This window comes from Protomyctophum bolini (genome assembly GCF_963924005.1).
Source record: "Protomyctophum bolini genome assembly, chromosome: 1".
In the NCBI taxonomy this organism is placed as follows: domain Eukaryota; kingdom Metazoa; phylum Chordata; class Actinopteri; order Myctophiformes; family Myctophidae; genus Protomyctophum; species Protomyctophum bolini.
Genome location: NC_137862.1, coordinates 8,090,315 through 8,234,493, shown reverse-complemented (window position 1 = coordinate 8,234,493; position 144,179 = coordinate 8,090,315). Strand labels below are relative to the sequence as shown.

At 42.2% G+C, this 144,179-nt stretch overlaps 3 protein-coding genes across 5 annotated transcripts in view; 1 reads left to right on the top strand and 2 right to left on the bottom strand.

The window, feature by feature from the left end:
- Positions 1-6,798, top strand: part of cyp27c1 (cytochrome P450, family 27, subfamily C, polypeptide 1) — a 10,303-nt gene extending 3,505 nt beyond the window's left edge. The window contains exons 4-9 of the mRNA XM_080772924.1: positions 259-468; positions 2,537-2,700; positions 5,528-5,694; positions 5,940-6,018; positions 6,241-6,441; positions 6,651-6,798. Coding sequence (XP_080629050.1) covers positions 259-468; positions 2,537-2,700; positions 5,528-5,694; positions 5,940-6,018; positions 6,241-6,441; positions 6,651-6,773 — 944 coding nt within the window. The 3' untranslated portion in view covers positions 6,774-6,798. The remainder of the gene's footprint in view (positions 1-258; positions 469-2,536; positions 2,701-5,527; positions 5,695-5,939; positions 6,019-6,240; positions 6,442-6,650) is intronic.
- Positions 6,799-24,467: 17,669 nt separating this feature from the next.
- On the bottom strand, positions 24,468-36,020 carry LOC308321776 (eukaryotic translation initiation factor 4 gamma 2-like). 2 transcript variants are annotated; one of them, XM_080772866.1, is made up of 22 exons: positions 35,838-36,020; positions 34,599-34,706; positions 34,036-34,101; positions 33,713-33,781; positions 33,092-33,229; positions 32,624-32,726; positions 31,820-31,951; positions 31,662-31,728; positions 31,327-31,478; positions 31,134-31,244; positions 30,865-31,047; positions 29,874-30,117; positions 29,543-29,712; positions 29,322-29,432; positions 28,791-28,919; positions 28,594-28,695; positions 28,292-28,507; positions 27,758-28,016; positions 26,850-27,054; positions 26,354-26,562; positions 26,093-26,214; positions 24,468-25,719 (listed from the first exon to the last, which is right to left on the bottom strand). In XM_080772866.1, the coding sequence occupies exons 4-22, from the start codon at positions 33,727-33,729 to the stop codon at positions 25,654-25,656; spliced, it is 2,736 nt and encodes a 911-aa protein (XP_080628992.1). In that variant the 5' UTR covers positions 33,730-33,781; positions 34,036-34,101; positions 34,599-34,706; positions 35,838-36,020; the 3' UTR covers positions 24,468-25,653. The 2 variants fall into 2 exon arrangements, with proteins under 2 accessions (XP_080628992.1, XP_080628993.1); XM_080772867.1 differs by having other exon boundaries at positions 29,874-30,012.
- A 28,516-nt stretch (positions 36,021-64,536) lies between these two features.
- galnt18b (UDP-N-acetyl-alpha-D-galactosamine:polypeptide N-acetylgalactosaminyltransferase 18b) lies at positions 64,537-142,037 on the bottom strand. Of its 2 annotated transcripts, none has more exons than XM_080772895.1 (11): positions 141,537-142,037; positions 107,254-107,449; positions 106,206-106,372; positions 100,145-100,328; positions 95,822-96,019; positions 95,154-95,268; positions 79,084-79,269; positions 76,980-77,117; positions 72,537-72,632; positions 69,058-69,222; positions 64,537-65,417 (listed from the first exon to the last, which is right to left on the bottom strand). In XM_080772895.1, the coding sequence occupies exons 1-11, from the start codon at positions 141,772-141,774 to the stop codon at positions 65,271-65,273; spliced, it is 1,830 nt and encodes a 609-aa protein (XP_080629021.1). In that variant the 5' UTR covers positions 141,775-142,037; the 3' UTR covers positions 64,537-65,270. The 2 variants fall into 2 exon arrangements, with proteins under 2 accessions (XP_080629021.1, XP_080629020.1); XM_080772894.1 differs by having other exon boundaries at positions 107,166-107,449; positions 141,537-141,678.
- Positions 142,038-144,179: the final 2,142 nt, after the last annotated feature.

Genomic DNA, 144,179 nt, shown 5'->3' with positions numbered 1-144,179 from the left:
TTTTACATTCTAATATGTTCACACCAAATATTGTCACTTGGTGCCGTTTGAAAAACATTCCATTGAGTAGACTGATACAATGATCAATTATCCCTGTGGAATAATATTTTACACTAAATAAATCCTGTATATCCTCTCCACGTCTTTATGGGAATTATTTTATTCATAGTCAAATATTAGGTGAGGTGTACACCCCCCAAATGTACAGAGAACTTGCCTGAACTATGGCTGCCTGAACATCAACCTTCCTCTTCACAGGTATGGCAGCCATTTTGTATGAGACTCGGCTGGGCTGTTTGATGAACGACGTCCCCCAGCTCACCCAGGACTACATCGGTGCTCTGCACCTCATGTTCAGCTCCTTCAAGATCACCATGTATGCCGGGGCCATCCCAAAATGGCTACGACCCATCATCCCTAAACCATGGGAGGAATTCTGTACATCTTGGGATGGCCTCTTCAAGTTTAGTGAGTGTTTTGCAATTATTCTGAGTCCTTCTTTATACAATGGCTGACATGTAAATATACGTACATGACTAGGCATGTGAGATGTGTTTAATGAAGTTATAACGCAGCTTTTGTAATAGAGCCAGACGAATATAAATATATCATACTGTAATAATGAATTGCATTTTTATAGCGCAAGTGCTCAAAGCGCTTTACAATGGTTCATTCATTCATACATTGGGAGGTGAAGCGGCGAACAGTCGACACCAGCTTCCTCACTTCCCACATTCACACACCAATGGTGGCGAGCTCACACCGACCGACTCATTGGAGGCAATGTAGGGTTCAGTGTCTTGCCCAAGGACACTTCGACATGTGGACAGGAGGAGCCGGGATTCGAACCGCCGACCCAGGGATCATTGGACGACCTCCTGAGCCACAGCCGCCCAACTGTAGCATTCCGAGAAACAGCTCTTGACTTCATTTGTTTGTTGCATTCCGAATGTTGTTCAACTATTCAATGAGTTGGTCCCAGTCCCAGATCAATGAGTCGGTCCCAGTCCCAAAACAATGAGTCGAACATGACAATGTGATCAGATCAGTGATCTTGGCGTGTGATTGTCTGTAGCTAATCTTGCAAACTGCTAGGCCGATCTGTGCCAATGTTTTTGTGTACACTTTAGCAATTAGCTGACTCCGTTTACTTTCACCAATCTTTTTCACCCATGATTTTAACCTTTTGAAATATTTCAATTTAATTCATAACAAGTAAGACACGCAAACGTGGGAAGCGAACGCAGCTTGTAAATTGCAATAACAATTAGAATAAATTACGTACGTACTAAAAAAAAGTTCTCTATTTAAAAAAAATTTTAAACGTTTTTTGTAAAGTTTTTTAAACGTTTTTCTTTTAAAGTTTCTTTTAAGTTTTTTTTGTGATTTTCTTTTTTTTAGTTTTCTTTTTTTAGTGTGTGTGTGTGTGTGTGTGTGTGTGTGTGTGTGTTTGTGATACAGCTGCGGCGGGCGGTGTTAGAGCGTGACACACAGACAGACAGACGAGCTAAGCAGGCTTCTATAGTAATCGCTCATTGCATTCGCAATCACTGCGTTCGCAAAAAACGGAAGTCAGTAAGTGGGACTTGAATTGGGCTGAAACATTGAATTGGGCTGAAACATTGAATTGGGCTGAAACATTTGCCCAATTTCGGAGTCAATGCCATAGATACAACATAGACGACTGAAGTCACAGGCTTGCCTGAGACTCCACATGAGAGCCATGTGACGTACGCTGTCCCATTTCGATTCTGAGATCTGCATGAGTACATTGTTGAGCCCCTCCTATAAACAGCTATAGTGTACTGTAGATTCTGTCTTAACACAAACATGTAAGGCCATTGACAATGAATGGTGCATTTACGTCATATGTGTCTGAGCGAACCGGCTGTCGGTATGTCGGTGGAAACCCTTGGCCAATAAGGGACCACCATTCTTGGTGACGTATAACTAAGGTATATGTTTCAAGGTTGGTATTGAATTGATTAGAGCGCCCCTCACTTCACATGGGTGTGATTTTATTAGATTATGAACGATAAAACCATCACAGTGTGAAATCCTCAGTGTTTATGTAACCACTTCTTAACTTTTTTGAGAGTGTAAAAATGTAACCAAATGGACCACTTACAGTAAATGAACACTGAGGTATTTTACCGTGTTAGTTTCTTTTAGTCGTCTGAATTCTTTGTGGCCAAACGGTTGCCACCATTAGCAGAAAGGAATGTGGAACGTGCACAGTAGCACGTGCACTCCTATACCAGAGTTCTGGCCATGTGTGGGAGTGTGTGTGTGTGTGTGTGTGTGTGTGTGTGTGTGTGTGAGAGTGTGTGTGTGTGGGAGTGTGTGGGAGTGTGTGTGTGTGTGTGTGTGTGTGTGTGTGTGAGAGGCTACCTATATGTTACATAACTTGTCCTCCCTCTAACCTCTCTTCCTTTAGTTCCTCAAGCTCCCATTCCTCACTTCCTCTCCATAGTTTCTCCCTCCATTCATCCTATATAGCCTTTCATTCTCTGTCCTCCTCTTCTCTCCCATGCAGGCCAAGTCCACGTTGATAAGAGGCTGGGCGAGATCAAGGCACAGCTGGAGCGAGGAGAGAGGGTGGAGGGGGGCCTGCTGACACATTTGCTGGTTTCCAAGGAGATGAGCCTACAGGAGATCTATGCCAACATGACAGAGATGGTGTTGGCCGGAATCGACACGGTACGTACACGCATGTGTGTGTGTGTGTGTGTGTGTGTGTGTGTGTGTGTGTGTGTGTGTGTGTGCGTGCGTGTGTGTGTGTGTGAGCAGGGAGGTGGGTCAGTGCAATGGTGGGATGTGTGGCGGACGTGTAATATGTGTGTAATATGTCGGATGGGCTGTGAAGTGTGTGTGCGTGTAGGCATGTGCGTGTGCGTGTGCGTGTGTGTGTGTGTGTGTGTGTGTGTGTGTGTGTGCGTGTGTGCGTGTGTGCATGTGCATGTATCTGTGAGTGCATCACTGTCAGTGTTGAGTTTCAAGGCTTGCGTTCCTGGCGCCATATCTAAGCCTGCAGTGTTGCCAGGTTGGGTTCCTGGCGCCATATCTAAGCCTGCAGTGCTGCCAGCGTGGGGTCAGAGCAGTGAACCAGGGGGTTTACACCCATATTCCATTCATTGACAAACTTGTTCTCACTCAGATTTAGTTTCTTCTCGTTTTGTCTCCGTCTGTTAGATCTACACAGGGGGGCTTTTGTCTTGTTCTACACCAGAGTCCTGCAGACATCTGTTTTAGACTTGTGATGTCTGTGCGGGTGCGGGTGCGTACGTGCGTGCGTCAGACTGGGTTAAATAATGTTGGTAATGTTGGGTAAAGCTGGTTAACCCATTTAGGCCTGAGGCCGATTCTAAACGCCTTTAAATCCTGACCTAAGTTTTCTGAAAAACTTCAAATATTTATGTAGCAGCATCAACATTTTTACATGTTTTAATACTGTACATACTGTACAGAACCCGGGTCTGAGGGGGTAAAACACCAAAAGGGGTTCCCGCCCAGAATGGGATAATATTCAGAAATGTCCTTGTAAATCTGAACTGTTGCTCAATGATGTATTTACTAATCATTTGCAAAACAAACGATAATTTGCTTGTACTTCATAAAGAAGTAAAACCCTGTTTGCATGCAGGTCTGGTATACAGTATCGTATGTGTGTGTTCTGTGTGTGCACTATTGGGGGCTGTCATGTTAATGTGAATTAACATTTCAGTGTGTGTGTGTGTGTGTGTGTGTGTGTGTGTGGGGGGGGGGGGGGGGGGGGGTTTAGCCGGGTGGTGGTGGCGAGGATGAAAGCCGGTGTCTTAATGTGTGGTGTGTTTTGTTGAACTTGTCACAACGGCCACATCCTGACAGGGGGTTGGCTGTAGCGGAGCATTACCTGACCTCGGGTGCATTAGCCTTTACTCGCTACACACAGAAGCTGTCAGGATCCGTTAGCCACAGCCAGAGTTATGGCACCGGCTCCACAGAGGTGAGGGCGAGGGGGAGGCGAGAAGAGAAGAGAAGAGAGAGAGTGGGACAATGTTGGCGAAGCGGTCGCAATTAGGGTATAGAGGAGTGTGAGATGGGTGTGAGAGGAGAAGATGTAGGGAGGGGGACGGACAGGGGGGATGCTATCTACAGCTGTATTTGGGTGAGTCCATCATATGAGGGCCTCTCCAGCTTTGTCCGAGGTGTTGTCCGGATCATGTGCCAGCTGGGATTGATTAGAGGGGGATTGGGTGGACCGACCGTGGAGAGGATAAGGGAATGCGTGCTGTTGTGATCTCTAGAGAGTCTCTCTAGAAGACCCTCGGCCTGTTCTCTATAACAGGCTGGGTGGTGTGGGACAGTATACTCCTTTGGTAAGGCGACACAGAGACAGTATCACGCTATAGGTTCACATGTAGACGAGATATGAGACAGAAACGTGACATGATAAATATGACTAAGGCTGACCTCACTGGCGACCTCATCATCCAACAGACGCCTCTCGTATCTATAAAGTACACGCAGGATGAACTGTCACGTGTTTATGTTCTCTGGGCAATATCGGTAGAGGGCGCTGCAGCGGAGTAACTAAAAGTATTTTTTTTACCCGGTGGAAACAAAATCCCCTTTTGCCCATAAAGTGTGGTGGGGGGGGGGGGGGGGGGGGGGCTCACAGTGCGTCCACTAAGGAAAGTAGGCTTTCTAATGACACGACACCACTTTTTTTTGGTGATTATTTTTATGTACGCTAAAGAGGAGAGGCTGGTCTGCATTCATGTTGAGCGGCGGAAGTAACATACTGTAGCTCTAAATGCAACGTATTAGAGCTATGGACCAGAGCTATAGGCTGGGTGGTGTGTGTGTGTGTGTGTGTAGACGATTCAGCTGATGTCCTCTGGGGTCCATTTGGTGAGAGTGGGGATGTTTCAGTGATGACACAAAGGCTCCCTGTGACAGATGCCATAAAACAAATCACACCCGTGTGAAGTGAGGGGCACCTGGTAATGTTTGTTTAAAGCACTCTAATCAAACAGAAAGTCCATCTAGACTTGGCTGCATATACTCTGTTTGTTTAAAGTGAGGACATCAGAAGAATTCATGCCTTCATATGACGTACTCATTGACCTGCACAGATGGGGAGGTCAATGAGACTCAATGAGACAGAGATAGTTTGGTTTAAAATAATCACGGGAGTGGTAGGGAATGGCTTGAATATGTAGGCGAAGAGAAAATGAGAAGATATCAGGAAATGTCTGAGAGAGGAAGGAAGATTTTGAGATCAGTGGGGAAGCAATGATGGGAACAGATCAGATGCAAGTTGTAGAGAAACAGCCAAATGTTGCGCAATATATGTTGGATATTTGTGGCTCTTAATTCCTCACCTCAACCCAAACAGCCACAAACTGTACCAACAACGCACCGCTTCGCCTCTTTCTGTGACATGCCCACCCTATCTCAAGCGTCCTTGGGTTTCTTGAAAGGCGCTATATATAAATTCAAGTTATTATTATTATTATTAATAATATCTCTCTCTCTCTCTCAGACGTCTTTCACTCTGTCGTGGGCCAGCTACCTGTTGGCGCGTCACCCTCAGGCCCAGCAGCAGATCTACGAGGAGGTGGTGAGTACCCTCGGACACGGAACCACCCCCGGGGCCGACGATATCCCTCGTCTGCCTCTCATCCGGGGCCTGGTCAAAGAAACGCTCAGGTATATATACTTTTTTTTCTCCAGTCTCTCACTTTGTGTGATTGTTTGATTAAAAACATTAGAAACATTTTTGATTGATTCGTAAGAAAAACAGAGCTTGGGCTTTTCTGAACGTCTCGCTCACCGTGACCTTCTGCTTCTCTCTGCACACAAATCACAGCGTGATGGTACTGTATATATACAGTATGTGCTGTTTAATAATGCTCTTTGTCCGGAACCTTCGCCCTCTTCCTGGGAGCATGCAGGCTCTTTCCAGTCCTCCCCGGCAACGGACGGATTACCCAAGATGATTTGGTAGTGGGTGATTACTTCATCCCCAAAGGGGTAAGGGCTGATACAGTAACAGTGCCACTGGGCATATTGGGCAACATAATAGCCATGAGTCAGGCATGGAAATAAAACAGCCTGCTGCTCTGCCAAAACCATTACAATGGCATCAAATGTAACATGATTCTGCATTACTCATGCACATGTTTCTCCCCCCTCTCCCACCCCCCCCCACCCCCCCCAACACGTGCGCACACACACACCCACACACACTGTTAGACTCAGTTGGCTCTGTGTCACTACTCCACATCTCGGCACGAGGACAATTTCCACGGCGCTGAAGAATTCCGGCCCGATCGCTGGATCCGAACGGACAACAACCGCGTGGACAACTTTGGATCGATCCCCTTTGGCTACGGCATCAGGAGCTGTATCGGCAAGAGGATAGCAGAGCTGGAGATGCACCTGGCGCTCACACGGGTAGAGAAGCACGCACACGTCATGCACGCACGTCATGTACACACTCGTACGTGTACAACTCAGCCAACAGCAATTTGACATGGTGCCAGCCTAGGATTAGGGAACATCAAACAAATGCATCATCATAGATCATGTTTGACGTGCTTATATGACAGTGAGTCATGCGCCGTGTGGTAATTTGCCAGCTGTGTGTCATCTTTCTCTCTCAGCTCGTCCAGAGGTTCCAGATCGCCGTGTCTCCTCTCACCGCGGCCGACGTCAGCGCCAGAACCCACGGCCTGCTCTGCCCCGCCACGCCCATCAACCTGCAGTTCATCGATAGGCAGCACTAGATATGGATCTTCCTATCGTCAGTGTTCAGTGACGTAGAGTCTGTGGGGGCCGGGGGGCCAGGGCCCCCATGAGGATTTTCGGGAATTCTTAAAATGTTAACACCTCTCGGCCCCACCCAAGTACTCAAATGCTAATCGGGTTTCTTTTGTTTTCACCTAGCCAGGTAGGTATAAAATATGCCTACAGTACTGTGCTCTGCTTACTTGTTTTCATACACAATGAAACCACCACCAGCTAAGAAGGTCTTCGTCCAGAGAAAGCTACAGTTCGCCAACTTTACCAATCTGTAAATAAAAGTACCAGCGAAAACAACAACTTATTTTTTTCCCCCATAGCGGCGGGGGGCGGGGCTGCAGGGGGGCGGCACGGCCCCCCCCCCCCCCCATGAGGATTATGAAAACTATTCGTCCCTGTCAGTGTTAATTTATCCATTTGTGACTCCGAGTGTACAGACGTAGCAAAAGGGACCATTACACGGGGACCATTTGGTTACAGCTGTACACTGAGGATATGTATATTGACACTACCCAGGTTAGGTAGTACATGTGTACACTCAACGAGTTAAATGAACACTGAGGATTTGACTGTGTGTTTCACTCCTGTTACAGACAGCGTAGCCAGACAACTATTCCACAATCTATATAGTCTGGAACTACAGCCCCCATGAGCTGAATAAGGAACTACAGCCCCCATGAGCTGAATAAGGAACTACAGCCCCCATGAGCTGAATAAGGAACTACAGCCCCCATGAGCTGAATAAGGAACTACAGCCCCCATGAGCTGAATAAGGAACTACAGCCCCCATGAGCTGAATAAGGAACTACAGCCCCCATGAGCTGAATAAGGAAGCTGCCATTTCCGTTCACGAAAATACATTTAAAAATATCTTTACATTTCCAGTAACAAGCTATAGTCTTAGATGATTTATATTTATACGAAACGGAAGTGGAGAGGAGGCTCTATCGCATATACTCATGAGACCTCTTCCGTTGTTGGCCCAGACTGTATGATGGAGCGTTACTGTATGATGTAACGTATTGTATGATGTAACGTACTGTAATGATACTCATGAGACCTCTTCCGTTGGCCCAGACGGTATGATGGAGCGTTTGGAAATCGAGGAGTCTGGTAACGTGAGACTACAGAAAGTTTACAAAAGCATGCATGTCCAAATGATAAACATGTGCTGGACAGAAGAATGTGGAAAAACTGGAAAATAAAGTCTGCCCACTGGACAGAGCACTGGACAGAACATGAATTATGTAAACCACCAAGCGTTAAGTTCTTCTTCTTCAGAGCTCTATTTTTCAGTTTTTCACTACTGTTGCAGTAGTGAAAATCCTCCTCAAATTATTCTCGCTGGTCTTCACTCTTCAACTGAGGTTTTACTCAGGCATGAAAGTAAATACATTATGTTTTTTCATGTCAAATAGAGGTGGACACAAGTATAGTTCCCAGCCAATTAGATATGATTTCCTGAGGATTCATTTAACTTTAAGAGTGTAAAAAGTGTCCCGTGAAGGTCCCGTAAGGCAGTGGTTCCCAAACTTTTTCATGTCAAGGACCCCCAAATTGACACTAATTATCCCGCGGACCTGAAAATATATGCCAGGGACCCCCAAAAGAGAAGGTTTTTTACGGCTCAACCCGTTTAATTTCAAGGAACCCCGGTTTGACATGTATTAGTCTACGGATACCCATTTAACGGCATTTCTATCTCTGGGACCCCCAATTTATATTGTAAAATCTATGTTAATTTTACTCTGAGAGTACAAATGGAACCAAATGGGGTCCATTTGGTTCCATTTGTACACTCTCAGAGTTACAGACACATAAGGGTCCATTTGGTTCCGAACTATCATTTAGCTGGGTACCCCCTGGAACTCCCTCAAGGACCCACTTTGGGAACCACTGCCGTAAGGAACCATAAGGGTCTGTTTTTAGCCCCACTATAAGGAACCATAAGGGTCTGTTTTTAGCCCCACCATAGGCTCTAACAGGCAATGTCTGTTTGTTTGTTCGTTCCTTCGTCCAACGCCAATTCGTCCCAAACAAGATATCTCGAAAACAACCGTCTGGATTGCCATGGAACCCAGGACATATTCTCTAGACTAGCACTATACTATACACTCAATGCGTAACTTTGTACACAATATAAGTCATCATTTAATAGGCAGATTTTCAGAATGAACCCTACTGGTTTTGGTGACTATACCATGAAGTCACCAAAACCAGGAGGGAACATTTTTCTCTGTGCAAAATGTGCACTTTGTAGCTTTCACTTTCACAACACTCCATTTCTTTAAAATGTTATCCCCATTGGTAAGATCGGGCTATGAGTTAAAGATGGAGTATCGTCTACACTAAAACTTGATCATCAGGTATTATTATTATATAAGGAGGAAGAATCTTTTCAAGAAAGTGTACAGTATTTGTTAAATGATGTGGCCACACCCAGCAGTTCATTAAGTATACCTGGTTTGCCAGGTGGGTGGTGATCCACATGAACTGAAGCCGCACCCACAGCTGTTGTTGCATGATAAAGGGAGAGGGGTTAGGGGAGAGGATGATATTGTGATGTCACTATATCACTGTTTTTTTTTCATTGGCACGTTTGACTGTCAAGGTTTCAGCCTCCAGGAAGAACCCCTAAATACAACATAATTGCACACGACAACCATACCAACCATAATGAAGTACTGTCACCCCATAAACACATGAAAAAATAACTGGAAAAAATACAAAAATCACGGCACTCCATCTTTAAATTGTATAACAATTGTAATAAGTCAGGATTTCACAGTGCATTTACTATAGTGTATTTTGCTATAAAATACATATTTTTACACTGTATGTTTGTGCACACGCACATACACACAGATTGTGTTCTCTACACCATGATGTATTGTGAAAGTGATCTCTTGGAATGTCAAACAGTCACTAACTGAATGTACGTATGAGGACTAGGTGATTTTGAGTGGTGCAACCACTCCTACAACCAGCAATGTCCGTGTCCGCCTCATGAGCACGAGTATGACTTATTAGTACCAGTAGGGGGCGCCAGAAACAGAGAGGGATAGTGCATGCTCTGTTGCCTGCTAATGAGAGAGAGAGAGAGAGAGAGAAAGAGGTGGAGGGGGGGAATTGCACCACTCAGTTCACACAGGTGTGATTTTATTAAGTATGTTTAAGGTCATCAGAGAGTAATATAATTCTGCTTCCATCAAACTCGATTGACATAAAGGTGACAGGTGGGTTGACCCCGACCGGAAGTGGGTGGGGCCTATTCCAACCAATCAGGAACCAGCATTTACCGGGTAATTCCACCTCCAAGGGGTTCTCACGGGTGCATATCCTGGGGCATATCCTGCAGATCTACAAGCTCGTAAGTGGCGCTCTACGAGCTTTTAGGTCTGCTATTTTTGCTAAATCGTGAAAATGTGGCGCATTCCTTGAATATATATTCTTTCATAGCGAACGTTTTTAACTCAAATCTTTGCTTCTGAGGGTTTCCCTGGAATGACATATTTTTCAGATGGGGGTCGGCGGCCAAATACATATATTTTTTGGGGTTCTTGACATGAAATATTGAGAACCACCGATATAGAAACATGAGGTTTCTCAGAAGAAAAAAAAGGCATTTAAAAAAAAGACAATTTTTGGGTCTAAATGGGTTCAAGTTCTCACAGGTGTGGGCCTGGTAGTGTATCAACCACTCACAGGCAATAGGCCTGAAGTTAGAGTCCCAGGGGATATTACATTTGAGTGTGTCAATCACATATATGGGCATATATACTCTCATCCCTAGATAGTGAGTTTCTTAACACAAGTGTCACAAATCTAACAGTTAACTCAGTTAAAGAAAATTGTTTTGATGTTAAAATGTATTCTGTAATAGCCGCACCCATCTGTCTTGACTAGACTTCTCAAGCTGACTTGTTGCATGTATACCGTTTTATTGCTTTTAAATTCTTATTTTACTTGTTTTTCTTAATAAAAAATCATAATTCCCCATGTAAATTATAAATTATATTTTGTGTATACCTACACTTAAATTTGCATATTATCATATTCAGTCCTGCATTTGGTCAGACTGGATGTCATAAAAGAATACAAATCAGTATGGCTTCCGAGCAAACGGATCACCTTCATTGGCACTGATCGATTTAACAGAAGACATAACAGACTACATAGATAAAAATTACTTTTCACAATAGAAAAGTATTCATTGACCTTAAAAAAAAAAGCTTTTGACACCATACAGCACCAAGCTGGAGCAGCATATAAATGGCTGAGGTACCGCAGGGATCAATTCTGGGACCCAAACTATTGATCATGTATAATATCAATGACCCGTGTACAGTATCAAATATAACAAAATTGTGTACTTTTTGCCTTCTGTAACACTGGTTCGACTATAAACCATCTTTAAACTTGACAAAAACAAATTGTCATCGTCTTTGGCAACCTTGCCATCGCCACAGAACTCAAGCTTATAAGATTGACAACATTGACCCTGGAGCATTTTTACGGAAAAATAAAATGTAGGTGTCGTCTTGGACCACAACATCTGCTGGAGAGAGACCTCGCATAAGGCTTGTGGGAGTCAAGAGAGCAAATCAAATCACTACATATCCTCGTTACATTCCCTTAGATGTCTAGGGGTTATTAACCCATTCTGACCTGAGATCAGATTCATACGAGGTTTCCACTGGACACACACACTGGTCTGATTAACCCATTCTGACCCGAGATCAGATTCTAAAAATGTCAGTCGTTCTTCGATTTTTCAAAAATAGCAGACCTACAAGCTCGTAGCGCGCCACTCGGTGGCGCGCTATGAGCTTGTAGATCTGCTATTTTTCAATAGCTAAAGCATAAAATGGGTTCCCGTTCAGAATGGGTTTAAGGATGCAACACGGCTGGCAAGTGAACTGTTGTTTATTTCACCGTATTAAAGGTATATACAATAGACAGGTTATGCACAACATACAATAGTATATATATAAGATGTGAAATATATACAGTATATATAACCTCCCATCTAGAAAACCTTTACATTACTAATAACTATAATTTATGGGTTTCCAACCAAATACGGGCTGAGCCCTCTACTCGTTTTTACAAGTTACAAGTTATTTACATCACACAATTACAAGGAAATGGGCTATATGGGGCAACACAGGGAAACAAACAAAAGGGACTGTATACCTATTCTGGAAATCAAATGAACCCTCTAGCTAAACCTAACCAGCAAAAGGAAAAGGGTTACAAAGGATTTTATCTATCTAAACTCTCTACTCTAACTACTGCTGTAGTGTCCAAGCCCTATGCTTGAACACTGTGGTTTGGCTGACGGCAAGGATGATGTTCAGACTTGGGCTAAAATAAACTGAAAGTCCAAACTTGTCCATTGAGTTCACAAACTGAGATATTTATTAGCTGATCTGTCACCTCAGCATACAATAAATACTTACATAAATAAACTGTTCAGGATACTTTGGCAGAAGACAGTGCAGTTATTAAAAATCAATTTACAAAGAGCCATGGAAAACAAAACACCAAACAAGTACAATTCGGTACAAAACAAATGACAAAATGCCTTTGTTGCCAGCCCCTGTATGGCCTCAAGATACAAGTTGATGATGTATTGTAGCCTAATGCAAAAGGTTCTGATTTTGGCAGTTTGGCATCTCCACCAATCCCCATTCATCCTCTTGGGTTGTATTTGTGAGGAGTGTGCCCAATGCGGGCCTGTCCAAATTCTGGCTTCATGCCCTATGCACAGGCAACCAAAAACAGGCCTCTCTCCCCTATGGAAAGGACAGCTTCGGTTTGCCCCTTTCCCCCCAGTCATATAGACATTGCTCCGCTCCATGCCCACTGCCCACATAACACAACAGGATGATGTAGTGATTGTTCTGAATGAAAACATTGTGGCGTGGATCCGTTTGTGTCGGCGTTGCGCCGCTGAAAATACCGCACATTGATGTTTGGTCACCGGAAGACCACCTTTGAGAACATCTCGGCAAAGAAGGACATGATGGGACTCGATAGAATGGGAGGAAGTGATGTTGGTAAGGGTGCACAGTCCAAAGGTTTTGTCTGAGAGACGCGTTGACCTCCAGCTCAATTCCCACATCCTAAAGATCCCAGATCTAGTCGGATTCAAAACAGCCCAAATAAACAGTACAAAGCAAGATATAAATGACTTCCATCCAATGAACAAAACACATTTCCAGATAGAGCTACTATGACATAAGAAACCCATTGGCCGTTGGGCAGCCGCTGGTCCCAACGAATACTGGAGAACTCGGGTCGCCGACTCTTCTTCATCTTTGCCGAGATTTCTTCCCCTTTCGCCGACTCTTCGTCACTTTCCGGTCCGAGTTCTGTCTGAGAACTCGGACGGAAAGTGACGAAGAGTCGCCGAAACGGGAAGAAATCTCGGCACTGGAGCGCGCATCTAGCTACTGCATGATGATCATGCACGCTGATCAGACAGCAGATCAATAAAAGCATGCAAAAGCATTCAGCTTTCACAAGTGTGCCCATATAGAGAAGGAAAATAATTAAGAATTCGGTGGCATTTCTCTCAGTCCCTGTCGCAGGGTAAACAAAACGTCATATAGCACATGGCTAATTGTACCGTGCCAGGGAGGAGGAGGAGGCGGAGCGGCTGTAACTTTCTCCAGGCCAATAATGGATTTAATCATTCCAAATAGGTCTCCATTCATTGCTACGGTCGACATGCTCGTCTCACTGTCACTCGCTTTTAGTTTTGACTAACGCAGGAGTTGGATAGTTGAGATTGTAGAGCTTGTAGATCTGTCTGTTTTTGCAGCTCCGGTGTCAGGGTAACAATAAGAAAAAATTATAGGCAGAGATGAAGTGAAGTTGAACAGCCAAGCAGCAGCAAGCTACGCTACGCTAAGCTAACATCACCACCACCATGGCTGGTGTTGTGTTAGCTTAGCAGCTAAGCCTTAGCTTCTTGCAATGCTATAGCGTTCTCACTGCGGTCTCACGGTGCAGGCACTGTGGGCTGCTGCTTGGAGAGGAGAGGCTACAGGCGGCTCAGCGGCTGCTATGACCAAATTGATTGTGTGCAACATGACAACTGTTTTAAAGTATTGTACAGTGACAACTATTGAAACTTTATTGTAAACAAACACTGCGGTCCACCCAGCTCCACCCCCCTGGCTACAGCAGGCAGCCAGCACTGTGAGCCTGAGCACCGCGTCGAGCATTGTTTCCTTCCTGAAAATGATCATTATCATCGCTCCCGTTGACTTTCATTCCCGTCCCGTCCCGATCACTTGATTAATATTTTTTTTTGGTTGTGTTGCTTTAGCATCGTTAGCACAGTAGCTAGCAGTAGCTAACATTCAGAAACTTGCAGCTGCTGAAAGTGCCCCGAAACGTGGAGAATATTCGGCAGAATCTGAAGAAGAGTCGTCGCGCGGCGAATCTTCTTAAGAGTCTGCCGAATATTCTCCACGGTTTGCCGACTTGTCTTGAGAAGTCGGCAAAAAGGGTAAATCCGCCGAGTGTTCTTGTTACCGTCCCAACTACCCTCAGAATTCATGCGTGCATGAGTGTCACTGTGGATGTAGATCCAAGATTATACCACTAGTATTATGCAATATAGTATTGTATTATATAAATCATACCACTAGTATTCTACAATAAGATATTGTAGCATTATTCATATATATGTTATTATGTGTGTGGCCGGGTGGGGTAGTGACGAGTCGTGTCTCTGGTGTGAACTAAAACTTCAGTGGCACCAAAGGAGAACGAGACCAAACATTTCCGTGAGAAGGCTGCAGCAAAGCCGTGTTGCTCACAACGAATGTAAGTCGCTCTGGATCAAGAGCGTCTGCTGCTGAATGCCTAAATTGTAACGAGAGAGAGGGTTGCGAGCAAGGCTTTGATGTTAAAGTGTTTGGGAACGACAGTCCGTCGTCCGACGAGGAAAGGAGAGGAGGCAGGGAGTTAGCAACTCGCACTGAGAAGAGGGATGCAAATGAGAACGGAGTGCTCGCCATTGTCATACGTTTGTGGCGTCGTCCACGCTGAGGGTAGTGCAGTCATTTATTAAAGTTGAGGAACATGCCGTTTGAGAACACACATCTATGTGTTGATGCACGTGTGCTCAGCTGTAGCAACTTGTCTTTGATGTGATCACGAGTCAGTGCCAGTGGTCACTGCTTTAGCCATACCGAATTAAGATGTAGGTTTTATTGGTAATAGGGAGAGCTAATGTTATTGTATGATTTAATCTGTCTCTACTTTTATTGCTAACTTTGGTATAAATTGCTCATAATAAAGTCCATATTCTATATATTGCATTTTCCAATAAAGATTGTATATTTTAATATCTTATAGCTACAATGAGGTAATGCCAGTTATTTAATCTATTTCTATACCCATTACCAGTAACACATTTCTTTGTGTCTGGGTTTCATTCAGGTAGTTGTCGTCATTTGTGTTTATATCATCTTTTTAACCTAAATTTAACAAAATCAACAGCCAATGAAGGGCCCCAGGAGCCTTTTTCAGGGCGTCAAACCTAATACCTCACGGTCCAACTTCCCCCGTAGGGCCCCTGAGAGCCAAGGGCCCCTGGGCCACGGCCCCACTAATCTGTCCCTGGTTTCATTCAGGTAGTTGGACCAAATGTTATAAAATCAGCTGCTGTTTGGACACCATCTAGTGTCCATCAGCAGACACTACATGAGTCTGAAGTCATTCCATACATATTATCTAATTATCTTATAGATTAAATTACTATGGAATATTGAAATTACATAATTGTAGCTCTTTCTATACCCATTATTATTAACCCATTGTTATGCATTCAGTGAGACCCGTTCCACAGTGACACCCGCTCAGAGTATCCTTTTCTCTCAGATTCTGGAGCTGGATCAACATTTGGGCATGTACATGACATTTTAGTCTAGTTTTTTTATTTGTCGACGAAATTGTCAATAATTTTACTCTTAGTTTTAGTCACCACAGCTTAGTTTTTATTTAGTTTGTCAGTAAAAAAAAGGTAGCCGACGAACATTTATCGTCACAGTTTTAGTCGACAGCTAGAACTGCTATTTCTTGCGGAAGGAGGAGGAAAAAAAAGCAGCTGCTTGTGTTCTGAATGGAAAGATCTACGTTACAGGTGGTAGTAGTTCTATAGATCTATGTTACAGGTGGTAGTAGTTCTATAGATCTATGTTACAGGTGGTAGTAGTTCTATAGATCTACGTTACAGGTGGTAGTAGTTCTATAGATCTATGTTACAGGTGGTAGTAGTTCTATAGATCTATGTTACAGGTGGTAGTAGTTCTATAGATCTATGTTACAGGTGGTAGTAGTTCTATAGATCTATGTTACAGGTGGTAGTAGTTCTATAGATCTACGTTACAGGTGGTAGTAGTTCTATAGATCTACGTTACAGGTGGTAGTAGTTCTATAGATCTATGTTACAGGTGGTAGTAGTTCTATAGATCTATGTTACAGGTGGTAGTAGTTCTATAGATCTATGTTACAGGTGGTAGTAGTTCTATAGATCTATGTTACAGGTGGTAGTAGTTCTATAGATCTATGTTACAGGTGGTAGTAGTTCTATAGATCTATGTTACAGGTGGTAGTAGTTCTATAGATCTATGTTACAGGTGGTAGTAGTTCTATAGATCTATGTTACAGGTGGTAGTAGTTCTATAGATCTATGTTACAGGTGGTAGTAGTTCTATAGATCTACGTTACAGGTGGTAGTAGTTCTATAGATCTATGTTACAGGTGGTAGTAGTTCTATAGATCTATGTTACAGGTGGTAGTAGTTCTATAGATCTATGTTACAGGTGGTAGTAGTTCTATAGATCTATGTTACAGGTGGTAGTAGTTCTATAGATCTATGTTACAGGTGGTAGTAGTTCTATAGATCTATGTTACAGGTGGTAGTAGTTCTATAGATCTATGTTACAGGTGGTAGTAGTTCTATAGATCTATGTTACAGGTGGTAGTAGTTCTATAGATCTATGTTACAGGTGGTAGTAGTTCTATAGATCTACGTTACAGGTGGTAGTAGTTCTATAGATCTATGTTACAGGTGGTAGTAGTTCTATAGATCTATGTTACAGGTGGTAGTAGTTCTATAGATCTATGTTACAGGTGGTAGTAGTTCTATAGATCTATGTTACAGGTGGTAGTAGTTCTATAGATCTACGTTACAGGTGGTAGTAGTTCTATAGATCTACGTTACAGGTGGTAGTAGTTCTATAGATCTATGTTACAGGTGGTAGTAGTTCTATAGATCTATGTTACAGGTGGTAGTAGTTCTATAGATCTATGTTACAGGTGGTAGTAGTTCTATAGATCTATGTTACAGGTGGTAGTAGTTCTATAGATCTACGTTACAGGTGGTAGTAGTTCTATAGATCTACGTTACAGGTGGTAGTAGTTCTATAGATCTACGTTACAGGTGGTAGTAGTTCTATAGATCTATGTTACAGGTGGTAGTAGTTCTATAGATCTATGTTACAGGTGGTAGTAGTTCTATAGATCTATGTTACAGGTGGTAGTAGTTCTATAGATCTACGTTACAGGTGGTAGTAGTTCTATAGATCTATGTTACAGGTGGTAGTAGTTCTATAGATCTATGTTACAGGTGGTAGTAGTTCTATAGATCTACGTTACAGGTGGTAGTAGTTCTATAGATCTACGTTACAGGTGGTAGTAGTTCTATAGATCTATGTTACAGGTGGTAGTAGTTCTATAGATCTATGTTACAGGTGGTAGTAGTTCTATAGATCCATGTTACAGGTGGTAGTAGTTCTATAGATCCATGTTACAGGTGGTAGTAGTTCTATAGATCTACGTTACAGGTGGTAGTAGTTCTATAGATCTATGTTACAGGTGGTAGTAGTTCTATAGATCTATGTTACAGGTGGTAGTAGTTCTATAGATCTATGTTACAGGTGGTAGTAGTTCTATAGATCTATGTTACAGGTGGTAGTAGTTCTATAGATCTATGTTACAGGTGGTAGTAGTTCTATAGATCTATGTTACAGGTGGTAGTAGTTCTATAGATCTACGTTACAGGTGGTAGTAGTTCTATAGATCCATGTTACAGGTGGTAGTAGTTCTATAGATCTACGTTACAGGTGGTAGTAGTTCTATAGATCTACGTTACAGGTGGTAGTAGTTCTATAGATCTACGTTACAGGTGGTAGTAGTTCTATAGATCTACGTTACAGGTGGTAGTAGTTCTAACTGGACATATATATAAAGATCTACGTTACAGGTGGTAGTATTTCTAATATAATAATAAAGATCTACGTTACAGGTGGTAGTATTTCTAATATAATAATAAAGATCTACGTTACAGGTGGTAGTATTTCTAATATAATAATAAAGATCTACGTTACAGGTGGTAGTAGTTCTAACTGGACATTTTAATATACGATGGAGTGCTTCAATCCAAAGACCAACCAGTGGACCAGTGCAAAAACAACGACAAACAAACACCTAGACTGCACGCACCCCCCGTTAAGAGGTAAACAGGTGGGGTCCGCGCAGTCTGCCCGAAACACAGAGTAAGCCCACTGGTACGGAGTACGGACCACTATACAGGGGAGGTCCAGCCATGTGTGCAACGTTGTCTTATTCCTTCCTAAGGACAATAATGCATGTGGCCTGCCAGAAATGTTGGCTGTCTCTGCCATCTCAAATCTCCCAAACATTGTCGTACCCGTGCTGGATGTCATGGACCCAGTCATGAAGAAGTCCAGCGCCAAAGAAAGTGCGAAACACAGAGAGATTCTAGAGGACTCTGGTATTCCCAGTAGAGAAGCAGTGCTTAAAGTGCCATGGTACACTTCCAGCTGAAGCATTTCCAGGTGTGGCAACATTCTGTATGCTACATGTGTTCTTTTTAATACTACTTTCTATTCTGTACATAGTTAGACCTTCAGGAGTGTGGTGCACCACAGCTTAGTTTTTATTTACTTTGTCAGTAGAAAAGGTAGCCGACGAAACATTTATCGTCGCAGTTTTAGTCGACGAAATCAACAGCTAGAACTGCTATTTTTTGCGGAAGGAGGAGGAAAAAAAAGCAGTACCGATGCAGCTGCTTGTGTCCTGAATGGAAAGATCTACGTTACAGGTGGTAGCAGTTCTAATTGGACTACCCCCCCCCCCCCCCCGCTGAAGGACAGGGACAGACTGCACCCCCCCCCCCCCCCCCCCCCCGCTGAAGGACAGGGACAGACTGCACCCCCCCCCCAGCTAAAGGACAGCTGGTTCGTGTACGGGAGCGGTGCGGATCCACCGGCTCCGTTGCTGTGGAGCCACCCGCTGGACCACGGTACACACACACAGAGACGCTCAACCAGAACTTGTCCTCAACTTCAGCTTATCCTTGAATCCTCAGGGAAATTCTCCAAATACTGCACCATTGTGTTGGCTTGTCGTGGAGGGATGTTGCTGCAGGCCACCATCTCCTGCTCCAGCTGACCATCGAGGGCGATGACTTCTGGGCGTCGCAGCTCAGAAGACACTGGCACAGCCTGGAGAGGGGAGGGTCATTTTTTCTTTAATAAACTCTTTCATGTTAGTTCCATTGATTCAAGCCGGAAAACAAATAATCAAATAATTCGGAAAAAGATATTTCCTTTGTGTAAAGTTTTGAAGAATTTAAAAACATTTAACCAAATATTTTCGGACGTGGCTCCTCCACGGCCGAGTACATATTGACTTGGGTGTCCTTGAAAAGGTTAAGAGATCCAGGTCTTCACTCACCTGGGGCTCCAGAGGGTACTGGAGGTGAGGCAGCCGAGTCTTGTTCCTCGCCTGCAGCTCGGCGATCCTCAGTCTCCACCCCGTCGTACAGAGAACCTGGAGGAGGATCCTCTCCACCCGGTCGTACAGAGAACCTGGAGGAGGAATAGTACAAGAGAAATTAGTTGACATCAGAGCTCATAGAACGAAGCTAAATCAAACCTCATGACATGGAAAATGTAGCATGAAAGGAGCTCCCCACTAAATCAGTTCCTAAACAATATAACACAATATGTAGAACCAGTAAGACGCGCAAACGCGGGAAGCGAACGCAGCTGAGACCCTGCAGATCATGTCTGTCTGTCTGTCTGTGTGTCTGTCCCGCTGTTACTGTATATGTGGACCTGGCCCCTTTTGTGCCCATATATGGAGCTGAGTGGACCTGGCCCCTTTTGTGCCCATATATGGAGCTGAGTGATTGCTGATGCAACACACTCCATATTTGGATAGCGGGACAGACACACACACAGACAGACATGATCTGCTAGGTCTCATAGTAAGTGCTCACTGCATTCGCAATAAGGTATTATCACGTTCTTAAAACTATGTTCCCTCTCTTTCTACATCCAACTTTGGTCTCTGGAACGCTCTACCTCCATATGTCAGAGATGTAAAACTCCCTGGACATTTTCAAAACAAGGCTAAAAAAACATCTTTTCTCTATGTACTATGGTTCCGCCTAGTTTTAATCTGTATGATCCATATACTAAATTTACAATAACTAAACATAAATCTCACTTCAATTGGTCTCTCTCTCAAATTGCACCAGTGCACTCTGATGTCTAAAATGGTGCTGTCTACTAGTAGGCCTACACAAAATGTGCACAGGCTAGGCATGCCGCAACATTATGTATCTCACTGTATTTCACTTGAAATACAGTGAGACAAAAGTGAAAGAAAAGTGGAGTTGAGTTTAAACAAAATAAACATGAAATATGAATGTCCTTGTTGTCAGTCAATCATGATGTCCGTATTATATATAAACACAATGATAGTACACAAACAATTCAACGATCGACAGAAGTATAACACTGTTTACAAACAAAGAAAACACCAACATTTAACATACCGTGTGCCGCGTGTGCGCCTTCTGCAGATTATTTTACGAGAGCTACGTTATCTTCTCTTATATTCTTTATTTATAAGGACGCTCTCTTTTTAGACGTGAGAAGAGCTCCTTGCACCACTGAAACTCAGTTTGTTCTGAGTTCAGCTCACACAGGTGCAATCGATGCTCACTCTAATCACAGGGCTCTTCTCCTGCATGCCCAAACCCAACAGGTGATTGAAATGAGGTGATTAGCTGCTTAGCTGAGCCGGTTAGCTATAAGTTATTCATGCATCCCTCTTTTATCCATCCGGCGAGACGGGTCGCCGCATTTTAGGAGCACCAAGTAACTCCTCCAGGTGCTCCTCTGAGTACTAGACCAAGTAACTCCTCCAGGTGCTCCTCTGAGTAGGCCTACTAGACCAAAAAAGTTGTGTGCAGCCCTGACTATATTATATTTCCACACTCACTCCAGAGGGCCACTATATTTCCACTCTCACACCAGAGGGCCACTATATTATATTTCCACACTCACTCCAGAGGGCCACTATAGTTCCACACTCACTCCAGAGGGCCACTATATTTCCACACTCACTCCAGAGGACCACTATATTTCCACACTCACTCCAGAGGGCCACTATATTTCCACACTCACTCCAGAGGACCACTATATTTCCACACTCACTCCAGAGGGCCACTATATTATATTTCCACACTCACTCCAGAGGACCACTATATTATATTTCCACACTCACTCCAGAGGGCCATATTGCATGTATTACTGTCACCGCAGGGAGTTCCAGCCTGCTGCCCGGGGCCAGAAGCCCCAGGAGGAGCAGACCCAACCCAGCTCTCCTGCTGCTGCTGCATCCCTGGCCCATGACCCATGAGTCCTACATGGAAGAAACACAAAGCCACGGCTGACAGTAAGGAACACAGCAGATGCCAGAAGAACTACAGATGCAGTATTGGTCTGAGACATCCACACTATAGATCTAGAGGTGACAAGGCTCTGCTCCAATGTGGTTGCCCCTACATTTCCTGTTCAAGGAAGTGAGTCACTCTCTGCCAGCTGTGACCAGAGAGAGAGAGAGAGATAAGCCACGGAATTAAATCACACATAGGCTACTGTAAAAGAGGCTTTACACTAAATGTCTGTGACATAAAGTGGGTTGGCCTGTGGTCGCCCCTAAACCATCTCGCCGCTCGTTTTTCTGGGGAAATACGCATATACAATTTCTGCCGACCTGAAGCCGACCACTCGGTCCCATGGTTCTTCTATTCTTTATTTTGTGTTAATGAGAATAAGGTTAGAAATAGGTTAAGGTTGTAATATGCCTTGTGTATTCTGTATTCTGTATATCAGTTCTTTCTATATATCAGCAAAGTGCAGATTTTATGTTAAGACATTGAGAGTTGTTTCTAAAATAAGTTGGAATTGATAGAGCTATGACAGCAATAAATATAACTAACTTTGCTGTAACATAAAATGATATAAAGATTCACCCGTCTTTAAATGATCATTTGTCTTAATGCAGCCAGTTGCTTTCCGAAGGTCTACTCTATGTACACAAAGTTAACCATACGGGTCCATTTGTAACTATGCTCTCAGAGAGTTATGGAACATAACATTTAAACATTTAAACATTTAAACATTTGAGAATCACTGATTTCTAGATGTGGCAAGAACAACACGCGGGCCATCTCCACCCACCTGAAAATAACTATAGAGTTGACATTTAACATTAACACCAGTGTCCACTGTCCATATTCGGGGACGGGGGATATTTGTCCCAAATAGCTGAACTACAATGAGCTTGTAGATCAGCTATATTTTTTATTATTCTGCGGCACCCCTGGACTTGTGTCAGAGTATCTTTGAGAAATCCTGAATTAAAGACTTACTTTCTCGAGGTCTTCTGTCCTGTTTCCTGTCTAGCAGTGGATGACGCCTGCAAGTCCTGCATCATTGGATTTCTAGAATGGAGAATTCCAGAAGGAAAAGCATTTGTTTAAAATACGTTCTGTTATTTTCAGCACCCAGAACACAACACACTATTATTTAAAAATAACAGATCACCTGTAGTAAACCTGTCTAAATAGCCTCCTCCTAACTGCAATTTATGGAGCTCTCTACATGCAACATCAGGTCAGGTCCATATCAATCTAAATCAGCCTAAAGAGATTGTGGTGCATCTCTAGATTATAGTCAGTAGTAGATAGTAATAATAATTGTACAGTAGTAGTAGTAGTACAGTAGGCTACTTTTGTGTGTGTGTGTGTGTGTGTGTGTGTGTCCTCGACAGGCGACAGCATAGAAAATAAAGGGCAAAACCACAATGCTCTTCTCAGAATAAATAATGGTTTCAATCCATCAACATAGGCTATCCAGATTTATTTGGGCAGGGAAAAAACCTAGAGTGAGGCTCAAGACATTACAACTACCAAAGGAAAGAGGGCCCTTCCATGTTTGAGAGATTATTATAGAGCAGCTCATTGATTTGATGGTGTAAGCCAAGTTATAAATCAAGATGGAAAGATATAGAGGGTTCAATGGGAAGGGGGCTACCTATTAATATGTTGGTGGGAGATCCATCCTTGGTCAAACACTTGTCGGATCCTCAGAATGTGATGATCAGGTTCATTGAAGGTGTGGTGTGAAATAATTAGGAGATATAAGCTGGACAAAATTGGAATTCTCAAATGGTTTGCATATGATCCAGACTTCAGACCTAGTACACATGACATGAGGTTTAGAGGTTGGATTGGGAATGGCCTCTGCATATTGTAGCCTACTCTTTTAAAACAAATGAGCTTCCAGGTCCTGAAAGACAAATTTAATTTACAGAATCGGGACCTTTTTAGGTACCTACAAATCAGAGACTTTATAAATAGAAAGCTATTAAGAAGAGAAGATGCAACAGTAGAGATTAAGATTTTCCAAAATGCGTATGCAGACTCTACTTCAAAACATGAAAGGAGATAATACTCTGAATATTAAAGCATTAAAACAGAGGGCAACCTTACTATCAGCAGAAGAATGGGAAAGAATATGTAAACAGTGGAAAATGAGTAGTTCCACACATGGACAGAATTCAGCTGGAAAAATGTGAGTCGTTTCTTCTGCACTCCAGCCCAGAAAAGGAGACTGTGGGGAAACATTGGCGAACAATTTTCATGTTTTCTGGAGTTGCCCTTCTGTGGTTCCGTTGGAGAAGTGTCCAGTGTCCATTTTAAAACCATGTATCTTGCAGATCTGGAAGGACTTCAATTTGCAAAGCAGGATCAGTATCTACCGAGGGTATTGCTGGTGGCATCCAAAAAAGCCATAACAAAAAAGTGGCTTACAAATGTTATACCAACTATAAATGAATGGATTGAATTAATTTATAGTACATCTATGGAGAGAATTACATTCAGCTTTAGAGGTAAAGTTTAAGTCTTCACAGATAACTTACTCATGTCTCTACCATAAGACCGGATTGTTTAAATTCAGTTTAACCTGTTTGAGGTACTTATGTATTATGATCAATAGAGCTCAGCTGCCTGGGTACGGCAGAGATCTATGCCATTCTAAATGGCTTAGAGACCCTATACCAACCTTGAAAAGGACCAGTTACCCAGATTGGCCGTCAGACAACACAACATACTTGGTCCCTGATTGGCCAAACACAGACGACACACCCAGCCGAATAGCCGATTACAGTAGTTGCTCAAGTAACAACTTTAATGATAATCTGACTGCTGTGGGAGGTCCTAAAATAGACAGCAGCATTGAGATCATAGAGAAAGGAAGAAAAAAAAAAACTCGGTTGTCTGTTATCTTTATTGAAATTGGGCCATAGTGGTACACTTACACATTTCGTAGCACTTACAGTAACACTTAAATATAAAGTTTCATTGTACAGTTTGATAATTTGATGTTTATAATTAAAAACAATAAATATCTAGATTAGACAAATATGGCAAATGGGCTTAAAATTTTCACACAAGGTGGAAAATCTAAGTATCAAAATCAAATTCAGTCCATATTAAGTTATGCTTAATAGTATGAGCTGGAAATTGTTAAAAAGAAACAGACACAACCATGGCTAATTGCGAACATGTTGCCAATGAGGAATTCAAGTATCAAAGTTTAACATACAAGCGGAGGTACAGACCAACATGGGGTTGATAAATTAACAAGGCCGCATACTTTCATTTTCATCTCTTCCAGCACGTGTCCTACAAGCACTTAAGGACTGAATTTTTGTTCCTACAATCAGGGTAAATTATGTAAGTTAACCAGGCTATTGATAAAGACATGCGTGAGTCCAGACTCTAGGCATTTTCCTTTGAAATAGGCTGACAGAATTGAACTTCAAGCACATGATGCCCATTAACAAGGAGGTAGAAACAACTAGCCATTAAAGTTTTGTCAGCATGATTACTTTAGGATTATATGCAAGAGCAAATATCCATGGATGAATGTATAAGACTATTGCAACGACTCAAGTACGATGAGCAAAAAGTGCATTTCAGCAACACTTCTAATCAGTTAACACAAATACAAGGTAAAGTAGTAGGGCCAGGCCCTTTGCAATACATTTGTAGTGGTAGAAAAGGGTTAAGATTTCAAACTGCTACTACTGTATGTGTATAATGGTTTATCTTTAACACCGTGAGCCGGAGCAGAGCAGAGCAAGGAGGGCAACAGAGAAGAGAAAAAAAGATGTATTGGCTTAACATGGCAAAATAAACCGTAACAGTTGTTAGATTACACATCTATATATGGGGAAGGTTATGCATAATTTATGCTCCATCATCAGTTCAAAAAATAGCTGATCTACAACATGTTACAGATGTGACGCATTGCAAGCTTGTAGATCTGCCATTTTCGACACACCATTGTATGACAAAGTGTAAATCAGGCTTAAGGGTGGAATGGGGCACAAAGAGAAAAGAAAAGCTGTTATTAAATCTCAGCTTCACACCATAAGGCTTTGGCTGGTTCCTCAATCGGCTTCATCTTCCGACTCCTCTTCTTCAGCTGTCTCCAGCCAGGTGAGCCACTGGTTCACCTGCAGCACAAAACAACATGGTCTCAAAATGAAGGTCAATGCATTGTGGGGAATCACAGATCTATACATCCCTATATACACACACACACACACACACACATCCTGGCAAACATTTAACCCATTTAGGCCTGACGTCGAAATTTCTAAAATGTCTTCTAAATCCTGACAGTTTGTCAGGATTTGCGACACATTTTCACGATTCTTTCAAAAATAGCAGACCTACAAGCTTGTAGCTCACCACTCGGTGGCACGCTATGAGCTTGTAGATCTGCTATTTTTCAATAGCTAAATTATAACATAATGTTTAACAACAAAAGGGGTTCCCGCCTAAAATGGTTTAAATCAACTCACTAGGATGAATACTACAACATACCTGAAATAATGCTTTTCCCTTTCCAGGAAACTCTTGGGTAATATCTTCTTTCCATGCAAGGAAGGCTTCTTCTTCAATTATTTCCATATCATAAAGATTCACATAGTAACGCAGTAACATGCCTGAGGGAGAGAGAGACAGTAGAAATAAAACCATTGTGCAAGATCCTTTAACAGCACATAGTACCGTTGGAAAAAATCTAATGCACACAGAAGAACATGCACTGGCCCTTATAGGAATAGCCTCCAAGCTTGCACATACCTTTAGGGAAAGCACTAGCATTGCAGTGGACCTGCAGGGCATAGAGGGCGCTGACTTGCAGGTCAGTGTGATCGTGCAGAAACTTCTGCATGACTGGTTTGAAAGCCAGCAGCAGCAGCTTCTCTTGATCAAGTTGTTCCTTGGTGGGGGCTGCAAGCTGGTCCGCCTCCTCATTGGCATCGATCTCATATGCAATGTACTGCAGGAAGCTGATGAGGAAGAGGTAAACAATGAGTCTAAGAACAAAACTATGGTGCTTGGTTTAGGAACGGAATGCAGTATGGGTTAAGTGTGCAGCAATTGAGGGGGGGGGGGGCATTCTATAAACTACAAGCGCAACACATTCTGAGCAGCCATTAGTACAGTATTTTATTTGTTACACAACACCACTGCACAAACTGTATAAAATACATCTTTGATTTAGACTTTGATTTGATTTAGACTTTGATCTACAGGACACTAGTATGGTAGATTGAATTTGGCACAGAACACATACCTGGTCACAAGGATGTTGACAAAGCCTTTGTCAGTGTGAAGTTTGGGGGAGATGTTGTCTTTGATCCACTTGTAGATGGACTGGGGAGAGGGGTCCGTTTGAATCTGTTTCAGCAGCTCCTTCTCAAGTTTCATCAGAGGGAACAGAAAGCTCAACCCTTTGCCGTCCAAGATCTCCAGCATCTTGTCCTTATTTTGGTCAATTTCTTAGAGGAGAGAAGAAAGGTTCAGTAAACAAGAATGCAGTCATACCAGGTTCAGCTTGTGCCAATCTAAAAAAAAATATATATATATATATATATATATATATATATATATATTCATGAAGAGAGGAAAGGTTGCTACAGCTACAACTCGTAGTTACAATGCAAAAACAACAACTTTCATTTTACCTTCTTCAGGGTATTCCATTATATTCAAGCATAATATAACATAAGTGCACATGCCAAGTGACGGCTCATTTAAACAGTAGTATCTATGTTAGATATTGAAATTATGACAGATTTGCAGGGTCATATTGGCCAATACCGATTTATATTGAAATCATTGCTGAATTTACATTAGTTTGGTTGGTAAAAGTAGATAAGCGCCCCCCTCCCCACTAACAGCTGACACTCGGACACGACAGGCAGCTCGGCAAGTACAAAGCCATCGCCAGTCACATTAGTGTGCCATCAATATTGGTGAAAATAATCAGGATTAGGTTAAGATCGGTTCGATACCGAATCACAGATATGGCCTTTTTATGGCCAAAATGGCCAATTTCGATATGCTACCGATTATATCGTGCATCTGGAATGTTATGTCTCACATCCGTTGTCAAATGTATCCCAGCAGTCTAGTGATCCAAATCTAGACAACTTTATTAATGTTTAATTGAACACTGTAGTGACTTAGGTTTGGACATACCAGGGAGCATCTTCTGCATGTTGACCTTGCTCTGCTGGAACAGATCCGTCAGCCACTCGCGGTCCTTAAGTTTGGCCGTTTGCTGAAGACAGAGCAGGAACAGAGGGAAATGGGTGCCATTCTCCAGGGGATGGGCCAGCTCCGCAACGCTCACAAGCTCTGCAATGATGGCCCTTGCTGCAAACTGAGCCAAGTAGGACTTCACCAGTGGGATATCCACCTCGATCTTCGGACACTGGTCAAGAACACTCAGAAACGCCTATCAAGAAGATGGAAAAGTCAGCATTGAAAGGTTGTTGTAGCAGCTGTGTTCATACGATAATTATTTTACTACTTCAGGTTTCACACTCAATGCAGTGCAGACTAAATCATGGTTATGTGAGTGATTGATCACTCACAACATTAATCCCTCTACCTGCCGCAGAGGGATATATCATATTGGAATGATTGCAGTGCACCCATCATTTTCATTGTGGACAAATACACTGCCATAAGAGCATTATTTGGTGCGTTGCAGCCCAACTCTAGGCTTACCTGCATGAAGTTTTCACCAGAGGCAAGACCCTCAGTACGCAGAGCATTGATCAAAGTGCTGGCATCCTCCTTGTCTTCATCAGAGCGATCAAGAGAGCAGATCACGATCTTGCTCAACATCTCAGGCAAAAAGTGTTTGGGAGCCCTCATGTCCCGGACACCATTGACAGCTTCTTCAATGTTCTTGCTGTTAAGGTAATCTGTCACTAATGTCTCCTAAAAGAAGCATACCAATCAATACCAAATACATCTTCTGCATGAAATAAACTAGGATGTGCAAACGCTTAATCTAAAGAACTTACAGTCATTTTAATCAACTCTTCCTTTGTGGGAGGAGGTTTTTTGTTGGTCTTTGGTTTTTCCTGAATAGGAGGGGGGTTGGTTTTCAGACCGAGCTGTGGAGACTGCCAAAGAGATGCAAAATGAGTTTGTTTTAGACAGGTGAATTTATCATATACGTCATATGGATTTAAGGGTTGCATTTGTTCCCAGTCTGTACCTGTCCCAGTGGAGGAGTTTGTGTGCGTTGAGGTTGAGCACTTGGAGGAATCATGGTTGGTAACTGTGGCTGCAACTTTGGCACTTGGTTTTTATTCATAAGGAATGACTGCGCTGGTCTCAGACTTATCTAGAAGGGTTAAAGCAAGTACAATAAGCTTTTGATGCATTTGGTGTAAATCAGGTGTGAATGTAGAATGCCAGTTACAGGCGTCATTGAACTGCATGTATGGCCTACAATGCTGTTAAAGCCCCGTTTAATAATTTTTCCACCTTTCCGCCCAACCTTTTAAAATGGATGCTCAGTGTTGTGAGCTTGTAGATCTCATTTTTCAAACATGTTTACCTGTGATGTTCCCAAAATGGGGACATCAGGGTTAAAGTTGCCAACAAGACAGTGCATACTGGAGTACCAACCAAATAATATGGAGACAAAATAAATGCAAAACTACGCCTTTACAGAACACTACATGATATGAAGATACAATATACACAATAATTTAATCCACAGTGACGAGCAAAGGTTTTGTACCTCATCAACATTGAGTCCTTTCTTGATGAACCGTGGAGCCATATCCTTGTTTTGAGCCTGTTGTTGCATTACGTGATTCTGGTTCTGGTTGTAGAACGGCAGACTCTGTCCCTTTGGAACACATGTTGAAACATTAATGTGTGCAACAACAACGGTCGTTTTGTATTCATAACACCAACCGACTGATGCAACTTTACTTATTATACGTATTGAGTATTTACTTGATTTGATTTCATGAAGGATTTGCCTCCCATGTCAAACTGAGACTGGGGGGCGGGGGCAGCGTGTCCACCACCACTGTGTCCGTTGAAGAGTGGGTTAATGCGATGACGTCCCATGGTGGGAGAGTAGCGGTCCTGAATAACCCCTGGACCTGTGCCAATACCACATCCTACGGAGCAAACAAAATTGAGGGGGGGGGGGGGGGAAGTTATATTTTGTTGTACAATAAAGACTAAGATAATCTGCTCTTTTATGAAAAGATTTGGAACACAAAAGCCCAAATATAAAAAAATACGGTACATTTTCAGTGACCCCCTTGAGTCATCTTACCAGGCATTTGTCCAAACATTTCAGCCAACCCGCCAAGAGTTTCCCTGTCAAGTTTGAAACGTTGTTGTAGGAAGGCGTTTTCCATAAAGAAGTCAGTTCTATTTCCTTGGGCCATTGGTGGAATAAATACGCCCAAATCCTGCAAAGTACAATTTTGCATCCATTCAGAAAGACCCTGGGCCATTTGCGCCATTTGCATCCATTCGTTAACCTGGGCCATTGGTGGAATAAAAACACCCAAATCCTGCAAAGTACAAGTTTGCATCCATTCAGAAAAACCATAGATATGGACTTTTCTATTAGTACAACAAACAAAAACTATGCCAGCTTATATTTAAAATTGACAAATGCATTTCAAATATATTTGATGATATAACAAAAGACTAGACAGTGATTCTTATGCCATGATGTTTGTCAATGTAAGGAAGGCTCTTCAGGGTTTCTGTAGTGCACAATTTGTATCTTGGGGAAATTTCTTTAAGTGTGCATTGTAACTGGATGAATGCTCAAGATTGCAAATGAATGTTGCATTTCAGCCTCTAAAGGCATACATCTTGGTCCTTTTGTTTATTCTCCACACTATTACAGTGCAGTATAAATTCTATATTGGGCACAAATTGTTTACATGTACTACAGTAATTTCCACCTCAAATGTATGTTGATTGTTGGCATTATTTAACTTACTGTTGCAACTCGTTGAACCCTGAAAAGGCTCCCTTTAGCAGAAAACGTGTGAGGGAAATTTTCCATCTTTGCTGAGCCATGCAAAAAATGTAAGCTTTGCACAACACAACAGGGTGCCTTGGACATCATTAGGTTTTCAATCTTACAATAATTTTCTATTTTATAAATGAGACCTCAAAGCCCCTTGAAAGTCAGTTTACTCAGGCACCATGATGGAAAACTCCCAGGCAGCAAATTCTGACCAATAAGACTCTTTGGTGAGTCATCTAAAGCTTTGACATACATTATGCTATTTATGTAAACAAACCTTTACTGCATCTTGACGAATCTGGTTAATCGTCTTTGGTCCATTGTCAATAAAAGCTTTGCGAGCCACCCAATTGTTCTCTCGCAACTCCAGGGTATCCTGCAGCAAGAAACGAATCCTTGCAGGCAAGTCCTTGTTGTTCATTAAGGAGTGCATGCGGCCAAAGTACTGATTCATTAAAGACTGGAAAGAGAAAGGAGTCATGTAAGAAAGAGGAATTTTCAAGATTACACCTTTTATTCAAACTATGCATTCTGAATCATCATTACCTTTGCCTTTTCATGATCAAGCCTAGGCCCCACTGTTCTCATTATCTGACAGAGGCATTCCAAATCCTCCCCCATATCCTTAAGTTGGACTCTCTTCTTCTTTTCCAAAAGCTGCAACAAGGACATTCATTGTAAGGTATAGGTTAAAACATACAACTTCCAAACTAAAAATGTCAGTGCTCTCTCAACTTACTGTTTTGATGCACTTATGAAGGATAGATTCATGGATAAGATCATTTTTCCCAAGCTCCCCAATGAATTTGATGTTGCCAAGCATCTTGTACTTGGCAATAGTGCGCTGCTCCTCTTCCTCATTGGTGAGAGGGCCATCATGTTTGTCATAGACTGTGGAAAGACAAGTGGAAAGTTTAATCCAAGGATCATGTCATACGTTACGACATCTGAAACATTAAAGTTTAATCCAAGGATCATGTCATACGTTACATCTGAAACATTCAAGTTTAATCCAAGGATCATGTCATACGTTACGATATCTGAAACATTAACAGGTGCATCTTATTTACTCACTGTCAACATTTTTGGCGCGGTTCTCAAATTCATCTTGAAGCTTGGAAATCAGAAGTCTCCTGAATGTCTGAAAACAAAGAGTACAGCAACAGTTTCAAGAAAAGGGTCTGAAAAGTTGTGGCGAGACCTCATTTTCCACCCACAAAGGCTGTACTTACAGTGCTCTGCTTTTGTGGTGTTGTAATGTCTGGTGACGGGCCATCAAAGTTGGGAGCCTCCTCTGCCAAGCGCAGACATAGCTGAGCGTATAGTGAACTATACTTGGGCTCTTCAAGGGCTTTGTCGACAATCTGAACAAAGAAAGAAATAATCAGATAAAGTACCAGTGACAGTTGGGCTCAAACCACTTGATTTTTAGCTACACAGCGGCTCATAGTACCATTAACCCATTTTGGGCGGGAACCCCTTTTGGTGTTAGCATTATGCTATGCTTTAGCCATTGAAAATAGCAGATCTACAAGCTCATAGCATGCCACCAAGTGGTGCGCACGCTTTTCCGACACACCGAAGATCCGAAGCGGGGGGACATGCGCTGCTCCCGTGCTTGCAATTAGGTTAGGATTGATGTTTCGGATCAATAGTATGTCGGAACTAAAGCATGCACCCGTGGCACGCTACGAGCTTGTAGGTCTGCTATTTTTGAAAAATCGAACGACGGACATAGAAACATAGCTTTTCCAGAAAACTGTCATTTTCAAACAGACATTTTTAGAATCTGATCTCCGGTCAGAATGGGGTAATACAATTTCAGAGCACATTTTGGTTTTGACCATGTCCTGTAGTCAAATATTGATCATATCGGCACAATTTGGGGCCAGATCATGAACCTGTGGGCCTATAGCCATCCACCAATTCAAATATGGTACACACGTGCCAGTAGTCGTACAACATTATACTGGTCGTTTGCTCATGATTTGACTGGACTTACATCGACCCGACCCTACTACAGCTACTGTACTTACCAGCAAGATGACTCCTTTTAAGACCAGTTTTGCATCTACACCCACATTCAGGAGCTCAAGGCATAGCTTGTCAAACTTCTCAGGGGTCAGCTTATTAAGTATGCTTAAGAGAAAAGGGAAATTAAAATACATAGTTAGTCCCACTAATAAATAAATGCTGCAGACTACTGACTGGTAAAGAGATTTGTTACTACTGTAGCTTGACTGTGTTATAATACTCCGCTACAATGCATGGTAGTTTTTCTGGCATGGAGATTTTTTAAACTAGCAGCCGCAAATGTACAAAGAACCAAATTGACCAACTGCATGGCCCATTTCTTGCCCAAGTTATTAGAAATGTTACACTGTACAGGTGAATAGATGTCATTTCTGCACTATCAGTCTTATCGGCAGCAGAAAAGGAGCTTTGTGGCGTACAGTTGAGTAAATCTGTGATTCAGCAGATTTGGGGTCGTTTTGGAAACATACCCTCTCACTTTTCTGAAGATTGCATCATGTTGTTCTTTTTCGTTGGAGGAAGGAACCTCTCGCTGTCTAGTGCTTCGAGAAGGTACCCATTTCTGTTTCTGTTCGCCAGGTCCTGGGGTTTGTTTCCCCAGGAGCTCGCTGCAATGCACAAACAAATACAACTGTTATTAAAGTTTATTGTTCAGTTGAAGCTGGAAACACAATGAGTCATGTGCAATGTTGCAAATTCTCACAAGACACACATGATATACACACACACACACTGTATAATTCTTGGCTTTCCAACATTTCCAATTATTTTGGACTCAAAGAGAATTAGCTCAATCATGTCAACAAATTCTGCCCTTTTCACCTTTAGATGCCACATGGCAGCCATTTTGCTCTTGAGAATGACAAAATGGCTTTCAATTATTGATTGCCTTTATGCTACAAGCCGATATGGCGCTGTGGGTGGGCCTAATGGGCCAACTTGGACAACTGACCCTCTCTAAATGACTGGCGAGAACATACCTATACCACAGACAACATTCCTACTGTAATTGAACGACATGGGAAGTGCAAACTTTAACGGCCCAGCCAAAATTACTGACTCTGGCCCATTACTTGATTTGGACCACCCACCACTTTGGTTTGCCCATCCAAATTGACAATCCTGGATCGGTTACTGCATACAAGCCTTGCTGACCAGTCCTGTTTTCAGTGGAGAATAAAAATAAAAAATATATATAAGTTCGAAACATGTGGATCTTGGCATTTCCACATGGAACAGCATGGCTCCAATGTGGACCTCGGACTACATGTGGCCAGCCTTGACATCACTCATCTATCACGCTTTTTCAGATGGGGGTCCTTGGCCTAATACATATTAATTTGGGGGTCCTTGACATGAAAGTGTTTGAGAACCACTCTTCTAGATGCAAAGTAAAAGTTTTTAAAAAAGGCACCTGTTGCCGACAGTCTTGGGATAGTGCTGAGAAGCACCACGACCTCCTCCTCCCCCCACAGAAGCACTGATACAGAAGGAGAAAGGACAGATGTTGGACTTTGATTTAAACATGATAACTGTAAAATATATATATACACGATTTATAATGTTTGTGTATCGATAAATAAAAACCAATAAAAACAGTAAATTAAAAAATAAAAACAATAAAAACGAATATCTATATAGTCTGGTGTCTGTCTTGTTATGTCATGTTGATGCATCGGTTATGTCTTATTATTAAAAAAAGTGAGGTGAGGGGTGCTAATATATTAAAGTCTGACTCATGTTGATATAAAACAAACATTAAATGGCATTAACAATAAAAAAAGACAATATGACGTAAAATGAGGAAAATTATGACATACATTTTCCCTTCATTGTCAATGGCGTTTACAAAACAAACATTGAACTAAAGACAAACATTAACCCTGTATATAGGAGGGGATAGCGCCCCCTCAATAAAAAGCCCTCTCCCCATCTATATAGAGATAGATACAACAATCTAAATGATGTGCTACATACCTTAAACGAGAAGCACCCCCTTCTACGATCGCACTCTCCACTTTGGCGGCTTGGCAAAGAATATCTGAAAAGAATAATGTAAAAGGGATGGGGCGGGAAAAAAGCGATCTAAAATAAAAAGGAGAGAAAGAGAGATACATGTATCAAATTAGATATAATCACAGATCCTCACAATTAATATGTCTGCTATTCACAGAATACAAACTAATACAAGATAATACTACTCCATGTAATACAAACGTATCCTCCACTAGGGAACGCAGGACTGCGTTCCCTGGAGGATACAAAACCCATTATCTATGGGGAACATTTTAATGCTCCAGAAACACAATTGCAATATATAATGTGTTACAATCCGAGATTTAAAATGTTGTATACATATACACACACATATTACACAGAGTATAGTACAATATAACTAGCACATCTGGAGCAGTTTCCCTTTCCACCCCATTCTGCCTCAGTTAAAACATTGGACATGGTGTCGGGTATGACATACTGTAACCAACCAATCCACTGTTCTTTTTTTTTTAAAGGATATTAATGCATATTTATTGTAGGGTGAGCAGGGGGACACGAAAATCACGGTAACTTTAATGTGGCTACAAAGCGGAACTTGCGGAAGCTAGACATCATGGGCCATCTATGGAGTGATAAAAACGCAGGTGGTTTCCTTTATCGTCGACATCTTCCGGCCGATGGATCTGGCTATGGGGCTAGCTACCTAGCTAATGGCTACATGGTCACATAACTCCATAGGGCCGTTAATCACCGTTAAACGCAGAGGATCGCTCGGTGAACTAACAGCAATGCATAGTATTAGTATGTAATAACTGTTCCGTTCCGAAGCGCTTTCATCGTTAAACGTTAATAGCAGAGCACGAGAAAGGAAGAAAAAAAAACGTCATGCGCCTAGCTAGCATTGCGACACTCCCTAGCTTTTAATTGTTCTGTGTAAACCACAATAAACATGTAATAACACCAATATATCCTCGCTCAGCTCAGCCATTTAAGTCTTATTTTCCGAACAGGGCCATCCATCTCATTAAATATATCGCGTTTTTGTGTGTTTTGTCGTGCTAAACTCAGTCGGTCGCGCTAACGGAAAAAAATGTCTGGCCCATTTTCTTTTCAACAACCAGAGTTAGCTTGCCAACCGAACCGGCGGATAGCAAGCATCCATCCACAATTCCTGGAGGAAATACAAACACCTCCACGATCATATAAAACGACAATTACCTTCACCGAAGGAACGTCAGTGTAGCTGTTGTCTGGCACACAAAGGAGAAATAAATTAAAACAGGAAAAAGGGATGCGGTTGGACGACGGTGGATCAGGATGAGAGCAGAGCTAACGTTGCTAACGTTGTTCCCTGTGCTGGCAGAGAGCGGAGCTAGCTAGCAGCTAAACCGGCGAAGAGAAGAAAAGAATGCTGACTGAGGGGCTACGTCACCGGACATTTATATGTGTGGGGGAGGGGGAGTTGACTCACACAGCGCGTCACTTCGCCCGAAGACAGCCGATACTGGCCGAGCCCGATACTCGTCACCAGACTTTCCGTGTTCGCTTATATTATAAGCAAATAGTAATAATATTATTATAAGCTACAGCTAAAGTGTAGTTGATTATTTGAGATTGTTTCATAATTTGATTGATTGAAATATTTATTAACAGTTTGCCGAATTACAGTACATTTCAAGCACAAACTCAATACAAAGACTGTTAGCTGGACAACCCAATTAAGCATTACACTTGTTTACAAGAGGGTCCACCTTGTTCAATTCATCAAAACATTTAGAGACTTACAAATAGACACTTCTATATCTATATAGTCAAAGAACAGAACATGAATTCATCATAAAGGAGGTAAAAAGGGAAAAGAAACATATACAATACAGTGATATGATATTCAGATTTTTACAGGGGCCAGTTTCGAATTGCAGCCGTCCGTAGATGCCCTTTGAGAGTGATTTTGAAGGAGTCAAGGGATTTGCCATATGTCTTATGACTTGTTGGTAGGGCGTTCCATATTTTGGTGGCATAGGAACAAAAATAATTTAGTCCATTGTTTGTTGTGGTTTACTTTAAACCAATGAAGTGATTCTCAAACATATTTTTTTTAAATAATAATAGGCTATATATTTGTCTAGCCGCAATTTGCAACTCTAGATTTTTGAGTGGTGCAACTACTCCTATACAGAGCTTTGTGTGTGGCTGGGTCAACCCTGGCTGTGTCCCTGGCTGGCTGTGTCCGAGCATGAAAATAGCTTTTGGTTGGTTTTCACCACCTATAGGCCTATCACTGTTGTGCAGCCTAACACACACACACACACACACACACACACACACACACACACACACACACACACACACACACACACACACACACACACACATCAATTATGTAGATATATGAAGGTTTCGGGGTGGCTCGCCGGAACCGGCCCAGCCCCCTAGGCCTGGGGGTCTGGATGTTCCGGGGACCCCCACACAGAGTTGCACCACTCACTTCACACAGGTGTGATTTTTTTAAATAATGGGATGAATCTAGAGTTGCAAAGTCATACGATTTGTCACAAGTTACTACAGTGAAATTTGTTCTCCGCATTTGACCCATCTCTTGGAGCGGTGAGCTACAGCCAAGGAGCGGTGAGCTGCAGCTGCTTGGGAATCATTTGATTAGTTGATTTGACCCCCCAATCCAACCCTTTGATGCTGAGTGCCAAGCAGGGAGGCATTGGGTCCCATTTTTACAGTCTTTGGTATGACCCGGCCCCAGTTTCAGGGCGGACACTCTAACCACAATTAAGGCCCCTGTCTGGCAATACCCTCCATTGACTCTAACCACAAGGCCACTGTCTGGCAATACCCTCCATTGACTCCCCATTCATCGAAATTGCTTTTGCGATCTGCTTGTATTAAACAACGTTAAACTCACCAACATTGCAGCAGCAGATCTTGAATTATATTAGTTTGGAAGCACTCGTCGAAGTCACTGAACGGCCCTGCATACCACCTGTTTCAAATTTGCACATAATGCAGGAGGCAGCAGAGCGACCCGTTAATAAAAAATCACACCTGTGTGAACTGAGTGGTGCAACTGGGCGACCACACCAAGCTTTTGGGTGGGACCGTTCGGGTGGGATTTCCGAACTTTCCATGGCAACTGGGATTTTGGGCGACCGTACCTGTTACCCTGCCTGCATGCGTGTCACTTCTCCCCCTATGCTGTCACATTCACAACAGTAACAACTTGACCACAAACTTCCGAATAGGCCTTGCCGGCAAGGCCTATTCGGAAGTTTGTGGTCAAGATAACGAGACTTAATCATTAAAATAAAATGATGAAGGTGATTGATCTACTGTTAGACCGGATCACACAAGCCAGTTTGGAACAAAGGTGGAAAGTCTTAGCCTGGGTAAACCCACTCCCCCTGCTGGACAACATTTCGAATGCAAATCTGGCGAGGGGGGAGGGGTTTACCCAGGCTAGGAAAGTCTGGCTCTGAGGTGGAAAGGCCTGGAGGATGGAGGAAGCTGGAGGATAGGCCTATCCTATGTATGTTAAATCAGGAAGTTTGACAGTACATTTTAGTTTTTATATTTTATTTTTTGTTACAAATACAAATTATTTGTTATTGACCAAATATTGTTTTGACTAATGCCAAAATAACAGGACAAACAGGAGTTACAATACTCTACTCTACTTTTAAATAAAATAAATAAGCTCAAGGTTATAGATAATTTAAAAAATATAGGCCTAAGACCTATGGTACTACAGTAACACCCTATAATTACAATGCTGGCTAACAATATGTCTGGGCATTTTGGGCTACAATCAGTTTTCCCAGGCAGAAGGTTTTTTGGTGGGGGCGTGGGGCTGCTGTTGAACAGACCATGATATATGGCATAATCTAATCACCAGGCAGTAGAGACATCTCTTTGGAATGCAAATTTAATTGGCTTTTTGACCCTATGACCCCCATTCCTATAAATGTATGGATCCATCTAAATTTGAATGACAGGATAAAAGTAGTAGGCTAAATTAAATGATGAATGACTTAAATGATGAAAAAATAAGAATATATTTTACCTCGCTTCACCAATCCTTCTCTCTTCCTCTGCTAAAGGCAGGCTATGGCTTCTTACTATTGTCCTGGTAATTTAGTTGACACTGTCTGACTGCATAATGTCATTAACTTTGTACTCAGACCTTCATTATTTGCCAACATTATTTCACATTAGTGTGTAGAAGGAAGAGGAGGGCCGTCTGAGAAAGAAGTGATGGTACTGTGTTTGTTAAGTATGTATACACCATGATTGATTGGTCATGTAGAGTCAGTATCTGCCGGTAATGCCTAGCCTACAGTTAAATCATCACTGTGTGGCTCATATTACATTGTGTACTACCTGTTATATAATAGATAAGTCATTCCCAAACTATTTCCATGCACGCAGCACCACCCACTGGCTAAGATACAAAACATAGGCCAAATCAGTGAATCTATATCATATAGAGATCTATAATACAGCAGGGCCAGAAAGTTTGCCTTTGCAACACTTTGTTTTGGCACTGTGCTGGTGTACAATTACAATTTACAATGTAGGCATTTAGCAGACGCTCTTAATCCAGAGCAATTTACATTAAGCAAGAACAAAAAAGCATGGGAATACATCACATAAAAAGCATTTATCATGAAACATGCGTAAGCTAAGAACGTAACAGTGGAATATCGATCTATATAATGAAACTATGCATATTAACTACCGGTATACTATGCTATATATACATGTACTATGACGTGCTATGTCATGTTGGGAATGATGCTGCAGTTCTGACTGCAATGGCATTCCAGGTATCAGGATAGACCAGCTTCATGTGTCGGTGACATGTTGGCTTCTGTTCTGTTATTCACTTTGTTGTTGGTGTGCCTGCTTCCCTGCTACACCGTTTTCCCCAATAAAGCCCTCAGGCAAGTCTTTGAATATTAATGCAAGCTGTACCCAACCACATTTATATATTCATGTTTATTTACAGGATTCAGAATCATGAAAAACCCCACATTTTTTCTTTCAACCCCTGAATTTACCATGATCCACCAAATATTTCATTGACAATTTAAATGTTATTTGAATGACCCTATATGCATAATAAAAAACCTTGAACGATTATATTGCAATTTCCTTTGGGTCAAACCTTCGATTGACTGGCCTACATGAGCCATCCAAAACTAGCAAAGTGAGTTACTATACTATAATTTTGGACCAAAATTTGATAAATTAAAAACATGAAAATTCCGCGCGCACGGGCGCGTCCCTGTTGGTGAGTGATCCTTTAATGATGAATTTTGTTAATCAAGCACTGAAAACTGAAGGCCTTAAGTTTGTTATATTCTGTTGTATGTTTATAAATAGGCATAATATACAATTTAGGATTTTGGTATACGTGAAGTTAAATTGTTCTATATCATCGCTGTCGGTTAGTGGAAACCTTTATAGGCCTATGTTATATTTTCATTAATTTCCAATGGAGCTGTTATATTTATTATAAACATATTATATTTAGTCACATTTAGTCAAGATGAAACATGGACTGAGGCCGGAGCCCAACAGCAACGATACTGTATGTCTTATACTAAAACTTACGGTACATATTTTAATGTTTTAATGGATAATTTCTTAGACTTTAGCATGTAGAGTAGGTTTCAGTTCGGATTGGGATGAATGGTACTTTGATAGTGAAACTGTGTAATGGAATAATACTTTATTTCCAGAAAAGACCAGTAGATGGTGCTACAGTGCCCCCTATGATGATGGTGATGATTTTTTTAAACCACTTTCTTCACAGTCTAGAGTAGAGATCTATTGCCTATTATTGACTAGTTTAGTTGCTTCCCCTCGATAAGGAACACACACGCACACACACACACAGGGAAGTGAAAGTGAACGTGATATTGTTTATTTATGTAGTTGGTGTCTTATAATCCCGTGGGATGGGTCTTTACTCTTAACGACAAGATTGATGAAAATAAAGATTCATTAATTAATTAATTCACACACACTCACACAGTTTGTGCTTGAAATGTACTGTAATTCTGCAAACTGTTAATAAATATTTCAATCAATCAATCAAAAACTCACTCACACACACAGAGAGAGAGAGAGAGAGAGAGAGAGAGAGAGAGAGAGAGAGAGAGAGAGAGAGAGAGAGAGCGCTAGAGAGCTAGAGAGAGAGAGAGAGACTTTCAGGAACATTCCTACACGCTCACAAACACTTGAGTGCTATGGTCTCAGAAATTATCCATTAAGGGATAACGACAGTGGGGAAAAATCTCTTTGGAATGCACCAAATAATTGACTGAACTCTCAGCATAAAGAACATGCATAACATTAAGAACAAAGGTAGCTAGCCTACTCTGAATAATTCATTTAAAGTCCCTGTTGAATTCACTTTCTAGTCCTGTGTAGGTTGTAATGAAAACCCAGTGCATATTCCCTTGACTGGCTTTATGACTATAACGTTATGACTGTTTTCCACAGAAACTCACAGTCACCTTTAAACCTCTATGCTTTAAACCCACACTATATTGCATTAATTAGCCTACAAAGCCATTTAATTTACTCTTCATGGTTTATGTAATCGGTAGCTGTATGACAGCTTGGGCATCATGTGGATTGAGAACACATGGCTGATGAATGCATGGGACAAAACTTTGGGCCATATATTGATTGTGGGTTAAGCATTCTCTACACACACCCTCTGCATAGATCTGCTGAGGCAGAGCAATGGTGTGATGTCAGATCCCTTAAATTGTGTTGAGCTTGAGGGACTTTCTGAGTCATGGTTGACAAGTAGTCTCTGTGATTTTGACTCTGCTCCGTGCTTAGTGCTTACATAGGCCTAGACATAATAGACCTGGGGGAGAGAACTGGATTCGTTATAGGCATACTTAATAGATATTATGTAATGAGACTGACTACTCGAGAACAATAGCTATAGGGCTCTTAGCTCTATGGGGAGTGGCTAAAAGTTATTGTGTAAATTAATTGGGAACTAAACCAGTGAAACTATTCTATTTTTGAAAACGGTCAAGTGGCATTTCTTCCTCAGCCTATAGTGGGAAATGGGAATAGGCATGGATATCCGTGGATATGCACGTTTTGGGATACACTGCCATGTCTTAATTCCTTCTCAGAATGCATTTCTTTCATGTGGATTCCAAGGGATTCAATTTCCCAAAAGTTGCGTAGCCTAATTGTTCTGACAGTGCCTGTTCCTCTCCGACGCTGATGTGCATCACTTCAATGTCCACAACTTCAGTTATGATATTTACTACGTGGTGACTTCTCCTTGCACCAGCCATCCAAATACACTTTCCAGTGCAACTAGGTGGATTTGTTCTCTGCATTTAACCATATACTGTACTAAGCAGTGGCTGGCAGTAATATAAGCCAGCTAGGCTACAGATTTGCAGTTACAAAATAAGGATAAGTATGGGGATAATTCAATTAATTCATTTATATATGAGAGCTCACAATTAATACATTTTAAATGGGTTATTTTAATCAGATATTCAGGCAATTTTTGTATCTTTACCTGGATAACCCAAACAATGTAATTCAACTCACCCAACTTCATGTAGCCCATGAAACCTATACCCAAAAGGCCAAAGCCAAAAGTTGTAGCATATAGTGGACAATGGCAAAAGCTCTATAGCAGATAGTTAACTCACACACTTTGAAAAGAATGGACACTGACTGTCAGGGAACTACTGTAACCTGTGACTTTGCCGTTTGGGACTGTTTCCTTGGCCATCAAGACATCCTGCAGCCAAAAGATGCTATATAGTGCCTCAGGTGGCTTATTCTCATAACAACATAACTCACTAATCCAGTTGACAATGCGCTGTACCGTGCCCTAAGCCATCATTGTGTGACAGACAATTTACTTGGGCCTGGAAAAACAGAAGAGGTGATCTTTCCTCTGTGAGAAATCACTGAATCAGTCAGTGTAATGGTGCTGTCTGCCTTGGGTGAACTCTTTTCTGGCACAAACATTCTGTAAGAGCGAAGAACAATTGCATTGGGCCCTGAAAGACATCTTCTTTCGACTGCAGGACAAGTAATACAGTAATTTATCAAAATCATTTCGTTTCAGCAGCAGCAGCAGTAAAGCTAGATGTTCAATTCAGAATCTGAACAAGTGAAAGGCAATGGTTAGGACTAGGAGCTATTTGCTAGTCTTGTGTTAGGGTTTGACAAATGCATGGTGCAATCAGAAGAATCACAAAGAACCCACATTTAAGATAATTTGGTATTACTTTTTGAAAACATCTATTTCTAGTTTTTTGTTGAAAAATCACACCTGTGTGAAGTGAGTGGTACAACTCCATGTGGGGGTCCCCGGGGGGTCCGCGGAAGTTCCAGAACCACAGGAACGCGGCCAGGGTGCTGGCCCGGTTCCGGCGAGCCACCCCTCGTTCCGAAACGGTCGAAAAATGACAGAGTTACCATGTGGGGGTCCCCGGGGGTCCCTGGGGGAATGCACCCAGGGGGCCGGGCTGGGCCCGGGCCGTTTCGGCAAGCCACCTCACGTCCGAAACGGTTGAGAAATGGTGAAAACCAACCAAGCTATTTTCGTGCTCAGACAGACATGTAGACCCAGGGACCAGGGACAGACCCTGCAGGGACACACATATCTGTGTAATGGAGTGGTTTCACCACTCAAAAATAAATCAAATCGTAAAAGAAACATCTGTTCTCTCCCCTCCAGGTAGGATTGCATCCAGCTCACTGATGTGCTATCAAAACCAATTGCTTTTAGCTTGTTAACCAGTATGGAGTGGTTCACAGTGTCAAAAGCCTTTTGGAGTTATGGTATGTCTAACCAATGGGATGTCTAACCAGAGTATGTCTAACCCGTGTCAAAAGCCTTTTGGAGTTCCAGCATGACTGTAGCTAACCCAGGCCAGAGAATGGTGAAGTGTACTGATGTTTCCAATAGGTTTTATTTTTCATTGTTGAAACACCTTTTTTGGACAGACACCGTAAGAACTATAGGAAAATAAACAAGAAAAAATGAGCTCTTACAACATACAAACATAAATTATAAATAATCACAATGTTTACATGACACCTTCTCTCTTAATATAAACATCTCCAAAGTAATTGCACAGAAAATAAAACACAAACAAAGTACCTTGTTCCCGTTCTAGCTGGGTGCTAAGATGTGAAACTGTTGCTGCTGCTTCCTCAAACATTGTCTTGATCTGAACCTGAGCAGCCAGGTGAGTGCAATACCTAATCAATGCAACCCCCAGTGGAAAATTACCAGGCTCTAGGCCACACACTGAACTCAAACCAAAAAACCCTTTCAAAATAAAAGTATGACACACAGTGCCTTGGGTCATTTACAATGACCATGCCGCAGTATTTGCCAGCATCCACCTCATGTTTGATGGGGTCACTCATGGCACTAAGACAAACATGGAGCTTTCCAGAGCAAAACCATGTGCAAAGTCCCATGTTGTTGCTATATTCTCTTCTAACAAACATGTGAGACCTTTAAAGGGTTTTATTTTGGCATCCTGCTGAAGGTGTCATCTAATTAGCTGAGTCATCAGTTTTGGATCTGTAGGCTAATATTTACACCACAGTACAATCTGTGTTAATTTTCCATTACAATTTATTTTCTGTAGAAATATGTATGGAGGAGCTCAATGTTATATAACAGAACTGCCCTTTGTTTCCCATCATTTTTTAAAGCAATAAATGCACAAACAGCACAAAAGGTATGCATTTATGGGAAATGTAATTTTAACTCTGGTTGGCAAATCGATTAGACTAGGTATTGTAATTCATATGCCGAACTCTGCTTCCCTGGCTGAAACAGACTCTACTCTGTCTCCAGCCAATCCTCCAATTATATGTTACATCAAAACCCCAAAATCACTCAGCGTGAACTAATCTCTAATGTGGCAGACATTTTGAAAACGTGATGAGATTTCAGTGAAATCATCCCTCTTGCATCCACTTCCTTCTCCCCATTTCCCCCGCCTTTTTTTGTTGCCTTGATTGCTTAATATTCATTATCCACAGCAAAGATTGTAATCCTCAATGCTGCTGATATTACCATAATATGACAGGATTTAGTGTTGGATTCAATTTGAGAATTTGGTCTCCTAAACATTACTGAGTGAACACACACACACACACACACACACACACACACACACACACACAAAACAACAGTATAAACTTGATTACCGCTGCCATTTAAAAATGAATGATAGAATTTATTGAATTTGCTCAAGAAAATAATAACTGTTATCTTTTCTTACAGTGCATGGACGCATCCATTTAATCCATTTAATAAAAACGTGTACTTTAGCTGTAATTTCCCAAACATGCATACAAGCTTAGTTAGTTTTTGCTTTTATAAAAGTCACACCTCAGTGTAGCATATACTGTTAGTGATATGGGAATATGATTGGACCAGTACTGCTGTCAGAACTTTCAGAAGTAGGTATATGGTGGAAAGGAATTTGCATTGAAGAACATAAAGAATCGAGAGACTGAAAATTATACTTAAGGATATTATTATTGAAAAACAAAAGAAAAATAAACAACAAACAATTCAACAATTAATTCAACCCAAAATATGGAATTCAGTCGTCCAGTCAATTGTTCATATAGTCACTCAAGTCAGGGGGGAATGTGAGGCAGTTCTTGTAATGGAATGTATGTAGCAGTTATGGAGGGGAAGTGTTTGTGTGAGTGAGCAGTGATTCCTACAGTCCAGGTAGGACAGCAAGGGGGGGGATTTTTCTGGATCGCTCTGAGGGCTAGCTCGCCATTGTGTTCGTTCAGCAAATCAACATCATCAACGTCATGGGTGTTATGAACTCTAGGAAAAAACCTGGCCAATTCAGTTCAACCAGTTCAGCTCAGTTCATCAGTTCAGTTCAGTATTTGGAGTCTAAAATCAATGATCAGGGTCAGTGTTAATATGATGTATTGTGAGGAAGAGTAAAATGGTAAATTGTTTGCAAGAGAATGGGAATACAGACCTGCCACAGCCAGTGATGTGCACCTCACTGACTGAGACAAAATGGCTGTGCTTTATACTAAGGTGTGGTGATGACTAGGGTGTGGTGATGATTGCTGATTGAAACTGGTGTGACTGAGTGAGTGAGTGATGAGCTGTGAACTGATGCAGTACCTGTGACCAGATACAAATACATGCATACAACCAGATACAAAGACATACAGTAAACCTGGGTTACATCAGTCCAATACTGTATCTTCTATTCCATTAGAGATAACCTTAAATTGTATATTCTCTCTCACCCTATTTTTCCTCACATTACTATTTTCTCATCATACCACATCTCACTGAACTGAATTGACTTTGATAGCTGACTCCACCATGGGCACGGGGCTGTTTTGTTCCTGGCATGTGCAACATATGGTGACAAATGTCGTCCACTATGGGCTCAGACGGGGACAGATCCCAGTGGAGTGCTGCTGTGGCAAGGTGAGGGATCAGGTGAGCCGCTGTGGGACCAGCTCCAGTCAGGCTAAAGGTAATGTGACTGTGGTTTCCAACGTCTGCTGCAGGAATTGTCATTGAGCTCCTGTCTGTGTGCCAGGTCCCTGAGGATGGACCCTGCAGTCCGTGTATAGGGACAGACTCTGTGTGCTATCGCTGACTGTCAGAACAGATGAGAATCACAGAGGAGCTCTCTGAAACTAGATAGGTACAAATGCATTGCTTCAACAACATGAGCGGCTGTTAACATGCATGATATCGCAAAAGAGAAGCAAACATAGTTTCAGAGCCACTGCTCAGCAAGCTCACGCCAAGCTACAAATGTTCTTTTATTTCAAAGGTTTATGTTAAAAGTATTTGGTTAAAGCTTAAAAGGACATTTTTGGCTGACTTTGGGTAAAAAATGCAAGTCACAGACAGTATACAATATACATGGATGTGAAATAAGCCTCAAAACATGCTCCAAAATGTATCAACATAAAGTATTTTGTTTTCTGCTTTTGAGTTAATTAGCTTGCTAGCCTATGTCAATCGATATGAAGACAAATTAATTGAAGTGAACATCACCTGTTGGAGTGTTGGAGAAACACGTTTTTTTTCTCCTTCCAGTGCTTTGAGATTTTTCCCCCTTCTGCATAATGAATTATTGCATCTTGCATGTTTCTATATCGTTACAGTTTGGCTATTGTTTCATTATTTGTCATGGGGAACACATGGGGGAATTTTGTTATTGTGATTAATGTAGTTAATATATGTTCATGGTGAACATGGTTGCATGGACAAGACATCAACATGCAACATAAATGCCTTGTTGTTGCATGTGCCCTCACATACAGCCCAGCTCATACTCTGTGTTACCATCCAGGCTTCAACTGCCCCGCCTACAACAGACAGGTCGAGTGGGGAGGTGAGGATGTTGGCAGCAAAGAGAAAGTACACCAGGTATCTCCAGTCTCTCCCTGCCAATCACAGGAGATGCCAGGAAGACATAGGAAAGGCCAACGCTCCCAGTCAAGCTAGTACTGCCGGAAAAGGGGCACGTATAGAACATATTAATTATCCAGCTCCAGCTCCAACGACCTTGAGCCCTCCCACTTCACTGGTGTTAACTTACGGACGGCACAATGAGGAAACTGCCATCCTAACTCCTTCTGAAAAGTTAGGATGGCAGAGTTCTGGTCTGGAATAGGGAATGAGTCCTTAACTGTCCTTCCCTATATTCCAGATCAGAACATCAACTCAGTTTGATAGACCAGGGTGAAAGGCATACTGTATAATGAAACAGTGTCCAGCTCTGATTGACACAGAGCCTCCTCTGCCTTCATGCCTTGGTCCACCTACTGAACTTGCCAGACACACATGGCTCCTGTTCATCGTGTGATTTCACAGAAAAAATCAACAAAATTAACACATGATTTGCGGCATTTTGTTTGAAACTGAGCACTACTTTGGAAGTCTGAAAAATCTGAAAGACCCTTTTCATTGAAGGGCTCTAGAGAGACTGTGTACCAATTTGCGTGATGTTTGGACAAAATCTGTAGGTGTAGGCTACTGTCCAAATTTCTTTTTGCACTAAGCGGCCTCCTAGTGGCGCTATAAGAGGCCAATGTGAAAGCTGTGGGATTCAGGGAGTGTGTGTGCAGAGTATGGCTGCGATCACCCAACTGTGCCAGAGATTAGCTGTTCACAGACGGACGGACAGACACACGGACGGACGGACGGACGGACGGACGGACGGACGGAGTGCAAACATTATACTCTCTCCCCATGCCTTCAGCCTGGTGGAGACAAAAATGCAAGCGTTGGCAGCAGTGGGGATAATCAAACTATCCTTCCAAGAAATATATCGCACACACTTTTCTCTACTTTAATAATTAATATCTAATTATTTCTTTCACACAGGGACCTTCATCAGGATTAAAATACATGTGATATGGATCCCTTTTAAACATCACCAAAGGATTGCGCTTTAGTTGGCTGAGAAGGGATTTCCCAGCATGCCTCGGGTGTGTTTGTGTGTGTGTGTGTGTGTGTGTGTGTGTGGAAAGACTATGAACGATAGGGGTAGTTGTGTGGACGTGCCCCCCCCCCCCCCCCCCCATCCAACTCATTGTCTTGGAAGTGAATGAGTTGAAGTTTTAGTGCAATTAAAATCTTATTATCATTATCAAGAAGTTGCTGTGTGTTAATGACCACAAAGCCAGCAAACCTTTGTAAATTATAGAAAGCAGACCCTTTTCTAAAACCCTTTCAACAGTGTTTGAGATCCAGTGTGTATTTGGCTTAGCTGAATGGGTAGAGAGTCCACCTGGGGAACCAAAAGGTAGGCCTACCTATAGGTTCTATTCCTGGACCCCGCACTGTGTTGAGGTGTCCCTGAGAAAGACACTTAACCCCAGAAATGCTCCCCAAGACGCTACCCCTGTAGCACTGATACCTTATTACCTCTAGGGTGATACTTAGGAATAAGTATTTTAAACACATTAAGCAGTATTTACAAATAAGTAAACAAATAAGACAAAATATTATCACCGACCATTGGCGTCTTTGGACTTGGAACATCCCGAGTAGATCTTGCTTCTTGTTTGTGGTGTATAGATTGTTTGAATGCTCACTCCACCTTTCCAGGTGTTCCAGCTCAGCCAAACGAGCAGCCATCTTGCTGGTGCACTCTGGGAGATGTAGTTGTCTGAGGTGCTTTGTTGAAGATTCATGCTCCATTTATGAGTTTATGCTCCACTTATGAGTTTTAACTCAACAGTTATACAGTATGCAGATCTCATTTCGCTGTACCTGTATGCAAATATAAGGTGATTCTCGATCTTCAATAAACGTGACACCCAGAGCCACAATGAAATGTGTTAACTTACAACATCCATACAGTGAATTGCTTTCTCTCTAAACACCTTTTTTCTTTTCTGCTGCGACTACATTTAAATGGATCTATATTTCACAATACCTCTGTTTTTATTTTCATTAGGGTCTTCTATAGTGGTAAGAATGAGATATTGTGCCATGGTAATGTAATTACACAGATGTCTGCAAACTCTGTTTGAATGTTTAAATGTGTTATGGGAGCATAATCGATGTCTTGCACACCGTTCTTTAAGCTCCCATTAGTTTTATTTAGGATTCAGGAATCAATCTAACCAGCATGTTTCTTGCAGGGCGCATTTGAAATTCGATGAGAACCATTCCTCTTTACTCTCTGACATAATGTAGGACTACATGCTGAATTATCCTCTGCAGTCAATACTTTAACAAATACATTGAGCTTGAAGAAAGACAAGGTACGCGTGCACAATAGCTCCCTTTCCTGCTTTGTCCATTGTCCATCGACTTTACTTCTTCGGCATTAAGACTGATAGACACTAAAGTTGCATTCAAATTATATTGCGGATGACATTTTAACCTTCTTCTTTCAATGGTCTGTCTCCAAATAATTGAGGATGAAAGGCAAAAGATTGCAAACAGTTTGTCCTTTCAGAAACACATTTGTACAACCGTTTCCTCTAGTTTCTTGACAAATAAGTCACTTATCTAGTCACCATAGATAATTTTAACTGAAAAAAAAGAAAGAGAAAAAGAAAAAAGAAAATTAAATAGAGGCAAAATATGCAATTAACAACACATTTGTTTGGTTAGAAGTGAACAGAGAGCAAGTAATATTCACACAGTTGAATTAATGCCATGGAGAGTAAAATGACTCAATGCTGGAGGAGGCTGGGAGCCTGAGATCAACGCTATTGTGTTTGCTACACAATGCTTCTATTGTGGAATGCAAGGTTTTGTGTTATATTTGATAGCTATCAAGTAAATAGTCCAGCGTCTGACTCAGTCTTTCTTTTGAGTTCAATCAGTCCAACACACATTGTCGGAAAGGAAGGAGGCCGTTCCCTGGCATTGTGTAATGCTGTTGGAGTGATATGTCACTGAGCTGTCACACCCCTGGCTGCCCATGGCAGTGACCTGATACTCTGGATGTTACACACCTGCAGTGCAGACACACAGGGGCTGCAGGCAGACATAGGGCTGCTGCCTATCTCACTGGCCAGAGACATGCTAGGCCGGGGTTGGGAGAGGGCTAACCGAAAGGGAATTAGTCACATTTCATAGCACCTGAGAGTGCAACAGGGAAAAAAGGTATAAATCTTTAATTTAGACAGAAATGTTTGCCAGCTCTAGTTGTAAATTGTAATCCATAAGTTTGACAGATATTAAATTCTCCCAACACGCCAACTGACTACTGCGTAAGGACTGCACTTGTCAGTAATTCTAATTGGCCAATGGGAGGGCCGGTCGGTTGGCCTGCCGGTGGACCTCACTACAGTATGACTCATACATAACCAATGTGTCACTATGACTCAGACATATCCATAGAGGCTGGCTTGTGGTCCGGCATATTGGTGGTGCATAGTGGTGTACTATGAAGGTAGGACCGTTAACCCTCTGATTACCTGCAGGCCTTCTTTACCTACTAAGCTATGGCCACGCCCATTTAGGTAGTAGGATGCTTATGTCACACAGAAAAGTGAATAATCATTAACATAACCAGCTTTTATTTCTTTAAGCTCATGCAGCTTTCTTGCTGACCATGAAACTGGCAATTTACCTTACAAAACCAATATGTGCTATATGTCAGTTTCCTTTGGCTGCAGTGTGCTCTGTGTGGTACAAGGAAGTGAATTCTCGCTGTCTACGAGGGGGCGATAATGAACAACTAAGACATGATGAGAGCTGGATCAAAATGTATGATGAATTTCAGAATATACATCACTTGTAGTCATTTAATTCACAAAGTATAGTGTATTGAGCTGTGCATCGATCCTTTCTATATATATGTGTGGATGTTCGTGGTGTGCATTTTAATGTGTTCATACCCCCATGTGCTTGGGTGTCTAATGACTATAGTTCATTCCAGGTAGCACAAACCTAGCCTGGCTAATAAGCCAGACTAATATCACACTCTGCTCTGAACTTCTTAAATGCAAGTCCAAGCTAGCTAAGCGCTTCGACAGTGATCTCCAAACCAAACTGTGCATCCTTAAAACCCAATGTAACAAGCTAAGAAACGGTGTAATTGCCATGACCAAATCAGCCAAAAGTAACTTTATCAATGATAAAGCCGAGGAAATCAAAAACAATCCTCGGGAGCTCTGGAAGCTACTAAACAACCAACTAGGCTGTGGTCAGAAACTTAAAACCAGGTTTACTAACATAAACATCAAATCAAATAACACCCTCATCACTGACAAGGTTGATGTAGCCAATCACTTGAACATCTTCTTTACAAACATTGCAACAATGCTGGTTAACAAACTGCCCTCCCACTCTGGGCGTTTTGGTGTAGAGCACATCAAAGGCTTCTACAAAAACCTAGGTGTTTGTAAAGATGATTTTAAAATGACAATGGTAACAACTGAGGAGGTACTTAAGAAACTGAGTGCCCTCCAACCCCACAAGGCCACTGGCCATGACAATATTCCCTCCAAATTTCTCAGAGACTCAGCCATTTCCATAGCTCCAGTCATCACCCACATAGTTAACCTCTCCATCAAACAAGGACAGGTCCCCAGAGATTTTAAACTGGCCAAAGTAACCCCCCTGTACAAAAAAGGGAGCAAATTAGAACCCGGCAACTACCGCCCTATTTCTATTCTAAGCTCCATCTCGAAAGTGATGGAAAAAATAGTCTATGAACAGGTTGAAAAGTATCTTGCCACTAATAAATTGTTGTACGAGTTCCAATCTGGTTTCAGAACATCCCACTCCACTGACACATGCCTTCTCTATTTGAGCGACCACATCAAACACGAGGTGGATGCTGGAAAATACTGCGGCATGGTCATGCTGGACCTCCAAAAGGCTTTTGACACCGTGAACCACTCCATACTGGTTAACAAGCTTAAAGCTATTGGTTTTGATAGCACATCAGTGAGCTGGATGCAATCCTACCTGGAGGGGAGAGAACAGATGGTGGAAGTGAACGGAACACTGTCCCCCCCCCTCCCAGTGAGCTGTGGCGTCCCACAAGGAAGCATACTAGGGCCCTTACTGTTCCTAATATATGTAAACGACATGACTTCAGCTTGTGACTGCAACTTGTTCCTGTTCGCAGACGACTCAGCACTGCTGGTCTCGGACAGGAACAAACTGCAGGTTGAAAAGACCCTCAGCTCTGAACTCGGTAGAATCTGCACCTGGCTCGCTGATAACAAACTATCCTTACACCTGGGAAAAACTGAATCCATTCTCTTCGGATCAAATAGTAATCTCAAAAAGGCAGATGGCTTCTTGGTTAGAGTTGGTGATGATATTATCACACGGAAGGATCAAATTACCTACCTAGGTTCCATCCTGGAGGCCAATCTTTCCGGTGATAAGATGGCCACCAACGTAATCAAAAAAGTCAATCAAAGAACAAGATTCCTCTACAGGATCTCCTCACTGGTCGACAAAAACACCTTGAAGACCTTAACAGGAGCCCTTGTACAAGGTTTCTTTGACTATGCATCCACCTCCTGGTACCACAGCACCTCAAAGGCCCTTAAAACAAGGCTCCAGACCTCCCAAAACAAACTGGTCAGGCTCCTACTTGGCCTCACCCCCCGAACCCACCTCACCCCTGCCCTCTTTGACAGGCTGGGATGGCTTAGGGTCGACGACAGAGTACAGCATCTTGCAATGGGTCTGGTCCACAAGATTAGATACACCACCAAGATACCCATGTACCTGTCTAAATACTTCCTTAATGTAAACGAAGTCCACACCCACAACACCAGAGGGAGTGCAACAAACCATGTACAACCCAGATTCGGCACAAACAAGGGACTAAATTCTTTTCGCTCCTATGCGACCAAAATGTGGAACGCCCTACCAACAGTCATTAAGACATGTGAATCCCTTGGCTCCTTCAAAACTGCTCTCAAAGGGCACCTACGGATGGCTGCAATTCGAAACTGGCCTCTGTAAAAGCTGAATTTGTATCTGGATTGTACTATGTTTTTGTATGGACGTGGTGTTGGGTGCCTGCACATATGCACACATGGCATCAACGCATGGTGTTGTGTGCAGGCGCCCTACACTCTGTCTTTGTACTATGGATTGTACTATGTTTTTGTATGGACGTGGTGTTGGGTGCCTGCACATATGCACACATGGCATCAACGCATGGTGTTGTGTGCAGGCGCCCTACACTCTGTCTTTCGTTTTCTTTTCTTTTATCCCCCTGTTCCCCTCACTGTATATATACTTTTTTTTTCCCTTTTCGCTTCCTATATGATGAATTCCTGTTCTGTTCTTTAACTACATAGAAGTGTCTATTTGATTGTCTCTAAATGTTTTGATGAATTGAACAATGTGGACCCTGTTGTAAACAAGTGTAAGGCTTAATTGGGTCGTCCACTCACAGTTAACAGTCTTTGTATTGAGTTTGTGCTTGAAATGTACTGTAATTCTGCAAACTGTTAATAAAGATTTCAATCAATCAATCAATCAAACACAACGGCTGATTCGGTCTGGCTTATTAGCCAGGCTAGCACAAACCTGGCTTCCAAATGTCTTTATTTTTTGGTCGCATTGGTGTCATATCAAACACTTTCAGCATCTGTTGTAATCTGCTGCCTATCTTGTTACGGTGACAGCGATTTTGAAAGAACAGCACAGACGCTCACCACTAATGGCTCTGCATGCATGTGTTGCATGCTTCTCTGATCAATTGTGTTCTGTGAGGATAGGAGAGGGCATGTTAAAAGACTGACTGCTGTGATGTCTGGTGGCTCAGCCAGTCTAATGCACACTGCAGTGCACAAACCATGCTCCTTGAAAGCACAGGGTTCAAATCCGTCTGCTTCTCTCTCTCTCTGTGCCCTGTATCCCTACATTGAAACAATTAGGATTGACTGCAGATTTATAGCTGGATTTAACCAGCTCACCATTTATTATTATGTTTATTTGCATTCAAAGGCCAACTAGAAAATCATTGTATGCAGCACCATAATCTAAAATAACTATTACTATTATTATTTTTTGACTGTCAAATTCAGGTCTGATGATCAGGTGAGCACGCGTTTGCGAGCACGCACACACACACACACACACACACACACACACACACACACACACACACACACACAGTCTATAACTATTGAAAGATATTTTAATTTATGTTTTGTTTTGCTTATCGTCACAGTTTGAGCTCAAATCTGCAGGTCTTTGTTGCCGTGTGATCCCCAATTGGAGGACACCTCCACAAGGATGTGCTGACAAATGTATTCCTGACATGTTTCCGTTCACTTTCCATCTCAGTAAACCTTAGCTCAGCTGTGTGAAAACAGGAGCTTGGGTGGTTTGCAGACCCCCTTCCATCTCTGGGGAAATCCAATCCAAACTGACATTCTTTAAAGGGGAGCCAGACCCTCTCTATGCTCCATATGACTAAAGTAATAGATTTCTTACTTGTTGGGAGTCGATCATATCGGCTTTCCAAGGCAAATGTATCAACCCTGTTAGACCTCCTGATCACCTCTTACTGTACCTCCTGATCACCTCTGTACTGTTACAGTACTGTATACATATAGGCTATATCATATTACAAAATTAGCTCATTGCTGATTCACAAGTAGAAAATGGAACTCAAGAGGAATAAATTGTTACCCTGCATGAGGCATCATTAACCCATTCTGACCAGGCACCCATTTTGGTGTTGGCATCATGTTATGCTTTAGCTATTGAAAAATAGCAGATCTACAAGCTCATATCGCGCCACCGAGTGGCGCGATACGAGCTTGTAGGTCTGCTATTTTTGAAAAAATCGAAGAGCGACTGACATTTTTAGAATCTGATCTCAGGTCAGAATGGGTTCATCAGACCAGTGTGTGTCCCGTGGAAACCTCGTATGAATCTGATCTCAGGTCAGAATGGGTTAAAGTGGCCCGGATTGAGTCCTATGATGATGATTTGCAAACTTTTACATTTTTGGAGTCTCATGAGACTGTAATAGATGTATCTGGGACAGATGTACCGGATGTCAGACTGTAATAGATGTATCTGGGACAGATGTACCGGATGTCTACCAGATGTTTTCCTGCAGCCAATTAATCCAAGTCAATTTCTCATTCAAGTTATGTGATATTTGGCTTGATTTAGATTGTTCCTGTCTCATAAACATGCTAAATCTCTGTGTGTCTGTGCATCATTCTATAGTTCACGTTCACGTATCTCGAGAGGCGATCCGATGCACCGCTCATGTGTGTGATGCAGGCACGTGCACATGTAGACATCAAAGGGGGCTTCGGCCCATGCCCTTTTACTCCTTCTGTAAAACAAACGGCCCTTTTAAAAACATCTTGGTTCTTGGTATAAAATGTGATGCTTTTTTGAGTGGTGCAGCCACAAGGTACAGCAATGTCCGTCCCTCCCTATGTGTATGTTGAGCTAGAAACAGAGAGAGAGAGAGAGAGAGAGAGAGAGAGAGAGAGAGAGAGAGAGAGAGAGAGAGAGAGAGAGTTGCACTGTTGCACTGTTGAAGCGCATCCGTGTTTTGCCTGCTGCACAATGCAATAAATATACTTTAAATGGACTTCGGAGTGCTGGCTATGTCTCTATTGCTTTGGCATGGAGGGTCAGATCAACATGGAATGAATTCTGTACTGGCCATATAAGGAGCATGTCTTAAGTGTACAGGGTTTGATGAGGTCAGATAAACATATGGAATATCAGAACAGGTCAGCTCCATATATGGAGATCTAAGGGTGGTAGCGGGGACATTCTCTTGAGTGTACAGGGTTTGATGAGGCCCAGGCCTTAATTTCTGGGCCTGTTGAGAACTCTAGTTTTCGCCGGCTGGCTGCACTAATAACTTTGGGCAGGCCCGTCTAGAGTTTGAATGGACAGGTATCTCAGTCAAAAGGGAGACATCGAAGAGGAAGGATGGACAGCTACTGACATATATCCATATATGGAGATCTAAGGGTCTGAGGTCAGATGGCCAATATTGATGACATCAGGGATCTCCATATATGGGCTTAATTGCGACATCAGATGTCATAGTGATGTCATGAGACCTGGACACCATATATGGGGATTTTGAGTGATATACACTGATACTGATATACAATTACAGGTCCTATTTCAAAGGACCATATTGGTGTCAATACAATATCTATTTACAGCTCCCGCCATATTTAAACTATTTAACATAACCATTTTCTTCCACTTAATTTTTAGATTTTGTGTTTCATTAAATTTGACTGATCTGAATCAATGTTGAGTCAATTTTGGATAAACAACATCATTGCGCTGTTAATGAATCATCTGAGGACATCTGAATGTCAAGGACTTGTTTTCAAATTAATCCATGCTTTAATCGAAAAAAGTCTGTCGTTACTTTGCTCTTAATTGAAATGTTCTGTGAACTGAAAGGCTTGAAATTGATAGTGGCAGAATTAATTTTAATCCAATTTGCACGACAAGTTTCCTGCCAGAAGGGTGGTGTTGTAAACAAAGCTCTGTTGAGGTGACTCCTCCACATCAGCGCTGAGCTCAGGATGCCCATTGAAGACACTGTTGGTCAACAGTAATAAGTAGGCCTTATTGAGTGCAGCAAAATACCAAACATAAAGTAGGCAGAACAGCAAATATGCCCACCTTTAGATGCACACACACACACACAGCTTATGGCTGTCCATCGATTTCGACGATGACGTTGCTCCAAGCGTGGGTTATTGAGGGGGGTTGCGACAGTGCCATTGCATGTGGCTATGCAGGCCAATGTGTGAGCCGTATATGGATTGCCACATGTGGGGCAGACAAAGTCCTCGGATGAGGGGAGGTCCCCTGCAGCACACTGGTGTCGCTGTACGCGCTGCTGTTTTCTCCTCTCCATGGTCTGCTCCTGGAGGTGTGGTCTGCTCCTGGAGGTGTGGTCTGCTCCTGGAGGTGTGGTCTGCTCCTGGAGGAGGTGGGGTCTGCTCCTGGAGGTGTGGTCTGCTCCTGGAGGTGTGGTCTGCTCCTGGAGGAGGTGGGGTCTGCTCCTGGAGGTGTGGTCTGCTCCTGGAGGTGTGGTCTGCTCCTGGAGGTGTGGTCTGCTCCTGGAGGAGGTGGGGTCTGCTCCTGGAGGTGTGGTCTGCTCCTGGAGGTGTGGTCTGCTCCTGGAGGAGGTGGGGTCTGCTCCTTGAGGTGTGGTCTGCTCCTGGAGGTGTGCGATGCCCTCGTGACTGATGGTGAGCCAGGTCTTCCAGTGCAGGGGGTTGGATAGCACAGCGCTTCAGGAGGGTCTTTATGTGGTCCTTGTAGCGTCCGCTGTCCAACCGGGAGACCTACGGCCTTCCTGAAGTTGGCCGTAGAGAATCTGCCGGGGGAACCTCTGGGCGGGCATGCGGATTACATAAAATAGGCAGAACAGCAAATATGCCCACCTTTAGATGCAATAAATATATATATATACACGCACGAACGAACGCACGAACGCACGAACACACACACACACACACACACACACACACACACACACACACACACACACACACACACACACACACACACACACACACACACACACACACACACACACACACACACACACACACACACACACACACACACACAATGCTCAGACAAATGCTGAGCCCTGTTGCCATGTCAGTCTTGGCGACAACACAGACATTATCATTTTATGTATATATGAATATGGATATACATGTTTGATATCTGCTGTTATGATGTCTCTCACTTGCAAAAAGAGACTGTGATATTCTGCCTCAGTTGTATTTCTGTTTTTGAACACGCACAAACCTGTAGGCTATACTTGTTTTTGTTCTGTAACTGCTAATTGGTGGAGCTTGTACAGAAAATAATTCACACTCACTCTTTGACACCTGTAAACGTGTGATGTGACATTAACCACAACCAGCTCTTCCTCATCACACTCACTCTTTGACACCTGTAAACGTGTGATGTGACATTAACCACAACCAGCTCTTCCTCATCACACTCACTCTTTGACACCTGTAAACGTGTGATGTGACATTAACCACAACCAGCTCTTCCTCATCACACCTGTAAACGTGTGATGTGACATTAACCACAACCAGCTCTTCCTCATCACACCTGTAAACGTGTGATGTGACATTAACCACAACCAGCTCTTCCTCATCACACTCACTCTTTGACACCTGTAAACGTGTGATGTGACATTAACCACAACCAGCTCTTCCTCATCACACTCACTCTTTGACACCTGTAAACGTGTGATGTGACATTAACCACAACCAGCTCTTCCTCATCACACTCACTCTTTGACACCTGTAAACGTGTGATGTGACATTAACCACAACCAGCTCTTCCTCATCACACTTGCACTAATCCATATCATAGGCCTAGCCTATTTGGAGAGCTGCGTCACGATTCAAGGAATTTATTTGTTGTATGACCTATGGCTCAAGAGGCATAGGCCAACACATAAAATAGCCTGTTTAACACCACCATGAGGTTGATTGGATGTTCATTTCCTTGGCCTGCTGGGAGTGTGCAGTGTGCAAACTATGTTTCACTGGGATAAGTCCAGCGGTGTCCGAGATTAGCTTCTCACAGACAGACAGACAGACAGATGTGAAAACGCAATTGCTGTCCGTGGCCGTTCCAAACTGGCGGAGATAATTAAAGACACACCATGCAAAGGTAGAATGAAATAAAAATAAACATGCATAAAAGAGACAATAAAAAGGCCTTGATAAAAAGTAGTTTTTCAAAAGTGATATGAAAGTCACACTGACTTTGTTCTTATCCGTAAATCCTTAGGTAGGCCGTTCGAGAGCCCAGGTGCACGTACCGTAAAACCCCATCACCCAAGGAGATAAAACCCCATCACCCAAGGAGAGGAAGCTCAGTTGGAGAGAGTCCTATCTGAGGATCAAGCTTATACTGGATCATCATAAAAATGTAACTGGAGTCTTGCCTTTCAAGGATATACTGTAAAAGTCATCAGTAAAAGATTTAAATCAATTCTGAAACTCACCGGCAACCAGTGAAGAGATGATAGGTGTAATATAATTGGTTACTAATATAAAGGCAGAATTGTACACCAGTTGAAGATGGCAGATGGCCTTTTTACTGAGCCGCAGAGTACTCTAAGCGTGACAAAATGAAAGCATGAATGACCTTTGGCTTGGAGTACGGTATAGTTATTTTAGTCAAAGTATAAGTCGCATAGTTTTCACAACCATAAGTGTGAGTGTGGAGTTTCCCTCAAATTCATTTCAACATGAATGCCAATTCAGTTTGTTAAATCTCTGTAATAACGAGAAGTCAAAATGACGCTGCCCTGGTAATTTAAGTCTGAGAGTGGATGGCACAGAGATTCAATAAGTGGCTCTTATGCTTGTCAGTAAGAGCTCTCACGGGCACTATTCAATAGCTTTAGCAAAAACGGAAGCAGAAATGGTTCTGGGGGCAGGCAGTAAATTGACAGCCCAAATTTAATTAGAACACGGCCGTGGATCCATTGGAGTAGACTCTGAATGAATACAGAACATTCTTTTGACGGAGGATGAGTCATTTGGCTTGCCTTGAGCTAGTGTGCAATGTACAAATATATGTATATATATGTGTGTGTGTGTATATGAGTAAGCATATTGGTTTTGTGTTTCTGAGTGAGGCGTAATGCTACAGGGTATTTGAGTGTGTGTGTGTGTGTGTGTGTGTGTGTGTGTGTGTGTGTGTGTGTGTGTGTGTGTGCTGTGCGTGCATGTGTATGGCAGAATGCAAAACTGGTGGGTTATTTCATAAATGGAATATGAAGGCGACAGACAGACAGACAGACAGACAGACAGATCTATCTATCTATCTATCTATCTATCTAGATAGTATTAATTTAGTTGACACATGTAAGGAAATATTTCATATGTGTCATTCATTCCCCTTTTCACACAGTAGCGCAAGGCATTCAGGTGTGCTCTCAAAAGGTCAGAGATTAATTTTGGGTGGAGGGTGAGATTAGATTGGTTAAGTGGCATGACTCCTGGCTGGAAGTATCTGAGAATATGCAGCATAGGACTTGTGACTATGGCAACACCAGCAAGAATCTGAGACCGGAGCATTGCTTTTATACAAGCTGAAAAATTAATTAAACGTGACATTTAACCACAAATTGAGCGTTTAAAATGTAGTGAACTTGTATTTCACACCCACGCATGCGGTTGTTCTACAGTTGTTCTACAAAACCTGTTTTCCAATTGAATTGTTCTCTTCATCTCTATTGAGTTGGCAAACGGAATCACCAAAGAAAAGCTTTATCTTTGGTACAGTTTTTTAGATTTCATTTTCAAAAGACAATTTGCTCTCTCTACACAGTAGCCTGGAGTAATTCAGCCCAGAGAACATACTGTACAGATGTAACCAAGGGGACCGTCCTGTATACATTTGGTTACATTTGTACACTCTCTATCCTGAGTGGGCTTATTCCCTTTATGTTCAGACAGTGTAGAAATGTAACCAAATGGACCCATAGCAACACTCAGTATTTTACTGTGTATGCCGAGGCTATTCCCAGTCTGTGTCTGACAAACCATACGTCTTCCAGCGTTAGCTGCTCACCTGCAGCAGCAGAGCGAGTGAACAGACAGCCATTCTCTCCCGGGATCCAAGGATCCGATCAGAGATTCTGCACTTCTGATGAGCTGCTTATTCTAGCCATATGGTTTTCAAAACTCTCCTGACTCCCTCCATCCTACCGAGCTGATTTCTTTCAAGAACACATCTCCATCCCGTCAGTTCTGTCTCTCGGTTGTCTGGCACAGAATAATGTGACAATGTATGTGTTAATGTTTCTCTCATTGCCTTTCTCCCCAGAGGCAGACAAAGACGGCAATGACAAAAAGAAAAAACAAAACACTAGGCTGTTATAACGCTAATAATTAGAATAGGAAAAAAAAAATATATATATGATGATAATAGAGCGTCGCAGTCCCTCCCCCTTTCAGAACGAAGAGTGGCCCAGGAAATGAAATGCAATGCATTTCTCCCATAGATTATTTATTTAAAGACGGTTACGCCGCGGACAAAGCCAACTCGGATCGTGACAAATCATGACAATGAACACAATATTTTGGGCCGATCAAATCATTAGAAAGAAGAAAATAAAGGCAGGAGACAACACAATTTGTTTTGTTTTTCTTCTTATAAATTATTTGATGTTGGTGTTTCAATAGTAGACTGTGAAGACGAATATCCTTCGGGACAATGAAGATTATTATTATAATAATATTTGTTATTATTGAAAGTAAGTGATTTACGGAGCGGAAGAGTCTGTTAAAAGTAACTATGCAGTGTACCTGTTTATCAAACTTAGCACTGATGCTAATGTTATGAAAACAATAACCGTAAATCTACTCGACCACTGCGAGGCTGGAGAACCAGTGTCAGCGGTTCCAATGACGAAAAAGGAAAACTTCCGCTGGATTCGGGTAAAGTGGTGATAATATAATGAGTTAATGACACATCAAACTGACGCGTACATACATACATTCATCTGACAATATACTATGTCACAATACCAACTTTGATGAGGCAGTATTGCTTTGTTTAAAAATATATATATATTTGGAGTTAGGTGGTTTCTGCCCGACAGCAGCCAGAGACATATTAAGATGTGCTGATGTGTGCAGGCCTTGGAATGAAAGTGGGTTTCCAATGTATATTTAATGGCATGGTTTGCTTGGGCCTGCTTGTATGTGAACGGTAATGAGGACATGTCGAAAACAGACTGCAGCACGGTCTGTTTTCAACATGTCACTGAGCCACTCCCTTTCTCCCCTGGTACATAACAACATGTCACTGAGCCACTCCCTTTCTCCCCTGGTACATAACAACATGTCACTGAGCCACTCCCTTTCTCCCCTGGTACTTAACATGTCGTCACTGAGCCACTCCCTTTCTCCCCTGGTACATAACGGTCTGTTTTCAACATGTCACTGAGCCACTCCCTTTCTCCCCTGGTACATAACAACATGTCACTGAGCCACTCCCTTTCTCCCCTGGTACATAACAACATGTCACTGAGCCACTCCCTTTCTCCCCTGGTACATAACAACATGTCACTGAGCCACTCCCTTTCTCCCCCTGGTACATAACAACATGTCACTGAGCCACTCCCTTTCTCCCCTGGTACATAACAACATGTCACTGAGCCACTCCCTTTCTCCCCTGGTACATAACAACATGTCACTGAGCCACTCCCTTTCTCCCCTGGTACTTAACATGTCGTCACTGAGCCACTCCCTTTCTCCCCTGGTACATAACAACATGTCACTGAGCCACTCCCTTTCTCCCCTGGTACATAACATCATGTCACTGAGCCACTCCCTTTCTCCCCTGGTACATAACAACATGTCACTGAGCCACTCCCTTTCTCCCCTGGTACATAACAACATGTCACTGAGCCACTCCCTTTCTCCCCTGGTACTTAACATGTCGTCACTGAGCCACTCCCTTTCTCCCCTGGTACATAACGGTCTGTTTTCAACATGTCACTGAGCCACTCCCTTTCTCCCCTGGTACATAACAACATGTCACTGAGCCACTCCCTTTCTCCCCTGGTACATAACAACATGTCACTGAGCCACTCCCTTTCTCCCCTGGTACTTAACATGTCGTCACTGAGCCACTCCCTTTCTCCCCTGGTACATAACAACATGTCACTGAGCCACTCCCTTTCTCCCCTGGTACATAACAACATGTCACTGAGCCACTCCCTTTCTCCCCTGGTACATAACATCATGTCACTGAGCCACTCCCTTTCTCCCCTGGTACATAACAACATGTCACTGAGCCACTCCCTTTCTCCCCTGGTACATAACAACATGTCACTGAGCCACTCCCTTTCTCCCCTGGTACATAACAACATGTCACTGAGCCACTCCCTTTCTCCCCTGGTACATAACAACATGTCACTGAGCCACTCCCTTTCTCCCCTGGTACATAACAACATGTCACTGAGCCACTCCCTTTCTCCCCTGGTACATAACAACATGTCACTGAGCCACTCCCTTTCTCCCCTGGTACATAACATGTCGTCACTGAGCCACTCCCTTTCTCCCCTGGTACATAACAGTCTGTTTTCAACATGTCACTGAGCCACTCCCTTTCTCCCCTGGTACATAACATGTCACTGAGCCACTCCCTTTCTCCCCTGGTACATAACAACATGTCACTGAGCCACTCCCTTTCTCCCCTGGTACATAACAACATGTCACTGAGCCACTCCCTTTCTCCCCTGGTACATAACAACATGTCACTGAGCCACTCCCTTTCTCCCCTGGTACATAACAACATGTCACTGAGCCACTCCCTTTCTCCCCTGGTACATAACAACATGTCACTGAGCCACTCCCTTTCTCCCCTGGTACATAACAACATGTCACTGAGCCACTCCCTTTCTCCCCTGGTACATAACATAACATACAGCACGGTCTGTTTTCAACATGTCACTGAGCCACTCCCTTTCTCCCCTGGTACATAACATAACATACAGCACGGTCTGTTTTCAACATGTCACTGAGCCACTCCCTTTCTCCCCTGGTACATAACGCAGTTACTGTAACATGTCACTGAGCCACTCCCTTTCTCCCCTGGTACATAACGCAGTTACCACAGTGATACAATCCTGATGAACACTTGAACCCTGTACACTGCATTTCATTGACTTGGTCCCCCAGGAGTTGTTAGGGTTCATGTGTTTAAGAGTCTTAAGCCCACCACACACCGGCTGCGACCGTACGCCGCGTACGCCGCGCCGGGCGGCGCAGCGCGGCGGACGGAGCCGGTGTGCGTTAGGTTAATTGAAAATAATGGAGGCGGCTGTGTGCGCCGCGCGGCGCCGCGCGGGGGACGCAGCCGGTGTGTGTCGGGCTTTATTTGTTTGGTTGCAAATGCTCAAATTATAAGTAGCTGAAGGAGTATAATGCCTTAGTTTTCCCTTTTATTTGTCTGCACCATGGGGACTACACTACAGTATGTATCAAGCAAGTATTCCTGCGTATTGTTTTGAAGTAGTTTTTTTTGGACTGCAGTTACTGTATCTCTCCATTTAGTTTTCCATTCCTCGTCTATTGAACATGCTTCTGTTCCAAACGTTTCAGTGCAAGATGTACAAGTACAACTGTTTGTGACAAATAAAACATTGAACCACATCCACTAGTACAGTACCTTTACGTTTGTGATTGCAAACTCAAACTGTGCTCGTATGAGTGAATGTTCATGCATTCCTGTAAAAACAATCTATCAGTAGTGGATTGAAGATATGGATCATTTCAAATTTTTAAGAAAACAAAACAAAAACATATATACGTAAACCTACAAACATAAATAGAAAGACACTTCAATCCTCTCATCTCCATCAGTTATTTGACTTTTATTTATAATAAATATCTGGAATATTTACATTTAGAAAATTATCCATTATTTTTAGATACTAATGGGTTGGCATTTTCTCAAAACTGTACAGCTCAATCGCATAATAAACTGCAGACCTGAGACACTAGAATGAAAATGATTACAGCAGGAAACCGCTCATAACGTTTGCTACATAGTAGCCACTGTGAACAAAGTACAAAAGCAAACCTATTGGACCCATAATTACAACTTTCAAGTCAACAAAAAAAAACGGACTACAGTACTTATCACAAAATATACTAAATATACTGCATTGTCAAATCTGGCAATGCAATTGAACAGCCAGCGATGGCTGTGCTCATCCTGTAGGCAAAACAAAAATGTTTAACATTTATTATACGTGATGTCAACGTATTATCAGAAGACATCATGGTGCTAAAAATAACTTCAACCATGCACTGTTTTGTTTCCCTCTCACACTTCTCTCTCTTCCCTTTACACACATAAATATGCCAGACACACACAACATACACACACATGCATGTGCAAGTAGTACGCACGCACATTCACACACTCACATGTACACGCACGCACGCACGCACGCACGCACGCACACACGTATGCACACACGTATGCAGATACAGTACACGTACGGTCACACGCACACACTCACAAACACAGCTGCTGACTCTGGTCCAGTGTGCTATCTATCCAGTGTACATTGCAAGGGTCCATCATAGTGAACTGCTAAGCAGTGTATTCGTTACAGACCATTTCTGTCCAGTGCATTTCTGGAGAGCCAGCTGGTATCCAAACTCACTGTCACTGTTCACCACCAGCTCCAGGCATCGCTTTGACTTCTTGTTCTGAATGGATCCTCCCTGAAAGAAGACAAAAACAAATTATGGACGGATCAAATTATAATGCGCCTCTCCCAGACAATACTGTAGACTGTAGTAGCATTGTGAATGGATATAGTGATGACTATCTAAGAATCAAGGAGCATATTTGTCACTTACTCATACAGGTACAACAATACAACACACAGTATAATGATAGTAGTGGACTGTAATGAAATACAATAAAATACAAAAGTAAGAAAAATAGGGATATTTCGCTTTCAAAAAAACTTTTGGTCTACTCTAATATCTATTCAGTATTTAGATATTTAAAAACTGGCTTCACATAAGCCTAGACAATAAAATGAAAGTTTTTTAAAAAGTGAAACATCCCTTTAAAAAGTACAGGTATAATATAAGGCACACACACTAACTTAAACACTGAAGTCTGACACCATTATACAATCTGCTATTATTTCACCACAACCCTGGCATACGATGTGTATAAAATAGGCCTATATACCTGTAGGACTATCCTATTTTTAGGAATGTTCAAGTATAACAACATGCCCGAAAAAGGGACGCCCTGGTAAATGTAGTAAACAAGGACCCAAAGCTCAGTGACCTTTAGCGTGATTCTCCACAGTGACTTTGTTATCAGCTCTACCTGATAGCATCGACTTGCTACTGTCCCTGAAAACAATCTATTTGCCACTGCAGAGACACACTCGCTATAGGAACCCAAGATCTTCAGATTGGCTTCACAGATTGCATCAAAAAGGAAGAAGATAAACCAAATGTACTCCTCCCCCCACACACCCACACACACACACACACACACACACACACACACACACACACACACACACACACACACACACACCACAGCTAATTTTGAAATAGTTTTTAAGTGAAAGTGTTTATATAAAACAAATGAAACGTATTATTTACAAGAGCTTCTTGTGTCTAAATACTAACTGCATTGGATTCATTGGAAATGTTCTATTTTCTGAAAAGAAACAATTTTCTCGCCCCACAACGACAACATCGCACTTGATCAGAGAAAACCTGAACACAATAAAATGTCAGTGTTAATTCGGTACTGTACATACTGTAACTCCACACCCTCAGAGTAGAATTCAAACTCAGGATTTAGTTAACGAGGGGAAAATAAATACAACACAGGACTGCACACGTCTCCCCTGTCCATCTAAACTAAACATATCTACAGAATGTTTATTCTGATGAGTTACATTCATGTAAACTTTGATGTTTCAGTTACCCACAAACACAAGCACTGTACATATGCTGACATAATGCATTGGGACATGATTTGTGTCTGGTCAGTAACATTCTATATTTATTTTGAACCAACGCCTTTGGTTGCATTAATTTCAGATTCATGTTTCAAGAATTTGATTAATGAAGAACGGAATAAAAACAATAGTGTTGATTTGTGCCGACAGCCAGGGCATGTGGAGGGCACAGCAGAAAAAATAATTTAAAATGAAAACAATGTCCAGCAGTTGATGAGTTGAGACAAACTCAATTTGACATGAAAATCCTGCTATAGTATCTCAATTGAGAGCTAGAGCACAAAGGTGGACTAACAAAACATTCCATCTTGTTCTGGTAAAAGTAGGAAGTAGGATTCCTTTTTTAGATCTGCAGAAGACTTTAGGACAATAAGCCATCAATAGTCAATAATATGTGGATAACATACCGGTACTATAAATGTGTAACGCTCTATCCAATGATGTGAGAGCAACATACAGTCAAAACAGCCTGATTCATGATGATGTTCAGCAGATGCTCTTCTCCAGAGTGTCTTGTTAAGATTTTGTCAACAACACAGTGTGCTACAAAGTAACTATGAATATGTAAACAATTATCGTCGCTGTCGGGAGATACCTTTTATCTACTGTATTCATAAATTAACGTCCGCTGTCATACTGAATCTTTCAGAAAAGTATTATCTATAATGACCTTAAAAGGGGACACTACCTACCTAGCATAATAGTCTGCGACAAGTACAGTAAGTAAGTGGCCGACAGGGTAAGAGGGATCGTTGGATTGTGCCCTTGTTAGGGTGGAGGAGAAAAGATGGAAATGAGGTAGGGTGTCATTCTGCAGCTTTGGATTCAGACGAGACGAGTCCGTAGAGACTAAAGAGGGGTGGCCACTGGCCTCGCAGACCATTTGGAGTCCGTAGAGACTAAAGAGGGGTGGCCACTGGCCGTAGAGACTAAAGAGGGGTGGCCACTGGCCACGCAGACCATTTGGAGTCCGTAGAGACTAAAGAGGGGTGGCCACTGGCCACGCAGACCATTTGGAGTCCGTAGAGACTAAAGAGGGGTGGCCACTGGCCGTAGAGACTAAAGAGGGGTGGCCACTGGCCACGCAGACCATTTGGAGTCCGTAGAGACTAAAGAGGGGTGGCCACTGGCCACGCAGACCATTTGGAGTCCGTAGAGACTAAAGAGGGGTGGCCACTGGCCACGCAGACCATCTGGGCGTTTCTTTTCTTTCTAATATCATTATTATCTAATAATATAATACATATTTTAGTGTCTGTATGGCCCCTCAAAAGCGCTATCATGGAATATCAGCATGTGGAATTCTGCAACTATATGGACTATAGGTAAAGGAAACCAAATGTTGACTCTAAATGTAACCAGGGAGAGATAGCAGCTTATCTTTCTTATGTTTGTGTTTTCAAGATTCAAGATGTTTATTGTCACCCAGATGTGACAAGTACAAGTACATGCATTGTGAAAAACTTAGGTTGGGGGTGCTCCACAATACAGTGTTTATTTTATGTGCACTTCTGTGGCCCTATACGCCCTAATGAATGCCAAAGTTGTACAATTATGCTGTGTCCATTTGAGAAAAAAGCATTTAAGAAATGTTGCAGACATGCCATGAATAATTGAGCCTGTACTCTAGTGTGGTTATATATGTCCCACCTTTTTAAAATACCATGTCAAGTAACCATTTTAGACTGCCACACTTTTAAAATATGATACATAAAATATCAAGCAAACAAAACCTTTCACACTTATGATTCTGTAGTACAACCAGTCTTAAAACACAAACGTAGTTTAAGCAATGGCCTATTACATGGCTAAAAGAACAATGCACGGGGGAATGTAATATACCACCACAAATTAGGCGTTTATTGAATATCAAACATAAAATAGCTCAATATAAATCTAATTGACCAGCATGACATTTCTATGGCTGACATTATTGCATTTGTCTTTCCTAACAAGTCTCCAGTTTGGTGCTGTGGCTGTTGTTGCTATGGTAAAATGGCAACCAATGACAGTGGAGCCTGTAATAACAAGAGAGAATCGTTGCGATTTATTTACTCCTCATTTTGTGGGTTTGCAGGAATGTGGAGAACTCTTTGACCCGTGAAAGTCCCTCTCGGTCTGTGTGCATCAAGTCAGGCCTTAATGAGGGAAAGCTCAGTCAGGTCAAGCAGCCAGTCATGCTTTTAAAACGCCCCCTGAAGAGGACCCAATCTGTTTCAACAGTCGTCCTCATACAGCCTCATTTGCAATTGAACACATTTTATGGTTGCAAAATAATGACTCCGAGCTCAGTGACCTTGTGTTTTCTGTGTACCCCGTCGGGATTGTGTTGTGCTTCTTTTGGTCAATATACTAGGCTTTCTCACCTGAGTGAAGAGCCAGTAGAGCTTCATCCTTTTGGCCGCGGCGTAGCTGCACTCGATAAGACGCGGTCGGCTATTGACGTCCACCAGGCACTTATTGTCGTCGTCATCTATGGTAGGACTGAGGACCCCGATGTGTAGATGCTGGGTACTGGTGTAGTACACGTTCTGGAAGCACAGAAGAACACCCTGCATTGTACGGTAATGGTCATGGTCCTGGTGTCTTATGAACACCCTGCTTTGTACGGTAACGGTCATGGTCCTGGTGTTTTATGAAGAGCTGTGGCTATAGTTGTGGTGGGTTGTTTGAATGGATTTGATTGTCTTGTATTTTGGCAGCAGCAATATTACATTATGATCTGAGAAAGCAACGGGTTGCTTCTGGGTGTGATATTCTTGCGATGGCCTTGACAGTTGACACATAACAAGCCAATTTATTCATACAGCGATCAGGATTTAATTGTGCACAGGCGATGGCAGGAAATGAAGTACAGTGAACAGCATTATTTATTCATGAATGGTGGATACTAATTGACCAGTCAACAGGAAATTGCTAATTGCACACTCTTTTGTAATTATTAGCACACATAATTAGCTTTTTCCAAGGGCACTGTGTGTCATCTTTTAACCCATTCTGACCGGGCACCCATTTTGGTGTCGGCATCATGTTATGCTTTAGCTATTGAAAAATCGAAGAACGACTGTGACATTTTTAGAATCTGATCTCAGGTCAGAATGGGTTAATCAGACCAGTAGTGTGTCCAGTGGAAACCTCGTATGAATCTGATCTCAGGTCAGAATGGGTTAAAGAAACACCAGCACTCACGGACATGTAGTTTAAGTTTTAAGTTTAAGTTTTATTCGTTTCTGATTGGCATAGTATGCTGCAGACAGCACAACGTACGCGTTTCGGCTTGGAGCCTTCGTCAGCGTTGCATGCTACATAAAACAGGAAGTGTCACTTTTATAGTGTCCGGGGGTGCGACACCTTCCCTTGTCCGTGTCGATACAAATGACAAACAGCCACAAACCCAAAGATGCAAAAATAATATAGCAAAAATACAAATACACATTAATATGATAAACTCTGAGAATTAATGCGAGCATTTCATGTCAGTCTCAGTCCTTTAGCCAATAATTATGAAGGTACAGACTAAAGATTCAAAATGCAAAATAGGCATAAATGGCTGAGTCCTTGATGGGGGGGTATTTGCCGGTATTTGACATGACACTGTGTGTCATCAGCCAACAAACTCAACAACCAACAAAAGACAGGAACATGTGTGTCGAAGGAACAGAATCAGTGTGATTGAGCTATCAGCTGGACAGCTAGAATCTAGCTGGCCATCTAGCTGATGGCCATCTAGCTGCTAGATGGCCATCAGTCGACTGTGGGTGTGGGGGATTAGAAGCATAATTATACACTTAACTAGGGCTGCAACAATCGATGATTGTTGCAGCGATTATTCTATCGATACTTTATTGATTCATTGAATAATCAAGAAGCGCATTTGTTTTTTATGATAATCTTTGAGGGGCACCAGCCGCCAGCCCCTCCTATGTAAACACAAACACAAAATCAATCACAGATTGTGATTGGCAAAAATGAGATGATGTATGATGATAGGAGCCCCTCACTTCACACATATATACCGGTATATATATATATATATATATATATATATATATATATACACATATATATATATATATATATATAACCAACTGATGAACAACTTAAGCCCTATTATATACTTTGTCCTATGTTATGAATTATGAAAATAGCTGCTCTATAAGCTCTATAAAACAGTCGACAGAGAGCAGAGAGAAACTGTTAAGACTACATTTCCTCCATTCTTTGATATTCTTAGAGAAGATTCACAAGGCAATTATATTTTCTAGTTTTCAGGATATGCTGCAGTCATGTACCTATCTTCTGTTTGACTGTGTGAAGTGTTCCGACAAGGCCAGTGTCTGCAAGCTTTCACGGCTTATTAGAGGTCCTTACAGATGTCATTACCGTATCTCCAGTTTTAATTTGCACGGCGGCATAAACATCAATGCAGGTGCAATGAGTATGAAGCGTCTCAGCCAGATAACGTGACTGTAAGCTTTTAGTCTCACTATAAAAGATTGGACCACTTTACACATGTCAGCGCGAGGCTATAGAAATAAAGAAACCAATCTCCTCAGGATTAACAGGATCTAGAGATCAATACGAGTTTAAAGGAAGCAATGGCAGGAGAAAGTAAACAATATATAAGGTGTGCCAATAACTGAGGAAAGTGATTTAATTGGAAAATAATAATACAACAATTGCTTTGTAACGCATAGATAAAACCCCAGAATTCTTAAATGTGATGACAGTGACACATATTAAATGATCTACAGTAAGCCAAGATCAATCAGCATGACCCAGATAGTGTCTTCTTATCAACTCCACAGAATCAGCAGCTCATGTTTATCACTAGAATATGTTATACCCTTTCCAATTATGGATTTAAGTGCAAGTACACTGAATAAAGAAAAACTTGCCATTCCATTTACATAAATGCAATGCAGTATATTAACTGAAAAAACAAGTTGACTATCTTCAATTAAAAAACAAAAATGTTGAAAACAAAAAGGTACGCACGCACGCACGCACGCACGCACGCACGCACTCACGCACGCACGCACTCTCTCTCTCTCTCCCTCCCTTGTGGTGCATGAACCAAATCCCTGAAGATCTAATTCCATCGTCTTGAGGTGTGTGACTGAAACGGCTGCCTTTTCTTTAAATAAATCAATGCCGAGGTCAAAAGAGGAGGAATTGACTTTTTTCTTTTGTAAAGGAATTCTGTCATTATCGACTCACCCCTGTGACAGCTGAAAGGTAAATAAAGTTTCTATGTCCACACGACAGCACACAAGGAGTTTGACTGCAAATCTTTGTAGCGACTTTCTCCAAAACAACGGAAGGCTATGGCAATCTAGCTGGGCCATTGTTAAGTATTCCAAAAATAGTTCTGAAGCAATGAAGCCACACATCACAAAGTAGACGTACATACAGTATAGACGAATCCATGGAGCAGTGCCCTGTAGGCCAGGTGTAGCTAATCAGTGCTGAGCTGTAAAGCTGTGCTTAACCCATTTTGACCTGAGATCAGATTCTATAAATGTCTTCTACATCCTGACAGTTTTCTGAAAAAGCTATGTTTCTATGTCAGTCGTTAAAAAATAGCAGACCTACAAGCTCGTAGCGCGCCACCGTCTGCCATTTTTCAATAGCTAAAGCATAACATGATGCCAACACCAAAACGGGTTCCCCCCCAAAATGGGTTTTAATGGTACTTGTCTAGATATCAAAGTAGAATGCAACTCAGTGGAACGTTTCCTTGTGTATAAAAGGCTAGGAAGCAAACAAAGGAGTGACATTAATATTGGATGACATTGGAGGCAGTGGCTGGCATGGCTTTGAGATGACTAAGGGGCGTTCTAACCTGAGGTGTCATACCATGACAGAGATACAGGATGGGAACGTTGTCAGTGTCTGGTCCCTGGTCTAGACATAGGTCATTCTTCAGAGAATTCTTCAGCTGAAGGACAAAGTTACACACACACAGGCACGCACACACACACACACACACACACACACACACACACACACACACACACACACACACACACACACACACACACACACACACACACACACACACACACACACACACACACACACACACACACACACACTTTGTGTGAGAGAGGACGGTTGTGTGTCACATATGTCTGCATATGCTGATTCATACAGGTTACATTGTAAGTGTCTCTCTAAAATTCTTAAAAGTCTTACCACATTGAAATGAGACTGTATGAAAATTGCACACGGAACGATACAGACTTTCTTTCATGCCAACTGCTATCAGACTATACAATGCGAATGCATAAGAACTGCATCCCCCCAAATGGCATATGGTCTTTGGTGGTCCTGGTTTTGTGTGATTCGGTCCATTTGTGTCTGTTTGGTGTTCTTCTGTCTGTCCAGTAGTTTTAGCTTTTTATGTGTCACATTATGCTGCTTCAACGCTTCAATTTCCCCTCAGGGATTAATAAAGTATATCTCATCTCATGTCATCTCTCATATATTGGAAGGTCGGTTGGTCCCTCCTTGTATATGATCGTATAATGTAACAGTACCAAGGCCATTTCTTTTTTATGAAAATGAAATTATTTATGTTCTCTACTGACTCTTACAACTCTTACTATTACTGTTTTTAACCTTTCGATCCGATGGACAATTTATTTATGTTATTCCTCGAACTCTTTGGTGAAAGTGCTTTTAATGTTGCCGTGCGCTACGGAGTCATCCTAAACTACATTAATTTAAAAGCATGAAAGGTTATTAAATCAGGATCAATAACTACTTAACCACTGAACGCAAAATCCTTTTTTATTATTGTTCTTTTTTTCCACTTACATTTCATAAAAGAAAATATGAAACAATACAAGACATATGACAAACAAATAGGCATCAAATATGTTGCCAGACATCATCTTCAAAAAGTGCTGTTCTGTTAATAGGAGATTTATTCGAGAGATGACTTCCGCACACCCGGTTCAATTGTATAGCAGGTGCGTATACTGTAGGTCCTGGCAGAACAGCAAACGTTTTAAGGAAGGAGAGACCAGCACACCGCCACTTGTGTGTGTGTGTGTGTGTGTGTGTGCGCGTATGTGCGTGCGTGTGTGTGTGTATCTCCTCCACCTTCTCTCTCTCTGTGTGTGTGTGTGTGTGTGTGTGTGTGTGTGTGTGTGTGTGTGTGTGTGTGTGTGTGTGCGCGTGTACGGTATCTCCTCCACCTGCTCTCCCTCTCCCTAGGTTACTCACATGGGCGGCGGAAGGGCTCTCCAGTCTCCACCTTTGTCTATTGAGAGACCACCCGAACGCCAAGCCAAAGAATTCACAGTACAATCAGTTTGTCCTTTCATAGAAGACTTTCTTTCTTGGATGTGATCTCTATACTCTTATCTGCACCTCTCCAGTGTTTCATGCTGCTACAACACCTGAACTACGCCATGGGGATCAATAAGCATTTATCTTATCTTTTATAACTAAACCAACCAACCATCCACCCTCAATTCCGACCTAGATCGACCAACCAAATCAGTTTTCAGCCTTAAAGTGTACCATTGATCAGTTTTCCATTCATCCGTAGCGTTTTCCAGCCTATTCCTGTAATCCTACGCTGAACATGGCTGCCATTCTGCTAGCTGTGCAATGAGGTGAAGGACTGCCATGATTGGCAAACCCTAACATGATGATTGGAAATGCCTAACAAACAGGGTAATGAGGACAACAAACTCTGAGAAATAATTTTAATAAGGCTGACCCATTTTCTCATTGCAACAACCCTTTCTAGATTTATAGGAGGAAACCAGGCATAAAATGAGGAGAGCAGAGCAGTGCAGTGAGGCTGAGCCGAGGTCTGTGTGGCTGTGTGTAGACTGTACACATGCAGGCACATTGTAGACATAAAATAGTTGGGGAATAACAAGAAACAGCACATTTTATTATGCTGCTGATGTGTCCTGTTTTTGTGAAACAAAAGCTTCTCTCTTCAGCCTGCTGTATCTTTTGTAACCTATTTAGTTACACATCCCCTTTGAGATGGGACGCTACTGTATATACAGTAAGTCTTATCAGACATAGTGCTGACAAACAAACTATATATTATATATACACACAAAGGAGAAATTTCAAGAACAATGTGTACAGTACATTATCTTGCACAACCTCCTTGCATAAATTGTGCATTTTTAGATTTACATTGTACCTAGGGCAGAACTGCTATAATTCACCACATAATACGGACTGTTATTTATCTTATTTAACCTCCTTTTGCTGCCTGAATGTACAGTATGTACATCTCATTAATCCATTATTTCTCCACATATTCTTCTTTTTGGCTTCAATATATAGACATACAGTTTCCTCAATAACCAGGGAAGGTGCCATTTTTAGCCTGTACTATGTTGTGCATGTCATCGGCCCCACACCCTGGGCAAGACCGCAACTGAAAAGACTATCAGCGGAAGTTGTGGGATTTTAGCGGAAGTATTGCCCAAGGAAACAACGTTGATGCTTTACAAATCAGTTTACATTCTCCGCGAGTGTTGTGATTCGTCGGGAAAATATCGTATCCGGGGGAAATACATCCGACGGATATTCCGGATACGTCCGTCGATAGCTTCTCTGCCTTACGTTGTGACCAGGCTTTTCTTTTCGCAGATAGGTAAGCCTGGGACCGAGGCTATCGGCCCCGGGGAAATTGCAATTCTAAATTGAAACACCCTATGGTCACTCAACCACACTAGGTTTTCCACTTTATTAATTTGTCATTTATTACTTAGTCCTACTAGTAATAACTTCCGGCATTATAACGTTTATTATCTGTTATTACTTAGTACCTACTTGTACAAAAGTTTGTAATATAGGCGGATTGTTTTTATTTTGTATTCATAGTCACATTTCAGTTTAATTTTGCACCCCAACTTATCACAAGGGCGGTTTGCTGCCAGAGTCACAGCTGCAATCTTTCTTTAAATGTTTTCATATTTTGTCAAACAATAGCATGCCAGCACTGGAGAATCTTACAGAGAGAGGGAACAGCTTGAATACCAAGAGCCCTTCTGTAAACATTAAAATCAAATACGAGAAACACAGTGATAACAATTTACACATGGTTTGGCCCTTCTCTGCCTGTTGTTGAGATGAATTATCCACGTATAAGTTCTATATACTTCAGCATACGATCAATAGCAAATGCAGACTATCTAGTATCTACATGCTTACAACGAGTCAAATCACAATGTGTTGTGAGCTTGTAGATCTGCTACTTTCACTATTATTGAAAATATTTGACATGATGCCCAAAACATGATTAATGGAGAAGGGTCGGCTCATGACTAGACCTGTCACAGTTATGCCATCATCACCTAATCACAATAAATGATCCTATGTTAAAACATATTACTGGGAGGGCCGGCGGGCAGGAGGGCCAGCCAGAGCAACGTTTCTCTGCTGCCTGCTAGTTGTCGCCACACACACACACACACACACACACACACACACACACACACACACACACACACACACACACACACACACACACACACACACACACACACACACACACACACACACACACACACACACACACACACACACACACACACACACACACACACACACACACACACACACACACACACACACACACACACACACACACACACACACACACACACACACACACACACACGTCCAGAATCTGGTCCGAATCCGTCGGGCTGTGTCGGGCTCGAACAAAAATTGAGAACTCTAATGTGTTATTTCCACTTTCTATAATTGATTACATTTTTTAAAGTATAGTAATTATTAGTAATTAAACCATCAAAGTCGGCCATACCAGCCCTGACGAAAAAGGATAGTCATATAGTTTGTATTTATACACGAATTGGCAGACGCAAGAGAGATAAATATGACATTTCTTTGCATATTTAAGTAATTAGCTACATCTGCCCTGTGCAACTTTTGTTTTAAGGAGCCTAAAAGCCAAACACAAATGTATTTTTCTTCTTTTATAATGTTTCAGTGTTCAATGCCAAAAAATAAAATTAAATCGCTCATCGCAATTATTTCATAAGATCTCCTGATTGTGACAGCCATACTTAAATGGTAAATGGTGCATTTATATAGCACCTTTATCCAAGGCGCTTTACATAGTGCATTACATTCACCCATTCACACACATTCATACACCGATTGCAGCGGAAACCATGCAAGGTACCAACCAGCACATCAAGGTACCAACCAGCACATCGGGAGCAATTTGGGGTTCAGTGTCTTGCCCAAGGACACAAGGAGGAGCCGGGATACTTACAACTCCATATGCAATGGTGTCCGTGTACATCCTCATCTCAGGGTAGATGTTCACCAGGTACCACCGGAACGTCTTACAGTGCAGCCTCTTCCTCAGAGCCTTCCTGTCAGACACATCCCCGATATCTATCCCTGTGTCCTGCACACACACACACACACACACACACACACACACACACACAAACACACGCACGCACACCCACACACAGCAAAGCACATCACAGAAAGCAGATTAACTGTAGTTTGTGGATAAAGGAATCCGATAAGCCACAACAAGCGTTCCATGTGATAGCACACAAGCCATCGAAGAATACTGTGCAACCATTTACAGGCGTCTTACGCATTGTGTATTGTTGCACCGTTGCACATACGTAGCTATTAAACCGTTAAAAAGCTTTTTCCCTGGCCCTGACTTTAACGCCATCTGTCGCTGAGCTCTCGCTCGTCACACAGCCAACAGTGGGGCTCCGGAGTAGCCTTCTGTTGCGGTCTGACCTTTACGTGTTTAGTTGCATTCATTTGGAAATTATTTTAATTGCTGCTTGCTCTTGCAAATGGGACTGGAAAAATGTGACCCGATAGGTCCGGTGTCAAAGACAAAGTGACACATTTAGAGGAACTTCAGTACTATTAAGTGACTAATTGTTGTATTGTATAGTGACAAAAAAAAAAAGCAACAGCTATGCTTTTAAATAAAAGGGTCTGATGTTAAAACGGTGAATTCCTGTAACTAAAGCAATGCAATCCTATGCGTTTTGAGTACAACGAATGCCATATATTGACAACATTATTGTATGTATGTACAGTTACAGTATGTGTTCATCCATTCATACAATAGCAAGGATTTGCATATTGACAAATATTATGTAGAACATGGAAATAAACCAAGGAACAGTAATCCTTTGCCAAATGCAATATTTGAGATTAGGTACTTACTTGTTTATTTTTACAGGTGCAAACTAATCCATCATCTCTCATACCCATATGCCCAGATTACAGTAGGATAATAACATTTTTATCATTCTTGCTGTAATAATTTAATCTCAGTCTATGTGTAACAATAATATAATTCAGTTGCGTAATTAAACAGTGCAATACAATACTCGTTGGTATTGGAGCTACAGTATCATCATACAGTTACTGTGATTTAAGGTAGTTATTTCCCCCGAACGCCTCATGAGCCCCACCATATTACAGCAAGAGTGAACTTTATTATCATCTACTTATGAGCTGCATAGTAACTACTCTCATAAAGCTGATGCAACAACTTCATAAAAGTTGAATTGGCCTTTTAACATTCCACGAAGCAGTAATTTATACTTATATGGCTACTTATTATTTATGAATAGAATTAAGCTAAAATAATACATTTCTGATTGAATGGAGGACACCTGGTTGCTCTTAATCCTGCCAACAACCAAATTAGATGCATAATATATGCAAAGCAATGTGGGTAATTTGAATAGAACATGCTGTATCTGTTCTGAGAGCAGGGTCAGATACTGTACATTTTCACTTTTCAGTTTCACGTACCGTTGATAGGTCAAATAGAGAGACATGGGGCTCCATTTTCTTTCGATCTTTCTAAATACCGGTACACTGTTTGGGAGATTTAGCAGTGGGGAAGGGGTGTTCCCCCACTAAATTTGGTATTTTGGTTACCTGTCTAAATCCCTAAAACACCTCAGTTACCCGTTATATTATGCATTGGTGTGGTTTGGGGGTTACAATAATTAAACCAATCAGGGGTCCACGTGCCATTGCCTTTAAGAGATCCCATATCCGTTGCCCGTTATGCCCAGTTCTATATTGCTTCATAGCCTTACGGTCTATACGGTCTATATAGCATGCACCCTGCAATTTAGGGGAAAGTGTGCCAACACGCCCATGACCACAATAGCAGGTGACGCTGGACCAATATTAAGGGACAGAGCAAGCTCCTATACTCGTAATTTTTGGGCAGCGGCTGAATTGCAGGCCGCGTCGTGGGAAATGACGGCGACAAAAATGGAGCCCAAAGGCTCAAATGCCAAAGAAATAATGGACCTTGATATGAAGAGAGTTGAAAACCTCTGTCCTAATGTAAAGGTTACACCAGTACTCACCTCCAGAGGGAGGTTCCAGGCCATGTAAACATGGCTTTTGAACTCATCCATCCAGACTTCAGCAACTCTCAGGGCATTCCGCCGCACGTGAGAAGTCAGGTCTTCTGTGTAAGGTTTATGGGCGCGCTCTATATGAGCGATTCTGGCACAGGGCAGGACCTCAACACTGCCTCCACACTGCCACACCTAACATTTCAAATAGAGATGAACAATGAACATCAAGGTTGGTTAAGGGTAAAAAAAAAAGAGTGAACTAGATACAGTGCCCCTCGGGGCACAGGTCTCCTCCAAGGCAGGTCATATCGGACAGATCTGTCTTGAACACATGACTGTAGAGATAGAACGATTTGCGGGATTTTTGGACAGAATCTGGAGGAGTAATATAAAAAAATGTGTTTTTCAAAAGTCGGCATCCTGGTGGCACTAAAACAGGCCTTTCTGGAAAATTTGGGTGAGACGCTGAGATTCATACTCAGCTGAACACACACACACGCACACACACACACACACACACACACACACACACACACACACACACACACACACACACACACACACACACACACACACACACACACACACACACACACACACACACACACACACACACACACACACACACACACACACACACACACACACACACACACACACACACACACACACACCCAAGAACAGCCGTGTGTATACAGTATGTCTGTGTGTCTGTTTGAGCACGGAATGTCTGTTTGTACCATGACCTATTGTTGACCCATGCAGATGCACACTGAGCAGTCAGCTAATTGGGGTCCCATGTGTCAAACACGCACGCACAGGGACTGGGGAAAGAAAAAATGCGTGGAAGAACTTGGCATCCGACTGCGCGCGTTGTGGCGATGAGATGGGCGCGTTCGGAAATACCACACCGGAGCACACTCGCCTATTAGTTTGCATTGCACAGTACGCTCAGTGCGATATTTCCGAACGCGCCCGCTGTTGTGTGTTTTTTCAGCTGTGTTTTGCTGCATGGGGATCGCCATGTGAGCAGGCTATAGCCAATAAGGGCCCTGTGTTGCGTGTGGAGAATTGTGTAGGTTAGTGGGTGTGGTGTAGCCGAACTGGGTGGTGAGAACATGAGGGCCATGTAGCACAGCAATCGGTGACCCCTACATTAAGCTGTGTCGCTCCCAACATGCAGTGCGGGGGCTAGGTGTGTGTTTTGGGGTAAATGTATTAAATGTGGGTATTTGGCGCAAGTGTGCGCGGCAGATCTGGCGCGGCAGATCTGGCGTGCACATTGGTGCGAGTGCGGAGGGTGTTTTTTCGCGAGGTCCCGGGAGGCTGGCCGTGCGCCGGGGGGTGTGGTCGTATCCATGGAAGTCAGCAGCAGTGATGCTAAACAGCAATGCGGGTCTCTGTAATATGCAGCCTGAGAAGGCATGGAAAAACACCTTCTTTTAGCCAGTAGATGTCGGTAATTCCCCCTTTCCTGTCAATCACTAACCCCCTCCCTACCTCTCTGCCGCCCTCAAAGACAGGAACTATTTTTTCATGGGCTTGCAGGACAGAACTTTTATTTGTGACACATAGTTCCTTTGCAGACAATACAATCTGCTTCTCATTGGTCAGTCACAAAGCTAATACAACAGTAGCCTACTTTTTCTGCATGTCAATGATGAGGCAGTTCTTAGACTGCCCGGACAGCCCCCCAAAAGAGGACTTGTCCGGGCAAAAGAGGACATATGGTAAGCCTAGCTTCTTTGACAGCTTGGTTGGAACGTCACCATCAAAAATAAAATTCATCCACCTAGAGCGTGTGTCTTCATCTAGGCCAGTTGGTGGATAGTATAAAGACTTGTGTTGATTGACACAGCCAACAACAGAGCAGATTGCTTTATCTCTAGAAGCCATTATTACTGAAACAAACAAAGTCGCGGTCAGAATGAGGAAGAGGAAGAGGAGAGGAGAGGAACGAGGGGGAGGAGAGGGGCGGGGAAGAGAGGAGAGGAAAGGAACGAGGGGGAGGAGAGGAGAGGGGCGGGTAGTAGAATTGGTAGGCAGGGAGCAGAGGAGAGGGGGCGGAGGTTTAGCGGTGTGATACATATGACACCGCCGTCCAACCCGATGAGCCATTTTTGCATAATTATTCACAAAAGTCCAGACAGCAGAGAATACACTTAATGTTCAAATTTAGTTATCCTAGTTTGATCCTGAGCGCCAAGCAGGGAGACATTGGGTCCCATTATTTCAGTCTTTGGTATGACCCGGGGGGGGGGAATTAAAAGATTTCAGTGCACTGTGCCTACACATGTCGCGACCGCAGGTCGCGACATGTGTAGGCACAATGCAAGGAATAAATGCATTCGCCATGTATCCGAAGGAAGTCTGATCCAATCACTTTTAGATTTCTCCAGTTTAATCCTGAGTTTAAGTTTTTTAGTGTTCAAGATCTAATTTTAGGCATGTTTAAGCCTCGAGGAAAATCCGTGTTGAGGTTCTTAATCCACTGTTTTTCATTAAAACGTCTTTGTCCTACTGTCCAGTTAGGATTGTGTTGAAGTCCAGCGCATTTTAGAGCTCCAATGCCGTGCGCCATAAAATGTTGCACCAATCTTGTGGTTGTCTTTTTGGCATTGTTAATATTGTATCTGTGTCGTCCCAGCCTAGTACCTATTGTTTTACCTGTCTCTCCGACATATTGTAAACCACATTTTTCACATGTGATTAAATAAATGCAGTTGCTGGTTCTGGCTGTTATTTGTTGTTTAATCTCCAAGACGCGTTTTGTGGTTCTATTTTTTACTAATTGTTTGGGTTTGAAGTATTCTGGTCCCTGGCGTGCTGGTGTGTTGATTTCTTTTAGTTTGCTGTGTACTAGATAATCTTTAAGGTTTTTATTTTTTCTGTAGGCCGATATAATTTTATAATCTTTTAGAAGATCGTCTGTTCGGTTCTCAAAATTCCTTTTTATTCTGTTGTTGGCTAGTGTGCTCTGTGTTGAATAACTGGTTATCAGGGCCAATTTGGGGCCTGTATCTCGCACTTTTATTTCTAAGAAGGTTTTTTGGGCTTTCCGGAGGAAGGTCCTAGTGTATCCTCTTAGTCTGAGGGCATTAAATAGAGTTTTACAAGCTATTTTGAAATCACTTCTTTGCGTGCAAATCCTATGGAATCTTAGTAGTTGTGATTTGACTATTCCTGTGTAGGAGTGTGTCGGGTGGAATGACGTTTTGTGTAATAGGGCGTGAGTGTCTGTTTCTTTAAAGAATACTTTTAAGTCTAGTTTCCCATTTGTGTTAAAGTTTGGGCCCTTGAAGATTGTTACATCAAGAAAGTCAATCCTTTCTGTGTGTGTCACATATTTTATCGTTATGGATCTATGATGGCTATTTAAAACATCAATAAATTCCTGGAATTCTTCTTGGCTATGTTCCCATATTCCAAATATATCATCTAGAAATCTATAGTAATGTGTCGGTTTAAGTCTGCATTTTTCTAGTGCGGTCTGTTCCCATATGCTCATGTAAATGTTTGCATAAGATGGTGCAAATCTCTTTCCCATGGCCGTGCCTTTGATTTGTAAATAGAATTTGTTGTTAAAGGAAAAATCATTCTGGGTTAGATTTAAGTCTAGTAATTGGAGTATTTCCTCCTCTGGTCGACTTGTGTCTGGGTATTTACTAAAGACTTCTCTGACTGCTTGGAGTCCTGATTCTGTTTCAATGTTTGTGTAGAGGCTGTCTATATCTATTGAAAATAGAAGGGCCTCCTTTCCTACTTTAATAGCTTTAATTTTGTCCACAAAATCGTAAGTGTCTTTTATAAAACTGGGGTGTTTTATCGACAGTGGGTTCAGGAAATATTCAATAAACTCTGCTGTCTGATACGTCTCGCTGCCACAGTCCGACACAATTGGTCTCCCGGGTGGAATTTCATATGGTATTGTCCATGAATCCGGGCTTTTGTGTATTTTTGGTAAAAGATAAAATATCCTAGCCCGTGGGCTATCCTGTCCTATTAAGTATTGGTGTTGTTTGGCGTTTATGTGCCTTTTGTCCTTAAGACTGTTTATGATGGCTATGGCCTTCGTAGCTGTCTGCATGTAAATGGGTTGGTCTAATTGCCTATAATGGTCCTGATGGGGGGGGGGGGGGGAACGAACCCCGACCTCCCAGTTTCAGGGCAGACACTCTAACCACAAGGCCACTGTCTGGTTAGCCTGGCTTCTTGGCCAGACTCATATCACACTGTCGCCTTAAGGCAATTATCTTTTTGCCACCGGCATGTTTGCCTCTGGCAAGGTGTCTGGCCAGCAGAACAAATCAATAAAACACTATTGAATAATACACCCTTGCTTTTGAAGGTCCTGGTTGAGCCAATTGGATATGGAAAATGATGAGCTACTGAACCCAAACACTTTATTCACCAATCACCAGACAGGCTAATACACCTTTTTTCTCCTCATTTGTTGGCAAGCAGGAAAGCCCTACTGATGGGAGAACCATGGCTTGGAGAACACATGCATTCATCACAACACATGTCAACGCAGCAAGCTGGCACTGGTGATATAATGAAATGGAATGTGGTTTTTTTATGAGCCACATAAGGCTCCTTGATGAGAAATGTTTGAATATCTGAATATAATTGGCATTCCTTCATCTCAGCAGCATAACCAACTGTAAATGGAGCTGGTTTTTTCCTTTTCTGCAGGATTCCACACAATTCCCATCTGAGCATCGGTGGGATAAACTGCAATCAGGCACTCAAAGTAGATATACACCAACAGGCTTTTGCCTGTTAGTGGATATAAATCTAAAATGTAAAGACAAGAGAGGAAACAATATATATATTATGCAGTGAAAGAAACTAATAACTTAATACCGTTGTCACAAGTTCAGTATATTGCTAGTTGAAATCCCTTCCAGGCTCAGCGCACACATCTGTGCATGTGAACTTGTGTTTTGAACTAAACATGCCAGGTGAATTCCTTGCTTGTGCACGAGGTTTACACTAGAAGTGATTTAAAATTCAAAATATCCAGCAAAACAGAGGTGTTTTTGATGTAATGAGGATACGACTGGATACACGTGGGATTATACTATGGGAGCTGTGTTGGAATTCATAAGCAGATGTTCAATACTAAAGGTTCTACTATGGGAGCTGTGTTGGAATTCATAAGCAGATGTTCAATACTAAAGGTTCTACTATGGGAGCTGTGTTGGATTTCATAAAATTGTAATAGTACATTTTACTTTACACCGCTGCTGACACTAAATGTGAGGTTTCAGATAAGGGATGTGAGCTATCAGTGGTGCGGTAATGACTGTCTCAAGAGACAAACCATTTTAATGGCACGGCACTGTAAAATCCCAAGTCATACTTAACCCTGAGAGTGTACAAATGGACCTGGAAGGGTCCAATTTCTAACACTCAGGAGTTTACTGTGTACTGTACTGTGTACTGTATGTATCCAAAGTGCCACTGCAAGGATTAGTGCCTGTAAGGGCCCATGGAAAGTCACATAATGAGGTCTTTAATAAATCCTGGACAGCAAAGGAAAAGAAAACAAACAAATATACGCACGCGCACGCGCACACACACACACACACACACACACACACACACACACACACACACACACACACACACACACACACACACACACACACACACACACACACACACACACACACACACACACACACACACACTATATGATATATACCTTTGATTTTTTTATGTCCCCATTGTGTATTAATTAGAGTTGGAAAAACCAGACCTATCCAACATCTACAGGGGGTAAAGAGCATCGTCTCGTGTGGGCTCAAGCATTGCTGTATGTAAAGGTCATTAGTACACACCTGGGGCGTTCTTTAAAAAAAAATGAATTCACACTAAAATATATTTCTTTCAAAATGTTGTTTGTGCCACGAGTGCAGCATGCAAATATTATGCAAGGATAAAGTGACATTTACCACAAATAAAGGCAACTTTATGATGAAGCATAAACTATATGAGTAGTTTTGATGCAAAATACTTAAAATAATTTTCATATTTTATATTGTTTGCATTGTTGTAGTTGGGTTGAATTGGCACTAGGAATGGACGTAATTGTTTTGAATCTCAGATATAACAATGACAACTATTATACTAAAATATACTTAAAGGAACAACCTATTTTAATAAGCAGCATTCTTGTGAGTCACTGATTTACTGGAAATTATTGCTATATTCTGGTGCTTCATATGAATCAAAACTTTTCTGCTTTCATCTTTGTGCACTGCTCTAGAATATCTTCTAGCCTCCAGTGCATCCTTTCCTTTCCCGTCTTCCCATAGGCCAACTGGTTTAGAAATCTCATTATTTCCCAATGCATTCATTCCAAATCTCCATGGTATTTTCGAATGATAAACCAATCACATCAAAGCACTGAACTTTTGGTGAGGCAACAGTCAGTCAATACTATTCTTCTTCCACTGCTGCCCAGAGCACAGATTTAACCCATTCTGAACGGGAACCCATTTTGGTGTTGGCATCATGTTATGCTTTAGCTATTGAAAAATAGCAGATCTACAAGCTCATAGCGCGCCACCGAGTGGCGCGCTACGAGCTTGTAGGTCTGCTATTTTTGAAAAATCGAAGAACGACTGACATTTTTAGAATCTGATCTCAGGTCAGAATGGGTTAATCAGACCAGTGTGTGTCCAGGTGGAAACCTCGTGTGAATCTGATCTCAGGTCAGAATGGGTTAAGGCTGAGCTGGCATCCGGCATTTAGAGTATAATGCACTTGATCTCTGCCAAGGAAACGAGAATACCTGTCCGTCCTATCCCATGTGCCGAAACTCTGTGGCAATTACTGAGAATCCTAAATTAACTCATAGTGGAGGCCAGGTACTGTAAGCGTATGATATCATAGGCATAATATCTAACGCCCCTGCCACAAAAAGATTAATAAAATTGGTCAACACAAAGCTTCCTTACTAAACTCAAAGCATTGTAAGCGTGACACACAGCTATTTGTGTGACTAAATGATTGTGGAAAAACTAACACAAAACTAACCGTTAATTGTACATTTACAGAAAACATGGATAGGTTTCACCTTTCTCATAAAGAATAGTAGTTTCAAGTCAAAGTCTTACTACAAATACTATTTCAAACAACTATAACACATGAAATAGACAAAAACTAGGCAAATGGGACACTAAACCAGCAGGACACTGTTTACTTTTTAGGAGAAGATAATTAAAATGCAGCAGAGCAAAGGCGTGCTTTGACATTAGCATAATGGAAGAGGCAGGACACCCGCTGAGGTCAAAAGAATGGAAATGGAGCATCACGAGGAGTACATGCTGCAAGCTTACTAGCTATAGGATTGCAGAAATGTGTTATACATGATTGTGAGAGGGAGGATGACTGGTTCAAGCAGTCACACCTGGCCTGAGTCAAACTAGAACTGGACTCAGAGCTGGGTGTGGCTGCGCACCTGTTGTGCATCATGGACTTGATCAGTCATCTCCACAAACACTCAAGAGAGAGCCTCTGTCCGGACAGTGGAGAGCCATCTGCTCTCCTGTGTAAACTAACATTGTGATGCTTTCAAATTGTTATTCCCTTGACTTGGAGGAATAAAGCGACAAACTTAAGGTCTTAATGTCTTGTGTCCTTCCTTTCCCTGGGTAGTGACGAGTCGGTCACATGCAGTGTTATACATGATATTTAACACTTTTTTGTCTCTGTGTGTGTGTGTGTGTGTGTGTGTGTGTGTGTGTATGTGTGTGTGTGTGTGCATATTTTATTTTATGAATGACAGATTGATTATAATATTTAATATCGGATATATATATATATATATATATAAAATTGCGGAAAGGAAATAGCTGATCTACCGGTAAATCAGCCAGTCAAACTAAGTGTAATGTCTCCCCTACTATTCCCAAGTGCTTGTCAGGGTGGTGGGAGGTCCCCAGTTCAGATATGATTATTTTATTTTGGGGGGGGGGGGGGGTCATGGCCTGAAAAGGTTGAGACTGAGAGCCACTGCTTTAGATGAGATAAATGTCAAGGTTATTTTGTTTTGTTGTTGGGTAAATAAAGCATGGTTGGTTGGTTTGAGGCTACTGGTTCCATGGCGAACTAAACAAAGAAAACAGTGGTAATTAGCCCTTCACTAAGTCCCTCCCCAACCCACCCTTGTCCAATAGGCACGTTAGCAGCGAAGAAAGCTTGACCTGCATAGCGACCGTTGCTAAACTATTCGGATTGGTATTGGACAATCGCTGCAGGTGTTCATAACAATGAAACAGTGACTCTCTCCTTCTTCCTCTGACTAGGCAAAACTTGGGTTTTTACATATAGGAGACTAATTCCAAACGACATACAAGGGGTAGTTGGCAGACATTATGCCAATACACAGTGTGTGTGTGTGTGTATTGGCATAATGTCTCAATTAATCATTGATTCCACTTTTAAAAAAATGTATTGAACTTAGCAGAGCTCTGCCAGAGATGGGTGAGATAGCATTTAAAATCTCTGCAGGCAATAGCCTGAAGAAATGAATTGAGATCAGGACAGCATTTTACTGAGTGAGTACAAAGCCTTCGATAGGGCTACAGAAGATACATATATACTGTATATATATATGTAAACAGTAAATTCGTTCAGTTTTCTTGGTCCTGGTTTATGGGATCATTGTCCATTACTACAGTGTGTTTGCTCTTCATGTTTTCACGTACAAACTTCTCTTCAACTTGGCTTTCAGATAATGGTCCATAGATTGTGTGTAGAACGTTTCACGCAAATTGCTGAAATATTCATGCAGAAAATCAGGTATAAGCAGTTTTCAAACTGTTCAAAATCACGGAATATCTGAGGGCGGAGCATACTGATCAAAGTGACAGAAGTGTTCCCCATGAGTCAAGGAACTTGTGGAAACAAGTGGCATGACTTTTGGCCAAACGAGGCAAGAGTTATGCCTGTTCAAAGGTTTTATTTTCAAAAAAATGCTATAGCGCCGCCCTTTGGCCTATTGCAGTAAGACTGGTTTCAGTGCTATTTGGCATGACCCTCTACCATACTGTAAAGTGTCATAAGGGGCAGAAGAAGGATTTTCACAAAACAGCAATTTTCATTGGCTCATGAAAACTGTACTGTAAAAAAGATGTACTACAATTTTCTGTCCGTATAGGTCCAAAGTTCATGTGTAGACGTTTTTGTGTATTTTGATCAAAGATCCTGGGAGGAGATACATTGAACTGTTTTTCATATAGTTCAAAATGGCGGGTGATCTAAAGGTCAGAGGTCAAAAGTCAGAACACGAAATTCAGGCATGAGGAGACACATATGTGTATCAAAGTGTCATTGCCAACGGTCAAACGGTTCATGAGCTATGCACGTTCAAAGATTGCATTTTCAATTGAGTGCTATAGCAATAGCGCCACCCTTTGGCCAATGGTCATGGGCTTCGGATAGTCACCGTTTGGCATGGCCCTCTACCATGTTGCCACGTTTCGCGAAAACCGACTGCACGGTTCAGCCAGAACAGCTATTTTTGGTGGAAGGAGGAGAAGGAGAAGAAGAACAAGGAGAAGAAGAAAAAACACAAAAACATTAAGTGACCAAAGTCACTTTGTGACTTCTTGGTCCCTTAACTAGAAAATAATGTTCCTGAAGAAACAGTGTGGGCTGGAGTATCCCATACTGTTGAGTAGACCTCCCTCTGTCTTCCTATTGATTGTTCCACATGTCATCACAGTGGGGTCCACCCTACATAACACGGGAATAAAGAGTGGCAATTGACCCACATGACGTCACAGCCCAGCAGGGGGTTAACTATAGTGAGCTCGCCACTTGAGCCCACAATAAAATAAAACAAAACAAACAAAGCCAAAACATTTTTTTAAATTTTGGTGAAAGGATCATTAAAATGCACCACGACAAGGGACTGCATTGAAATGAGCATCATGCCAGGAGCCTTTCACATTCGCTTTCATGATGGAAGCAATCATTAGAACAGACAGCTTTGTGTCCTCTCTCTCTATGATGACCATGACGGCTGACTCACCACGACAGCTAAAATAAATAAGAGAAACTAAGTGAAGCACTCAAACTGGCCCGGGGAGCCCTGGTTGAAGCTGGGGACCGCCAGAAACAGGCTTGTTGTAGGGGAGAGGACTTTATTTTGGGTGAGTGACCCCTCCCGAAAAGAAAGTGGTCTCACCAAAGCTGGCCCGGCATGTACTGTACTGTGCTGGTTAAGTTGTCTGATGTGGTCTACAGGGTGCAGCTGGTAGGAGGCCATAAGGTGGTCATACATCAGGACCAGCTTGGCACCAAATCCTCCCCAGCAGACAAGAGGACCAGGTGGAGGCAGAGAGCCCCTCCACACCAGACGTCTCTTCCACCTGAGATAGGATAAGTCTCTGATTATGGGGAACAAGGATTTGTCTGGGGTACAAGGGGTTACTGGGAGAGAAATACCCATCGATGTGTGTTGAAGGAGGGGCGGAAGAATTTACACTGGGGAAGGAAGTACGCCTGGAAGTGTGGAAGGCATGTTACAGTACGTCACGCTGCCACTCAAGTGATTACTGGCCAATCACAGCGCATCTTTTCCGGGATTTATCAGACCCGAACCAGAGTGATCTAGTAAGAGAGTGGCGACACGCTTTGATCTCGCCACAAAGCGGGCGCCTATGGGCTATAGTTCCAAACATTGGAACTATCCCATTGAGATAGAATGAGCACTTCCGCATTCCAATTATTTTCCAATTATTGTGTTATGGACATATTGTTTGCCATGGGAATTGGGAATGCGTTGGGGGTATTTATATGCTGTTTGCGATTGATGCCATTAGTTTGTGTGTTCAGTTAATAATTTATTTATTATTATTATTTATGTGCGTATTTGAGGGAATCCATGAGCGATGGGGTAGTCAAGTGGGCCACCCCCTCCCCTTTCTGTTACCAGAGTTGAGCTTGAGAGAGACACAGTTCATGGTAGTGTTATAAATAACAGAGATTCCCGTCACAAAACATTACAGTTCTTGACATTACAGATTACGGCAGCACATCTATCTGATAGAGGACATTTTATCTGAAACAGAGACAGGTGAATGATTTATTTGTGTGATGGCATAGTGAATGGTAGTAGAATTAAGAGCCATGTGCACCATCCACAAAAACGGCTGTATTTCATAGTTACAGTATAGTTACATGTTATGTTATAGTTACAGTAAGTATAGTTACATGTTATATGGACTAATGGACTTCACTATCTCCACGTTAACCACATTAACCCTATTTTGGGAATATCTTCCAAAATGTCAATTCTGTCTCTCAAATAGGATATTCTAATTTCTTTATACAAAAATAAAATAGCAGATCCACAAGCTTGGCTATTTTCGCTATTTGTCGTATGATGAAAGACAGTATACAGTAGGGCTTACATGTACTTATTGATGTAATGTGGGATAAATTGCTGAATGTTTCCATTTGAAAAATGATCAGTTGTAATGAGCTAGAATTTCCCTCGGGATCAATAAAGGTCTATCTAATCTAAAGCAAGCAATCAGTGCCAATTTCACTACCGAGTCTCCCAGAGGTTAAAATGGGGCTGTAATGTAATGCATCAATTTAATGGAAGCTATCAATTTAAATTATTCCTGAAATTAACAGTAAAATCTCATTGCAGTTAGGAAATAGTGATAGATTCTCTCTGGATAACCTCGTTTATAATGTACTTTATACTGTACATGGTGCATGTAAAAGCACCTGAGAAGAACTGAAACCGTTTGTGTGCTTGTTACTGCGTGCGTGCGTGCGTGATATTGACCGAGGTAACAAATATAAAGCCTTCTCCAAACACGACGTATACACTTAATGTAGTGTGTGTGTGTGTTTGTGCGTGTGCGTGTGCGTGTGCGTGTGCGTGTGCGTGTGCGTGTGTGTGTGTGTATCTGTGTGTATATATTATAAAGTTTCTTTTCTACTCTGGGTGTTCAATTCTGATGGAGAATCATCTTGGTTCAGGTCTTTTCAGGTGAATACAAATACAGTGAAAGTCTACTGCATCCCCCTCAGTTCATACTGTATGTATAGAGCATCGCAGTCCCGCTCCCTCAAGAGACCCGGAAAATAAATCTCAGTTCATTTTTCTCATAGACTTTTCAGAAAGTATTTATTTAAAGGTGTTTACGCCGCGGACAAAGCCAACTCTTGTTGTGACAAATCATGACAACAAACACAATTTTTCGGGCTGAACAAATAATTAGACAGAAGGTAGGCAGGTTACAACACTTTTTTTGTTGTTTTTCTCTATTTGTTTGGTCCAAAATATTGTGTTTGTTGTCAAGATTTGTCACGACAAGAGTTGGCTCTGTACGACGATTATAAGGTCTTTAAATAAATACGTTTTGAAATGTCTATGGGAAAAAATGCATTGGAACCTATTTCCTGGGCCTGGCGTCGTCATGAAAGGGGCCGGGACTGCGACACTCTATAGACAGACACGTTTGCCTCATTTAAGTGGGAGGGGTTTGTGTTTGTCTGTCGATCTGTTCAAAGCAACCAAAAACGACATGATAAACGTATTATTACAAATGAACCATAAATTAGAAAGCCAGAACCTCCAACACAGGAACAATGGGAGGACTTGATTCAGGAGATTCATTTTATGGAGAAACTAACACACAGTCTGAGGCTACAAGAAGAAAAAATGGAGGACAAATGGTATAAATGGACAATATTTAAGGGTATAGGGGAATGAGAGACAACTGTGGATGCCTAGAAAGATGTATGTAACTTTTTTAAACGCAATGTCGATGCCTGTTGTATTTTTTTATTTTTCTGGTTTTTATTTTTTGTACGTCTGTGATGTTATATGTATTGTAAGTTTGTTTTCTCTGTCTTGTCTTGTAAAACAATAAAAATTTAAGGAGGACGGGGATCATTCCCAGGCAAGGTCATGCCGAAGACTATAAAGACGGTATCCAACGCAAAGTGTTGGACTGTGGGTAAGTTCCTCCTTGTCATGTCCAGGGGATGTACTTGTCCATCTAGCTAAGTAAACAGGAGATATGTTTCTGAGCAGGTGTTGGTTCCTTTGTTCCCAAGCCTACTTACTTCTGCATGAATCAGATATTGTAGTTACGTAATACTATCGGCTTTATATTCCCAAGTCTCACTGCAGGCTTTGATAACCCATTACAACCGGGAAAGCATCTAGTGTCATTTTAGATTTGAGATACTTTAGCTATTCAAAAATATAGCCGATACTGTAGCGCACCACTTAGTGCCGCGCTACGAGCTTGTACAGTAGATCTGCTATTTATTCAAATGAAATCATATACATTTTGCAAATATATGAATATATATTGTGTATATATACATATATATACACCGTGTGGGGGTCACCCTCTGTGGAACCGGGCCGGCACACATGGCGCGTTCCTGTGGGTCTGGAAGTTACGGGGACCCCCACACGGAGTTGCACCACTCAGTTCACATGGGTGTGATTTGTTTGGGGGGGGAACACTGTTTAGAAGACCTTTTTTTAATCAGCTTCGGCCCTAAATGGGATAAATATCAGCACTGCACTGTGTTGACCTTGTGTGAGACCGCTGAGATTCTCTGCTCCAATATGCTTTCAGCCAGAGCCTGTCCAGGCAGGTGGTCTTGAGACATGACCAACATGCTGCAGAGAAGCAGGCAGTCTGCAGCACTGCTAATATGGTCCCCAGGGTCTCTCTCTCACTTCCAGTGTTGCAGTTGTCAGCTCAGTGTGTCCCTCTTTGTTTCATCATCGCTCACAGCCAGCTCCAATACTCGACTCCACAGCACATTAACACTTCCCTCCCCCAAACTAAAGGTCATTTCCTATAGGACTGCTATAGTCCACTGCCACCACGCCAGTAACCAGCATGGGGCAACGCTGACATCTGAACTTTACACTGAGATATGAGAGAAACAGATGTAGACCCAAAGGAATCGTCAATTAAACTGTTCATACGCAGGGTTAGGCGAGACAATGACTTATTTAGTGTGCGATACGATCATCAATGTTTTCACCAGAAAAGCAATCAGTGGGGCTATTATCAGGCACCGAAATCCTAAAAGCATGTCATTTCTGGACCGAAATGACTTATGAGCGTAATCTCCCCTCTTTCCTAAAGAGTTACTGATGATAACATCGCTGTCATTAGTGAGGATGGATATTTCCACATCCAGAGTCCCGTTGCAAGCCCTCGCCCTTTCCTTCTCCCGGACACTGATATAGTGAGTGTTGACTGAGGAGGGGTGGGGGCCAGGGGGTGGCTGTTTTCCCCTTGCTTTTGTAGCCGTTAATAACTGTATTGTTGAGGCTCTGTACAGCAGATGTACTGTAACAGAGTGATCATTAGCTATCCCACGGGAGGCCTGTCCCCTCTCTACTCATTCCCATCTGCTCATCGTGTCGCTCCTGAGCTGAGGTCACACAGACCGTCCAAAGCTAATGCAGGCCTACAAGTGAACTGAATGCAAAGTTTTGGAGAGCTAGAGAAATGGCTACTGGTACAGGGTGTGTGGACGTCACGTACCTGACACATTTCTCAGGGGAACCAATGCTCTCAATATGCAGCTAGGTAATGGCACCTTTCCACTGCACGGTACTGACTCGAGCCGACTTGACTCTAATTGACCGTAGTCTCTTTTGGTACCGGGTGCAGCCACTGCAGATGGTAACCTCCCGACATGGCTGGTCGTCATAACGACATCTAACCCTCTTCGTAGGACACAGCTAAAGACTTTTGTCAAGAAATAGGCCTTTTTAGGCTTTTGCTCAATATTGTAGTGGCCTCTAGAGGGGAGTCCTTAACGCATTCTGACCTGAGATCAGATTCTAAAAATGTCTTCTACATCCTGACAGTTTTCTGAAAAAGCCATGTTTCTATGTCAGTCGTTCTTCGATTTTTCAAAAATAGCAGACCTACAAGCTTGTGAGCTTGTAGATCTGCTATTTTTCAATAGCTAAAGCGTAACATAATGCTAACACCAAAAGGGATTCCCACCCAAAATGGGTTAAACCCCATGTGACTTGAGTGGTTTGATCCTTAGATCCCCACCCTCTAGCTAGCCTAACTGTCTTCATGTGTTGCAATTAAAGCATAAGATTCCTTGGAGCCAAAGGGAACCTATAAACAGTAAGTCAAGTTACAGTGTTACATAAAAGGAGAAAGGGAGGCCCAACTCTTGGTGGTCTTGGTGTCATTATTGTCTCCACCAGGCCGAAGGCATGGGGAGAGAGTATGTTATATTGTCTCCACCAGGCCGAAGGCACGGGGAGAGAGTATGTTTTATTGTCTCCACCAGGCCGAAGGCATGGGGAGAGAGTATGTTTTGCACGTCAGTGTGTGAGTCCGTGTGTGCGTCCATCCGTCTGTGTGTACAGCTAATCTCCGGCACCGTTAACCCGGTCGGTGCCAAATTTTGCACGCAAACCCCCTGGATGCCAACAAACAGCCTGTTATAGCGCCACCTGGAGGCCGACTTTTGAAAAACACATTTCTATGATATTACTCCTCCAGATGCTGTCCAAAAATCCGTTACACACTACCTCTATAGTCATGTGTTCAAGACGGATCTGTTCCGATATTTCATATTCCATCCTAATTGGCTAACATTGGCTTTCAAAGTTTGCAGGATTGGCCCGTTTTGAACAAAAAGCCACAAATCATGAACGCAGCGTGCAATTTACGTGAAATCTTTCACAGACTTTCCTACTAGGCTGAGGAACATATTGTCACATTGGCCTGTTATAGCGCCACCAACAGGTGGATTTTTGCAAAACACATTTTTGGAACAAAATGCCTCAAATCATCCAATTGCCATCCAAGGCGTGAGAAGAAATAGCACCCTTTTCACATTGGCTTATTATAGCGCCACCAGGAGGCCACAACCTGACCTGCCGATGCGATATATGTGTGTGTCTGTGTGTGTGTGTGTGTGTGTAAAATATCGCTTTAATGAAAATGTTGCGGCAGTGTGAATGCAGTGTCTAGCGATTACCTTTTGAACGATGGCCTGTGGCCAGAGGGAGTGACACCATTACTCACCCTGACACCCAGCTCTACGTTCTCTCCTCCGTAGACTTCCATCCCTTCATCCAGCAGACCAATCTCCTCAAAGTACAGCCTATCCACCACAAAGCAACCAATCAGGGCAGGGCTCCTGGAGGATCAAAGGGGATGGAAAGGGACAATCTATTTGGTATTGCTCACTGTACACGTAATATTTGTAGTAGACAAAGTGCCCATTGTATAGTGAGAGCAGGGTGCTGAGCGGGAAAATAAATCGACTGCTAGTCGAACGTGAAATAATTTGGACCAAGATAGGAAGAGATTATGTCACGGTGCGACTCAAGACAAGTAAAAACATCTACAGTGAAGCTGGGAACATAAGGGACTGAGGGTTTAAGACAGTAGACACAGGGATCACAATACACAGGTGAACAGAACAAACAATCAACACAGGGATTTGCTAGGAGACAGGACACAGGTGGAAAAAACTAGGAGGTGAGACAAGACAGGCAAACACAACCAGGCAGAACAGGAAACACTAGGGCATCACTACATAATAAAAGTACACAGTATACAGATTATATTTCATGACAATACAGTTCGTGACAGATTATTTCCCTAAAGAGCTTGGATTTCAAATCCTTACGCTAACTAAATAAACATCACGAGAGATTATAATCAAGTTATTGTGATGCATGCGTTACCTGATGGGGGCGCTGTTGTTGCTCTTGTGCCACCAGGACTTGGGTGGATTGAGGTAGCGACACCACAGCTCCCAGTCGAAGCCCTGGGCAGACAGTGGATACTCTTCAATCTCAAACGTGTCATATTTGATGTTATCAAACGACGGGGAGATTATGCGTGTCCTGTCCTCTTTTATCCTTGTTAGAATCGGTTCCGCCCTTCAAACAGACATTTAAAGGTATTCAGCCCTTCAAACAGACATTTAAAGGTATTCAGCCATTCAAACAGACATTTAAAGGTATTCAACCCTTCCAACAGACATTTAAAGGTATTCAACCCTTCAAACAGACATTTAGAAGTATTCAACCCTTCAAACAGACATTTAGAAGTATTCAGCCCTTCAAACAGACATTTAGAAGTATTCAACCCTTCAAACAGACATTTAAAGGTATTCAACCCTTCAAACAGACATTTAGAGGTATTCAGCCCTTCAAACAGACATTTAGAAGTATTCAGCCCTTCAAACAGACATTTAGAGGTATTCAGCCCTTCAAACAGACATTTAAAGGTATTCAGCCCTTCAAACAGACATTTAGAGGTATTCAGCCCTTCAAACAGACATTTAGAAGTATTCAGTTATGATATGATGCATTTATCTCCCCTTCAAACAGACATTTAAAGGTATTCAGTTATGATATGATGCATTTATCTCCCCTTCAAACAGACATTTAAAGGTATTCAACCCTTCAAACAGACATTTAAAGGTATTCAACCCTTCAAACAGACATTTAGAGGTATTCAGCCCTTCAAACAGACATTCAGAAGTATTCAACCCTTCAAACAGACATTTAGAGGTATTCAGTTATGATATGATACATTTATCTCCCCTTCAAACAGACATTTAAAGGTATTCAGTTATGATATGATGCATTTATCTCCCCTTCAAACAGACATTTAAAGGTATTCAGTTATGATATGATACATTTATCTCCCCTTCAAACAGACATTTAAAGGTATTCAGTTATGATATGATGCATTTATCTCCCCTTCAAACAGACATTTAAAGGTATTCAGTTATGATATGATGCATTTATCTCCGTCACCTTTGTGAACACGTTTATGTAAATGCACTGGAGCACAATGCCAATGCATTTCTATTATTAATGTATTGTGAATTCAAATAAAACTGAAATGTTTGCAGTATAGTCTCAGATTAGTGAGAGAAATGAAAACGTCCGTTTCAATCAAATGGCTTTCAAAGGGAAAACGGCCCCGGGTGCTAAAAGTGTTATTCTTTTTGTGTCCGTCTGCACATTCACCATTCAGTGGCATGATTGGCAGATGAAATCAAAGTCCCCTTTCAGAGCGGTCCACAGTGGATAATTTGATTTTTATTCAACAACACACAATAAGTAGATATTACCGTATCGACCGGAATATAAGGCAACTGATTATAACACGACCCCATTTATATTTTTACTGGAATAAAAGGTTGTCTTATATTTGGCACAATGTGATTACAAGGCTGCTGCTGTTAAATGCATTTATGAGAAACTGCTATATAACGCTCATCAAGCCTTGATCTACATTGATTTGTGCTCATTACTGGTAATTGGATCAAATTACATAAAAGTATGATTTTACGAACAAGAATTCCAGGTGATGCTATTTGTGCAGAGTTTCGAACGCTGTTCAAATTCCCTTGACATAATTGGGTCAGCCTGTTGAGTGCACAATTATCTGGTAAAGTAAGAGAAGTTTGGCAGAATAATGATTGGACTCCAGGCAGACACACTAACATAGATTGCACGCATATACACATTGGTGTGTGCTGCATGTGCTCCCGCGCATGTGTGTGCTTGCGCGCAGTCGTCTGTCTCCAACTTAACCCATTCAGGCCTGACGTTGAAATTAAAAAAATATAAAGTTTTCTAAATCATGACAATTTTCGGAAAGATTTGAGGCACATTTTTAAAAAAAAATCTAAAATAGCAGACCTACAGGTTCATAGCTATGAGCTTGTAGATCTGCTATTTTTCAATAGCTAAATTATAACAATGTATGTAACCACCAAAATGGGTTAAATGTAATCTTCACCGTCTCTTGCCATTTTCTCACTCACAACTAATTTACAAGTCTTAATGTGCATGCTATTTATTAAAATATCATAATAATACAAGAAATATAGATTGAATTGCCCACACTACATAGATTATTTTGTATTGCCTAATTGGCGCTCCACCTGCTGGTGGCACCGTAGGCAATCACCTAGGTTGCCTACAGTATATCTTTGTGTGTGTGTGTGTGTGTGTGTGTGTGTGTGTGTGTGTGTGTGTGTGTGCGCGTGCGTGCGCGTGTGTGTGTGTGTGTATGTGTGTGTGTGATGGGGGGGTTGGTTGAGAGAGACAACAAATCTATATCTATATCTCTACAATAAGTACGAGTAAGTAAGAACAGTGTGGTGAATGCATAGTGAACACTAACTAACCCAACACAGCAGAGCGTGGATGTGTTGTGGTGAATGCATAGTGAACACTAACTAACCCAACGCAGCAGAGCGTGGATGTGTTGTGGTGAATGCATAGTGAACACTAACTAACCCAACGCAGCAGAGCGTGGATGTGTTGTGGTGAATGCATAGTGAACACTAACTAACCCAACGCAGCAGAGCGTGGATGTGTTGTGGTGAATGCATAGTGAACACTAACTAACCCAACGCAGCAGAGCGTGGATGTGTTGTGGTGAATGCATAGTGAACACTAACTAACCCAACGCAGCAGAGCGTGGATGTGTTGTGGTGAATGCATAGTGAACACTAACTAACCCAACGCAGCAGAGCGTGGATGTGTTGTGGTGAATGCATAGTGAACAGTGCTAACTAACCCAACGCAGCAGAGTGTGGATGTGTTGTGGTGAATGCATAGTGAACACTAACTAACCCAACGCAGCAGAGCGTGGATGTGTTGTGGTGAATGCATAGTGAACAGTGCTAACTAACCCAACGCAGCAGAGCGTGGATGTGTTGTGGTGAATGTATAGTGAACAGTGCTAACTAACCCAACGCAGCAGAGCGTGGATGTGTTGTGGTGAATGCATAGTGAACACTAACTAACCCAACACAGCAGAGCGTGGATGTGTTGTGGTGAATGCATAGTGAACACTAACTAACCCAACGCAGCAGAGCGTGGATGTGTTGTGGTGAATGCATAGTGAACACTAACTAACCCAACGCAGCAGAGCGTGGATGTGTTGTGGTGAATGTATAGTGAACACTAACTAACCCAATGCAGCAGAGCGTGGATGTGTTGTGGTGAATGCATAGTGAACACTAACTAACCCAACGCAGCAGAGCGTGGATGTGTTGTGGTGAATGTATAGTGAACACTAACTAACCCAACGCAGCAGAGCGTGGATGTGTTGTGGTGAATGCATAGTGAACACAGTGCTAACTAACCCAACGCAGCAGAGCGTGGATGTGTTGTGGTGAATGCATAGTGAACACTAACTAACCCAATGCAGCAGAGCGTGGATGTGTTGTGGTGAATGCATAGTGAACACTAACTAACCCAACGCAGCAGAGCGTGGATGTGTTGTGGTGAATGCATAGTGAACACTAACTAACCCAACGCAGCAGAGCGTGGATGTGTTGTGGTGAATGTATAGTGAACACTAACTAACCCAACGCAGCAGAGCGTGGATGTGTTGTGGTGAATGCATAGTGAACACTAACTAACCCAACGCAGCAGAGCGTGGATGTGTTGTGGTGAATGCATAGTGAACACTAACTAACCCAACGCAGCAGAGCGTGGATGTGCTGTGGTGAATGTATAGTGAACACTAACTAACCCAACGCAGCAGAGCGTGGATGTGTTGTGGTGAATGCATAGTGAACACAGTGCTAACTAACCCAACGCAGCAGAGCGTGGATGTGTTGTGGTGAATGCATAGTGAACACTAACTAACCCAATGCAGCAGAGCGTGGATGTGTTGTGGTGAATGCATAGTGAACACTAACTAACCCAACGCAGCAGAGCGTGGATGTGTTGTGGTGAATGCATAGTGAACACAGTGCTAACTAACCCAACGCAGCAGAGCGTGGATGTGTTGTGGTGAATGCATAGTGAACACTAACTAACCCAATGCAGCAGAGCATGGATGTGTTGTGGTGAATGCATAGTGAACACTAACTAACCCAACGCAGCAGAGCGTGGATGTGTTGTGGTGAATGCATAGTGAACACTAACTAACCCAACGCAGCAGAGCGTGGATGTGTTGTGGTGAATGCATAGTGAACACTAACTAACCCAACGCAGCAGAGCGTGGATGTGTTGTGAGTGACTCACCAGCCTACGTTGAACTCTACATGGGCATCAAACAGGGCAACGACTGGAGCGGTGGCAGCCCTCCACCCACTCACCCGAGAGCGGATCAGGCCTTCCTGCTTGTTATGACGCACGAACTTAATAAAACCTGGTCGCTGGTTATTCTTTTCTGAAATAAAGTCCTGCAGCTTGTCCTTCAGCTCATCTGCACACAAAAGCACAAAAGCACGCGCACACACACACACACATTCACACACACATTCACACACACACACACGTTACTGATACAGTAGGACATGAAACATTACCAAGTTTGTCAAGATACCTCGTGAGACTCTCACGAGGTCACCTATTCATTTCATGGTGAGAGGAATAGGTGAGTAAGTGAGAAATAGCTGCTTAGAAGTGCTCTTTTCCTCCCACAGGACCTCCTCCTTTCTCGTGGCGTGTTTCGACTGCTACTGCTTTTACTATATTATTATTATATTACTGCAGCTATAGGAGGTCAAAGTACTCATGGTCCAATGCTTCCATCGCTGAACCAAACAAGAAGCAGCTTGAGTCAGCTTTCCAGCATTCCATGGGTCTTGCTGTACTGTACATAAGGGGATATTGCAATAATGACGACTCAGCCCCTATTATGTTCAAAACACGAGTGGCCCTCATGCTGCTGCCAAGCCCCGACTGTTTGTTCTTTGAGAGTACCGTAAGTAGATAACCACATGCCTCCATCATGTGCACATGGATGGAGTCGCCATGCTGCTTCTTCTCACCCGACGGCAAGGAACGTCACCATAGGAGAGCGTAACATCATGCAGGGAGGATCACGCCAGCGGGCAGCGGTGGCCGAACAGTTTGCGGAGCGGTCTTGATATCGAAGGTCGCTAGATCGTATCCCCGGACCGGCACGTTAAAATTACCACCGCTGAAGTGCCCTTGAGCAAGGCATTGAACCTCTACCATGAAATGTTCTTTGAGCAGGGCCTGGCTGTAAACAAGTTCTTGAGCTTAGTCCAGTTACCCTGGGTAAACATAGTACCTTTGCTTTGCTTTGCCATGTCTCCCAGGTCCCCTCCCCTCACGCCATTTCTCCCAGGTCTCCTCCCCGCAGAAAAAGCAGCATCACCATCCAGTAGGAGTCGCTCATGCAGCGACAATCCCACACAATCCCTTGCCGGCATCCCACCCTCGAACACTGGCAACTGTTTGCTTTGGAGCCTGGCCAACCCTGCCGTGAATCGGCTGAGGAGCGGTGTATTGTATGCTTCATCCACTGTTGCATAGTAAAAATGTATTGAATATATTTCTTTAGGTGATTTAAAAAAATATATCATCTTTATAATGATGCTTGGAATTGCCTGGCTCTCTTGCAGCATAATTTCAATGAATCTCAGTGAATCACCGAATCCTGGAAGACAGATGTCCATAATGGAAGCGTGCGGTACCATTCATTTCGAGGAGTATAATTATAGTTTTATACACACTGTCAAATTCAGAGTCACGTACAAAATGCCAGCAAAGTCAGTGGTGCTTCACAAAACCATGATTACAAAACAATACTCTTACTGTACTACACTGTAGACTGTAGTATTAACATGGTGAAGCTGTGTGGGAGATTTCATCACACCCTTTCCTATAAATAAAATTGCCTCGTCGTGTCTTTTATAAAACACCTTTGACTCTGCTTTCCCTGTCGAGCGTAAATGGATCTGAACCCCCCCCACCAGACATGTGCTTGTTTATATCTGACAGCCCATCAATCAAGTCTCATAAAACCCACCATACAGAAACAGCGAAATCCATAAAAGTCAGCAAAACACAGCACTAATCTAGTAACATTTTACTTTGGTTATGATGGATTATAAACCGAGTGGAGATATCTATTATAATGTCTAATAATAGACATTCTTATAGTCTCTTCATCACACCAGGCAGTGACAAACTGCCCTCTTATGGCTGACATTATTATGTTATTAATGATTAAATAGTTATATTGCTACATGGTTCATTTAATTTTAGTTTTTTTGTCAATCATAATTGTGTTACTGTCAGATTCAATAGTTATTATCATTATATTAGGATTGTTTATTAGGATATTAAATGTTTATAGTGCTGCTGAGTATTAGTTTCTGTCCAGTTGACATTTTCAATACAGTATAATTCACCTGATGTCTATGATATATCTACGTTGAGACAGTTACCGCTCTGAAACAATGAGCCAGGCTCTGTGTGCGCGCGCGGGGGGGCACACACACACACACACACACACACACACACACACACACACACACACACACACACACACACACACACACACACACACACACACACACACACACACACACACACACACACACACACACACACACACACACACACACACACACACACACACACACACACACACACACACACACACACACACACGATTTGTTCTATTTCCTCTGTTTGACCAAGCTTATCCTTGGGCAATGAGTGTCCTTCATCAATCCACTAGGAACAGGCCTGTAACAAGTACAAATGTTTTATTTTTTCCCCTTCTCTACAGAGATTGATCAGAGCAGACGGATGATTCACACTACCCTGTTTGGAAGATAAAACTAAACTCTCGTATCTCCAGGTACAGGAACACGTCAAAACAGTTTCACGGGGACCGCATGTAATTCAGACTGGGCATTAGTCCGACATGCGTCTGCTCCCGTGCTTGTGGCAGGGCTCGACTGGCCACAGGTCATACCGGGCATATTCCCGGTGGGCCGCGACCGTAGGGGGCCGCCATGATTTAAACAGGCAGGCCCTCTATAAAGGGTTGTGTATAGTCGTCTGTTGTCATTTATGTTGTTCTGTAAAAGTGGTGGTATTAGGGCTTGTTTGTTTGTGTGTGCCTCGACGGAGCGGGCGGTAGAGTTTCTGCTTTCTGCACACTGGTTGTGGTGGGCCGGTCTGGGCCAAATTCACGCGAAAATGACCGGGCCGAATTTTTGTCCCAGTCCAGCCCTGGCTTGCGGTTATGGTTAGGTTAGGAGATGAGGTGGGTTGTCATTTGTCGGACCAATGACTATAGTCTGAACAACGTACTGCACCCAGTTTCACCATTTCTAGCCATTCATATATCATTTAGTTTCAATGAATGCATACTACTGCACAACAGTGTAAGATAATTACAATATTCAGAAGTGTGAAATGTGGAAGTAAGAATGATGAAGTGTAATGTTTCATAACGAGATCATAACGAAGCACAGCTTCATTACCCCTGGAAAGCCTGACGACTAAGACATCAATCTTGTATGACTTATATGGTGTTGTAGGCATGCAGCTCAGTTGGAAATTGAATTTAATTGATAGTAGGCTTTGGAATGCAATACATTGGATTCAAGGAACAAACAAGGATCATTCTTATACTTTTGTAGCAAAAAGTGACAACGTAGAGGGTGAGTGATAATCATGCTACCCTTCATAATGATTATATAAAACGTGAAATAATAGCAAAAATAAATAAACAACAGAATGCTGGATGCTATTTACTTGTCACTTGGTTTACTTTACAATGTAAAATCCTGAGTGTTCATTTCATTCTGAGAATTTGACTGTACTGTACTGTACTGTAATCAATATTTGTGTAATATGAGGCATGGTATGTGACTCAATGCACACATGGAGATCCATTCTGTGCATGGCTGCTGCTAAATTCAAAACAGGTCCTTTGTGACCTCCGTTATACAGTAGCTGCAGATCTTCTAATCCAGAGGTAGTGGGTGGGGTGGGACCAGCAGTCATCATTCCTTATTGTTAAATGACAATCTGTGCACGCTGCAGTGATCTGGGCCTCCTACCATTATCTCCTCTATACTCTTGAGCCTGATTGTCAGAATTCCACTGTGTGGACGTGTCTCCGACATACAGCATGAGTGAGACACAGGTTCAACTGAGGAATGACAATGCTTCTACAGTATAAAGGAAGAACCTCCACATTTTCATTGTCTCCAAAGCATGGCACAAACAAGACCTTTCCGTTCACTTTGAGTTATGAAATTATGAACGGTGCGACAGTCTGTCTAACACATGTGCCCCTGCCCTGTCACAGCCAAACAGTCATGCATGTCACTGCTCGAGGGACATCTTCCAATTAAGGAGGAATCAGCTAGGTCAATTTTCCCTCCTTTTCCCTCGGTGGTTAGATTGTCTCATGCATGCTAATGTCTTTTTGGGGGTGAACTCTGGCAGTGGCAGATGACTATTTCTAAACCCTCAGTTGTCTGGGAGGTTAGCCTCATGGGAGGATGCCTTAAACAACCTCTGGACCAGCGCAGTGGCTGACTGTGACAGTCAATAGATGGATGGATAGATAATATTTCCAATCATGGTAATAAAAAGATTCCTATACCAGAAGGTCCAGAAGGCTTCTGACAGTCCTGAGGCAAACAGATTGAAGTGTCATTAGCAAAATGTCAAAGTGTGACTTGGGTCCCCAAAGCAGCTAAAAGGGGATTCTTTCTCCCTGCCTAACAATGATGTGATACAAATCTGAGATATGATCATCCACTTGAGCTTGGAAACGAGGGAGTAACCTTTTAGCATTTTCCTCCACTCACTTTTTGAATGATCTTTTTCTTTCCCCTTCCTTTTTTATTGTTTAACCTTTGTTTAACCAGGCAAGTCATTAAAAACTGGCGGCCTGAAAATAATTAACGGCTCTTGAGGGAAGGGATAAAGGCTAAAATAAATTAAATGTCAAAAAAAGTTAAAAGACAGAAGGCAGCAGCAAAGCAATACTACATCATGACAACAAGCATTACATAAATCATAAATACCGTCTAGAACAAAAGCATCGGGCAGACTATACCACATTAGAGTAGCATACACAAGCAGTAAGACAAACAGGCAAAGCAAAACAGTGACGGCAAGAGAACAAAACATATACATGCGAAAACATGCATGGTAACTTTAGATGCGGCATCACGTCTCAGCTTTCTGGGTAATATGGCACCGTAACACAATAGTGGCATGAGGGGGAGGAGGGCTGTTCTTAGTTCTTACAGCTCACTGAGCTTACACAGCCATGTAACATGATTCCTTTCAGTTGCAGGATGCAAGAGATAATGATGCTGATGTATATATGCTGTATTGTTTGTATAGATTATTTCACAGATTATTTTCATGATAAACCTTACCTATTCTGAGGACCTCGATTATTTATGTTGGTTCACCTCTAACTTCCAGTTTCCTTGTTACAAGAACCACAGTATTCTACAGTGCTTTGCCTCAACATTGACACATGGCTTGTTGCATTTTACATGGCTCGGCTTGCTGTCATGAAAAGGTATTTTATTTAAGCATTTACTCTAACTTTACTGTATGTAGGCTTCTTTTCACAGCTGACGTCAACTCTATCAGACATCAGGGTTGTACCAGCAGGGGTGGCAGTACCATTACTACCAACTGGAAGCCAACCATTTCCTCATTAATAGCACAGCACTGAGTTAACAAAGCACAGCGATCCAAAGTTCAGACTCAGAGCATAAGCCGGATGCCTTCTAGCCTGTGCGCTGTTTAGGCTCCGCCCTGTCAAATGGGCTGTAATCATTAGGGATCATGAGATATGTGCAAGCACTTCATTACCTTGCTGAATGCTCGTCCACCTCCAGGCATATTCACCGTCTGTCTGTCTGTCCCACTAATTAGTATTTTTCTTCTACGGTATAGTTCAGATCCAATGAGCACAACTGCTAATTAATAACATGAAAGACTTATAGTAGACAGTGGAAAGGAAGTAGACAAAGAGCGGTGCAGTAATTACTAAGAACGTTGAGATTACCACTCAGACATACAGTATCTAGGCTGAAGGCTAACAGTGCATCATCCACCATGACAAATCCCACTAGTGTGCCATATGCTCGGAGCAGAATGAGATATTGAGCTGTACCACGGACCACCTACTATACAACACTTTATTATAGAATACACGTTCAGTCCTACATGTACAGTACAGTATACTCTGTACATGTTGTTGCTCATTTTAACCACACAAACGTGTCCCTAAAAATAGATCTACAAGGCTCACAACACATTGCTTGTTTCTCACCATTGTTGCTGTTGTCATCTACAAGGACGATCTCTTTGAGAAGATGAGAAGGCGTTCTGCTCATGGCGGAGTGAATAGACCGCAGGATGACCGACAAGGCCTCGTTCACAAAGATGAAGACAATGCTCACTTGGGGAAGATTAGAAGGATATGTGATATTCCTGCATCTGTGGGGACAGATACATCATTTGAAAATTATATCATAGCGTAGCGTAGTGGAGATTAATCAGTCAGTCTATAGATTGCTCAATTTATAGATTTTCTGTCTTGGGAGACTTACAGTATATGGCTCATAGCACTTTTTAATTTAGAGTAAATAATGAACTTGCAATGCATGGCAAATAGAGCTACATATCTCTGGAAGAAAATAATATATATTTTGGAAAGAATCAGTGAAACAATAGGGTAAAAATCCATTTAGTCCAAATCATTTCATTGAGCTGAAGTGGATCCCCATTGATCTTAGACACATTGAGAAAATACGAGGGCTAGTGTGTTTAACACATTCTTTACACAGGTCGCGGGTGGAATGAAATCCCAAATTATTTCAAATCTGCATATATTGAATAGTGAATAGTGAAAACAAGAGGAAGGGAAAAAATAGCATGTGAAGCATTTGAAAGTGGTGATTTTATAATTTGTATGAACTAGACACTAGAGTGGTGCCCTACTATGCAAGTAGTAGGGCAGACACGTACTACTCAATCAATCAATCAATCAATCAATCAATCAACCAAACAAATCAACTTGATTTCATTGATCTACATATTTATACAGTGAGTGCACAGGGATAAGTGCTGCTGCTAAAATGAATACAAATAATACATAGTTTATTGAGCAGCACTCTACCTGTATGCTACCTGTAATTTTACCCATCAGGTCTGAGGTCTGGGATGGTCCTGTCTAGAGACAGGCGGTCACTAAGGTAGCTATTGTAACCATAGTACTGGAACAACTTACCCATCAGGTCTGAGGTCTGGGATGGTCCTGTCCAAAGACAGGCGGTCACTAAGGTAGCTATTGTAACCATAGTACTGGAACAACTTACCCATCAGGTCTGAGGTCTGGGATGGTCCTGTCCAAAGACAGGCGGTCACTAAGGTAGCTATTGTAACCATAGTACTGGAACAACTTCAACGCTATCCTCCGGTTGTCCGGGCCCAACTCCTGGCCCCAGTGGGCAAACAGTGACGAGTCCGAGAATGACGTCTCAACCGGATCATTGTCTCCCCTCCCTGGAGTCTCTGTAGGAGGTACAAGAAGACAAAAGAAATACCAACATATTATAGAATATTGTGAAACAGATAACACCTATTTCTAACATATAACATGCTAAATAATATGTTCTTATTCTCTGCAAAATAAGGAATGTGATGAGATCATTCTTCGGTGGCACAGTTCAGCACGGTGTATGTTTGCAGGTGAGGAGCATGCTGGTATCTGACTCTGGTAGTGCATTGAGCACGTCATAATGGACCAGGGTGAGGAGCATGCTGGTATCTGACTCTGGTAGTGCATTGAGCCCATAATGGACCGTTTTCAAAGATGTGTCAAGGAAGTTCCAACAGGGTATACTAAACACAGATGCAGCTAATAAAATGTTAGTACATTTGATTAGGTGCTATGCTATGAAATGTTCCACAGATCATTTTCACAGCAGTTTTGACAGGTAAACACAGCTGAAACTAATGTGTGGGTGTGTTTCATTTAGGTGTTGCTATGCGCCAGCGTAATTGATTGGTTGGATTCCAGCTGCAGACCTGTGGTGCATGCCTTTATCCAGGTCTACTCTCAGGTTTTCACGACAACTTTCCTCTAAATAAAACATGAACTGGCAAAGAAAATCTCCCTAAATAGCAGGTGAGTTTTTGTTTCATTGACCATGCGCTAAAAATGAATGAGAGACACTCACTGATCACAGACGTAGACTGAATTTTAATTGTTAGGCCTCACTCACACCTTCGCATCTAGCATACTTACAACATTGTTGGATGCTAGATGTAAACAAAGGGTTAAGTGTCATGGCCGTCCCAATGCATTTCCAATGGAAGTCACATTTTTGTTGTACGGCTTTCGGCTGTGTTTCGACTGCCCCCCCCTCCCCCTCATACAACAAAAATGTTGTGTCAAACCATGTGACTCCCATTGGAAATGCATTGCGAGCTTGCATCAGTCTGCATCAGTTTGAATTATTATTTTGGTTGATCAAGTTTAAGTCATAAAAATATTGCAATTTAACTTCAAAGGCAACAGTTTTGTGTTTTCCTTTCGGTCTGCAATACACTTTGGTTACAGTATAAATAATTAATTACTGATGCAGCTACAGGACCTTTATTTCTCTTAGTTCTTTAATATAACTCAGACATATGGTTCTGATTGTTATAATCTTATTTTATCCATCTGTGATCAAGGAATGTAAGGTATTGTAATGCACACACACACACACACACACACACACACACACACACACACACACACACACACACACACACACACACACACACACACACACACACACACACACACACACACACACACACACACACACACACACACACACACACACACACACACACACACACACACACACACACACACACACACGCCCCTATATTTCCTGCTGAATAAGGTGGTATGGCGCACAGTAACCTATCATTTATATGGCACTAGTAGGCTACATGGACTATACTGTATACATTCAGAAGCAGCAGATAAAGATGCTCAACATTATTTGAACTTACATGTACAGTAAATATCATGCCGACGTAGCTAATACAACCCAAGGGTCCACCAAAGTTCAACATTAAGCTGACACACTACAGTGCATGAGTGATATAGCATAAAGCTGTAATTTCAGTGTGATATTTCTGAACAGCAACACTGCTGGAACAATTTTGCGCTTGTATATATAGGCTAATCTCTGTGTGAGCCCCAATTAAAATACCACAGTGCACACAATGACATCAGCTTTGACTTATCATTTGATAGCCAGACTGGCTGATCTGATCAAAGCAGTGTTAGTCAACATCACCGTCAGACTACAACCATTGCTTTCATTTAATTTCAGGACATTATTAGATTAATCACATTACAGATTTTTGTGTGTGCGAGTGTCCGTCCGTGCGTGCGCATGCATGTGTGCATTCCCCCACTATCACAGCGCATATTTATTTGGGCATGTCGTGCAGAACAAATGTGCTAGCAGTAGGCTATAATGTTAGTCTATCATGCTCAAGACTAATGACAATTACAAGGTACAGTAAGGTATGATAATATAGGATAGGATAATATAAGACAAAATAACTTGTGCATCCCCAGATGTCCTGACTCTCTGAACCTCGTTTTTTGATTATGTCACCAAGTTAACTTGAGCAAACCCTATACAGTACATCATATGAACAGCTCCTGTGAGGTCACCCTATACACTACATCATATGAACAGTTCCTGTGAGGTAACCCTATACACATCATAATATGAACAGCTCCTGTGAGGTAACCCTATACAGTACATCATATGAACAGCTCCTGTGAGGTAACCCTATACACTACATCATATGAACAGCTCCTGTGAGGTCACCCTATACACTACATCATATGAACAGCTCCTGTGAGGTAACCCTATACACTACATCATATGAACAGCTCCTGTGAGGTAACCCTATACAGTACATCATATGAACAGCTCCTGTGAGGTCACGCTATGTTAAACAGTGGCGTGTACAGTAAGTTCCATTCTGGTTCTTCAACCACAGAGCACAGAAGTGACGGATCAACTAGAAAGAAAGAAAGAAAGAAAGAATGAAAGAAAGAAAGAAAGAAGATAATCCTAAAAGATCCAGCAGCTTTGCTGTAACTGTAATGCAATGTGCATAGCCGGCTGGCTTGTCACCAAATTCATAATAGTACCTTTTGTGCGACTTTAAAATATTGTCTGCCTTGTTGGTGGAAAGGATATTAAACTCAGTTTGAAGTTTTAATTTCTCTATTTGGAGCACAGGGCTTGGGGAGGTAGAGTAGCCTACTGTCTGTCCACATGAAGAATCACATCCATCAACTCTTGTTGTCCTTGTTTTCCTTGCTTCAACACCATGGCATTTTATTAAATAATCTCTCCTCGCAATACTGTTTTAAAAGTTTGCCTAAGGAGGGGGGAAACGGAGTTAGATTTGTTGTATTGTATATACTCCTGGAGTTGAATCTCCAGTTCGCCTGCTTTTTACCCTTAGGAGACATAGCGAAATCAAATGTGTGGCGAGATCTGAGGAAACTATTGTTGAATTCACAGGATTTCACGTTGCATAGAAGGGCCAGAGTCTAATAATGGTCTGCCTTGTGCAATCTGTAGCCTCACACTCATACGCTACAGTATCTGCAGCACTCCAGTAAGCTGTATATTATTTTCTTTAGCTTCTCAAGTTCATACACCACCAGCATCAAAAGTGTGGTTTCAGTCACAGCAGTTGAAGCACTATTGCTAGCGGCCATCTTGCCAGTGGCATTGCTGTCTCGTGGTTGAAATGCTGCGCCAGTGTAGTGCTCTGAATTCTAACTCATAACATTGAGTTGCCAAAGACAAAATAGCACATTTTATGCATACACATTTTAAATGAAAATCAGGATGTAGTTGTAAAAGAGACAAAGGCAGGCGCACACACACACAGGCACACACACACACACAGGAGTAAAACACTGTGCCACACACACACAGGAGTAAAACACTGTGCCACACACACACACACACACACACACACACACACACACACACACACACGCACACACACACACACACACACACACACACACGCACACACACACGCACACACACACACGCACACGCGCGGGAGTAAAACGCTGTGCATCTGATTACTACATCCATCCAGAAACCCATCTGTCCATGTTTTTCATAGACAAGCAGAGCTATACCGTCTGGACTTGTGGATTGTTGGCAATGACAATTTTCGTAAAGACATTGTTGATGGATTTAGGGTAAATCTCTAGCCTGTCATATGAGGTTACTACCAAACTCTTGAGGTACTGTAGGGAAAAAGGCTTGAGAATTGCACATACAGTAACAGTTCCACATCAGGATTATAGATTTCCTCTCAGACTGTGCTGTCTGCACCACTTGTCATTTGGGTACACGCTGAGCCTTTGCTTTTCCCTGACAGCTCGATTCTGTCAGAGAGAATGTGTGACGACCAACATTAACAGTCGGGGATGTTTGGGTGCAGCCAAGTCTAGCTGAAAAACGTGACCCAGGGCTCACAGTACTCTTATTTCTGAGTGACCATGTGTTACTCAGAGGGAGGTCAACTGCCGTCTGCCTCTTCTCAGCATGGGAGCAGCGCATGTTCGAGCGCTAGTCCGACCGTTGTTCCCGCATGTCGGACTAATGCACCGACGCCTGTCGGAATTGCGTCCGGATCCCGCGCAGGTGTTCTAGGCATAAGGCTAGTGGCGCTAGATAGCGACACGGCCACGGGCGAGCTTAGCGAAGGCTTTCCCCACATTACAGTTGATGGGGCTTAAGTGGTTAAGTACTCAGGTATTGCATAACCAAAGGGCATCATTCCCAATGTTGGCCTGGTAGGTGAACATTACAAAAATATTAGGTAACTAAAATAGCTGATCTACAAACTACTACAAACGGCATCATACGACACGTTGATTGTGAGCTTGTAGAACAGCTTAAATAGCTGAAGCTCACTTAATCAATCTGTATCAAGTAAAATAGGTGGTAAATTAAGTGGTTAAACTCTAAAACATATTGAACACAGAACCTTTCAACTTCCAGTGTCACGAAGCAGAGGGAGTGCGTCTTACGTCCCGATAAGAGAAGCCAGTGATTGGACCAAGTGGAGGATAACCATTCTAAAAGTGCTTCAATCCCAGCAAATGAGCTTGAAGGCTCATTTATTCCACGCTTGTGCTGCTGATGAATTAGGCCTTCCTAGGCAATTTCCCCTGCAGTAAAACGCCAAAGCAGTGGGTGGGGTCCGGGGTTGGTGTTTTGTTGATAGGATAACCTAAGCAACCTGTGCAAGCGGAGTGTATTGTCCCATGGGAAGCTGCTTAAAGACCTGAAGGCCGTCTTGTAATCATAAGGTTCCTGGTTTGAATCCCTGGCTCCCCCTATAGCTGCTTGTTGAAGTGTCCATGAGCGAAGACACTGAACGCCTAACTGCTCCCAATGAGCAGGTTGGAGCTGTGCATCCTCCGCCATCTGTGTGTGAATGCAGACCGCTTTAACCTTTGACATGCACGATAGGAATACCAATCATATAGAAAGCCCTCTCCTAATTAGCACAGTTGACTTTCGTGGACCACCGTGCTTTTACCGTGTTAAAGCATGGTGAATGCTGAGTACATTGTCCTCAGGTAGCACAAGTAGCCAGATCACACACACTGTTGGTTGTTGGGGGACTAATTTAAAAACCCCACTGAGGATGGATATAGTCAGCAAAACCTCAAGTTAACCACAGTAAAATGCCCAAGGCAAAGGGAGAGATGGAGAGGTGTGTGTGTGTGTGTGTGTGTGCACGTGCGTGTGAAGCAGAAGCTAAGCCTGGCATAGTGCAGCAGAAAGCGTGCTCCCATTGTGTGCACAGCAGGGGATAGTCTGTTAGGAATGTCTGTTCACCAGTATACAGAGGCTGAGTCTGAAAGATACCAGTTGGACTTATAAGGCAAGCAGAAGCACTGCTGGTGCAGTACTGTGGTACTGATGGTACCGACACTGAATAGTGTGTTTGGTTACATTATGTAACCAAATGTAAGGATTTCATTTCACAATCGGAATCAGAATCAACTGCTTTTTGTGCATGTGGAAAACATAACTAGCAAAATAAATCACATCAAATAACAGCAGGTATAAAAGCACGGATTCACAGCATGCACCTATTAAGACCCGGGGCCGCTTCTACAGACGTCTTCTGCGCCTGCGCCCGTGTGCAGCATAGAGTTATAAAGGATATAACTCTTATTATATGTAAGGGATAATATCTGGCTAGGTGGTCGTTGTTGGGAGATAATTCAGCGACAGGGTGTTTAACCACCGAGGTGAAGCAGAGGTGGTTACACTCCCTGAGGGTGATTTATATCCCGACAACGACCACCTAGCCAGGTATTATCCTGCTTATTACATGGCTACTGTACCTAACATACATTAATACATTGACCCAAAACACAACAAAAAAAGTATTCCATAAGTTTGCGCTGGCTGCGTCTGGCCAGCTGCAGGGCTGCAGTACGGTCGGAAAACAAGGAAGTGAGTTGATCAAATAGAATCCATTTTCGGGTCCTGCTTCGTCTATTTCTCGCTCAAATGTTTTCAAAAACATTTTTGAGAGCAAGTTTAGCTGTAAATGACATTGTGTGTCACTAGAGTGTGACATGGCTGTCATGTTGGAAACAGCAGTAAATCAAGCGTGGCGCAGCTGGTGCTCAGAGGGTTTTATTAGGCAGAGGTCTTTTATACAGCGGAGTGGTCATTATGATGACATAACTCACCGCTGAATTAAGCGATTGACCAATCAGAATCAAGCATTCAACCAAGCCATGTAATAAAACGATAGAACGCCTGCTATTCATTTAAATGGAAGTTGCTCAGTGGCGTTTTGAAGCACCCGGCAGAACGCCAGAACATGGCTCGTTAAAAGAACGCGAGGCGATGCCTGTTGGCAATGTTTACACCACAAGACTGACAAGTGATCATCAGGCAAACAAACTGCAAACATGTGTTAACTTCTCTCTGCAGTAAATAAAAAGTGGTGTTCTGTTGCAGGCAGCACGCTAGTTTGTTGTTAGCCACCTACATACATACTGTATGGCTGAGCTTAACTCTGCATGACTGTCGGAGATATTCAATAATTAAATGACTGCGTGGTTGTTTGACACTGACAGACAGATGGAGCAGCAGCAGCCAAGCAGGTAGGAAACCTGTGCCCATCTACTGCAGTATGAATCGGGCCCGCTAACACCAACGTATAACGGTGTGTGTGAGATATGAGAGAGAGAGAGAGAATAGTTATATACCATAATATAGAGAGAGAGAGACACAGAGAGAGAGAGAGAGAAAGAGAAAAAAAAGCACACTCAAGGGGAGGCGGCAGTGAGAGGAATGCGATGAAACGTTACGTTAGTCCATTATCTATTTTATCCCCTTTATTCTGACCTTGTTTATGGTTTACCGTGTATTGTTGTATTTCACACAAGTAGACTTAATAAATCCCATTTTGGCGAACTGAAAGAGCTCTAGCACTAAACACTCAAACACCGACTTTATACACTTGATGCAGATCTAATATGTAGGCCATCACACACACACACACACACACACACACACACACACCGTCATACGGTGCCGTACTTTATACCTCATACTTTAAATGCTTAGTGTGAGGTATGAAGTACAGCAGCCTTGTGTTCATAAAACAGAAAGATTGGGGACTGACGTTATATATCTTTCAGGACCTTGCACTGCTTCGTCTCAACCATTACTCAATGGCTCTGGTCTCAGACCCCGCGGTGGATATTTTGACGTTCCGTTTTTTGGAATGTTGCCACTACTGTTGGAGCAGCCATAAACTAAACAGGTTAATCTCAATGTTCTGGGCATCTTTGTAATGTTAGTGTTAGTAAAAAGCAGGTAAAAGAGTAACGTTTGAGGCAGACTAACATCAGTCACTCTACCGTTCACTGTAGTAGAAGAGGTGTGCATGGTGAGGGTTTAAACGGTAAACCCTGCAGCTAGGTCGAGTTCGCCTACAGGCTGCGACCATGAGACCCGTTTCTGAATTTGTCTATTGCCAACAGTTACAATTCGACCCATCTCTTGGAGCAGTGAGCTGCAGCCAAGGAGCGGTGAGCTGCAGCCAAGGAGCAGTGAGCTGCAGCCAAGGAGCGGTGAGCTGCAGCCGTGCCGCGCTCGGGAATAATTTGATTAGTAGATTTGACCCCCCAATGCAACCCCGACCTCCCAGTTTCGGGGCGGACCCTCTAACTGTGCAATTTACTTTCACAGACTTTCCTACTAGGCTGAGGAATATATCCCACCCTTTTCACATTGGGCTGCTATAGCGCCACTAACAGGTGGATCTTTGCGAAACACATTTTTTGAACAAAATGCCTCAGAATGCCTTTTTTGAGTGGTGCAACCACTCCTACAACCATGTCCGTGTTCACCCGCCTATGTGTATCTGAGCACCAATTAGTACCAGTAGGGGCGCTGTGCCAGAAACAGAGAGAGATAGTGCTGCTCTGTTGCCTGCTAATGAGAGAGAGGAGGAGGGGGGGGAGGAGAGTTGCACCACTCAGTTCACACGGGTGTGATTTTTGAGTGCACAACGGATTGAACAATATCCAATTTCGACACATGCAATGTACGGTAAGTTAGAAATATGATCAGGGCCTGAAGCCTCTCGGGCGGCAGTTTAATCTAACTTCATATTCTCCAGTTCACAGTGATAAGACTGTGAACTGTGTAGGCTACAGTGATTTTATCTCGTCTGTTTCTATCTCCTTGTGCATTCAAAATGGTAAATACCCTGCTTTTATAAAAACGCAAAAGTCATTATTCTTTCTTACACCTGGGGGGTTACACAGTATCTCTATAGTCATCGGATCTGTCCGAAATGTCATATTCCATCCACATTGGCTCCACATTGGCTCCACAAGTTTGCAGGATTGGCCCGTTTTGAACAAATCATGAATGGAGCATGCAATTTACGTGAAATCTTTCACAGACTTTCCTACTAGGCTGAGGAATATATCCCAGCATGTTTTCAGGAAGTAATTAAAACAATATTTTTATGGATTTTCTTTGGCATATGACCATATGATGACCACGGATATGGTGTAAAAGTGTGAAAAACGTATCTTTCATTTCACTACACGTTTAATTCTCTTTATCCTCGTCTGAGTTGTTGGTCTGAAAACCAGATTTGAGTAGTACAACTCTATATTAATGCTTTGGAGATATGCACAGCACAATTAACTAAAACTATCAAACAAAAAACATGATTTTTGGTCATCTGATATGCCTGAAAATGCAAACCAGACAGTCTGAAGTGTAATGTCATTAATATGTCATGTCACATCCAAACTAATGAGTGTGGAACCAAAAGCAAACTGTGCAACTGCATCGTAGTTGAAATATTTGAAGCGCTCAGTGTAAATGAGTTTTGGCAACAGCTTAGGACAAGGAGAACAAGATTTTCATGTAGACAATAATTTATCAAAACAGCTGTCATCGTCCCCATTAAAGATTTATGAGAGAGAGAGACTGCTGTTTTGGGCAGACTGGAATTTTAATATCCCTGCACCCTGCATCAGCAATGGAAAACGTAAAAACTAAGTGGTCAAAACTCTCTTTAAAATAAGTTCACCAAGTCATAACAGCAGAGCTTCTCAAGATCATTGCACATATCAAACGTTTAGGTTGAATTTCCCCATTTCTGACCAGACAAGGCCTAATCGTATTATTATTATTATGTTTTGTTTTTTTAATTATAATTCTTTCTTTTCTAAATTTAGAGTAGCCGGGATGACAGAGAGCCACTAAACATGTCATGCATGTCAACATATTTTGGGCATGTTGTTACAGGTGAAGATTCTTAAAAATAGCCTAAGCCCTAGGCTATGTGTTCCACCATACATCCAGCATTGTGTTACCATAACAAAAAATCACAACCGTGTGAACTGAGTGGTGCAACTCCCCTCTCTCTCGCTCTCTCTCTCTCTCTCTCATTAGCAGGCAACAGTACAGCACTATCTCTCTCTGTTTCTGGCAAACAGCGCCCCTACTGGTACTAATAGTCATACTCATGCTCATTAACACATAACACGGACATTGCTGTTCCTTGGAGTGGTTGCGCCACTCAAAAATAGCAGATCTACTGAGCTTCTTTATTAAAAGAAATATATATATGTGTGTGTGTGTGTGTGTGTGTGTGTGTGTGTGTGTGTGTGTGTGTGTATATATATATATATATTGACCTATGACGAATCGATCCACATTACATTATTAAGGATGGAGTGCAATGGCTTTTTGGGCCCGGGGCATTTTATTTTGAAGTGAAACGCAAAGCGTTGTGTTTCTGAGCGTTTGTTTGTTTACAAGTCACAGGCAGACGGGCAGCAAAGCTTGCGGCTTATTTCTAATCTATAATGTTTTCAGATAGGCCTACATATTTTAGCGTGCTGATTAAGTTTTAAATGGTTAATTCACTGTCTGGATGTCATCTTGAATGGGATTAAAAACAGAGTAGTTCTCTAATCAAAACTAGAGCTGTGTTTGGAGGAACGCGCAGCGATGGGAATCAAACAGGTGAATGAAATCAGGATTCATTATTATTTATGCAGGACTCGGGGCACATCACCACACATCACGTTTTCATTCAAAGGAAGTTTAAGTTATTAAAATTATGCACTTTTGATATAAGAATTCACAAAAATGAGTTTTGGCATAGATTGTTAGGCATGCAAATATGATGACCACGGATATGCTCTAAAACTAGTTGTTAAGCTAATGCTTGATGCTTAATATTGTAGTTGCTGGCCTGGGCCGTGTCTCAGCGGTCCGGGCACCGTGGCTGGTGTTCCGGTCTGGCAGTGTGCCGCGGGTTTGACTCCCGATCCCGACGGTCTTTACTGCATGTCGCCCCCCCCATCTCTCTTCCCATTTGCTGTCAGCCTACTGTCTGTCCCTCCATAAAACAAATATAAAATAAAGGCGAAAGCCACAAAAAAGCATTAAAAAAAAAAAATATATATATATAGTGTAGTTGCTATAAAGTGCTACCGATTAAGCATTAGTTAAGCATTAGTAAATAAATACTTATAATTCATCATGAATTCAATCGTGATTCAATTTAATGAATTCAAATTACATGAATGTTTAACAGCGGAGATTCTGAGTTACACGATTATGGACAACACAGACTATATGACCTGTAGCCAGTGGGTGGGCCATAGCCTACACACGCACACACACGTGCACCAACAACAATGCCACACAGAACGGCATCACAGACAGACCTACCTGGCTCAGCGGCGTGCTACAAAGTTATAAAGGAGTTTAATTTAGGCTCCAGCAAAAAGCAGAGGGGAGCTTTGGATGTCCATAGTGCTCACAGCCTCACACACAGCGTATATTGACATGTGCAATGTGTGAATGAATGTCGTGTTATTAGCACAAACAACATAACCAATGTGAAGTCCATGGTTGTGGCAACGACTAATGACTCGTCAGGTCGTAAACCACTGGGTTGTCAGCCAGCAGGATAAAGTGTGTATATACTGTATGTATGTTACGAAGGAACTAAGTGTCGCTCTGACATCACAACCAAGGCGTCAGAGATGACATCACGATATTATAAATACAAGGCCTCAGCAGGTTTACCGGTAGAATTGAGCTTGGATCTGTAGTTGTGACCCACCTGCCTCAAGAGAGCGCATTTTTTATCCCTTACTAACCAAGGTGCGAACTCTCGGCTGTAATTCACAGACCAGATCTCAGGCTCTTGATATAGAGCCTCGGTTACAGTACATGTATATAGATAGAAGTGTATATTTGTACATCTTTAAATGTTTTGATGAATTGAAAATGGAGGACCCTGATGTAAACAAGTCTTGGTGCTTTTTTCTGGTTTTATCTTCATAGCAGATTTTGTATTGACCTGTATCCATTCTGCAAACTGTTAATAACATTTTCAATCAATCAATGAAATGAGCAGCGCTCCTCTCCACAGTTAAACTACAGTATGCATACAGAGCGCAGCATAACCCAATGTCTGCATCACTGCATGTAGAGCAGGGTTCCCCAATTAATTTTACTCAAGGGCCATATTTTGACTAGGGTACCATTCGAGGTCCCCATTTGAAAAGGACCCCCAGTTTCACATGCATAGGCTACTGACCCCCATTTAATGCCATTTATATCTGGGAACTTCCATATCAAATATCCTCAGTGAGGAGGTGGGCACTTTTAAAGTAAGATTGTATATGTATTTGGCAACTGTAGAGTTCAAAACAACATAGATAAGGCCACTTGGAGTGGCACTTACATGGGGTTTTGCTAGTGGAAGGCTACAGCTCCAGGACCCCCACTTAAGTTTACTGTCAAATGGTTTCAAACACTGTTCTGCGTTCTGTCCCACTCAGTAGAATGCGATGAGCCTGTCTGGCTTTCGAAGACCGGCAAATTCTCTTGTTAGAACACATCAGTCGCTGGCACGTCTCTTCTGACATTTCCCTCTTGTAGAGGGTAAGGGGTGTGTCTTGGGGTGCTGTCTCTCCCTCATTGTTTATTCCATAGAGGGGATGTGCAGTGGCAGAATTTGGACAAAAGGTCATGTTTACTTCCCACAGCCTTCCCAGTCATCTCTCCACCTTCTGTTCATCTCTTCTCATTAAACTAATGAAATCTCCCCTATAAGGACGTGACTTAGACTTTCAAAGATGTTCCCGCTCTTTGTGAGAACATTTCTCAGACCAAAAAATGCTGCGCTAGGCCTATTGTTCACGTTCATTCAAATTCATGTTGGATAATGATACCATATTAAGAAATATCTTCGCTCCTTTTGAACAACGGAAAGCCAGGTATCTTGGAAATACAAGCAGTTCTTCTCACAAAGTAAATTCAAAACATTTCAGTCATTTGCAATGTGTCCTATGTACTCACGTTTGAACATAGCAGAATAATGAGACCCCAGTCAGTCAAGGTACACCTCCTAGAACCTGCATTTTCACGTCTGATTGTCTGACCAACGGGCATGTGATTTTGAATAAAAGCTCTCTGTCTTTTTTCATCTTGGAAGTCTCTTCCGTGTTTTGTGCTCTAGGGTTGTTTTCTGGCACAGACAGGAATTGGTCAATTCTCACTGCAGGATAATATCAAAACCACTTCAACAGAAGACGCCCAGGGCAAGTGAACACTGCACAGGTGGGAGAATTAAATGGATTAAAACTTTGCAAACTACCGTACATCCATCGTACTGTGCAGAGGCCCTGTGTTGGCACTGAAAATCATTCTGAAAATCAATTCAGTATTGGCGTCATTAAACATTGTCTACAGGTTCGCAGGCTTCAGGTTTTGCCCTAGGCCTCGTTAGAACACCATTTTACACCAAGATCTCTTGTATTAGTAAGAAATGAACAACGTCATTGAGTAAATAATAGGCTACGTAATGTGAATCTGATCTGTGCCAAATGAAGAAACAGAACTATGCTTAAATAATGCTTACACTAAGCATTATGTTTACAAAGAATATGAGTTTTATTGTAAAAATCACACCCATGTGAACCGAGTGGTGCAACTCCCCTTCCCCCCACCCCCTCCTCTCTCTCTCTCTCTCTCATTAGCAGGCAACAGTGCAGCACTATCACTCCCTCTGTTTCTAGAGCCCCTACTGGTGCTCATTAACGTCACATAGGTGGGTGAACACAGACACGCGGACATTGCTGGTTGTAGGAGTGGTTGCACCACTCAAAAAATACAAAAGAAGGTCATATCTGTAGGCTATAGTGTGGTGTATGTTGACCGTGTGTGTCTCTTCCCTCTTTGGTGTCAGATTAAACGACTGAAGGGGCAGTTGAAAATGTCGAGGGGGCACACATAATTTTTATATATTAAAACATGTACATAAAACTTAAACTGAGGGGGCAGGGCCCCCTCTGGTACCCCGTGGCACCGGGCCCCTCTGGTACCCCCGTGGCACCGGGCCCCTCTGAGGAGTGACTGGTTGATAACCAGCTGGTGTAAATGGTGACTAAGGCCTGACTCACACCTTCACAACAGATTGATGTATAGCTGATGCATGAGACTTATTGACTGATGCAAGCTCGCAATTCATTTCCAATGGGAGTCACATGGTTTGACAGTGACACAACATTTTTGTTGTATGAGGGGGATGGGGGGCAGTCGAAAAACACAGCCGAAAGCCGTAAAACAAAAATGTTGTGTCAAACCATGTGACTCCCATTGGAAATGCAACATTGTTGTATGCTAGATGTAAAGGTGTGAGTCAGTGGCTGAGTGTGAGTGATGGGCTCATGAACTACAGTATAAAGCTGTCTGTCCAAGCAACGGCACCTTGTTCAGTTTAAAATGTAATGCCTTGGGTGTGTATGGGGTGGGTGACCTCTCTTGTTGTGGTTTAGTTTGTTCTACGTTCATGGTACAGTAGCTATGTTAGGTTAGATATTTGTATTTTTTGTTTCCTTTGTTAGATAAAAGTAGGATTTATGTTTTGTATTTAGGAGTTTATATGGTCCCCACCCTGAGGTACTGTTCGTGTTTTATTTGAACTGTAAAATTGATCCTAAACCTGTGTGGCCTGGCAGTTTGGGGACGGGCTAGGAGGGAGTCCATTTTCTGTTACACGTAGTGCCCCTTAGCCTACGTTGTAAGTAACACATAAAACATTGACTCAAGATTTAGAACCATCTTCACTTAATCTAGGATGCATTCTCCTATCGTTCTCAGTGCCCAATTGTTTCAGTGTCACAAACACTAGACTAGTATAGTAATCTACTTCATGCGTAAGCAGCCTCATTGTCTGATCTGTATACTACAACTTTCAGAAAGAACATTACATATGCCTGAGGAAGGTCGCAAGACCGAAACGTTGCTCAATAAATTGCTCTGAACTAGCAAGTGGCAGTGTGCGGATGTCCCTTCTTTCACATTGTATACTCTCTGTCATCATCGCACCTGCTCCAAATTGCCCGTCGGGTGTGCGGAAGTCTTCTCTCTACATATGACTGAAAATTGAAATGTGTGTATATAATTGAACAAATGTCGCTCAGTTATTATTGTATTTACGGAAGAATAACACAAATCTCAGTTCAGCACTCAGCACTAGCCTAGACAGAGTGATTAGATGAATGTCTTAGGCTTAGGGGCATAGGAATGTACAGCTTAGTCATTCAGGCTGTGTAAACAACAATGTGTCACACTATTATGTTAGGCATCTATTAAAATGGTATTATAAATATAGAGCCTTGAGGGTTTTACATAACCCTCACAGAGGACTATGTGGGAGTTGTGTACGTTACTGTATACATGCTGATATGGGTGCAGGTGTCATGTAGCAGGAAATTGTAGACGTGTGATAAGAACAGGAGTTATTTGAACAGTAATAACTGAGCAAAACTGCATCCCTTTAGGTTCTATGCTGAACTTTTTTTATTTCCGCAGCAAACTGGCACAAGACAATTCAATATAAAATAACATATAATATATTATTATATTCTGCAGCCAACTGGCACAAGCCAATTCAATATAAAATAACAAATATATTTGCGACCGGAAATTACTTTAGCATCTAGCATCAGAGGCCAAATAAACAGATTTAATATTACTTATCATGTTGCCTGGCTTAGTGAATACCTGATTCTGACATTATTCTTTGATAACCATACACCTATTAAGTAGTTACAATACAATTGCCTCGTCAACGTGCCAAATAAATCACTGTTTGTCATATTTGCACAAGTTAGTGTTGGCAACATTACAACATGAAATGCATTTTCAACATGAAATGTCACAGAACACAAATTGACATCACTTATTGTTTTGGGTAAACAACCCATTATCGGTTTGGTAAAACAACCCATTATCGGTTTGGTAAACAACCCATTATCGGTTTGGTAAACAACCCATTATCGGTTTGGTAAACAACCCATTATCGGTTTGGTAAACAACCCATTATCGGTTTGGTAAACAACCCATTATCGGTTTGGTAAACAACCCATTATCGGTTTGGTAAACAACCCATTATCGGTTTGGTAAACAACCCATTATCGGTTTGGTAAACAACCCATTATCGGTTTGGTAAACAACCCATTATCGGTTTGGTAAACAACCCATTATCGGTTGTCCAGCTACTGAAATCTCCATGATGCGAGACGGAGTATTGACTCTGCAACGACCACTTGTAATTAATTTGGTTATAGACATATGTAGATCAGGCCTGGGAGTCATACTGTACATATGAAATATCTACTACTGTAGATCAGGCCTGGGAGTCATATACATATGAAATATCTAGATCAGGGATCTGCAACATTTTCGACATGAAGTGCAGAGTCTTTATTTTCTTGATAGTCGCCGTGCCATATTATTGACATCACGTTTAATTATGACACCACATCCAAATTATATATTTCCATCCGATTTTGATTGTTCATACATACTGTAGCAACCTTTATTTTTTTAGAAAAAAAATTCTTTCACATCAGCATGTATGATTTATTATCATTCTGTCTCCAGTCAGAGTTCAATGAATGTGAATTTGAATGAATGTAGAATTATGTGCAGGATGTAATTTGCATACAGATGTGAGTGGACTTAAATTAATCTGCACATCATTATTGTTCAGCAGGTGTGGGGATTGATACGATTTTTTGAGGAGGGGAACATCTTGATTTATAACTGGATGTGTTACCAGTTATAAATGTCCATGGACAAATTGACATGGAAATCTGGAAGCAATGTCCAGTACACTGTAAAAGAGTTAATTTAATAGTTCCCCCCCCCCCCCCCCCCCCCCCCTTCTAATACAGTTTCCAAAAAGTACAAAAGTACAGTTATATACAATAATGCTAAAAGGATAACAAGTCCCTAGGGAGACGCCAGAGAGGCCTCCTAACCGAACCACCTAAGCTGGCTCCTTTCCAGGCGAAGAAGCAGCAACTGAACTTCTCAGTTAGTCCAATGAGAGGATACATAAGAATGGCCAGAGGTCAGTTATTTCACTGTTCTCTCCCTACCTACAGTAGACAGTTGTGCAGTAGAATACCATACTAATCTTCTTTTAGAGGGTTCCCTGGCACAAAATCATCTCAAATGGATGTCCGCAGCTTGATACAGTATACCAATTTGGGGGTCCTTGACGTGAAAATGTGTGAGAACCACTGAGGTACTGTATATATGATAAGAAAGAAGTGTGAAACTAACGGCACGAAACTGCTACACTAGCCTCGGAAAATTAAGTCTGGGAACGAGTCCACCAACGAGTTGGCGGCAGGCTGCTGGGCAAGCCCTGGCGCTTTGGCATAGGTCGGGCCGGGCCTTCATTTGCAAGCCTGTCTAGTGTTTGAATGGACAGGTGGGCCTATTGAGAACTCTTTGTTCGGCCCGGCTGCCGGGCACGGCTGCACTAATAACTTTGGGGCAGGCCCGGCTAGAGTTTGAATGGACAGGTATAAGTCAAAAGGGAGACATCGAAGAGGAAGGATGGATGGGGAAAGATCAACATATGGAATGTCAGAACAGGTTCTGCTTCTGACATATATCCATATATGGAGATCTGCAGGTCAGATGTAGAGTTGCTGGCCAATATTGATGGCATGAGGGATCTCCATATATGGGCTTAACTGCGACAGCAGGTCACATTTACTACGACATCAGGGATATCCATACCTGATGATGCACGTGATGTCACATGACCTGGGCGGGCACCATATATATGGGGCAGGTGTCACGATGACCTGAGCACCATATATGGGGCAGATGTCACGATGACCTGGGCACCATATATGGGGCAGATGTCACGATGACCTGAGCACCATATATGGGGCAGATGTCACGATGACCTGAGCACCATATATGGGGCAGGTGTCACGATGACCTGAGCACCATATATGGGGCAGATGTCACGATGACCTGAGCACCATATATGGGGCAGATGTCACGATGACCTGAGCACCATATATGGGGCAGGTGTCACGATGACCTGAGCACCATATATGGGGCAGATGTCACGATGACCTGAGCACCATATTTGGGGCAGGTGTCACGATGACCTGAGCACCATATATGGGGCAGATGTCACGATGACCTGAGCACCATATATGGGGCAGATGTCACGATGACCTGAGCACCATATATGGGGCAGATGTCACGATGACCTGAGCACCATATATGGGGCAGATGTCACGATGACCTGAGCACCATATATGGTGGCTATTGGGTTCCATTAGAACTGTAAGGTGCGTCTGTCCAGTGTCCACTAGATGAGATCTATTTTTTGAAAATTAATTAAATCCGTAAGAGTCTTTATTAATAAAGATAGTGCTCCGCAGCAGCAGTCATACAGACAATAATGTGACCCGGCCGTGTCCCTTTTAATTGAACAAAACATTATATCTATGTCATTTCCGTTGCTATACTGCCACTTTTGACACTGACGAAGGCCTGCGTGCCGAAACGCGTTTGTCTGTCTGGTATAGGACTGCTGCTGCGGAGCACTATCTTTATTAATAAAGACTCTTACTCAACTGGAAGTGCGGATTTAATTCATTTTCTATATGTTCTTTTGGAATCTGCACCCAGCACACGCCTTGAAACTATATAAAACTGTCTGAGTAGACTTTTCCCCTGAAGAGATCTATTTTTGTCATTGCAATGTAATTTAGTTTTACATATTTTGTCTAATATAAATACAATGACGATGATGATGTTGTGGGCGGCCATGAGATCATTCAGAAATCCATCTTGTATTTTTCGTTCGAACTACGGAATCTCCTCGCATTACAGCACATGGAGTACATTATTGGAGTAGCCTTTTGCCTGCATTTTGCTCACGTTTTCTTTTATTTAGAAGTCAATCGGTAGAATGGACAAACTGGAGACAAACTCAGGACTAGGACTCATACAGTATATAACTTCTTGTCAGTGGACAAGAAGTAGAACTACTGTAACACTGCGTACTGTGCTGTAGGTCATCTGTTTAGCTTTCATACTGTACATCATAAGGGCTACACGGAAAGAAAACTAGTTTGTATATCTCCCGGGACCGCCACATGTATGGATGTGAAACTAGGAGTATGCTTCAAGTGTCATTTTTCCATAAAGATTTCTTCTCTGAACTAAATTTTCCGCATCAGAGCTGTTTTAATCTGCATTATTTTATCACACAACCATGGCTTTTATTTGCCCTGGGTGAGGCTAGTGATAAAACATACGGAGAGGGCGATAAGCCATAGGCCAGGGTGATAACGGTTATCAATAAGCGATGCAAGGGAGGGTGACACTCTTCTCAACCGGTGCAAGAAAATAAGACATGAGTCATGATATTATAATATTATAATATTATAATATTATAATATTATAATATTATAATATTATAATATTATAATATTATAATAATATACATGAGTCATGACTGACATTCAAAATGTAAATGCACACTGATAATTACAGCCCAGAGTTGGCTCTGTACTTGGATCACTTCTTTCACTCTACAATTAATGTCCTAGTCAAAAGTATCTGCAATCTCACAATGTGACGTCCTGTCCCCTTGCCCCTACAATATTAATCATACCGTTAATATTTCGTAAATTTGAGCGCTGCCTTTAAAAATGAAGGGAAATCAAAGTAGTTTTGGCAAGCGTCTAGCAAGATGCCTTTGATCATTCCATCTGATCCGTCTATCTGCTGTAGCGGAAATATTGCAGCTACATCTAAAACAGATCCTTATTCCTCCAAGTCAAAGCAGCCATGACTTTTCAGACGCCAGACTGTCAGAAAGCAGTGAGGAGGAGATGCATACAGTACGTGGGAAACAATGGATGACTGCGTAATAGCTATGGGCTTATGTTTATTTCATATCTGCTGCTGTAAAACTTTGTGAGACTATCCATAAACATGAAATATTACGACTACAACATAATACAACATACAGTAACCATGCGAGCGAAGGGGTGGGTGGGACCAACGTCTGGCTGTGACAAGTTGACGCGTCACATTCAGCGTCTGAAGCATGAAGCTCAACATTGGTGAACTTTGACCAGGCATCAACCAATAGGAAGAAGCAAGTTGTTGAACCCACTTTGCAGGCATTTTTTAGCTGGTAGTTTTGTTAACAGGCCAACCACTTCAACACTAGCCTGGGCATCATTTCATTTCGGTATATGATTTTGGGAAAAGGAAGGAACCTTCCTTTTCCCTCAATAAAGTTGACGCCTGTTCCTGTTCCTGTCTGTCGACTACAAAACAATACTACAACATGACGTAATGATATCATCCGCTCCTGCCCGGATCATACAGACTTTTGAAACAGAGACCAGGCTTTCCTCCGAGGTGGTGGAAAGCCTGATGAGGCGAGGTTACTTCAACACTAGTCAAACAGACTACAGTCACTATACAGTATAGTACACACCAGAAACCTGCCCCTTTTACTCTTTTTTACTCGGCATGCACTGGCTACTTCCCTTCAGCTGCTGCTCCTCCTGTTCAGACAGCTAACTTCATACTGGAACATGGAAACACCTTAAGTGAAACACACACATAATGCATGTTATTATTACCTTCACCTGTGGTAATACCTGTCAACTCGCTGCTGTGAAAGGAATCCACTCACGGCTAAGTTTGTCCAGGTGCAAGAGGAATCAAAACAGTGGAAAATAGTGAACCTCAAAGGTTCAGTGTGGCTGCATCATGCATACCATCAATTGCAAGTCTCATCAGTAGCACATGTAGTCCTGTCTGGTTCTCAGCCAACTCCATCCCCACATTGTGTACAGATCCACCCACACAACCACCCACCCACACACCCCCGCACGCACGCACGGACGCACACAAGCGCATGCACGCACGCACGCACGCTTGGACTTTCTTTTTTTTCCCTTTTTTGTTTATTTAGCATGAAATGTAAAATGTGCTACACAAAACAAATTGACTTGGTTTATCGGGCCATATGCCAGTATGAACTTGCCGTTTCTCATTATGCTGTGTGTAGAGACATGAATACTAAGAGCCTCTGAACGCAAGCCCAGGTGGCTGTTGTTTCACCTCCAGAACCCTCGCTAAGGGTGAAAACGCAAAGCTCTAGAGACCAATAAGACCTTTTATAATAAGACTGATGGGACATGGTGGGAAAAAACCTGCCGGCAAATAACTCACGTGGGTATTAAGGCCAGGAATAACATACAGATTTTCTAATAATTATGCTGCAGTTTATCTCTTACATTCTTGTATTCTGTTATTCAAATTTGGATGAATGTAGTCAACACTTCGCATATCTTGAAAAACGAAATACTGCAGGGCACACTGTTCAGTCAGCCATTAGTGAACGTGTTGAATGTTGATTTTTTTTTTTTTATACCAAGCTTCCAGCTTGGTATAAGTGCATGGGTGGACATTTGGCTAGCTGCCAATATAAACCCACCAGAAATCAACCAGACAACCAACCAATTGCTTAATGTTCTGCCCAGGAGGCAAGCAGCTGCCAAAGTCTATTCGTCTAACCTAATGTGCCTATGATGAGGCGTTTTTGAGTGGCGCAACGACTCCTACAACCAGCAATGTCCGTGCGTATGTATCAGTGGTCACGAGCACGAGTATGTGACTTATTAGTACCAGTAGGGGGCGCCAGAAACAGAGAGGCATAGTGCTGTGCCTGCTGCCTGCTAATGAGAGAGAGAGAGAGAGAGAGAGGTGGTGGGGGGGGATTGCACCACTCAGTTCACACGGGTGTGAACCTGCGAATGGCTCATAAGAACACGTAGGGCTTGCTAGATTTAGAGCATGAATGCATTTACAATGTTAGGGCTGGTCTGGTCCTCGATCTGAGTAAGCTAGAAGTTGATCTTACTTTTTACATTTTACAAAAGACAAAATACCTTTTTGTTTTACGTCATGAGTTACAGCACTGGTATCACAAGCTACAACTTCTGTTGAGAAATCCATAGTCTCTGAACCAAATTGTTATATAGTTTCAAAATTCTGACTACAATGACAGTTATAATTAGCTTAAAACCATCTGCTGAGTGGGGAGAAAATGAAAGCTCGGTCCTTATCATCACTCTGCAGATGCCCCAGCAAAGCGTATGACGAGTTTGGTTTGTTAGCACCTCAGGCCAGGCAGAGAATGGGCCCTGGTTGGTTGCTGATGGCAGCCAAGAGCATGCAAGAGCTTTCCAAATTAAAACTATTGTGAAAATGGACCAGAGAAACACAGTTTCAGACCTTTTCAGTAAGAGTCATCAGTCTTTGTTCTGGTCTCGAAAACTGGTTGTAGCATTATACTGTATGTAGCAAAGTATATATGGTTGAAAAGGGTCACTCACTTAATAATGTACAACCTTAAAATGTTGGTAGAAACTCAAAACTAAAACTAAAATCACACCTGTGTGAACTGAGTGGTGCAACTCCGGGGTGCGCACGCTTTTCCGACACACCGAAGATCCGAAGCGGGGGGACATGCGATGCGATGCGAAAAAGCGATGGTCCGGAACTAAAGCCTGCACCCGCAACCCCCCCCCCCCCCCACCCTCTCTCTCTCTCTCTCTCTCTCTCTCTCTCTCTCTCTCTCTCATTAGCAGGCAACAGAGCAGCACTATCTCTCTCTCTGTTTCTGGCACAGCGCCCATACTGGTACTAATAGTCATATACTGGTGCTCAGATACACATAGGCGGGTGGGTTACACGGACATTGCTGGTTGTAGGAGTGGTTGCACCTGTCCTGCACCACTCAAAAAAAATCACACCCGTGTGAAGTAAGTGGTGCAACTCCGTGTGGGGGTCCCCGGGAGTTGCAGACCCACAGGAACGCCCCCCAGGGTGCCGGTTGAGAAATATGTGGATTGTAGAAGAATTGGAGTCAGGGTAATATATCCACACATAATAGTCAGAAATTACGCTTACCATCTTCCACTGCAGCACAGAAACGTTAAGGCTCCAGTGAATAACAGATGAAGCATTGGAGTCATACTGCTATTGTTTTGCTTTCTGCACAGCTGCCCATTGGAGGCGTTGCAGCGCAAATACAAACAGAATCTTGAGTATCACCATTTGGGAGAATGTGTAACAGCTGCTTTTCTCCACAGTATTACCTCTTTAAAACCGATCAGATCTATTTTTATGCTTAGCATTTGCATTCTAAAGGCAGCTGTGAATATTTGATGGCTTTCACTTGCACGAGGATGGGGTAGCAGAGAGACAGAGAGAGAGAGAGAGAGAGAGAGAGAGATTAGGGGGCTAGTAGAGGCTAGTTTAGGCTTACTTTGTTCTATAGTATGACTAAAATACGAGTGTGTGTGATGCAGATGCAATGTAATTAAAACTCTCTGAAGACATTGTATGTGGTATAATAGACTCAGTAGAAACATAAATTATAGAAGTGGGCAATACAGTACCATACGTGCTTGCGTGTGTGCCTTATGTTACATATTTAACACAATTATTTATTGACTTGACACGATGGGAGGGGAAAAAAACATGGGTGAGTCATAATATTATATCATGTACATACATGTCTCAAACACATAAACATGTTTTTCAAATATGTACAGTATAAACTATCCCACCTGTGTGTGTGTGTGTGTGTGTGTGTGTGTGTGTGTGTGTGTGTATGTGGTGTTTTTGTGCGTGCGTGCGTGCGTGCGTGCGTGCATGCATGCGTGCGTGCTGTAATTGTGGATATCTCTACAACATAGACTAGTATTTTCAATTAATCTCTGAGCCAATGGGAGACACAGCAGAGCATTTTGTATCTGTCCATGACCTGAGTGGGAAAAAAAGATACATGACCGCAATTTACGCATGAAATTAGTTTATGTTGCCTGTGCGCATAAAACCCTCCCAGAATGTTGTTTTCCAAAATATATCTTGGAATCCCTTGGAAGTGGCAGCCTATGTCCTATGTCCTATGTCCTATGTCCTGTGTCCTATGTCCTGGCACCTAGGCCGGTAATCCAGCCTGACGGCGTGTCGCGAGTTCGAGTCCTGAGCCCGTCGGCCTTTGCTGCATGTCTTCCCCCATCACTCTCCCCCTTTCCTGTCTAGTTACTGTATCCTATCAATAAAGGCAAAAAAATAAATGGCAGCCCAACAATCAGTAAAATGGTGTCATTCTAAATCCCTTTGAAACTCTGATAGTGTACAAAAACAAATCCTTTGGACGGATTATGGACAGGGTCAATGCATTTTTTTTAATATTAATTGTTTGTATTTAAATAGTATACTGTAAGCTTTTTATCCTCAGTATTACCTCTTTAAAACACATCTGATCTATATCTGATCTACAGACTGTAAATCATGTTACTATAATTGGCCCCGGGGCCCTGTGAGTCTTGATCAAATCCCTGTCTGAGTTAAATTAACACTGAACGTTGTAGCGCCCGGGTGCAGTGGTAAAGTTCCCACCCACCACTGCGGAGGCTTGGGGTTCCAATGCACAGTGGTGAATCCGTTGGTAATAACGCCTACATTGAAGAGAAAACAAAGGGACTGAGTAGCTTCTATTTTCTACTTATTATCTGGGGTGCCCCGACCTGAGATCAGATTCTAAAAATGTCTTCTACATCCTGACAGTCTTCTGAAAAAGCTATGTTTCTATGTCAGTCGTTCTTCGATTTTTCAAAAATAGCAGACCTATACAAGCTCGTAGTGTGCCACTCGGTGGCTCATCTACTATGAGCTTGTAGATCTGCTATTTTTCAATAGCTAAAGCATGACTTTATGATGCTAACACCAAAAGGGGTTCCCGCCAAAAATGGGTTAACAGAAAACTATCATAACTCTCCTCATATGCAACGAAAAAATGATGATGCTTCTTTTAATTTACAAAGTTACGGTAAGAAATGAAAATGTGTAAATATAACTATACAACTGAGTTAGCTGGTTGTCTGAAGGATCTCCTTGCCTGCAGGTGTACGGAGTTGTGCAACAACAACTGACAGCAGGAGACGGGAGTCTTACTTTGCAACCATATAATGAACTTAAGTTTCCAGGGAAGAATTTAAATAGACAGCCAGACAGGATGATGATTAGTATGTGAAGTTAGTATTCCACTATCCAGCGGGTGCAAAATAATATCTATATACAGTTCCCTGCTCACCAGCACAGCATGCATGGGAGAAATTGTCAAGTTCCAGGACTTTACCTGAATTTACGTATAACTCCTGATTCACTCTCCAGTCTCCACTCCTTATGATAAATAAGCAATTACCTATAGAGGGTTATGCACGTGACATCATCATCAAACCAGGAAGTTATGCAGGAACGCCTAATGAGTGGCTAAAAACTACCTTCTGGCCTTGACAGCCCATGCATCTAAACAGAGAAGTCCTATCTGATTGCCACTCGATTTGCCACTCGATGTGCCATTCACTTTAAGCATGTGCATACCCTCTATTGCGCCTCATTACTATGTCGAGCTCAAAGTATAGGAGACATTTAAAAGTGGCTTGTCTGTAATTAACAGCTCCGTTATACAGTTATACAAAAGTGTGTGTGTGCGTGCGTGTGTGCGTGCGTGCGTGCGTGCGTGAGACCAAGGGAGGAAAAGATGAAGTGAGCGAGATACTGATAAATACTGTAGTTCAAGAACACTTGTCACAAACTGACATTGTACATTTAAGTCAATCCACATACTGCAACTGAATGAGATGTACATGAAGTATAACTTCTCTAATCCAGAGAACAGTTCACTTTATCACCGTTTACGCAGTGTCCTCTCTTCCCCTCACCCAGGAAATATAACATTTCCTGGGTGAGGTGAAGAGAGGACACAGAGCTGATAACTGTTAATAACTGTAACTAAAATAAGACTAAGGATATTTGATAAACAAATGATTGCCAGGGAATTCATTGTTTCCCCCACCTCGGGCAACGAACAAATGCCTGAGTGATAATTTTTGCGCAGCAATGAATACATAATAAATGACCACTGGGAACAGAATGTGAGAAGAAACGATACATTATGATGGAACATCTTAATTAGGGTCAATGATGATGAATATCATATAAGGCCGCTGTGTTAGTTCATTTCTGTCTCAAAAGCAGTCTGCAACAAAGCAAGTCCCTGACATCTACAGCAGGATCAAATCCATGGATTAATATAAATCAAGACGTATGTTGTAACGGATGATTCAATCAAGAGAGACACGCTGAGCCTGAGCCATTTATCTTTTAGACAGACAGTTCTGCTTAGGACTTCAAAAGCGTTCCTTTTAGAAAAGATCAATACTTTTCATTTTCTGCCTTGTTTCAGTCAGAATGCTTACTATTCATTTAATTAAATACTTTGAATTAGAATACCAGATGACTGAGCTTTCTTTTTGCTTATCTGCTTTCATGTTCTTTGCCTGCTTGGACATGACATGTTCGTGTCCAAGCAGGTCTGCATTCCACTGAGTTAACGGCATGGTTCTGATAAATAAGCTGCCCCACGGGCTAGGTGTTTGCGACCTGGATCGATAATTAGGCTGGCCAATGCCAGCTACCAGCTTCCAACACAGGTTTCTTAACTAAACATATACAGTACGCTTAAAACATTCCCCACGTGAAAAGCATTAAACATTAACATGAGCATAAACCTTAGATCTTTAAAAGAGCCTATATATTTAGACCACAATAGATCATTTGTCAGGGCTATACTTCCACATGTATTTGGGAATACAGACATTGGCTTCACTCACACATTTCGATCTAGCAACATTGTTGGATGCTAGATGTAATCAAAGGGTAAGTGACATGGCCGCCCCAATGCATTTTCCAATGGAAGTCACATGGTTTGACACAACATTTTTGTTGTACGGCTTTCGGCTGTGTTTCGACTGCCCCCCCCCCCCCCTCCCCCTCATACAACAAAAATGTTGTGTCAAACCATGTGACTCCCATTGGAAATGCATTGCGAGCTTGCAGATACAGTAAGTCTCATGCATCAGCTATACATCAATCTGTTGTGAAGGTGTGAGTCAGGCCTTAGGCCTGTGAAGGTGTGAGTCAGGCCTTAGGCCTGTGAAGGTGTGAGTCAGGCCTTAGGCCTGTGTGAAGGTGTGAGTCAGACAGACATTCGTAACGCAGGCAGTTAGATTGGGGGGGGGGGGTTTATGGGTAATACAGAGCAGTATAGTGTGCACATTTGACTAGACGTGCTGTTTATTTAAAATGATCGCAGACAACCTTTGAATGAAGAAAACACTAAAGTATTAAACATACAGCCTAATTCAGTCAACATGCTTTTGCCCTCTGGAGTGATAGTAATTAATTGTTTTCATTACCAAATATTCTCCAGTGCATTTATGTGCCAGCCATTGAATGATTATTTGATTTGTTTTAGGGGTTAATACATGCTCTGGGTGTATCTGTTCTTCCATTTCATACTTTTTAAATGTTATAAAAGCTGCAAATTGCAAGTGCAGACATGGTTTGGCCTTCAATTGAGGGTGGTTCATGGTGAATATACAACAGTTACACTCCCAGGTTTACATTAAACCTCAAGCCTTTGCTGTGCAGCTGCACTGTGAAAATAAGAGACAAATTCAGGAAAAGTTGCCATTTTCTGTGTACGTGAGTGCTTTTCATGTAAGCATGGCATAAGCAGAATGAACACTTACAATACAATCTACCCTAACCTTGCAAAAATGTTTAGTTGTAAGTTATTTTACTTACAATGATACATAATTCTCTTTAACAAACCAACATAATAACAAATGAAATAAAAAACACACATTTTCTACCTTAAAGAGATTTATCTCTTTGATTAAAGAGTGCAGCTATTCAATGCAAAATATTTCAATTTCTGCCATGTCCTGTAGTAGGACACTGTCAGCCATTTCATTACAGCCTTCAGAACCTTATTGAAGGGAAATGTTGGAACAGCTGGAAAGGAAAGGAAGTAATTTAAATCCTTTAAGAAACAACCAAATCGACTCCATTTAAAACTGGATTAAAGGAAGCTCTTTGCTTTTACTTCCCAATGCACTAAACATTTTTAACAAACTGTAGGAGCATGAGTATAACTTCCATAAGTCACTTCCCATTGCTGTCTTACTTAAGACATGTGAATCCCTTGACTCCTTCAAAACCGCTCTCAAAGGGCACCTACGGACGGCTGCAATTCGAAACCTAGGTTCCATCCTGGAGGCCAATCTTTCCGGTGATAAGATGGCCACCAACGTAATCAAAAAAGTCAATCAAAGAACAAGATTCCTCTACAGGATCTCCTCACTGGTCGACAAAAACACCTTGAAGACCTTAACAGGAGCCCTTGTACAAGGTTTCTTTGACTATGCATCCACCTCCTGGTACCACAGCACCTCAAAGGCCCTTAAAACAAGGCTCCAGACCTCCCAAAACAAACTGGTCAGGCTCCTACTTGGCCTCACCCCCCGAACCCACCTCACCCCTGCCCACTTTGACAGGCTGGGATGGCTTAGGGTCGACGACAGAGTACAGCATCTTGCAATGGGTCTGGTCCACAAGATTAGATACACCACCAAGATACCCATGTACCTGTCTAAATACTTCCTTAATGTAAACGAAGTCCACACCCACAACACCAGAGGGAGTGCAACAAACCATGTACAACCCAGATTCGGCACAAACAAGGGACTAAATTCTTTTCGCTCCTATGCGACCAAAATGTGGAACGCCCTACCAACAGTCATTAAGACATGTGAATCCCTTGGCTCCTTCAAAACTGCTCTCAAAGGGCACCTACGGATGGCTGCAATTCGAAACTGGCCTCTGTAAAAGCTGAATTTGTATCTGGATTGTACTATGTTTTTGTATGGACGTGGTGTTGGGTGCCTGCACATATGCACACATGGCATCAACGCATGGTGTTGTGTGCAGGCGCCCTACACTCTGTCTTTGTACTATGGATTGTACTATGTTTTTGTATGGACGTGGTGTTGGGTGCCTGCACATATGCACACATGGCATCAACGCATGGTGTTGTGTGCAGGCGCCCTACACTCTGTCTTTCGTTTTCTTTTCTTTTATCCCCCTGTTCCCCTCACTGTATATATACTTTTTTTCCCTTTTCGCTTCCTATATGATGAATTCCTGTTCTGTTCTTTAACTACATAGAAGTGTCTATTTGTTTGTCTCTAAATGTTTTGATGAATTGAACAATGTGGACCCTGTTGTAAACAAGTGTAAGGCTTAATTGGGTCGTCCACTCACAGTTAACAGTCTTTGTATTGAGTTTGTGCTTGAAATGTACTGTAATTCTGCAAACTGTTAATAAAGATTTCAATCAATCAATCAAATGGCCCCCGTCAAATCTTAATCCCCCCCCCCCACCCCTTTTGCCCCTCACTGTATATGTTTTTTCCCCCTTTTTTTTACATAGCTCCTTTATGATGATGTCCTGTTTTTGGCTATATAGTAGTGTATATTTGTACGTCTCTAAATGTTATGATAAATTGAAAACGGTGGACCCTCTTGTAAACAAGTGTAATGCTTTATGGTGTCGTGCACTCACAGTTAACAGTTTTTGTATTGAGTTGTGCTTGAAATGTACTGTAATTCTGCAAACCGTTCAGTTCAATCAATCACTCACTCCTCCACCTTATATCGTCTGAATGCCAAAATTAGAAATCACAAAAAAATAAACAATTGAGTGCTTGCTCCTGAAGCTGACAGGACCAAATATTGATTTAGTGAGTTTCCATTGATTTGGTAGTCCAATATGCTTTTGATTGATTGATTGATTGATTGATTGATTGATTGATTTGGTAGTCCAATATGCTTTTGGCCATTTTTGTGACTTGTGCACAACACACAGACATAAGATCAAGCACCAGCTGAATATTTCATTTTCACCTCAAAGATGATCTCTAGTCAGAACATGCATTAAGGTTGGCGAACATGCACTTCTCCCGTGCTTGCGGTTATGTTTAGGTTAGGGTTAGAGATAGCAGGGATAGTAATTTCGGAACAATGAACCTTCTGACTAATGACACGGCACCGTACGATTTCCATCAACTCGAAATATTGTCATGAAAATACCATCAAGAATGTACAATTTGGAGGAAACAGAATATCAATTAAACAATAAAATATAGTAATTATAAAGTCCAGGCAATTTCAGTCTGTTGTAAATCTAATGTCCTACAGCCACGTTCTACCGTTCGAGTGATGTATGATTGGTGTACTGTACTGTATAGTATTATGCATCTCTTTTCTAAAATACTTTGAGCTAGTCGTTTTCAGCACACTCTTTGGCAAACCAAAGAGTGCAGTAACAGCCCTCATGGTGGGCGTGTGTGAACTTGTCTGGTATCCAACAGATTTTCATTGACGAGGCCAAACACCTGATACAAGAAACTGTTCATTAGGTCTGTTGTTTGAGCTGCTGCTATAGATCAGCCTTCCACTCTGAAAGAGAGAAATCTGTAAAGCCTGATCTGTACTTTGTCACGATGGTGTCGCTTGCAGGAAAATAGCAAATCTACAAGCTCACCATGCGTTGCGACCCGCCGTACAAGGGAGTATAAGTTAAGCATAAGCCAGAGCATCATGATATAGTCAAAAGAGAGAATATTTTTGGTCTTTTCCCTTAAAAGAGAGAATATTTTTGGTATTTTCCCTTAATTACGTAGTTGACACAAGAGACATTTCTCTGACTGCGGCCAGCTGCAGTAAATGTTTCATTCCACACTGTACAGCAATGCCCACTGGTAATTCGTGTACTGTACATGAGGCATCAAGTCCAATTACTCTGTTTGCCGTGCATGTACAGGACAGTATGTGGCTACTGTGCATTATAGCGCTGTCTATGGCAAACCTGAAGAGAAGGGCTTCAACAACAATCAATTATTTTCTCAGCAATTATTATTTTGATGAATTTAATAACCTTTAAGCGTTTTTATAACCGACTAAATGTATTAGTCTGATTAGCCGCTTAAGCCCTATTTTACACGTCATGATGTAACAGATCTGCTATTTTTATAAATTAAAATAAAGAAATAAATGGATTAGGTCGATTTGTTGCACCACTACTGAAGAGCAGAAGAGCAGCAAGCAAGATATTTTCCTTTTCCTGCATTGTTTTCTCATGGACAAAATCATATTTCCTCTTGACAACAAGACTTTCTTGTAATGCTACTGTAGCAACAAGATGAAAAAGGAGGGGATGTTATTTTTTAGAGACATCTAAGTCAGCTGTCAACACCAATTCCCAATGTCATCCTTCTGCACTTATTGCGACTGTAGGTCGCAGATTACTATGAAAACCTGCGAAACCCGTCCGTCAGTCGTGTCACGTCTACATATATCGTTATCAGTCCATCACGCCTTGTGACATGACGTCTCCATATATGGCCTTCTCCATATATGAAGATCACAACACTGACCTCATTGCCTTGTAACATCACGCCTCATGACATCACGTCTGAGACGTCTCCATATATGGCCTTATTATGAACATCACGACACTGACCATCAAACCCTGGATAGCCATACCTGGAGAAGACTGGATCATCACCTAGATCTGCATATACTGTTATGGAGCCGGCCAGCAACTCTACATCTGACCTCAAACCCTTACATCTCTATATGGAGCTGACCTGTTCTGACATTCCATAATATGCTGATCCTCCCCACCTGTCCTTCCTCTTCCATGTCTGCCTTTCCTGTCCATTCAACAGGGCCGAAAATTAAGGCGTGGCCCTACCTGGGCCCCCCATCAAACCCTGTACACTCAAGACACTGCCCCCACTGTCACCCTTAGATCTCCATAAATGGAGCTGACCTGTTCTGACGTTCCATATGTTGATCTGACCTCATCAAACCCTGTACACTCTGAACACGCTCTATATATGGCCAGACCTCATCAAACCCTGTACACTCAAGACATTAACCCCACTGCCACCCTTACATCTCCATATATGGAGCTGACCTGTTCTGACATTCCATATGTTGAACTGACCTCATCAAACCCTGTACACTCAAGACACGTTCCATATAAAGTACAGAATTCATTCCATATGTTGATCTGACCCCCCCATGCCAAAGCGCCAACCCAGCAGTCTGCCGTCACCCAGGCGGATGTATGCACGCGACCTCGCCCTTAGGTCGTTTCTCGCCCTCAGGGTGTCTTACTGGTAGTATAGACTTTAATGAAGGCAGACTCGTATCAAGCTGCCTAGTGTGATTATAAAACAGTATAGACTCTAATGAAGGCAGACTCGTATCAAGCTGCCTAGTTTGATTATAAAACAGTATAGACTCTAATGAAGGCAGACTCGTATCAAGCTGCCTAGTGTGATTATAAAACATTATACACCCAAAGCACAATTGTACCCACTAAGTCAAGACGCACACAATATAGTTGAGAAAATAACTTGCCTGTTAGATTCTCCTGACATACTATAATCACCATCAGCATCTTCCTCGAAGGTGATCTATTCTGTTTTGTAATTCGTTGAAAAAACTTTTTTGAAAGTTATAACTGATACGGATACGATTTGTCACACACGTTACCGCAGTGAAATTTGTTCTCCGCATTTGACCCATCTCTTGGAGCGGTGAGCTGCAGCCAAGGAGCGGTTAGCTGCAGCCGTGCCGCGCTCGGGAATCATTTGATGAGTTGATTTGACCCCCTAATCCAACCCATTGATGAGTTGATTTGACCCCCTAATCCAACCCATTGATGAGTTGATTTGACCCCCTAATCCAACCCATTGATGAGTTGATTTGACCCCCTAATCCAACCCATTGATGAGTTGATTTGACCCCCTAATCCAACCCATTGATGAGTTGATTTGACCCCCTAATCCAACCCATTGATGAGTTGATTTGACCCCCTAATCCAACCCATTGATGAGTGCCAAGCATGGAGGCATTGGGTCCCATTTTTACAGTCTAGGGATCGAACCCCAACCTCTAACCACAAGACTCAATATAGAACAACAACGTGTTTACAAGGTTCCTTATTGGTTCAATCCTGGCAGGATACCTACGTGAATCCTTTCCTTTTTCAAGCTATCCTATCAAAATAAAGAAAACCTCGCCCCAATAATAGAATCTGCCAAGTCAGAAGAATGTGTTATTTTAAGATGAATTCATGTGTGAAATGCTACTTTATCTGTTCCAGTTACATACAGTATATTACTATTGTATACTTTTCATGAAGCTTTAAAAGAGATCTGATGCCACATTCTCCAACAAAAACAGTTCAAACAAAACTTTTGAAGGTGAAGCAGCAATGGCACCTTGACAGAGTTCCGTCCACACTATTAGCCTCTTGATGCCAAACAGTGAAATGCAGAGCTGGCTCCAGCTGGAATGTTTACTCAGGCTTAGCACACAGCCTTGTTGCTCAAAACAGCATGAGTATGTTTCTGTCTGCATGAAACTTCTGTATGTGCCCAGTGCCATTTCAGTTTGGAACACTCACAAAATGAGACCCCTGGTGATGACTAGAACAGCTCCGATAATGGCAATAACAATAATAATAAATATAGCTGCCAGCAGTGATAAGACTGGGTCAGGCCAAAAGTAATAAAATAAAAAAAGTACTTGGTACTACTTCGTCGATATACAATGATCACTACAATGAAACGACAGCAAAGAACAGCCCAAACTGCCGATCGGAAATCGGGGCCAATCACGTTATTTTCAAATGATCGGAATCTAATTGGGAGCACACAAAAAAACGTTATCGGGACATCCCTAGTAGGCTATCAATATTATATGCATATCATGATATTAGACTGGATATTGTCTGTGATTTTTGATATTGTACTATTGTGATATATCATATATGGCATAAACTTGTGTTCTATAAAAAATCGGGAGCAAAAATATGTGATCATAAACTGTGAGTGATGGAAAAGGCCAGAGGGAAGAGAATTCCAGACATACTGAAGAGAAAGGTCCCAATCAAAGTGAAAGACTATTTGCCAGAAGAGCAAAAGAACAAAGGGAATATGAGGGAAGCTGTTCTGGTATTGAAAGTTTCTAAATAGAAAAAAAGTAATGAAATGATAGTTGTTCTAACCTTAAGAACTTTGCTGTCAGTACTACGAATGTTTGTACATAGTAGCCTAAACAAATATGCAGATTATGATTATTATTATTATTATTATAGTCAACAGTGCAATAGAGAGACAACCCAGAGTGAAACCACAAAGCTTTGCAGTGCATACTTCAGAATTGGGAATTCTGATTTATTCTGAATAACCACTAAAACAAGGATAGATAGAGAGAGCAAATTCCAAAAGGCAAAACTGATAATAGTGGAACATTGTGCCAGGATGCAAGCTAGAGATCATGGATATGTTCTGTTTTCATTGTCCTCTAACTGTACACTGCACCCCCGCCCCCCAAAAGAGTCAAGGCAGTTCGACGACTTTCTATATCGAGCCACTCAACGCACCTTACAGTAGCCCACAGTACAGTAACTACAGTAGACTACAGTAGCTACAGTAAAGTGCCATTTCTTGCAATGGAGAACACACAGCAGCGATCGATCCATACTAATTATAACAGCCTAAAAGTGCAGGTGCCTGCAAAGGATCAACTGTGACTAGTAGGCCTATAGGTAGGTACCTTATGGCAGCTAAACAGTGTTAAAATGATGCCCTTACCTTGTATGTGCTGGTTGACCACATTCTCCAGTCGATCTAGCCTCTCAATGATCCGGAGCGTGTCGCCCTTTTTGTCACTTTCTAACTTTTTCTCAGGCATAGGCAACGGGACTTTGATGTAAACATTTGCGATGTAATTAGTAACCCATCCTACATACAGCAGACAAACAATATTAGTCATGCCACTCAAGATCACGCATGTAGACACCAAAGTTTTAGTTCTTCTTGTGCAAGCCATGCCGACATCCCCTCCATACAGCCAGCAATATTCCGTTTAACCCAGAGAGGACACGGCGACAATCACCCACAAAAAACCTGGAATGTAGTTCTGTAGAAATGCCGCTGAAAGTCGATAATTCCTGCTATTATGCAGCTCTGCAGTCCCAGCCTTCGATTTATGTCAAATGGTGTCGGATTGACTATTTGCGAATGTGTCAAATATCTACAGGTAACTCGCGCTGCCTGTTTCGCTCCATTGCAATGAGCCGCTGTCCGCTCCAGCTGAATGTGAGGCTGAAGGAAACATTGTGCTCTGCTGGAGCCAGAGACTGCACTCGTATGCATTCACTTGCGCATTGATTCCCTGACAAGGTGGGTGGTTCTACTAAAAGAGTGCGTAATTCCTGAGGTGATTAAAATAGCTGCTACTACTACTACTACTAGGCCTACTACTAGACAACTAATAATAATAATAATAATAATAATAATAATGTTACACAGTATACCTTATACAATTATACACTTATTTGAACAGTATCTAATTGCTTTTATTGTTGTCTCCACCAGGCCGAAGGCATGGGGAGAGAGAATGTTTTGCATTTTGGGACATAGCTGGGCAAAACATGATTATATTACTCCTAAACATTTTGCCAAACATCACACACACACACACACACACTCCTATCCTCCTGGTGGAGACCTGTGCCCAGAAGGGCACTTTTTCTAGTTTTGTTTGTTTGTTTTCAACAAAAATAGGCTAATTGCATTTTATTTATGATTATGCTTTGGGTTATGTAACTAATGGGAACAGTACAAGACTAGGGGACTACCAGTATGCTACCAGAATAACCAGATGATGTAATACTTAGTTAGGCTAAGTTAACCACAAGATAGAGACATCATGGGACTTCAATGTGGTGTGTCGTCGTGGGTAGCTAGCTAATAGCTATACAATCCATGAGATCAAGTCATTTTGTGAAACAGCTGGATGCGGTGGGACAAAATATTGTCCTATATACTCAGTCTCCAGGGTAAGAATTTCAGGGAGGCCACAAAGGCGACTGTGGCTCAAGAGGTACAGCAGGTCGTCCAATGATCCATGGGTCGGCGGTTCGAATCCCGGCTCCTCCTGTCCACATGTCGAAGTGTCCTTGGGCAAGACACTGAACCTCAAATTGCTCCCGATGTGCTGGTTGGTGCCTTGCATGGCTTCCGCTGCAATCAGTGTATGAATGGGTGAATGTAATGCACAATCTATGTAAAGCACTTTGGATAAAGGTGCTATAATATATAATATAAATTTATAAATGCACCATTTACCATTTAAAGGCCATGGCCGCCGTTGCCCCTGAGGCCACACAGTGAACTTAATGGCCCAGCTGACTGCCACTCTCTCCTCTCTCTCTTTCTTATAGTTAAAACCAGTGTCTCTTTCTTGTCATGTGGACACCTGGTGTCCTTTGTTGAGATTCTGAATTCCCCTTATTAGTCCCCATATCTTTAAACCAATCCAGTGACTTTGAATGGTGCAGGGCTGAGCGTGGATCAACATTGTAAATAGCCTATACTGCACCCTTAACCCTTGAATTCAATTCATTCTTTCAATGGGTAAAGTCTTATTTGACAGTTTCTGCCCTTAAAAAAGAATCTCAATCCAATAATTGCAATGCTTTGGATCTGCCTTTCTTTCTTTCTTTCTTTCTTTTGGAATAGTGGTCTTTTCAGGTTTATCATACCATTGGAGACCAGATGTTAATTCAATCCAATTTGTACTGCTCAGAATGCTCTTGCATGGCCCTGTAGTTCCCCATTGCTTTTATTAGATGGTTATTGAGTTTCAAGTTGTATAATATTATGTGATTTTAATTTGGAAATGATATCTGCATCAACGGAGCAAAGGCCTTTTATGAATGTCTTTGGTCCCAATTCTTGTTATTCCCTAGCGTTCGAATGCGAAGACTCAATTATGACATAGAAGCTAATTCTCCTTTCTGCTGAAAATAATGTCTTGATGTTGAAAATTCTCTGAATGTTGTCTGTATTACAATTTACATTGAATTTAGGCATTTAGCACACGCTCTTGATCCAGAGCGACTTACATTTAATCAAAAACAAAAGCATGTCATACATCACATATATAAAAAGTATATTATCATGAATCGTGTATAAGCTAAGAACGTAACAGTGGAGTATCTATGTCAACTATACATACTATACTATATTATATGTTATACAATTTACATGTGTACTACCAGTAAGACGCGCAAACGCGGGAAGCGAACGCAGCTGAGACCCTGCAGATCATGTCTGTCTGTCTGTCTGTCTGTCTGTGTGTCTGTTACTGTATATGTGGACCTGGCCCCTTTTGTGCCCATATATGGAGCTGAGTGGACCTGGCCCCTTTTGTGCCCATATATGGAGCTG

Coding starts and splice junctions, on each gene's coding strand:
- galnt18b (XM_080772895.1), bottom strand. CDS start 141,774: ATGGCTTGCACAAGAAGAACTAAAACTTTGGTGTCTACATGCGTGATC. Junction 100,329..106,205: donor AGATGACAACAGCAACAATG/GTGAGAAACAAG, acceptor TTTTGTGTGCAG/ATGAGCTGAAGGACAAGCTG. Junction 79,270..95,153: donor ACGTAGAGCTGGGTGTCAGG/GTGAGTAATGGT, acceptor TTGAAATGTTAG/GTGTGGCAGTGTGGAGGCAG.
- LOC308321776 (XM_080772866.1), bottom strand. Junction 31,729..31,819: donor CACCACAAAAGCAGAGCACT/GTAAGTACAGCC, acceptor CTTTGTTTTCAG/ACATTCAGGAGACTTCTGAT. Junction 26,563..26,849: donor GTCAACATCCTTGTGACCAG/GTATGTGTTCTG, acceptor CTTCCTCATCAG/CTTCCTGCAGTACATTGCAT.